Raw genomic sequence first — 144,179 nt, forward strand, 5'->3', positions numbered from 1 at the left:
TAAGAAGGGTGTCATGGGTGCCTTGGTTTTGCGTTAGCTCTCAGCATCGGGTGAATTACACCCAGGGAGATGATGAAAAAGTTTACTTTACAGGAGGAAGCACATTCAATATTTTTCCTTATTGAATTTCAGGCCAAGACAATGAATAGGAAAGCGTCCCTCCCCAAGCAGGAGCCTCTACACAACTAGTTTTATCTTCACAGTCCAAGCCAATTGACCAGGCTCTGAAACTCTGTGCCACAGGGTTTTAATTGCAGTGCAGATGTATCGTAAGTGTGCAGGATTACAGGGTTTGTCTACGCAGCAGCTGGGAGCAAGCCTCCTTGCAACATGGACATTTCGGTTTGGGCTGAGGCTCAGTCTCTGGACTCAAGGGGATTGGGTGGGCTTTAGCACCTGAGCTGCAGCCCGAGGTGCAACAGCCCCACTGGTAATTATAGGGTGCTAGCTTGAGCCCTGTAAATGCAAGTCTGTCTACCAGGGCTGGGGGACAGACGCAGCCACAGAGATCATGGAGGCAAAGAAGAGACTATGAGGCTGAAGTCACAAGCACAATGTTGGGATTATTGGTAAAAGAACCCATAATTATAGTTTATTTGCATGTGAAGATATCAAGAGCAGGATTCAAATCTTTTATCTGCACAGTTTTGAAAACAGGTATTTTGACATCTCTGAAGATGGTTCCATTCTGCAGGGTGTTTAAATGGACCGTTTTATTTTTTAAATTTCCACAATTTTTAATCAAATTTCTGTTTCAAATTTTGAAATGGAAAACTTTCATTTTCAATTTCTTCCCCCACCCCATTCTGAAGCATCCCCACAATGTGGTTTAATTGATCAATATTAGCAATGTAAAAAAAGTCCCAAGAAGCAGAAAATAAAAAATGAACCAAAAAAAAGAGAAAAAAGATTTTGTTGAAAAAAATTGAGAAAATCAAAATGTGTTTGTGAAAATTCCATTTTTAATAAAATTCCATTTTGACAAACGATTTCAGATGAAAAATTCTCTAGTACAACTGTCTTTTTGTTGGGTGTTTGCTCAGAATTTAGCACACTCGGGTCCTTTCCCAGAATTGGGCCCTTGAGCACTCCCACAATACCACTGAACGACAGTCATAACAATAACTATAATAATAATTCCTTCTATTATGGTACTGCCTAGTGGTACCAACAAAGAACAGGGCCCCATTGTGCTTTACAAACACAGTGAGAGTTAACTGTAGTATCACTATTATTAGAAAACAGGAACTCCTGGCTTGTGCAAAGATATTTAATTACCCACTAAAAATTGTTGGAAGCCGAATTTTCTCCCTTGATTCCTCTGTCCACTAGATTAAACCATCCAATTCTTCATTTCTGGGGTTTCTGTTTTCTGCTGTTTTAGCAGTTTATACCCAGAGTTTTACTTTCCTCCCTAACATCAATATCAGAGAAGAACATACAGAGATCCTCATCCCAGCAAGACTAGGAGATCTGTCTTGGCTCCTCACTGGCTCTTAAACCTTGTGAGTGTGGTTGGGAGATGGAAAATAATATGAAATATTCAGTAACAGCATGTAGCATAGAAACTAAGAAAGCCACTGTAGTCATTGACTCACAGATGGTCAAATGAACAAATATGTTTCTATTCCTGTATTTAATTAAATCTTAGCTATGCCACCAACCGGGTTCAAAACAGTATTATGAAACAGCTTGCATGACTACTGCAATATGATTGGCCAAAGAGACTTTGAACTCATGTAATTATCTTCCAAAAAGTACACCCGTTAGGTCTATAAAGCATCTTTGCAAGCCAACTCATTATGCCATAGCACATAATTAAAAATAAATTAATATTAAATAAAGTCAGTTAAAGAAATTGACCAAATAAATCAAAATGTCTTTTTTCAAATTAATTGGGAGCCACATCCAAAGACCACTGAAATGAATGGGAGTCGTTCCAGAATTCCAGTGCGCTTTGGATCAGGTCACTAGAGGGATCTTATCCTCCACTACACTGGTTTATGAGTGTAATGGATCATTAATACAATCAACCAGCTCTAATTTAATTTTTCGATCAGCTGATCTGGTTGAAATTTTTCTTTCTTTTTTTTTTTTTTGGCTGAAAAATGGTCTTTTATTGAAAAAAACTAATATTTTCTGTGCATTTTTTCAGATATGTTGACCCCCCCCAAACCCTTAATTATTTTTTGAACTGTTTTTTAGTTTTCTAATATTTGTTTCTAGCTCCCCTTTCCAGGGGTAAAATGAAAAAGAAAGTGGGGGAAGGGGGGGAGTGAGGAGAGACATGGAAGGGAAAATGAAAAACCAAAAAATATTCAATATTCATGCATCTGAGGAAGTGGGTATTCACCCACGAAAGCTCATGCTCCAAAACGTCTGTTAGTCTATAAGGTGCCACAGGATTCTTTGCTGCTTTTACAGATCCAGACTAACACGGTTACCCTCTGATACAAAAAATATTCAGTTTCTAAACTGAAAAAAAATGTTTTGTGGTTTTGTCATTGAAAATGTTTGAAATTTCACCAGCTCTGGATAAAAATAGGATTGCCTCCATCTGCTCAACGCTGATATGATGCTGCCATTTGCACACAGATTAGGGTGACCTGACAGCAAATGTGAAAAATCAGGACAGGGTAGGGGGGTCATAGGAGCCTATATAAGAAAAAGACCCAAAAATCAGGACTGTCGCTATAAAATCAGGCCATCTGGTCACCCTAGCACAGGTAGGAGCAGGAGGAATTAAGCAAAGGGGTTCCAACTCAAAGTGACCTCTGCTTCCGCTACTACATTCAAATCAAGTGGCTCCTAGTCACTGCATCTGCACTCCTTCTCTGGGGGAAGTTCTGTGACCTGTATTAAGAAGATTAGACTATCTTTGTGGTCCTTTCTGTCCTCAAATTCTATGTAGCTCTGGAATGGAAGAGATTTCTTAAACTGCTCCTAGCCACTTCTTCTACTTGTTTAAGCAGCTCCAAGCTGCTGCTCAGTATTGCTGCCCTTCTCCCAGCTGGCCATGGCACAGGGCATGGCCACACTACACAAATTGAGGGTGAGAACACATGTGGCTTCATTTGGCATGTGCCTCCCCAGGCACGTCTACACTGCAATAAAAGACCAACAGCACGGCCGCAGCTGGCTCAGATCAGCTCAGTCGGGCTCATAGGCTGTGGGGCTATAAAACTGCAGTTTTGACATTTGGACTTGAGCGGGAGTCTGGACTCTCAGACCCCATGAGGGGGAGGGTATCAGAGCCCAGACTCTAGCTCAAGCCTGAGCAGCTACACTGCAGTTTTATAAACCCGCAGCCCAAGCCCTATGAGCCTGAGTCAGCTGACCCCAGGGGTGAAAGTGAGCCAGTACGGACCGGTACTTCGTACCAGTAAGAACCCGCACCGGCCCATACCCAGCCCTGCCCCTTTTGCCTCCCCCGTCGGGGGCCCTGCTGGTACGGACCCTACTGGCAGGGCCACCGAGGGGGGGCGGGGAAGGGGCAACAATGTTAAAGCGCTGCCACAGCAGCACTTCAAGGACGGTCCTTTGCTGCAGCAGTGCTTTAACATTGCTGCGCATAGACTCACGATTTGCTGACAACCTGTATTAAAATGGCAACCTTTCTTATCAATAATAGACATACACATAAATCAATGGCCCATACCACAGGGAGATGGCTGAGATCCGTCCTCGCCTTTATTTCTAAATCTCTCCCAAGCTGCAGGTAAAGGCTGAGTGTAACAGACTGGAAAAAAATGTTTCAAACTTTTCAATGGACAGTGCTGGGGAGAGCTGAACAGTTACAAAAATGCAGCCTCTCCATCTGTCACACCGAGAGACCTCAACCGTGACCTGGAGAGGTACTGCTTCTAACCAGAGCAGACTGAAAAGCAGGAAAAGAAATATTCTTTACATTTTTTTCTGAAAATTCTCTACACTTTTTTTTCATTGAAATTTGAAAAATTCCAACCAGTCTGTAGAAAAATGGGCAGGAAATTTATTTCTCATATTTCCTCAGTCCTCCATCTCTTCATATTGGTATTTCAATTCACTTGTCTCTTTTCATCTTCAAGAGAACTGTTCAGAAGGAAAAATCAGAGTTTTCTGCAAAAAATTATCACCAAACAAAACAAAAAACGTTGAAATTTTCCACAAAAAAAACCCTGACTTCTGATCAAAAACTTCAAACTAAAAAATTTTTTGGCTGAAATCTTGTTGGTTTCCAGTTTTTTGACAAAAACCTCACAATTTTCCATGGAAAGCAGATCCTTTTCATGAAAAATTTCATTTAGTCAAAAACACAGGTCGGAAAAAAACGTTTAGAAGGAACATTTTCAGCCACTGCTAATCTACAGCCTATATTCAACAAATTTTATCCTTGAAAGCACAAAGTTCTGGTCCAACAAAATTATCTCATGTACTTGTGATAATTGCACATAACAGATTTAAGGTAAATTACCAAAGAATGCACAGCCTGGTTTGCCACTGCCTCACACCTTGCACAGGCATTTATATCGGTGTATTGCCTCTGGTTGAGAGGAAGGCACATGACTCTTGCACGCCTGCTGAGTTCACCTCCCTGTGCCTTGTTCTGAGCAAAGCTGGGAGCCCTAAAGAACAGGAAAATCCTGGATGATGATTAGTCATCATCCTGCCTGTCAGAGCGAGGAAGAGGAACACAGTATGTGTGCTGTCTCAACTTTGCCACAGAAGCAGCTAATGGCTTGCTCCTGATCAGATGGGCTACAGCCTATATGCTTTATTTCACTCTGTATTTCCCCTTAAGGGTGCCTATGTTTGGACATCAAAGTCATCTTCTCTACAGTGACTTTTATGAACTAATGAAAGTGGTTTGAGAAATACACATCCAAGCTTTTACTCCCTTGAATTTTAACACAGTTTGTGCTGAATTCTAAAAAGAAATCTGAGACAGACACACATTAAATGGTTGCCAAGGCTCATGATTTCTATAAAAGCCCACCGAATGTGCTGACAGGCTGTCTTTTCACACCCTTTATGTGTACATTTTGATATTCACCCTAATTTGATTATTGATTAATTTTAAACGAGTGGGTTTTTTTCCCCACTACAGCCTATTCACTCACAGACTCTGAAACGTGAAAAATAGCCAGCACTGTTTGCTTCTCCAAGAATTTACGATCTTCCCCAGTAAGTTACAAGCTGCCAAGAAACCAATCAGGAGTCTATATTATAACAACAGAAGTTATTGAACACTAATATATCCTGCTGTAGGCAGAACACTGGAAAGAAACTACCATGAAATGTGCATTATCAGAGATTCATTTGTTGATGGTTGCAATCGACTTACGTAGCAAATTTCCAGTTGATATGTAACATTCCATAGAACACAACAGAGGCTTAGCAACTGTGATGCAGCCAGTGTCTGTATTTTCTTGGCATTGGCCCTGGGACTTAATATCTTAATAACAACTTAGCCTCCTATGAGTCACTGTACCAACAGAGCCAGAACTGCCTTTGTCACATTTGGGAAGAGAACTGAAATGTAGCCATGGCCAGCAAGCCATGGCCAATGCAATGACTCAAAATGGGGTTGGATGAAACATTGATACTATTGCTAAAGGACTGTCATCTGCAAGAGACCTAACTGGGATAATTAAACAAATACAACTGAATCTCCATGGGTGACAGAAAAGATCATCAACTCCAAACTTCCTTTGTGAAACACAAGAGGCCTCCATGGAATCATGTCAGCAGTTTGGATTGACAGAGTACTTAATTTATAATGCTGATACTAACACTACAAGAACAGAACCTAGTGGAATGGTAAGACTCTGGTACAGCTAGGGGACGCGGGAGGCCAGAATTCACCAGGGCCGGCTCCAGGCACCAGTATTCCAAGCAGATGCTTGGGGAGGCAATCTCCAAGGGGCAGCAGTCTGTGTGTTTTTGCCCCCAAGCAGCATGCCAAATTGCCGCTGCAGACAGCAGGGGCAGTCTGTGGGCCGTTAGGGCGGCACGCGCATTTCCACAGCGGCAGCAATGCGACAGCAGCTTCTATGTGCAGCTGTCCACGGCGGCACAGCTTCTGTCTTCCAGCTGAAGACAGAAGCTGCCGCCGAACTGACGCCGCTGCGGAAACGCACGTGCCACCCTAACAGAACATGGACTGCTCCCACCATCCGCGGTGGCAATTTGGCATGCTACTTGGGGTGGCGAAAAAAGTAGAGCCAGCCCTGGAATCCACTGAACACAGGGAAACTGCGGCACAGCTAGACGAGCCTGTGGCCCAGGATCTGCTAGGAGTCACTAGTACAGCTAAGAAATGCTCTAGCCAGGACCGGGAGCAGGAGAAAACTGCTGGATGGGGTGAGACACTGACACAGCTAAGCACAGCTGTAGGCCAAAACTTCACTGGGAACAGGGAAGACTCTGGCTGGTAAAGTGTCTGATTTCAGACCTCTGGGGTGACAGAAGCTTTTACTGGTCTGGGTGACCCTGAGGGATGTGAGCCTAGCACTGGGGAAAGTATGGACGCTAAGAATGGGGAAAGGTGCCCCTGATTCTATATGATCAGAGGACTTTGAACAGACACCTTCAGAGTAGCCCTTGTCTAATCAATGTCAGGGGTCAGGTTTGACACAGAAGCCTGTTGATGGATCAGTATTTTATGTCAACAATTTTATCAGGCCGGACAAACTCACCACACCTGACACACTGCTGTCTTAGTGTTGGTCTGTAAAGAAAGTTGTTAGAGATATCAAATGAAAGCTCATATTATACTGGCCCCTATAGGCATTGCATGAGGCATGCACAGGGAATAATCAAGGAGTTGTATGTATGTTCTAAAAGTACACTTAAGCCATGTAACCAGGCAGGGTTAAAAAAAAATTTGTTCTAGAGAAGGGTTAAAATCCATGTGCATTTTTATAGAACAACCTGGTATATGGATTGTGCCAGCTCTTTTCCAGACCCAAAATCCAGAGTATGGTCAAGGGACCAGAGGCCTAGCAAGTAGTGATTAGCTAAGAGAAGCATAGTAAACAAAAGATAACCTTGCTTTGCTAAAATAAGCCTAGCCAGCAAATTACCCGGTGTTGGAGTTGAGAACTAAATAATTGTGTCTTGTTCAGAGTTGCAAATTGAACAAAGAATCCCTGTTCCTATTGCGTTAGTTTCTTCTGTAGGAAGATGTTCCTCCCACAGATCCAACCTTGAGTTTATGAAAGGTTGGCACATGTCATTATAAGATATGGCTTCCTCCCACCTCCCTTTCCCAGGGACCAATGCCTGCCTTAAAAACACAAAGGAGACAATCTTTATTGCCATAGACCGTTTCTTTGTTTTAACCCATAGGAATGTATCTGCTGAACAATCAGAGGAGCGACTTCATTCCTATGGACCCCCAAATCAGAATTCAACATATATATTGTATACTAATAACATTTTATCAAAGTATTAATTAAATGTTAACTTGCTAACTTGAGACCATGGGTGGAGCCATTATGTAGCCTGTTAACCATTGGTTAATGTGCTATCTTTTCTTGCGGCTAAACGTATCCCAGGGTGTGGAACTGCCTATCCTGTCACTTTTCCCCACCCATGGAAAATCTATATATTCTATTATAATCAATTAATTAACAGTGTCTCTGAGCCTAATAAGCAAGGTAACACTCCATCAGCCCTGGACGTAATAAATTCCTATGCTTGACTTCTACACGGTGTGGATTTATGTTCCTTCACCTAGGCAAAGGAAAGTTGATTTACCTGCCTGCCTAGATCTCACATGTAAATCGAGTGTTGCAAAAGCCAAAACACAACAGGAGCTACACTTGCATGTGAGTCAACAAGAAAAGCCAGGCTGAAGGGGGATGTGAAACCAGGCATTACAGGGGGGAGGGGAGCGTCTTGTCACTGGGGTCAAAACAATGGGTTTGAGGGAGATATAAAGAGGAGACATTTTGCTATACATTTCATTGAGGAACACTCTTAGCGCAGGGGAGTGATTCCTGACCATTATGGATCCTGGGTGTAACTGAAAACCAACAAGCTCTGCAGACAGACATTGAGAGTGAGAAAACGTCTCCAGCCCAAGGATTGTAACCTGCTAAAGTGATGTTTAGTCTCTTAGAAGAGTGTTATGCTTGGGTTTTATTTGTAACCAATTGTGTTTCTGCTATCCTTCTTCAGTATCACTTACATCTCTGTCTTTGTTAATAAGCTTTTCTTGGTTTTATCCTAAGTACATCGCCATGCTAGAATATTAAACAAAGTATGACTCCTTAGTTGAATCAAACAGGCTGAAGCATATGTACATTGTCTCTTTGGAGACAGCGAACTTGGTAATTTCTGTGAGCATTCAGTGACAGAGGCTGGCCGCTACAGAGGGATGCTTCTGGGAAGTTCGGGAACTGGGGTTGTCAAGGTTCCTTCCCCACTCTGAACTTTAGGGTACAGATGTGGAGACCTGCATGGATACTTCTAAGCTTAATTACCAGCTTAGATTTGGTATCGCTGCCACCATCCAGAATTTTCAGTGTCTGGATCACTCCCTTTCCCCCCAAAACCTTCCCCTCCCTGGGTAGCCTTGAGAGACTCCTTCACCAATTCACTGGTGAATCCAGATCCAATCCCTTGGATCTTAAAACAAGGAGAAATTAACCATCCCCCCTCCCTTCTCCCACCAACTCCTGGTGGATCCAGATCCAACCCCCTTGGATCTAAAAACAAGGAAAAAATCAATCAGCTATTAAGAAAAAGGCTTTTAATTAAAGAAAAGGAAGGTAAAAGAAAAACCTCGGGGAGAGATTAGCATACCAGCTACTGTCACAGACAACAGATTCTAAACACAGAGGATGTTCCCCTGGGCACAAATTTAGTTACACAAAAAAAGATACCCAAATACCCAATTTGATTCTACCTCTAATTGCATAAGACAGGTTATAAAGAAATAAACATAAACCTATTTATTCCTTTCAAAAACTTACTACTCTGATAAGAGGCTGGTTCCTTGATCTTTTTCACCCCGGCTGAAACTGAAACTCTAAACAAAGGAAAAACTTCCCTCCTTCCTTTTGAAACATCTTGTTCCCCCATTGGTCCCTCTGGTCAGGTGTTAGCTAGGCTAGGTGAACTTTTTAACCCTTTACAGGTACAAGAGACATTAACCCTTAACTATCTGTTTATGACAGGGGTATACCAACCTGCAAGACATAGTAAAGGCTGGCAGAATCCCGAGTAATTTGTCTGGGGTGGCTAACTGAATGGGTTGGGTGGGAGCTATCACCCAGTTTAGCACCAGCAAATCCTAAAGCAGGTGGGTAATATGGATGACCTGCAGTTCTGGATACCCTGAGAAAGCGTCACACTTAGCTGTTGTTCTCTCTGTAAGTGGAGTCATGATATAGAGAACACGCCATCGATTGCCCCTGAGGGCCAATGTACATTCACTGTGGGAGTGTGTTGGATTTGCAGAGGGAAGAGATGAAGTTGTGTCACCCTCAGAGGACCCTGCCAGCTAAATAAAGATCAAGAAATAACTTGATTACAGTGAGATTGGTGAGAAAACACTAGGTACTAAAGGTCTCTTTCATCTGGCAGAGAAAGGTAGAACAAGAACCAATGGTTGGAATCAAAAGTCAGACAAATTCAAATTAGAAATATGCAATTTTTTAATAGTGAGGGTGATCAACTACTGGAACCAGCTACCAAGGGAACTGCTGGATTCTCTGTCTTTGGAGTCTTCAGATCAAGACTGGAGGCCTTTCTGGAATACTCTGTAGTCAAACACAGGGATAGAATGAAATTCTCTGCCCTGTGCTATACAGGCATTCAGAGTGGATGATCTAATGGTCCCTTCTAGCCTTAAAATTCTCTGGATCTACGAATAAATCAGTGGGCAACACTGGTCATCATCAAAAGAACAGCCTAAGTTTCTCCATTTCCCCTAAACCAGAATCATTTTGCCCGTCCCTGATCCCTGGAGCAGGGGTGTTAACTTCACAGAGATTGAAAACACCAACCAAGCAACCGCTGTTTTTTCTAGCAGCTAGCCCTAAATGTGCAACCTGGGATCTGAACATTAAGGTGGTTTCTTTCCTTTCCCTCTTCTGAATCACCACCAGCACCAAAGGTTCTGCAGCCCAAAATATGGTCTCTTACTTACTGCACAAGCACATGACTGCCAATCCATTTGCACTGGTTTATCTGAATGGAGCCTAGTAAAAAAGAAGAAATAGAATCCAGCTGGTAGCCAGGATGAGATTTGTGAAAGGGCACAAGGGAGTTGGGCACTGAACGCCAATTGAATTTCAATAAGTTTTGGGCCCCTAACTCCCTTAGCTCCTTTGAAAATCCCAGCATTTGTTTTGTTGACTCTGCAGTTCTCACAGGAATAAAGAAGAGTTAAAATGAAAGTAAGGTGATACAACTGTGAACAAAAGCAGAGAACAGATCAAGATGACACCAATCTACACACTATTTTTGCAGAGTAGAACTGCACTCTACAGTGACTTTGTGATCAAAAGTGTCTTCATTAAAAATGCAACTTCTTATTCATCAGACTGGCTCCCTATGTTCATCCATGGTCATATCTGCCAACTATAGCAACAAAAGTAGGGTTTACTGCTTTGTACTCCTGTAGAAACGGCGCAGTCAGGACAGCTCAGAGAGTGAGCTACATTGTCTTCTGGCTCATGTGTCATCACAAGAATTGTTAACTAAGGCCACATGTACACTCACTAGTTAAGACAACCCAGCTGTCACTCAGGGGTGTGAAAAATCCACACCCCCTGAGCAACGTAGTTAAGCTGACCTAACCCTTGGTGTAGACAGAGCTAGGGCAATGGAAGACTTCTTCCGTTGACCTAGCTACCGCCTCTCTGGGGAGGAGATTACCTATGGCAATGGGAGAACTGTGCTGCTGTAGTGTTTCAAGTTAGACTAGCCCAGTGGTTCTCAATTTTTCCCAACCACTGCAGCACTTTCAGGAGTCTGATTTGTCTTGCGTATCCCAAGTTTTGCCTCACTTAAAAACAACTTGCTTAAAAATCAGACAAAAAAATACAAAAGAGTCCCAGCACACTATTACTGACAAATTGCTGACTTTCTCATCTTTACCATATAATTTATAAAATAAATCTATTGGAATATAAATATTGCTCTTACATTTCAGTGGATAGTATATAGAGCAGTATAAATAAGTATACAGTATAAATCAATGTCTGTATGAAATTTTAGTTTGAACTGACTTTGCTAGTGCTTTTTAAGTAGCCTGTTGTAAAATTAGGCAAATCTCTAGATGAGTCGACGTACCCCACAGAAGATCTCTACGTGTACCCCTGGTTGAGAATTACAGAACTAGCCCACAGTTCTACTTCCAGAGTCTGATTACTGGCAAAGATGCAGGATGGACTAGAAGAAACCCAGTCTGATGTTCAGATTTCAGCTTGCATTGGGGGTGGGAGGGAATAGAGCTGGTTGAAAAATATCAAACATTTTCCCCACAAAAAGTTGATTTGAAGCTATTCAATTATTTCAAAATTCTTCTTGTGATTCCATTGCCAAACATATTTCTAAAAAATTGGGGTGTTTTCCCACCACCTTTCCCCACTTATTTATTCCCCTCATTTTCACCCCACTGTAAAGGGGGGAAAAGTGAAAAAGGAAGAAAAATTGAGGGAAAAATGGAAAAAAGGTCCCAATTTTCTCTGTCTTTTCTACTTGGTCCCCTGTTGCAGTGGAAACAATGGGAGTGTGGGAGGGGAGTAAATTAATGACAGAAAGTGTTTTCCCCTACTTTCTCCCCACTGTAAATGTGCACGTGAGGGGATTTGTTTTAAATTTTAAAAATTTCTCTCATTTTTTAAACTGTTTTTTAAATGTTTCAAGTGGGAAATGTAACTTAAAAAGTGATTTTCCCTAATTCCTTTCAGTTTTTCATGTTTTCCCCCATTTTTTCAGTATCAAAGGGATAGCTGTGTTAGTCTGGATCTGTAAAAACAGCAAAGAATCCTGTGGCACCTTATAGACTAACAGATGTTTTGGAGCATGAGCTTTCGTGGGTGAATACCCACTTCGTCGGATGCATGCAGTGGAAATTTCCAGGGGCAGGTATATATATGCAAGCAAACTAGAGATAACAAGGTTAGTTCCATCAGGGAGGATGAGGCCCTGTTCTAGCAGTTGAGGTGTGAAAACCAAGGGAGGAGAAACTGGTTTTGTAGTTGGCAAGCCATTTACAGTCTTTGTTTAATCCTGAGCTGATGGTGGCAAATTTGCAGATGAACTGAAGCTCAGCAGTTTCTCTTTGAAGTCTGGTCCCAAAGTTTTTTTTGCTGCAGGATGGCCACCTTTAAATCTGCTATTGTGTGTCCAGGGAGGTTGAAGTGTTCTCCTAGAAGTTTTTGCATATTACCATTCCTAATATCTGACTTGTGTCCATTTATCTTTTTACGTAGTGACTGTCCAGTTTGGTCAATGTACATAGCAGAGGGATTGCTGGCACATGATGGCATATATTACATTGATGGCCATGCAGGTGCATGAACCAGTGATGCATGGATTGGTTCCTGAGCTAGAGTTACTATGGTGCGATGTGCAGTTGCTGGTGAGAATATGTTTCAGGTTGGCAGGCTGCCTGTGGGCAAGGACTGGCCTACCACCCAAGGCCTGTGAAAGTGTGGGATCATTGTCCAGGATGGGTTGTAGGTCCCTGATGATGCCTTGGAGGGGTTTTAGCTGGGGACTGTATGTGATGGCCTGTTGGACTCCACTGGCCATCACATACAGTTTCTCCTCCCTTGGTTTTCACACCTCAACTGCTAGAACAGGGCCTCATCCTCCCTGATCGAATTAACCTCGTTATCTCTAGCTTACTTGCATATATATACCTGCCCCTGGAAATTTCCACTACATGCATCCGACGAAGTGGGTATTCACCCACGAAAACTCATGCTCCAAAACGCCTGTTAGTCTATAAGGTGCCACAGGACTCTTTGCTGCTTCCCATTTTTCCAGTGGCAACAAAAAGGAAGAGGGAACCTGAGAGAAAGTGAGAACTGTACAAAAATTTCAAAACAAAATATCAAAAATATCAACATTTCAGTATTTTTCCATTTTTTAAAAAAGTGAAACATTCTTCTAAATGATTTATTCACAAAAATATTTTCAGCTAAACCCTATTTTTGATTAAAATGTATCATCCAATTTTTGTTTGGCAGCCCTACTCCCCCAAAAAAGGTTTTTGTGAACTAAGGAAGTTGTATATGGATCAACTGTGTGATGATGAATGTAGATCCACCACAATGCATATTTACAGAGTCACTTTTCAGATTAGAACTGCACTTAAAATTTTTTTTTAAAGTTCTATATGGATCAGAGACATGGCTAAGGTTAAAGCCAATTCATATTCCAGCTGAACTGGTTTGCCCATCCCTAGTGACAATAGCTAGAATATCAAATATACTGCAAAATGGGCCAATTTTCATGATATTTAAAACATATGGCACAACAATATAGTGTACATATTGTTGTGTGTGTTACTGATTCATCTATGGCATTATAATGAAAATAATTATAATGAAAACATGTTGGATTTTCCCTTCTATAGGAGAGGATTTTACCATACATCTGTGCTGTAGTTTTCATTAATCTATGCTGGGTGTTTAGGGTTGCCAATTTTGGCTGGACGTATTCCTGGAGGTTTCATCACGTGAGATAATCTTTAAAGATTAATCTTTACTTCCTGGAGACTCTAGGTCAATCCTGGAGGGTTGGCAACCTTATGGGTGCTTGACAGCCTTCGGGTGGGATTTTCAAAATCACTTAGTGTTGGCCTAACGGCTCCTACTGAATTCAATGGGAGTTTTACCATTGACTACACTGGGAGTGGAGTTAGGCCAATGCTTCGTGCTTTTGAATATTCCACTCTCAGCCCATCTACTTCCCTCTCCTGCACATAGTAACTAAGTAGATGGGTATAGCTAAAGTGAGAAAAAAACTGGAGGGCGTGCAGTGGGAAAAGACTTCAGAGTATAATTCCTACCACTTCGTAGCTGCCTCCTGCTACTTGGCAAAATAAATGCACCAGAGTATAAACAGATTGATAAATTTTCAGGCCAGAAAGGACCATTCTGGCCATCTAGTCTGACCTCCTGTGTAACACAGGCCATATAATTTCAGCCAGTGATTTCTGCATCATGTCCATAGCTGGTGGTTTGAGCCACAGCACATTTTTAGAAAGACAGATTAAATGTGGGGATTGGGCAGGGAGAAGAGTGAAGAACCAGACTTACCTGACATGGACCCTCTCCCATTACTCATAGACACAAAAGACACTGCCAGCAGTAACCCTGCAGGCATGGTCTGTCATCTCTTCTCTCAGCAACTGAGTATTTTCATTGTGGTGTGACAATGGAACAATCCATTCTCCCTGGATTGTGGAAATCTGACTGTCACAAGAAAGGACAACTATAAAACATATCTGGGCTGGGATCCACTCAGTTTGGGAAATCTTTAACCATGGATTACCTTCTATGCGAATCTGACAAGCAGTACCCCCGACATGAAGTTTATAAGTAAATGCTCCTTTCACCCACTTCCACACAAGACAAAAACCTACACACAACCAGTCTTGTGCCACACTAACGCTCAATTTGGGGTCTGCAAATTACTTGAATCCACCAGAGAGACAAGGAGGAGGGGGATTAATAACTTTTATAGACTCAGCTTCTGTGGATAAGCTTTAGAGCTTATCTTGCTAATATCCTGGGACCGACGTTGCTACAACAACATTGTGTACAACAACACTGCGTATAATAATGAGTTTAATCCACCAGGTCAGACTGCAGAATGGTAGTGAAATGAGTGAGCTTCCCAATCATGTTGTCTTATAGTGTAAATTAAGATGGTTGAGAAATAATATTTCTTTCCCTCTACCCCATGAAAAATTCAGGAATTTAAAAAAAAAATAAATTTTCTGTCCTTTTTTTCCTGGTTTTCAATGAAAACAGATTTTCTTTCCCCATGCAAATTTTTTTTGTTTGTTTTGCTGAAAACCGAAGAATATTTGGCTTTTGATGAAAATCCATTTGTACAAAACCCACATGTTTTTCAAGAAAATTTCTGTTTTAATTTTAAAAAAGCCATTTTGCTTTGAATAAACATTTTGATGGAAAACTGTTGACTGGCTTTAGATGCAATGTGTCATGTGACACTAACTCCACTACACTGAATTCCATTAAATTCCATTAGAACTTTACCTTTAAACTACGATTTAAACTCCATTAGAACTTTACCTTTAAACTGAGATTTTCAATTGTACACTATTACGTACACGCAAAGATTCAGAAATCACTTCCGGCCTAATGTGCTGCGAAAACAGCTGAGGAGCACAGGGGCCATCTCAGTTATCAATACTGGATATTCTGCTTTCCAAAGTCAGCGTCAGGGCAGTCTCAGTGTTTGGGACTTGATCTGTTCTATCCATCTGAACCTGGCTTTGGTATTATTGGGACTAATGCAATGCATATTGAAGTCAATGGGAGTCTCTTGACTTCAGTGGGCATTGATGTAGTATGCTTTTTTGTTCAGTCAGGGTTTTGTAGAACATTATTTCTTCCTCTCTGTTCTGTTTGGTTTTCCTTTTCTGCCGAGTTGATGTCTTGGCACAGGTGAGTTTCTATGTAGAGAAGGACTTTACTTGAACTATAGTATTGTTGTTTGCAGGCTGTGCTGCACAAATAGATTTTCTACAGTTGTTTCTCTCACTCCAGTATGTGGCATTACAGGCCAGCGACAAACCCTGATTCCCTTTCTCTCATGAGTAGGTCCATCAAAGGATTTAGCCCAAAATGTGTGGTGATGATTTTAATATTAATATGCTACTTTCAATAAGAAAATATTTGCCTTTCAACTACCTTCAAAACTCAGTCTTGGCATCATATGGAAAGCAGGAGGGGTTATTGAACATTAATCTGCTTCTTGGCTTGATTCCATCAATGTATCATGGTTGCCTGGATGTGTTTCTGTGATTTCATAATTGAATATTTGGGTCTGTGTGCTTTCTTAAGCATTTAGTGTTTTCTTCCCATTTTCACTCAAATTTGGGGAAGTGGGGGGAGGGGTAGCTGGATTAACTATTTTAAAATATATTTTAAACAAACTGATAAATTTGAAGAGAAAATTTCCAATAAATAGTTAAGTCAACAAAATAATTTAAAAGTCTGTGTAGCTAGTAGAAACGAGTGATTTTGTCTGCAGGTGTCCAGTTTAAGATACCTTAAAGCAACCTGATTTTCAGGATGTACAGAGCACCAACCGTCTGACAATCCAGCCCCAAGGCATGGCAGTCTGGGCATCCCAAAATTAAGGGACCCAAAACTATTTCTCATTTTTTAATATCTTGGTCAATGTTTGTCTATGACAAAAGTTGGCCTATGAAATCACTTGTTTTTTCTGATGGAATTCTGATTTCTTTCCCATGCTCTCTTCCCCAAAGGTCTTCAGAGGGACAGTCACAAACTGGGAGTTGAAAGTTTAACTTTAGCGACTGCTTGTGAAATTTGCTAAGTGTCTTCCACTCCGATCTCTACCTCCCCACCCTTTAAGAAAATGGTCAAACAAATGGTTTATCTTTCCCTTTCATTCAGCTGTGGAATCTCAGGTACCTCCATTTTCTTTTCTCCTGATCTTAGAATAATGACATTCCAGTGAGTATAGAACTGGACAGAGGCTATGCTAAATTCCCACAAGGAACATATCTGATCTGAGCCAATGGCCATTTCTGTGCCTACATCCTCCTAATGCTAATTCTTTCTAAATGGAATCCTGAACGTTGACGACTCTGCCTTGTCCCTTGGATGCCAGGATATAACTCCCACTATCTTTTATTACTTTTTCAGATATTCTCTACTATATCAAAATCAAACATATGTTTTTGTCACAAATACGCTCAATTTCTTGCCCATATACAAAATTTAAGCCAGTTCCTACAAAGCATCTCCCATTTATATTTCCTGCAGGTATTGTTTCCAGTGAAATGCAACTGGAAAAATTTAATTTAATACAAGTGGGATATGATTAGGTTTGGAAGAATTCCACTTTTTAAACAATTTTAATGGACAATATATATGTTTGTTTTTAAGCATTTTCCCCAATTTTTATCGATTTAAATGTTCACAGTTGTGAAAATTATGGGAGAGTCAGACAATTATTTAATTAGAGTAGATGTTGACATTCAGAAAGTTAAAGCTCTATAACCATTAAAACACAAAGTATCAACATCACATCAAAATACGCAAAGTACAAATCCTTAAATCAAACTCCAATAAGTTCTCAAGTAGCAGTTTTCTTTCTTTGACTATCTGTATATTTCAGTTGTCATTGATAGATATATTTTTTGTCAGTTTGCGTGGGTATGGTAAAATCAATGTTCACCGATATATACCAATAAAAATTTAATCCTTCCAAACCTAAATATGATGCACGATTAAGTCTTCAAGGAGATGAGTAAACAAATGTGGGGAATCAGAGGTCTAAAAGCAAATTGCAAAAAACAAGTGGTCCTTTAGGAACATGGTGCATAGACATGAAAAAGGCCTAGTAGAGCCTTCCTTGTGTCCCCTTGCAAGTGCAAGATTAAAGTCCTGATCCAAAGTTCATGGAGATCAATTGAAAGACTCCTATGGAGTTCACTAGGCTTTTGATCAGATTCAGTCACCTGACAGAGGAATGTAGCAGCATGAGGCACAGGACTGGGTTATCAAGGCCATTTCCCTGCTATCGCAGACAACCCTGTCATATAATGCCATTCATAAACTTATCAACACAGTGAAACTGACAGTAAAGTGATAGTTCTCTTTCCCTTATATCTAAGATAAAGTTAAGTAAATGAAACAGCAGCAGAAACGCTCCCCTCCCCCCAAAAAAATCACTACATTTAATCAATATGAAAAATGTGGCCCCTGAGGACAACCCTTCTGTTTGAACAATTAAATAGAAGAGCTAGAAAAACTCAAAGTAAAAATACACAAAACACGTAATAACGACCCATATTTGAAACCTTGCAAATCCTTTACTGATCAGATTCTGACACCTTTACTCATGGTGAACACTACCCGTGTTATTTTTTGCATTAAAGCAACGAGCGCTTGCATTTTATGATATAGCTCCTATTCAAGCATTGCATAACCCAGAAACTAAAGCCTGTGATAAGCTGCAGCCTGCTACTTTCTGATCTGCCCCTGCAATGCATAGCCACATCTTCCAAAATGGAGGATGACTTCTGCTCTCTGCGGACACCCCCACATCCTCAGGAAATGATGTCTGCTGCACATACTACCTCATGAGTTGATTTCAGTGAGCCTACTCCCGGAGCAAGGTATTAATAATAGGAATAATGGCATCCAAACCTGGGCCCCTGTAATTACACACCACATTCTACCAGGAAAGACAAAGTTGCTAAACAAAGAACATAGACTGTAACAGGGCACATAGGCCCCAGTTCAACAAAGCACCCAAACATGTGCTTTGCAGAATTGGGACCAACATTCCTTGTATATATCAAACAATATTATTACATCCATCTCTTTGGGCATATTCATCTGCTTTCTCTCCAGAGCCATGCAAAGGAGGTAGTCGAGAAGAGGGGTCTGGGTAGTCCCCGTGTCATCATGTCTAATGGCTGCTTCAGAAAGAAACAATATATTGTTCCCTCTTCTAGTTTGGGCTGCGGGTGGCAGCATGTGAATGGAAGGGATAGGAACTTGTCTTAAGTGCAAGTCAGCAGATGAGGCCTCTTTGGGGCCTGATATCTAAGGAAAACAACATCCCTCTGCACCAGTCTTACCCACATGCGTTTGTAAATGGTGGCCAACATGCTCATCCCTTTAAGCAAAGGGGACTTGGGGCTTGCCGGTCCAGCCCAGGAATATGCAGAAGGAGAGAGTGCTGACTCTTCAGCTTCCCCATCCTCTGCCCCAGGGAAGCCATGCTGTCATGCTCCAAAGTACTCAGGCTTTGCAGAGCCAGGAATAGGTGGGTCAATGAGGTAAAACTGCTGCAGCATCTCCCTCCTCCCCACAGCCACCCAGCACAAGATAAATGTTGAGCAAGTCTGAAAGCTTTATCCCTTCAAGGGTTGGAACCTTGCATACATCCGAAAGGAGGGCAGCAGCTAATGGAGGAGCACCAGTGGAAGCTGGAAGTGTTGAACAGAAGCCGGCGTGGAGTACACAGTACCCTGTACAGAACACCCTGGCTTAGGCAGGTCTTAGGGCATGCAGGGACTTCCAGGGCTGAGCCCCCTGCTCTTTGCACAGAGCAGGGGCCAAACCTGACCCAACAGAAGAATTTTATATCAATTCTACAAAGGCAAACTTGTCAGGAATCAGGGCCTGCAGGAGAGCCAGTCTCCAGGCCACCTAATGCGCACAGCTGGCCCTGGCCTGTAGTGGGCTGCCTAATTGGTTACATCGCCTGATTGGGTGGAAGACTTAGGAGGCCAGCAGCAGTTCATCAGCTACTCAAAGCATTTGCCCATGGCTGTGTTAGCCCCTGCTTGCTCCCAGTCTTGTCCCAGATGTTAACAGAGACAAACAAAACAGAAACATTTTATTCAGTCTGAGTAACAGTAATTTCCCTCCTTATAATTAGGTTTAGTTGTATGGCCTCTCTGATGTCACGCATAGAGCTAGTCATAACATTTCCTTTTTTTCATCCCATGGAAAATGTGACTTCTTAGCAAAAAATCAAGTATAAAAAACCTTCAGTCCTTTTTGGCCAAAAGCTGAAAATTTCAGTTTGGAAATACTTTGGGGAGTTGTGGTTTGAGTGCCTCATGCCCCCCATTAACCTCACTGTGCTGGACTCCTTGCTGGACGACATCTCCCTTAATGCACCACAGTCTCTCCACTTGTTGAGATGCTGTGGTACATCACAGGAGTCTGTAGATGCCTGTAGTAGAGAATGGAGACATGAGGCAGCTGAACTACAATGCCCATGAATTCAGTTTAAATCAAAACTAGATGGTTTTCACTTACTCAGGTTTGGACAAAAAGTAGAAGTTTTCCATGGAAAGTGGGCACTTTTCATTACAAAAATTGTTTAGTTGAAAATCCAATTTTCCATAAAAAATAATAGTGATGGAAATTTTTTGACTAGCTCCAGTCGTAAGTTTTCCAGTCATCCATACTTCTTTTAGGAGCAGAACCACAGTCAGGCCTCCTTATACATCACAAAGCAGCAAAAGAAGGGTACCTACCCACTGATTTTCCTTTGCAGTTGAGGGCCACAGATTCATCATCAGATTACACTATTTGAAAAGGTAAACCCCAGATTACTTGGTTTTAAATTCCATTGAGATGCTAAATCAGTATCCACGGAATAAACAGGAATCTTTCCGCTGATTTCAATGGGCCTTGTATCAGTTCCAAAGTATATAGACTTAAAAAAAAACAAACACAAAACCTTACGTATACCAAATGATTGCACCTTAAAACAAAAATACTGTATTTAAAAATCAGCACTTTCACCCGCTCTTAACTAACAAGGTTTGAGTTCAGGATACTGTTTTATTCCGCAAGAACTGATGATGGCACTAATACTTAAAGCTGTGCAGCGAGCAGAGAGACATGCAGGAAGAAAGATAAAAATAGAATGGGAAAGTATTTTTTAAATGAAGAAAATACGTTAAAGAGATGAATGGGGAAGGAAGGGCGAGTATGAGAATCTCCCCAAATGCATGCTTTTGAAGATAGCATTTCTTTCACTGTAATGCACCTAGGTAAGAGAAGACAAATAACAATGTGTTTTCTTCACTGAGCTATGAAGCCTTGCAAAAGTACAGAGTAATAGCTGTAACTTGGTTCTCCATGGCCTTGAGGTTTTTTTTTTTCTGTTATGTGTCTCTGAATAGTGAGGCAAATCACACGGAGATGTAAGCCAATCTCTTGAGTTAGTGCAGTGATCTATCCAATAGTCTGTGCTCTTATATTCTGGGCAGGAAACTAAGATTCCTTTTATGATCTCTTACTACACCGGCCAATGGGACTTGGGCACACTCTGGAGGAAGCTCTGTCGACCCCAGGGAAATGGGATAAATGACTTGTCACTTAGTAGGAGTGCATCTCACCAGTCAATGAATGAGTAACCCTAATGAGCTGTGCAGACTTTGTTAGCTAGAAGAATAATGGAACGTGATATGCGACCTCAAGTGTGGATTAAACCATGAGAGAACTGTTTAGAGAATTAAGTTCTGTGGGAAGGAGAGAAAGATGCTGTGGTGTCTTTACAGCTCTAGTTGACTGAAAAATGGGGAACATTTTTGTCCAAAATTGTCCCATTTATAATCTGAATTCTGACATCTTTAAATCGAAAAAAATTGAAACTAGCATTAGTGAAATTATTGTTGAGCTCTTTTTGCTAGAGTTATTTACAACACATACTGACACTGTGAACCAGATTCTACTCTTAGGTTCTCCCATCTACTCTAAAAACCACTGTAGTCTAAAAATTAAAAGGAATTAAATTAAGCTGCTTCTGACTCTGCCTTTGTTTATATCACACATTCATATTTCAGGTCATTTCCCTCAGTGACAATCTCAAGGCACCACAAACAGTAGGAAACTGACCTGTTGTTGATGACATGCATCTTCCTGAAGTGGTATTGAAACTGGTAGTGTTGGCACAACTGGTTTTAACACCATCTAAAAAAGCACAGTCACACTTCTATGGCTACTGCAATGTGAATGTAGTTTTGCCTACACTAGCGATTAAACCAGTTTCAACACTACTTCAGGAAGATGCATGGCAACAGGGCTTTATTTTTCAGTATATAATTGCAACTAATTCACATAACCGGAAGCTGACTGCAAGACTCATTTACTTACTGTCCTTTTGTTGCTTTACTTAATCCTTAATACTATTAGCATTAACTAAATTGTATTCACACTAATTATTCCCAGTGAACTTTGAAGTTACATCAATTAGTGGCGATTACAGGTATCAAAAGGAGTTACCAATGTAATTGCACTGTAACTACACTGTAATCACAGAACCCTTATTATAATATGTGATCAAAAGGCTGGTAGAATCCAAATCTAGGTGTTTATGTGCTCTTGTACCATTAAAGTCAACAGAAGTTTAATCTCAAGAACACAGTCTAAGTTCATTGTGGAGTAGGGTGACCACTCCTCCTGAATTGGACAGGACAGTCTTGAAATGCAGAGTTCAAGTCCCAGTCCTGGGCTGAATGACTCCAGGGCAGCATATGTCCTGGATTCCCTGTGGCACTACTCTGCACCTGCCAAAGGCTCAGGGGTGGCGCCAGCCTCTTCCCAGTGGCTGTGGGGATTGAAGTGGGCCTTAGCCCCACATTCACTCCATGAGGCACCACCCCCAATCCTTTTCCCCCTGGAGAGGCCAGAACCAGAAGCTCGTGTCAGGTAGTAGTAAGAACTGCCCAGGGAACCTGGGTTGCTGTGGGAAGCCCTAGATCCTCCACCTGCCCTGAACAGCGCACTAGAGGTGGCGACAGGGTCTGGAAGCTGCTCTCGGATATTCTGGCCCTCCACCCAGGGCAGATACAGGGTCAGGGGCTCCCCACAGCACCCTGAGCTCTCTGGGCAGCTCTTACCTCTGCCTGGCTCCAGCTTCCAGCCTTGCCAGGGGGCGGCGCATCAGGGGAAAGAGGACCAGGGGATGGGGTCACAGAGAGGGCAGGGCTTCTGCATGTGTCCCGCTTTTGCCTTGTGAAAAGGTGCTCACCCTATTGTGGAGGGATGTTCTCCTTCTTCTGAAGTAACAAGCATTGCCAACGGCCAGAGGCATGATATTCAGTTTGATGGCTCAGTGCTCCTACTTATATATATTTGCACTAAATAATGAGGTTTACTTATTGTTTCAATCCAAAAATTGATGTAAGCCAGCCTGTCACCCCACAGTATCCCCCCCGCATATTTTAATCAGAAAAAAAATCAAGGAAAACTAAATATGTTGCATACTTTGCTTTTTCAGCTCATGAAATAATATTTTCATTTTTTCCAGCCAAGTTTTTAGCTACTGTACTCTCAATCTTGCAGCCATAATTAATATTCTACATGCCAGAGAAAGAGGAAAAAAGTTGTCTTCCCTGTGGATTTTCAGAGAGGCATTCAGTTTTGATCTGCAGCTTGTAGTAGGCTAAGGTAAATGATCTGTAATGGAATGGTTATTTTTGGAATTGTAATCATTTCTACTTTTTGTCCCCCAAATACTGGTTATACTTTTTGTTTTGCATGATTCCAGAGTTAAAGTGATGCACTGCATCCCCACATGGTAGAGAGAAACGGTCTTCCCAATGTTACTGGGATAGGGAATTATATGGATTTCAGACAGCGAGGCTTGAACTATGGCCCTAAAGATCTAAAGGCAAATCTGCAGCTGGAGTAAATTGTAATAGCTCCATTAACAACTGAGCTATGATAATTCATACCAACTGACGATCTGGCCTTTGTCCAGTAGATTGATAGGCTAAGGTCTGATCCAAAGCCCATTGAAATCAGCCTGGCTCTTTCCACCAACTTCAGGGAGCTTTGGATCATGTATTTGGACCCTGATTTAGTACAGCACTTGAGCATGTGCTTAACTTCAAACACCTGCTTAAATCCTATTGAAGTCAATGAGACATATTTCACTTTAAGCACACGCATATGTGCTTTACTGAATCGGGGCCTGATTTAGTGAAGCCATTATACATACAATATGTTACCCATTTAATTCAATTGTACTCTTTTGAGAATGTTATTTACAATTTACATTTATCACTATTTACATTGGCAACAATATGTTCGCCATCCATCGTACAAGGTAAATAAGTGAAGGCAGTCACTGCCCCAAAGATTTTATAATGAAAAAGAGAGAAACAGAGAAGGTGTGTCTTAGGAATCAAGAGGAAGAGTGCCTTGGAAGAATGTATCCATTTGCTAACATTTGGTTTAGGTCACTTCTTGTGGGTATCATAGTATCTTCAGGACGGATTTGAAGTCAGATTTATGGTTCATTAAATCTTTCCTTTTAAAAATAATGTATTCTGGGGAAAAATATCCTCAACAGATTACTTGCTCTATCAAGATTTTGGGTAAAGCTGGATCATGAAGAATAAATCTGTCTGAACGAAAACAAAGGGTCTGTTTTTAAAGTCACCAGTTTCTAATATCAGGTGGGAGAATTGGTAGCCATGCCTGTGAAGTTCTGCAAGTAAAGGGTTTGCATTCTGGATTAGCAGAGCTCCTGTAAATATCCACGAAGTGGGAAGATACCTCCCATAATCTCACATGGGAATGAGCCAAACAAAGAGAGGGCAGAGAATTCATCAAACAATTTACAGAGTTATAACTAGGAGACAGGTATAATCAGGAGTTATGGAGATAAGAACAGGAGTAATGAGATGAAACTTAGCCCTGGTCTACACTGGGGGGGCGGAATCGAGCTAAATTATGCAACTTCAGCTACGCGAATAACGTAGCTGAAGTCGACATACTTAGATTGACTTACTGTGCTGTCTTCACTGCGGTGAGTCGACTGTTGCCACTCCCCCATCGACTCTGCCTGCATATCTCATGGCACTGGAGTACAGGAGTCGACGGGAGAGCGCTCAGGGGTCGATCTATCACGTCTAGACTAGACGTGATAAATCGATCTCTGCTGGATCGAACGCTTCCTGCCGATATAGCGGGTAGTGAAGACATACCCTAAGAAAGGGAGCATTTAGGCTATCAGACAAATCTTCTTGATAATGAGATGTATAATTAAACTGTAGAATATTCTCCTTAGGAATGTGATAGACACCCCTTCACTTAGGATTTTGCACTAGCACAGTGGTTTTCAACCTATCATCTGCGGACCCCTGGGGGTCCGCAGACTATGTCTAAGGGGTTCGCGAAAGGTGACAATGAAAGTAAAGTTTCAGATCCCAGGCAAGACATTCTGTTTTTCCGCTCAGTCAAAAGTATGTGAATATCCCCACCTGAAGGTCAAAACCCAGAAGTGTTGGCATTACCATAGAAGCCCGCAGTTTAGCGCCCTTTCTCATGCTGCATCAAATGCCATGCCGAGCAAGTGTAACATGGATAGTTGAATTCTGTTCAGTCAGTTTTCTGTCTAAGACCTCTATGGCAGGGGCCTGAGGAATGAAGTTTGAATTTCCAAAGAGGTCTGCACCTCCAGTCGAAATTTTTTAGGGGTCTGCAAATGAAAAAAGGTTTAAAACCACAGCACTAGAATATGTATTTACAAGGAACAATTCTGCACTAGCAGGGAGATGGTTTGGATGATCTAATGCATCATTTCCATGTTTAATTTCTATGATTCTCTTGTAATGATTATTTCCCTGTGTTACCTTCCAGAATCTTTACACCCAAGGCTAGGAGAACCGAGAGCAGCGATCAAGCCAAACACAGACTCTCTACAGCAGGAGCAGCAGAGAATTGATAGGGAAAACACCTGTCTTCCCTCTGGAGCCTCATTTTGCCATCTTGAACTAGACTGCATTATTATCAGAGCAACCAACGCAACTCAGGATAGTCTCTTTCTGCTTCAGCCTCTATATAAGATTTATTTGTATGCACTAGTTTTCTGCTCTGAGGGTTTATGTTGCTAGAGTAGAAAGGAAGAGCAGGAGCCTGTTGATAACATGTCAGAAACAGACACTCCTATAGAAAACTGTTTACTTTGAAACACTCACGTGTGAGAATTATCTTACTACTGTAGCACTGTCCTCCCTACCCATTGCCTGCCATTGTGCATTACAGAAACACGCCGTGTCTTGTCTTGGACTGTAAACTGTTCAGGGCAAGGACCATGCTTTGCCACGTGTTTGTACAATGCCAGGTCTGAGTGAAACCTTTGGATGCAATTGAAATACAAATAACAATCAAACCAAATCAATAAGCCAAGACTATAGAACATGCCAGTCTTGAAAGGAAAAGTGCAAAAAAAATTCACAAAAAACTACAGCAAAAGGGTTAGTGGTTCTTAAGCAAGCAATAGAGAGCTCTCACGTCACTCTCCAGCTCTCCCTGAGCCCAAGGGAACAAATCCAACTTTGGGCCTGGCCATTACAGAGCAATTAAGCACCTGTAATAGTTTTGATCTGTTCTCAAAGGGCTGTCCCCAGGACCTCTATAAAATATACAGAAGCTGGCATGCAAACGAGCACATCCGGCGTGTTGCCATGCTTTGAAATGCCCATGTCTAGTGTTGCCAAAATTCCATACTTTTCCAACGCGAGGCAGGATTTTGGTTTACAGGGTTTACGGTAGTAATATTAACCACGTGCATTGTTGGCAGGATTGAGGCCTTAGTCTCTAGCTGAGACAAAAGGATGAAGAACTGGAAGTGGAAGACATTGGAAAACATCTTAGTATGGGGTGTATGAGACTATAGGTTGCAAACTTTAGAAATGCTGCAGTGAATAGTATCAGAGGGGTAGCCATGTTAGTCTGTATCTACTGCAGTGAGTTACTGCAGTGAATAATCACTGATGCTGCAACCTGTTCAATACGAAGATGATGCTAATTGTTTGAATCAAATGTTTTTAAAAATCCTGTTAATTATGGTGGAGTGATACCGACATCATAGGTACTGCTTAAGCAGGGATATTAAACTTTCACCTAAACTGTCTAATTTTATATCACTGTCAATATTTCATAGCTTCCTCTCATCATGCCTTAAATACTAATAATACTTTACCACGATGTTTTACAAGCAGTTTTCGGTAGCAGGGTCACAAGGGTATATCTGTATCAAGTAATCTGATTACATACCCTGCCAGTGGCTTTTCACTCCCACGGAAAATATGGGCCACTTTCAACCACATCTGAATCTCACATGGCAGATGCACCATCTCCTTCTTAGAATCATAGGCTATTAGGGTTGGAAGAGACCTCAGGAGGTCATCTAATCCAATCCCCTGCTCAAAGCAGGACCAACACCCATTACATCATCCCAGTCAGGGCTTTGTCAAGCTGGGCCTTAAAAACCTCTAAGAATGGAGATTCCACTCCTCCCTACGTAACCCATTCCAGTGCTTCACCCTCCTAGTAAAACAGTGTTTCCTGTTATGCAACCTAAACCTCCCACACTGCAACTTGAGAGCATTGCTTCTTGTTCTGTCATCTGCCACCACTGAGAACAGCCGAGCTCCATCCTCTTTGGAACCCCCCTTCAGGTAGCTGAAGGCTGCTATTAAATCTCCCCTCACTCTTCTCTTCTGCAGACTAAACAATCCCGGTTCCCTCAGCCTCTCCTCATAAGTTATGTGCTCCAGCCCCCTAATCATTTTTGTTGCCCTCTGCTGGACTCTTTCCAGTTTTTTCCACATCCTTCTTGTAGTGTGGGGCCCAAAACTGGACACAGTTCTCCGGATGAGGCCTCACCAATACCAACTAGAGGGGAATGATCATGTCCCTTGATCTGCTGGCAATGCTCCTACTTATACAGCCCAAAATGCCATTAGCCTTTGTCATGGTATAATTCCCCATTCTGAACCTTAGCGTCCAAAAGATGGGGTACCAGCATGAATTTCTCTAAGCTCAATTACCAGCTTAGTACTTGTAGCGCTGCCACCAACCAGGAATTCCAGTGCCTAGTACACTCTGGTCCCCCCAAAACCTTGCCCGGGGACCCCCAAGACCCAGATCCTCTGGATCTTAACACAAGGAAAGTAAACCCTTTCCCTCACCATTGCCTCTCCCAGGCTTCCCCTCCCTGGGTTACCCTGGAAGATCACTGTGATTCAAATTCCTTGAATCTTAAAACAGAGAGGAAAATTCACCTTCCCCCCTCCTTCTCTCTTCCCCTCCCAGACTCTCCCTAAGAGAGAAAGTAATCCTGACATAGAGAGAAAATTAACCTTTCTCTCCCCCTTCCCTCCTTTCTCCCCACCGATTCCCTGGTGAATCCAGACCCAGTGCCCTGGGGTCTCACCAGAATGAAAAAAAACAATCAGGTTCTTAAACAAGAAAAGCTTTTAATTAAAGAAAGAAAAAACAGTAAAAATTATCTTTGTAAATTTAAAATGGAATAGGTGCAGGGTATTTCAGCTATAGACACTGGGAATACCCTCCCAGCCTAAGGATACAAGTACAAATTAAAATCCTTTCAGCAAAATACAAATTTGAACTCCTTCCAGCCAAATACACATTGAACTCCTCCCAGCCAAATACACATTTGCAAATAAAGAAAACAAACATAAGCCTAACTCGCCTTATCTACCTAGTACTCACTATTCTGAACTTATAAGAGCCTGTATCAGAGAGATTGGAGAGAAACCTGGTTGCATGTCTGGTCCCTCTGAGCCCCCAGAGTGAACAACAACCAAAAACTAAAACAGCACACACAAAGCCTTCCCTCCCTCAAGATTTGAAAGTATCCTGTCCCCTAATTGGTCCTCTGGTCAGGTGACAGCCAGGTTCACTGATCTTGTTAACCGTTTCCAGGCAAAAGAGATATGAAGTACTTCCGTTCTATTAACTCTTACTTATCTGTTTATGACAGCCTTCTTGGCAACAAGGGCACACTGCTGACTCATATCCCGCTTCTTGTCCACTATAATCCCCAGGTCCTTTTCTGCAGAACTGCCACTTAGCCAGTTGGTCCCCAGCCTTTCTTCAAAGGGGACCAAACCTAGTGATCTTTTTACTGCAGAAACAAACATCCAGCAATGTCCTATACGATCATATCCCAGTGGTATCTCTGTCATCCACTCCATGTCACTAGATCCAATCAAGTGGCTCACCAACCTAGACTGAGACATCTAACACTGCTGATTGTAAGCCATACAGAAGAAGAATATTGCATACCTTATATATACACTTATCCTTATTACTGAGGGACCAGATTACATTTCACCAGTACCAGAGGACCCGTTGCCTGAACATTTAGTCTGTTCTAAGGGAAGGTATCCACAGTATTGTCAGCACTGTAGTTAACTCTGGCACTAAGCACTGCTAGGGGGCTCTGTGGCTGTAAAGTGTATACGTATACACTGAGTCTTCCCAGTGATTCTGATCAGAGCTGGGTGTGTTTACACTGTTGGTAGTTACAATACAGCCCTGTTATACCATAAATCTCCTCTAACGAAGACTGCCATGAAAATGAAGACCTTCAAAAGGAAATTAGGTGGATAACTTAGAGGATATGCACTATGCTGGTCCAAGTTTTTTAAAATAACATCCATTTAGGGACAGATCTGCCTGTGTTTTTCAGGCAAACAGTCCCTTGCATGAATAAGGCAAGCAGGATTTGTTATTGGTTATTTATATTACATTAGTGTCTCCGGGCTCCAAGTGAGATCATGGCCCCATTGTGCTAGGGAGGCATTGTGCACTCACATAGCAAGAAAGTTCCTGCTCCAAAGACCTCACAGAGCAGGCAAGTGTCAGACTCAGGAACAGAAATTGATCCCCCGACTCCCAGTCCAGTGCCCTACTCACTAGACAATGCTACCTCACAGATTTGGCACTTGGTATGAAAACAGTCATTTGCCGCCTGCTTCTACCATCCTTATTGATGACAATGAGCAGTACCCGGGCACATCACATGATCCATTGTCTACAGCCAAGCACAGAGGTACAACCGCATCTGCTCTAACCCCACAGACAGAGACCAACACCTACAAAATCTCCACCAAGCATTCTCAAAACTACAATACCCGCATGAAGAAATAAGGAAACAGATCAACAGAGCCAGACGTGTACCCAGAAGCCTCCTACTGCAAGACAAACCCAAGAGAGAAACCAACAGGACTCCACTGGCCATCACATACAGTCCCCAGCTAACACCTCTCCAAAGCATCATCAGGGACCTACAACCCATCCTGGACAATGATCCCACACTTTCACAGGCCTTGGGTGGCAGGCCAGTCCTCGCCCACAGGCAACCTGCCAACCTGAAACATATTCTCACCAGTAACTGCACACCGCACCATAGTAACTCTAGCTCAGGAACCAATCCATGCAACAATCCTCGATGCCAACTCTGCCCACATATCTACACCAGTGAGACCATCACAGGACCTAACCAGATCAGCCACACCATCACCGGTTCATTCACCTGCACGTCCACCAATGTAATATACGCCATCATACGCCAGCAATGCCTCTCAGCTATGTACATCAGCCGGACCTTAAGGTGGCCATCCTGCAGCAAAAAAACTTCAGGACCAGACTTCAAAGAGAAACTGCTGAGCTTCAGTTCATCTGCAAATTTGACACCATCAGCTCAGGATTAAACAAAGACTTTGAATGGCTTGCCAATTACAGAACCAGTTTCTCCTCCCTTGGTTTTCACACCTCAGCTGCTAGGACAGGGCCTCATCCTCCCTGATTGAATTATCTCATTATCTCTAGCTTGCCTGCATATATATACCTGCCCCTGGAGATTTCCACTACATGCATCTGATGAAGTGGGTATTTACCCACGAAAGCTCATGCTCCAAAATGTCTGTTAGTCTATAAGGTGCCACATGACTCTTTGCTGCTTTTACAGATCCAGACTAACACGGCTACCCCTCTGATAATGAGCAGTACCTTGCTCCAGGTAGTCTCATTTCAATCAGGGAAATAAGTTACTACTCAGCATGAGGAAAGGTGTCAAAACATGGCCATCTATCAGCAATTGTTGCAAGAAGACAGAAGAAAGTGGTGTCACGGAGTCCCCAGGCGATACTCTGGAACTGCTCCGCACAAAGTCAGTCAGGACTCTGGGGAACCTCCTCTCTCAGAGCAGACTGTCTTCAGGGCAAGAAGCTCACATGTCTTCACCTCCCTGGGTCTGACCTTGGAGCATTCAGCATCCTCTGCCCCTCTGTGCGCTTCCCACAGTGAATCTGCCCAGGTGGGGTCCTGGGGAAGCCACAGGGTCCTGCACCCCCACTTTGCAGTCAGACGTGACTCTTAGCCAGCTAGTAAAACAGAGGTTTATTAGATGACAAGAACACAGTCTAAAACAGAGCTTGTAGGTACAGAGAAAAGGACCTCTCAGCCGGGTCCATTTTGCGGGGGGGGGGGGGCGGGGGAGAGCAAGCCAGACAACCCCGTCTGCACTCACTCCCGTCCCCAGCCAGCTCCATATTGAAATCTCCTCCAGCCCCTCCTTTCTGGCGTTTGTCTCTTTCCCGGCCCATGAGGTCACCTGATCCCTTTGTTCACCTTTAGCCATCCCGTTTCCGGGGGAAGGGCCCCAGCCATTTGATCCCAAGAGACAGAGTGTCGGCCATTTATGCACACAGGAGACTTAAGAAATGCATAGGAGAAACTGAGACACCCACACAGTATTCAGAGAAAACATTAAGAACAGTCCCACTTCATCACAAGTGGATTATAAATATTGCCCACTCGCCACGCCTCCTCACCCACCTGCTCTGGGAGGGCAGCAAGCAGGAATGCGTGCCCTCTTATTTTTGTAGACTCCAACCATAATCCAGGTTGGCCATATCCCTCCTCTCATGCCTGTGTATTATTCCAAATCACAACCAGGCTTTCCTCTCCCACCAGTCCTTGCAGGACTTTCAGTGATGTATCTACATATTCTGACAACACATTTGGTCCACACCGATCTAATCACATCACTGTCACAATGTAATTGGTTTTAGTGACCAACCTTGCACACCAGAAATAGCTCCACTGAGGTTAACAGAGTTATATCATTGCAAATCCAGCATAAGAAATAGAAGAACCAGGTCCCTTCATTGCTAACCTGCTCACTCTGATCTAATCTTGCTCTTAGAGGTTAGACAAAGGGACTTTTCTGTGGAGTTTTCACTGCTGGTTTTCCTGGGTCACTCTGTGCATTATGATTCTGTTTCTGTTTACACTGAGAAATCACTTAAAAAACTGAGACTAAAAGATTTCTAAACTCATTAGCTACATAATGAATGCAATTTATGGGAGCGTTTCTGGTCTCTGTAAAGCTGGTTTCACAATGGAGTAACTCCATTGACTTCGTAGCTTCAACAGTTATGACCATGCAGTTCACTCACCTGCATAATGTAGGCCATGGAATTTCACCCGCTGATTCCTCCAGTGAGCCCAGTAACTTGCGACAGAACTAGAGCATACATTCTACAAAGGCTTTAATGGAGTTACTTCCAATGGCACCAGAATGGCACAGTAACTAGCACACCAAAATTCATCACTATTAACTTCTCACTGTATGGTCCATTTGTCCTTAATGAAGGCCAAAATTCTTCTCCAGATCTACACAGTGTTAAGAATCACCATCTGCTCCGGCTCTCCCATGGAATTTAGCAAGTGAGGCCAGATTTTCAAAAGAGCTCAACATAGTGGGGTATATTGGGTGCCGAGCCCTTGTGAAAATCTGGCCCCCGCTGCAGATGCTGAGCCTTTACAGCCAGGCCCTGAACTCTTTTGCAAACCTGGCCTTAGAATTCAACCTACAGTAGGAGGCATCCCTCACATTTGACTCCACAGGGTTTTCAACTGGATTAAAAGTCTATTTGCAAAACTGCCTCGGCTCTTGGACTTCTGTGCTGCACCTGAAAACCTTTCCTTTGGAAAACAAACACAGGCTTTCCCTGGGGAAGTCTTTCCACTATAAACATTACCTACCACTAGTCAAGTGAGTTCCAAGCATTCCTTCACCTAGCAAAGCGCTTTCCAATCAAACCAGACATTATTTTTCCATTAATAAGTGTTGATGCTCACTGGAAAACTCTGCAAAGAAATTTGTTCAGAAACAATTCTTCTGACATAATTTTTTCCTGGTTTTTTTTTCCTTTTTCTTTTAAATTATTATAACTGAAAACATGATCTTTGCTGCTCAGGAATTCATCTGTTCCTGCTATTTATTCTTCAACTGAAGTCTCAGGGCTAAATCCTGTTCTCATTTGATTTGGGATTATCTCCAGTGAACCTAACAGGGATACTCCAGATTTATGCTACTGTAACTGAGAGCAGGACTGGGCCCTTTCTCATTGGTTTGATGCATCATAATCATTATGGCAACTACTATCCTTTTTAAATCACAAACCGAGCATCATGGTTTCAAGAGAAGAAAAAACTGGAGGAGCAGATCTCAAGACTCCTGTTTTCATGGCAGCACCATGGATATTAACAACAGGAGCAGGACACAGGGTGAAATGCCAACCTGATACAGTATCTAACCAGCACTGTCTCTCCAGGGTTTTCCATAAGGCATCGTCCGCTCTTTCAGTGAGCCATTGTTAAGGTTGTGATGGGTTTGTCTGGGAGTGTCTGTCACCTCCGTCTCTCATATCTAACCAAGAGAGTGCTCCTGCTCCTGAGGTCTTCTCCACACCTCCTGCCTCCCCAGCTCACCACTCAGCCCCACCAGTCTCTGCTTCTCCCTGTACTTCTCTCTGTCCCCTGCTCCTCCTTTGTCTCCCCTGTACCTATGTCCCCTGAACTTGACTCTATGCTATGACCCCTCACCCTCTGGCACCTCTGATTGAGACTCAACCTCACATTTCCTGCCTCCACCTGGTCCCAAAATAGTCCTCTCAAGCAACCCCCCTCATCACCCAATCTCTGCTCCCCCAATTCTGTCCTCCGTCTCCCCAGCCTCTGCCCCCCCCGGCTTCTCCTGCCATTTCCTCCCCCAGCCTCTGCCCCCCCTCCAGCATCTGCACCCCAAGACTCCCTGCTCCATCCCCTGCCTCCCAGGATCCCTTTTCCATCCACTCTCTGGCCTCTGCCTCCCCAGCTTTTCCAGCCTCTGCCTTCCCCTCCCCACCCCTCCCCACCCCGCCCCCTGCAGATGCCCCTTCTTGCTGGCTGTGCAGGGGAGGGGAGGGGAGGCTGGGTTGCCGCAGCACAGCTCTGGTAGTCGGGACCTACTCTGCAGCAGCCTCCTGCCTGGTGTGGGTGGGGGGAGCCAAGCAGCCAGCACTCCGGTACTGGGCGCTTCCCCCTGCGCTCCCCAGAAACCACAAGCCAGGTAAGGACAAAGGTGCTGTTGTTCCCAGGCCCAAAGGGGAAAGTTGAGTCCCTGGGTCTCCCCATCTCCCAGTGAATACCTGGGACCCCATCACCACCCCATGGTTCACCCCTATAAATACCTGGCATCTGATCCCCAGCTTTCTCTAATTATTCCTATTACTGTCCCATTACCCTGGCATTACTCCACTGCTCTTCCCACCTCCTAGAATTAACCCCATGCTGCACCCAAGGGTCCCCATCCCTCTCTACAGACCCACCCCCATTGTTCCTCCTCATCCCTCTGTAACCCCCCTCATTTTTGCCCCTCAGCTAACCCTGCACCCAAAGATGGACTCTGCTTCTGGCTTTTGCTTTTCCAGATGGACTTTCTGGTTATGGGACTTGACTTGTATGGGGAAACATGAGGGGAAACCGAATTTGTTTCCAGTCATTCTATTTGCATTATTATTTTAGAGGTCTATAACTCCCCTTGACTGAAATCCTTCTAGTTCAAGCTCTGAGTTTTAAAACATATCCCCTCTCCATTATGTTTCTGTCACCTAGGAAGATCCCTCCTGTTTGTAAGGTGTGAGAGAGAGTAGTGCAAAGGAAATCTGCACCCATGCTTTTAACAAACAATTTGCATACTATTTTAAAAAATCAACTAGGATATTGAAACACCCATATAAAGTGCACCCAGCATGCTATCAAAATACTCATTGCTTCTTTCAAAATTCACTACTTTGGTTCCACACTGTGCTATATATTATAGCTCGCAATGATGTATTTAGCTCCTTTTGGTTCTGTAAAAATAATAAATACTACTAATAATAATCCTGATCAGTTCAGATCATTGTGTTGTAAATTGCAGGAGTTGCTCTCATTTTGGTTAAAATAAAATCATTGACTTTCATCACTTTGATCACAGTTGAAACTTTGGGACTTAGCCAATTATTTCTTCCCATCAGCCTAGCACAGCACAAAGGTATGAGCTACTTCCCTAAGCTACTGTTAAAGTGGCAGAATGAATGTCCTAAAGGCCGAAAAAATTAGGTGTTTTGTGTATTATAAGATGACAGAGAAGCTGTTAAACTGAGCAAAGTGGTGTAAACCTTATTAGCAAGATTGTCATTACTGTGTGCACTCAAACACGGAGGTGTAAGAGGGTGTCTGTCTGTTATTCCACCCTCATTAAATTTTAGATCAGAGAGTTGACATGAGTATCTAAGCAGAGCTCATTTGCAAGACTCATTCCAGGTACCAATAAAATGCTTGTGCCATAATCTCTTGCAGAACCTATAGCCTGGTGATGCAGCCTGAAGATTTGTCTTTCAGGTTGAAAATAAACAGTGACATTGTCCTAATGCATTATCAGTGGGGGCTGCACTGGATTCTTTAATGACACAGTGTTGCGTGCTTGTTCAGAACCTAGGCACTTTGCAAAGTTTACAAACAAAATAACCCCCACTGAATTAGCACGTGAGGGCTTTCCACAGCTGCAAATATACATAGAAAGGGGGAGAGAGGAGCGGTGGTTGCAAACTGTCTTTTATTGGAGGTGCATTCCCAAGATTTTAGTTAAGTGTAACATAAAACTGTGAAAGTTTAGCAGGAGAAAAGCCTTCCTCCCACTGGCCTGGCTGTCCAATCAGAAAGGAGCCCTGCACCTCCCTCACTTCTGACAACTATTTAGCAACTGAGCCCAGCTAAAGTTTCCAAAAAAGTTAGAATAACTTCCTCTCTCCAAGACCTCAGTTTTTGCACAACCCCGTCCTTGAAATAAGAGCCCTTCAAGCAACCTGGAAAACGTTTGGTCAGCAAAAAAACTCCTGTTTTTTTCCAAAGGATCTGTCTCAGGAATTTAAAACACATTTAAGACACACTCACACCATATCAGGAGGGGGGAAAAGTCTCTTCCCCTCCCCTTCTTGCAGAAAGAATGGAAGAAAGTTCCAGTTCTCCTGTTTCCCCTGTGGATAGCTTGGGGACCAGTGAAGAGGAGCTGGAAAGGCAGCCAAAGAGATTTGGCAGGAAGAGGAGATACAGTAAGAAATCCAGCGAAGATGGCAGCCCCAACCCAGGCAAGAGGGGGAAAAAGTCCAGTCCCAGCTCCCAATCTTACGAAGAACTCCAAAGCCAGAGGATCTTGGCCAATGTCAGAGAGAGGCAGAGGACTCAGTCCCTCAATGAAGCCTTCGCAGCCCTGAGGAAAATCATCCCCACGTTGCCCTCTGACAAACTCAGTAAAATCCAGACTCTCAAACTCGCAGCCAGGTACATAGACTTCCTCTACCAGGTCCTACAGAGCGACGAGATGGACAATAAGATGACAAGCTGCAGCTATGTGGCCCATGAGCGGCTTAGTTATGCCTTTTCAGTGTGGAGGATGGAAGGAGCGTGGTCCATGTCTGCCTCCCATTAGCCAGTACCTGGGCAAAAGCAAATACAACTGCCAAAGGGGTAGGTACCTGGTTCTTTCTTTTTACTTCTAACTGCATCTTATTGAATTCAGCCACAGGTCTCCTTGTTTTAGTGATAAAACTTCACGTTGTCTGTGCTATAATGTAAATATTAAGCTTGTTTTAAATGGGGAGCCCAAAATGTTATAGCCCTTTGAAAATCCAGCAGCCATACAGAAAGGCAGAAGGGCAGAAAGGATTCAGATGATAATCTAGACGGGAGAAAATATTTCTCTCCATCACAATGTCTCAGTGATTCTCTTGTGTAGGCCACAAACAACTAGATTAAAGATCAAGATTACATTTGTTCCCCCTTCCACTCACCCAAAACTAAAAATAAGAGAAACTTCTAATAAGTAAAACATATGATATGTTCAGATTTAAAATCAATCTGTTTATACACTGCTGCTGTCTTTTAAAACATTTGCTACCAAGAGGGGAGCTGTAACATTGAATGGTGAATGGTGTGAAATTTGCAAGAGTACTTTTCTTAGAGAAGAATTTCAAAAGAGAGAAAAAAGACAGCCAGTAAAACACACTGACAAGACCTGAAACAGCTGCTTGTTGGATTTGGTGTATGTCTGTGCTCTAAAAGAACCAGCACCTACAAAATAGGCTTTAAGTGTTTTTACAATTTTGCCATTTTGGGAAGGGGTGGTCAGCTGATCCTGTGCAGAATAATTTCTGCTCTGATCTTAGTAACGTTTTTGTATGATCAGCAGATGTTCTGTACTTATTTATCTGTGCTGTGTCCACTTTCCTTCCCCCCCCCCCTTACAAATAAAAGGCAGGGAAACAAAGATAGAACAAACCCATTGTCAAGTTCATATTCAGTTTCCCTTCCCTAGCGTAAAGTTAAGGCTGGTATCAAACTCTTATGGACTTGAAAGTAGTGTCTTGTTTATTCGGGGCACGGAACTCATCCTCATCAGTTTCCATTACCAGAAAACAGCTTGCTCTTATCTTTCCTTTTTAATTGTGTTGGGGTTTTTGAGGGGTGGAGGAGTCCAGAGGGCAGAAGGGAGAGAGGAGGTGTGCTTAAGGCAACCCCCCTAAATTATTCTAAATGATGTCATAACTTCACATTAATTAAGAAACACCTCACAGTCATCTATAAATCATGCAGTATTTCAGAGTTTACATATATTCCTATTGTTTGCATGCCTCCTACAGAACATCCTCAGATAAAATACAGAACAAAAGACAGATAAGATAATCATACAATTAAAATATTTATCAGTAAACAAGGAAATGGAAGTAAGGGGACATTCACATTTTGTAGTACAACATGCAGCACTGTGAATGAAATTGGTTAATTATCCAGATGACATCAACTCCTTAAAAGAATAAAAAAAGCTCAGGGTGGTCCATTAGCCAGAATTTTTTTTATACAAATCCATATTTGTTTTATCAATAACTAGGACACAGACAAGAAACTTGATGCAATTGGCAACATTTAATCTGAAATAGGCAATATTTAGGCCATAATAGGCAAAGGAGTAAAATGTAGATTTTAAACATTTTATACAGCATTTTAACAACTTCATGATTCATTTGTGTTTGAAATACTCTGTATTTTAATATCTTCAATAGAGTTTCTATTACCCCTTCATGAAGACCTAGAAAGAAGATAGTTTCATTATTCTAAGAAGTCTATCCATCCCACACTAACAGGCAATTTAAATCTTTAAAGTTAACCAGTTTTGTTATCACAGCCAGAAAAAAGACAGGTCTGCCCTGATACATATGTGGCTTTGCTGTAGCTTCAGCTGCAAACAACTGAACAAAGTAGCTTTTTCAAACAAACTCTAAACTTTGGTTTATAAAATGCATTGCCTTTCCCTCAGTTAATATGGTTTTTAAAAGGCTAAGGCAATAAGAAGGCGGGGGGTGTCCTTTATGGGAATCTTCTGTTGTCTTTGTCAAAAACAGATGTAAAATGTCTCAAACACATATTTCTCCAGGAGTTTAGATTGGCCGAATACTAAACCTCTCCAATGGAACAATGCATTTATTCTGTTGTTTCCTAAATTATGTGCTGTCATTATCAATTTGTTTTAATCTCTTATCTACTGTATATCCTTCCCTCTACCTTCTACAGTACATTAAGGGCAGATAATGGTATTTCAACTTTTTTCTTAAAAAACAACAACGTCTCAAGTGCAGTGTCAACAGAATTAGAGTTCAGATTGGTCTGATGAGAAAGATACTGAATGAGAACACTAGGAGATAGTCCCTGTAGGGAGGAATTAGACAGTGAAGTCCAGGATTTCATTAACAACAATGAAATAGCTAAATCTAGAGTTGAAAATTATTTGTATCCAAATAGAGCTTTGAAGAACACATTTAAACGTATACAGTACATATTCATCTGGTTCATGCTTAACTGGTATACGGTATCTTTTCTGTAACCTGGCCTCCTAGCAAATGTTGGAAGTGGTCTATTTGTTTCTTATTTTCCTTTACATGCTTAACAATTATTTCCTTTCATATACAATAAACCAAAACCTTCCATTTAAAAAAAAACATTTTTTTTTGTAGTGGCACTGTTGAAAACATTATTGCCAAAGAGCAGTGTGGCAAGTGTCTCGGTCAATCATTTATGGGCAGAAACAATTGTTTCTGCCATCCAATGCTACAAGCACCTCAAGAAACTTGTTGAAATTTGCAAGTGTGGCTTATCTTTTTAGCATGGACTCCTGTGTGCATTTGTCCATTTGAGGAAACTTTGATGCACAAAAAGAACATTTGCTACATTGGTTGGCTGGAAGAAAAAAACATAGGAAATGGCTAAACAAATTTGGGGCCTGATCCTGTATTTTGCAGAAATTCTGCAACTCTGAGGATTGTCACTACGAGACAGAATGAGGGGTCAGGCGCTTGTTACTAATTATATTACCCACATTTCTTTGCTTAGCCTGGGTTTTGAAAAGAAAAAGGCAAGAAATGATTTCTCTTTGAAGAAGCTAAAGAGCCTGTTCCACAGAAGAATCAGAGGCTCTTTTTGATTAGAAAATCAGAGCCCTGGGAACTGGGGAAATGCCACCTGGCATTTGAGAATGCCAGTAAATAGGGGACCATTGCTGACTTATCCAGCAATCAGAGATTTTTCTGTTCTGTTCTATGTAATTAAAGAAAACATACTCCTGTAATTTCACATGACACAGCCATAACTTTTTCACTTCAATTAGCATATCAAGCTATAGGATGTTTAAACAAACATACAAATTCAGGCAACACACACACACCCCACTCCAGCTGTTTACTACCTAGCACCTGCATACCTCACCTCACCCCACTCAATTATTTTTTTGGAAGCTAGAATGTCTGAGATGTTCCAAACAGTAGACAGTTTCAGAAAAAAAGATTCTTTCCCATTATTTCTTTTGGTAAGAAGCTTGGAAATGTAGTACCTAATCAGAGGTGTCGGTCAGATAAGAATAAAAGCCAGAACTAAAGCAGTGTAACCTTGCAAGCGCTAGCCAAATACACCTCTACCCCGATATAACGCTGTCCTCGGGAGCCAAAAAATCTTACTGCGTTATAGGTGAAACCGCGTTATATCAAACTTGCTTTGATCTGCCGGAGCGTGCAACTCCGCCCCCCCGGAGCACTGCTTTACTGTGTTATATCCGAATTCATGTTATATAGGGTCTCATTATATCAGGGTAGAGGTATACTAATGATGATATAGTTCTACACCAGCATGTTAGTACGGTCTGTTTGTCAGCATTACTTTTTACATTTGAGTTACCAGTAAGGATTGTGGCAGGATTATATTTTTATAAAAGGCTGTATACGCTACATGAATTGATCCTTATATTATGAAAGCATTTGCCAACCTTGTTCATTTTGGAAGAAGTTTTAGTAAATGGGTATATTTTATAACATCCTGGTGATTGTTCCTTAAGATTTGACTATGACTTTAGGAGTTTCTTCAGTGGAAAAAGTGAGTAGATTGGTTAGCATCTCTATTTTGTTTTGTCCTTAGAGAAACAAAACAATTTTTTCTGGAAACCACTCAAAGTGTAGAGCTGGTTAACTGTTGTTAATTGGTTGTATCATGATACTGTAACTAAATCTTTTTTTTTCCCAAAAGCCCCAATTCTTTTTAAATGCACCACTACAAATATAAACATACTGATTTGACAGGAAAGTTTTTAAAGTTGGTATTTACATTAAATAGGTTTATTTTTTACATGCTGGTATATTTAAAAGCCCTGCAAAATGCATTCTAGATAGTCTGTTTATGTTTGTGTCTTTTCTTGGGAGAGAATAAATCTGCTACACAGTATCAACCAAATACATAGCAGTCAACCAGCCAAAACTAATGTGAGACAAACCACCCAAATAAAGACACACAAAAAAAATACTGAAGAAAGCATGAAATGGTGTAAGAAGCGAATGTACTATGTATTATACATACATTCACAGCCACATTATACATATTCATACCCACATTCATACATGCATTCACACATATATGAAAGACCATTTTCTATCACCCATGATTCATGCTTCAGAATCCCAGATGTACATTTCTTGATCATATGACGTTAGAAAATATCAAGTCAGTGCACGATAGAGACACATTTTGGCCTGAAACAGAAGGACACTTTAGAACAATGACAAACATTTTGTTATTCAATCTACTGAAGTCAATTCTGCTTTGAAAGTCCTGCCATGAAGGAGACACAAGGAAGGATCATTAAGGAAAAATATAAATATATACACTTTAGCTAAGTAGACCTAATTTCGTGGTCATTTGTATTGCATAGCTTCAAATTGAGAGAACGCAGACTTCTATTTGTTAAAAATATAAATTGCAACAAGGAACTGCAGATCGTCCTCATATTCTTTTTCTATATCTTCTTTCCTTTAGCTTTTGTTAGGCTTATTTCATACATATAGCAATAGATGAAATAGTAAAACATGCTTGCTGGTCATAGCACCATCTTCTATGCAACGGGGCAAGGATGGATTCTATAACTGCAGCTGAAATCTCTTTTGGTGACATATTGTGTGACTCTACATTTATAGCTGTAGTCTGCAACGCATTTCTGTGTGGCTTTGAAATCTCCAAATCTAAAGTTTGTATGTCTCAGTTCAAGCAGGACTATTTTGATGAGTCGAGGAACAGGTCAGAAAACACTACAGAACTCCAGAGTACAAATAGATCAGTGTACACGAGCAGGGAATTAAGTTACCTTTTGGTGAAAGCATAGATTCTTTTGTAACTTTTTGAGTAGGTACCAAGTAAGAGCAGAACGCAATTTAATCGTAAAAAAACAGCTGTGCTGTTAGAAAGGAAATCCCAGAATAGCAGGCCAGATTCTCAGCTGGTGTAAATCGACATAATCGATAAACACCAGTTGAGAATCTAGCTGAACATCTCCATGGATTACTCTAAGTGACTGGAGAGCACTATATGCCAATGCTTGTGATCTACTTCTTAAGGAAATTTAGAAGTGAGGAATAATGGGATGTTCTCCAGCTGACAAACGTCATCATAGTCATTAATTATTATTATGCTAGATTCAAATAGTAAAAAAGTCCATCCAAAAAAACTCTAGACCCCCCCCAACAATGAATTGGATTTACAGCTGAAGGTGATGACCTCTCAGCAGTGAAAACTAATACCTACAAATAATAAATTAACTCAAGTAGTCAATAAATCCCCAAGATTCTCACACCCCCACACATGTACCCTCAGCTTTCCCCCCCAAATCCCATCAAACATATTGGATAAAATGATCATAAACAGGTCAGTCAGGATTTTTGAAAGCTCTAACGAACAAATCAGGAAGCTAACCTTAGGCAGCCGAATTTTATTACTCTTTACTGCCTTAGATGCTAACGGGGCTTTTCCATTTTCATGGTGACATATTATCTGCTTCTCACTTTATTCTGATGATGGCCCCAATCCTGCAATCAGGCTTCAATAAGGTTCCACAAGGAACTCCCTGAGCAGTTACAATTGCAGGATTAGGGTCTTCATTTGCAATACATTTGCTCAGCTCTCGGACATCAGTTTATCTGCGGCTCTGCACTGAATCCTGTCCTTTATTTGACTTTTGTGGGAGCTTGACTTGAATACTGCAAGGCAGATCCCTTGCTGAGCCTTTTATGTAGATGGAAAATGTATGGGTCAAATTGTGCTCTTGATTACATACACATATAACCCAGCTGGTGTCAACGGGGTTGCATGGATTCAAGAGAGTAGCCCTTGGCCCACAATCTTCACTTTTAGTGGGGAGGAATTAAAATGGCTCTTCAATGTATGTCTTTCCTCCTTTATATTAAACCAGGGCTTTCTTTTGGAAAATAGTGTAAGCCACTTAAACTTCCATGCAAATCACCAGCTTAGAGTCTGCTGACTCCAACATTTTGTCTTGTAAATAAAGCCTATTCCTGATCTCACTGACACTGGGAAAAGCCAGAACAATCCTTTGAAATGTGGATTTGCATCCATATAAGTGAGGTTAGAGCCTAAAAGAAGTGTTGTTATATCCTGTGCAGCAACGGATTCAAATACATGTACAGTGCCTAGCAAAATGGGGCTCTAATCCCTGATTGGGCCTTCTTGGCAGTACTGCAGTGCAAATCTGAAACAATCATAATAATAATATTGCTCGTAAGTGTGACATAAATATATACCTGGGATTTTCAAAGGAGCTGAAGGGAACTATATGCCCAACTACCACTGACTTTCCTTTAGAAGTCAGAGCCTATATTTTTAAATTTTGGAGATATGCTTCGGAGAGCAAGGACTCTTTTGTTTAATAATTTTCATCTAGTCCAGTCAAGAGGCCAGACTGTATCTATTATAATGCTGTTGCAAATCAACTCCCCAAAGGACAACATATGTTTTTCAACACAACGTCACAGTATGTTTCCTTCTTTTGCACAGCCTAGAGAAAGCAGAGCATTCGTACCTTGCTCGGTAAAGCATTCGATAGAAAATGTCTGTGTTATTTGTAGAAAAGATGATGGATCAAAATAAGTTGCAATGTGCCATGACCCTGTTATATAGTCTAACTGAGTCTGTGGTAAGGAAAAAGCAGCAGGTAGTTTGACTGCCGTTCTGTTGCTCTCAGAAGTTACTAGAGTTCTTTCTTTTGGGGAGCTATTTTGTAAACATGAAAACCTAAGTCTACAATTTAGATGCATTTCTGCTTCTTGAGGGGGACTTTTTGCATGTTCTGTTTTAATTTTGTAAGTTTCAGTGCCAAAGGCACCCTGATATTGAACACATTTAACTCAACAACTTATGTAAAGGCAGCGGCTATGCAGATCTGGTTCTGCGGAGCATGCAGAAGTGATCAGAACAAAAAGAGAATTGTCCATTGGCTGCTTCTGCATATATACAACTAGAAATGAGCGACAGCCCCACCTCCATGCCTTTCTCTTCTCTGCCTTTAAACTGCGGCTTGGAAAATAAAAAGGAGGCAGATGTCTGCTAGTTCAGTTTGTTTTACATTTACTGGACTAGTTCCAGTGAGCCTGTGCAAGCTTTAATTGAATTCTTAACAAGATAATTTTGTCTTGATAACCACCACCCCCAAGAAAAAGTTTAGCATTTCCTTAAAAGATACAAGACCTGCCAAACATGTGCTCTAAAATGTGAAATTAAGTTTCTGATCAATCTGACCACCAAAATTCTGTATGCCATAATTTATGTGATCATTCTTTTGCTTTAAGTTGTTTGGATATACTTTAAAAATCCAATGTTTGTGTTTAAAATACAAAGAAACCTAATTGCATAGCCAGGACAGACAGAGGGATCAAGTCTTTAACAGCTCTCCTGTTACAAGTCAGCTGACCCATCAAGGAAAATTCTGGAGAGTGATTGAATTTAATTAAGAGAAATGGAAAGGAGATGTTTCACACTGTCACAGGGGACTCCCTGGGTTCTCCTCATCCAGATACAAATCCAACCAATGGAAAGTGATTGCATGTTGCTTTTTACACATCAGACATCACCAAGATCCAAGTCTGGCAAGCTAATCCCTGGGGCTGGATCACTGCTCCGATGCAGAGCCGTGCTGACTTCAGCAGGGCTCTGCCCACATGCACTGATTGGCAGGATTGGGACCAAAATGTACTCAAACATTCTCAAACTGTGCTGGACAGTAGGACGATCATTCAGTACACGCGCACACACATGCACACACACACACACATGACTTTTCCTGTGTCTGGCTTCAGAGCCCAACACTCTAATCACAGCTATATCACAGCTCACAAGTGACTCCAACAGCCTGTTGACTAAAAACACAGTAGTACCCCATTCTGGGAGGCAGTCTTCTTTCTCTTTCACTCCCATCCCCTTCATATACATCCCACACACCTCCCAAGAGTGAGCTTAATTCAAGGTATAAATGGCAGCTAGGAAATGTATTACTGTATTATGGACCACAAAACAAATTCCTACACCAAAGATATGCATAAGTAAAAGAGGAGAACTATGGAATAGTTAAAAACAATCACAGATCAGGTTAGAAAATATCATGATCAATTAAAAAAGAAAGCATGGTCTTAGCAGACTCATGAGACAGACTTAAGAAAAACGTATTCAACTATGCAGCTGTATATATAGTACTACAAACACAAGCCTTCCTAGGGGCATGTAGATATCACATAACATCGCTATCCTTTGCATCAACTCTTAACAATTGTGTACTAAGTCAATAATGTCCCTGTTCCCAATCTGCCTGCTGTTTGTGTGCCAACTGAAATGGAACAACTCTGCATTTGAATCTATGTAACAACTCGGATAATAACTGTATTGCAGCATGTACAGTGCAGGAATTGTTTAGATACTTTGGTGATCAGTGCTGTAGAAAACCTTAGGATAGATATACTAGTAAGCATATCTGTGACTTGCCTGTTGAAACACAAATATCTGACTCTCATTTGTGATGCTAATACAGGGGTCAGAAGCCCATGGCACAAATGCCAAAGGCGACACACAAGCTGATTTTCAGTGGCACTCTGCTGCCGGCCTGGCGTCCCAGCCGCCGGCTCTGGGGGCTCTGCTGCTGGCCTGGGGTACTGCCCGCCGGCCCCACTCAGCCTGCTGCCGGTCCGGGGTTCAGTCTGACAGCCCCTGTACATGTAAAATGTATTACATATGAAACCTTAAATTACAGTGACTAAATGAAGACTTGGCACACCACTTCTGAAAGGCTGCCGACCCCTGTGCTAATGATATTACAAATCTTTATCACTTGACAATGAATCAACTCCTGCTGCCTTCTCCTTACCTACAGGTCATGCACTTTGGTTTGTGACATCATAACCTTCTGTACAGCAATCAATTGCAGGGCCGCCCAGAGGATTCAGGGGGTCTGGGGCAAAGCGGGGGAGCTGCAGCGCTTGTACTCAGCCGGCGGCGGTCCGGGTCTTCGGCAGCATTTCAGCAGTGGAAGGCCCTTCAGTTGCTCCACATCTTCGGCAGCACTGAAGGGCCCCCCGCTGCCAAAATGGTGCTGAAGACCTGGACTGCCGCAGGGCCAGGGCTCGCGGGGCCCCTGCAGGACCCGGGGCCTGGGGCAAATTGCCCCACTTGCCTGCCCCTCTGGGCAGCCCTAACCACTTGTGATGTGATATATTGAGTCTGAAGGGTAAAATAAGCTCTTAAAACAAAAATCCTTCTCTGGCAATAAAAAAGGGGGAAAGGACTATAAGAAAATAGAATGGCAGCTAAGCAGACTTCTCTCTAAAGCCAATGTCAGGCGTCAACTAGTCCTTAAGCTCTCTAAAAATTAAGGGCCACATTCTGCCATTCTTCCTCAACCCTTCATCCTCAAGCAGCCTCATTAAAAGCAGCGGGTTACTCAAGGTACAAGACACTACCTAACCTGAGTAAGAGAGGCAGAATCAGGCTCCAAACGATGCACCACATTTATGATGATATAAAGACTAGCACCTGGAACGTTGTTACTGGATCCCAGCTCTTCTCCTAGAGCATTCATTCTGGTTTAAATCCAATGCACTAGTTCAGATTGTGCAATAATTACAACAGGATTGAATCTCAACAGCAAATTATTTCTCCGGGGATTGTGGCATTCTTTAGGATCCGTTCTAGCTGACTGGCTGTAAAATTATCAGTAAAGCACACGGCGGTTTTGATAATGAATCCTGAACTCAGACAGGAACCCGAAAGAAAGGTGGCAACTTCTGAACTGAAACTTATCTACTAATAATTTAGGGTCAGATTTTTAAAAGTGTTTAGGTGCCTAAAGGTGAAAGAGAGGCAGCTGGTGGGAATGTCAGTAGTGCCTAAATGAATTAGACAACTAACTCCTATTGAAATCTATGGCAATTAGGCACCTAACTTGCCTAGGCATTTTTAAAAATCCCAGTAGGTGTCTAAATATCTTTTAATATCTGTCCGTTAAGCATTTCACTGCTGGTTCTCTGTGCTGCTGTATTGTCTGGTATACCCCTTTGAGATCCCAATGAAACTTTGGGCCAGGTTCAGAAAAGCATCCTTACTCAGTGAGGTCGCTCATATACACACCTCAGTGCTTTCCTGAATCGAGGTCATTATTATTATGTAATATTTATACTGCAGCAGCCACAGCTGCAGGCCCCAGTCAGTCTCAGGTCAGACAGTCCCATTCACTCCACTGACATGAGAACCAGTCATACCACAGGGCAGCCTGTTTGTTTCTGGGGGTGCAATGATTTTCTAGAATAATCACTGCCACTTGAAGAGAGACTCTGATTTGATAGGGCATGACAAGATCAGGGCTGGGGGATCAGATTCATGTTTGTATGAGGGTTACCAGAGTGAGGACATGGTCTGTGACTGGCACCCCCTAGGTGCTGACACAATAGAAGTAATAATGATCATCAAGGCATACTTAGTGGCAGCATATGAGGTACACACTTCAGTCTTTTCTACACTCAAATATTGTACCACTGTAATGATACAGTTAAAACAGTACGAACCACCTAGCGGGGACACAGTTGTACAGTATAAAGGTGTCTTATACCTATATAGCTTATTCCTGTATATAAGACATACCTGTACAATGCACGTTATAATGGTATGATGACTGTGACCACACTTGGGATTGTACCAGTATAACTATTGTGGTGGGCAAAAAAGAAAATTACACTCCTAGATGATATTGTTATATCTGTACAAAAAATGTGGGTACACCAGGCTTCAGCATGTTAAAACAGCGTTAACTCACACAGACACACAGTCATTATGGACCTAGTCTGAAAAACTACAGAAGTCATTGCATGTATTTCTGTTCATTTCATTGGACTTGCGAGTTCTTGCAAACCTCTCATCCTCTCCCTGCCAAACACACTGCAGAGCTGATCTTCTTCCAATACAGCATTAACCTAACAATTTGTCAGCGTGCCACACACACTGGAGGCTACTCATGCAAACAACTGATGAAGATCAGACCAATGAAATAATATTTCTACTCAACTAAAATGTTGGTCATATGCTGTACCAGCAGCCATGGTATTTAAAATGCCAGCATATACCACCATGAAGAAAAAAAATCTCAGAAAGATTCCAGTACATGAAACAAAAATATAGTATAAAAATAGATCAAATGCAATACACCATGCATCACATTAAACCCTGTTCCTGGAGATTTGAGGTGTTAGCTTTCAAGATGACTATATTGTTTTTTCTGATTTGGTAAGGAAACATCTAATACTGTCAGTTCATCTTAATCCCTCTACTTTTTAGAGTAACAATACTGCAGTCTGTCTGCACTCAGAGCTCCCAACTTTCTCAGTGGGGTTTTATAAATATTATGCAGTTTTCACATCCTTTGCAATGAAAAGGGCTATTTAAATCTATGATTCTATTATCATTAATACTGACACTAAATAATACAAGGGCTTCTATCATGCATTGAACTTTCACATGTCCAATATGTTTCATTTTTCAAAGGAACTGTAGTACCCGTGTGTGGCTGCACTTTCTGACGGCATTTCAAGAAGAGGAGAAATTAAATTACACTTATGCTTTGACTGAGGGAGGGCTAGGTGGTGCTGCAGTTCAAAACGCTGGTCTTTGAACCATAGCGACCTGGGCTCATGATCCAGTTTAGGTTACAAGTGAAAATGAGTTCTAAGGATATCTTCCTCATGATCAGCCACCCTTATTAGAAAACTCATTGCACAAGGCAGTATTTTGAAAGGGCCCCAGATTTGTCCTGAGAGATGCAACAGCCTGATGTACTGCGAGGGCACCTGAATGCTGTGATCACCCACCATCCTGCACCGAGGCAATAAAATGCAAACATCAAAACAGAGAATGTTGCAAAACAATCATTTTGTCCAATAGGATAAATCCAAATAGATGCTCACTCTGTTAGGTTTAAGTATTTACCTGAACTATACACAGAGGATAAATGACATTGGATTTTCAAAATTGAATTAGATATGTAAGTTCCATTTTCAAAAGCGGCTTAGAATCATAGAATATCAGGGTTGGAAGGGACCTCAGGAGGTCATCTAGTCCAACCCCCTGCTCAAAGCAGGACCAATCCCCAGACAGATTTTTGCCCCAGATCCCTAAATGGCCCCCTCAAGGACTGAATTTACAAGTACTTAGGTACTTAAGCGCCCAAGACCCATTGACTTTCAATGAGACACAGGAAAATGTTCAAGAGTGCCTAAGTCCCTTAGGTGCTATTGAAATATAACCCTAGCCTCTTAAGTTCCTTTTGACAATGGGACCAAGGCATTTTTGAAAATTTTACCTATTTAACACTTCACTGTAAACTATGTAAGAACTGAACTACTGCCTGCATTTTTTAAAAAACAATGCTATAATTTATTTTTCTTTTATTGGCATTTGGTTGATTGTTTTCAAATATCAGTACTGAACCATGTTTATTATAGTTTAAAACTTCATGAATCATTTTCTCCATATTTTAAATTAAGTACAACCGATGGCATATTTACAAAGTAATTAGTAATTCTCTCTCCATGCTGGCTCCCCCCCACCTTTGTGTGTGCTGCTGTATATTGTGTGCCTATTTCCCAATATTTTTAACTCACCCACAGCACAACTCAGCTGTCATACAGTTGTATCTACCCAAATGGATTCCATATCCTTTCAAATTCTTCCATTTTATCCTCCGCTACACAGAAAACTGATTTATGAGATGTAGTTTTAATTAAATCTGATTAAAACCTCCTTTTTTAGTGAGAAGACCTCTTTCCCCCTAGTAAAACTCTTTTCACCACCACTCAACTGATCAGTCTGCTGCTTTAGGTTCTCCTTTTACCTCTTATTTCAGGCACACTGATCAATGGCATACACTGCTGAAAGATTTCAGAACCATTGACTGCAGTTATTTCAGATGCGCCATTCCAATACATTCTGTTTGACAGCCACCAAACATAAGCTTGTAAGATCTTCAGGGGAGAGATTCTATCTTCACATATGTTTGTACAGCACCTCGCACTCCCTCTGGGAGCTGCCCTAGTATAAATAACTGCAATCTCTTACATTCTATCTAACATCCCCAAATCTACCATTTCTTACACTACACCTTATTCACATGCCCTCAAAAGTCTGCTTTTCTCTGTCTGCAGCACTATGTAAGTCATCTATTATTGTTATTAATAACAACTTGCAATTCGTAAGCCCAAGGCCCCTTAGCTCAGATGTGCTTTTTCAATGAAGTATTGTTCCCTAACTGAATTTTCTAGCTGGGCTTATTGAGACCCAAGAAGTCCAATGTCAGTCAGTAGCAAACAGAGATCACAACTAAGGTCCTGTTGCTTGGATTTTTCACTCTCCTGGTTAAACTTCATGGCTTCCTTAGTGAGAATAGGGGAGCGGGGAATGTAAAGATCATTCTCCCCCTCTCAAGCCCACACCACCTTGGTTTGTAGGTTATAGCTCATAGATTCCAAGGCCAGAACAAATCACGGTGACCATCTAGTCTGCCCCCCTGTATAGCACAGGCCAGAGACCTGCCCCACAATCATTCCTAGAGCAGATCTGTTAGAAAACCATCCAATCATGATTTAAACATTGTCAGTAATGGAGGATCCACCATGGCCCTTGGTAAACTGTTCCAATGGTTAATCCCTCTTAAAAAGAAACATTGATATTACCTGTCAAAATCCTGCCAAGCCTAATTATAGTGAAGTGAGAAGTGGTGGTGTGTAATGGGAACAGCAGTCAAAACCGCTAGGTTCTAGTCCCAGGTTTGCCACTCATTTGCTGCTTGTCTTTGTCACTTACCCTGTTTCTGCTGCGCAAACCCTATCTGGGGTTGGTCTGAGAGTCTAATAAAACACTGCAGAGAGAATTTTATTTCACTGTAGCATCCTGACATTCAGCTGCTGATAGAGCATCTGCCACACCGCAGCCTGAGAGAGTTAATTCAAGCAATCTGCTGGTCAGCAGAGGCGTGTGAGGGGGTGCCTCAAAGGGCACTCTCCTTTTCTAGCTAGCTCACCTCTTGCATACACTGCACTAATCACCTGTATCTGCAGCACACCACAGAGGGAACCCATCTAAGGAATGGGAAACAAGTGTGAACCTGTCACGCTTAGGGTCCTAAATTATTTCGACCGTGAAAGGTACCTAAGGGATTTGCACACCCATTTTTCATTGGTATGGGAATTGGGCACCAAAAACTATAGGGAGCCTTTAAACTCTCAGTCTTAATATGAGAACAAAAACTCTATTTAATCTCAACAATGCTTGTGCTGACCTAGAAAAGGGGGCTGTGTAGTGATTGGAATTCACTACTAGGCACTTTTCCGCCCTTGTGCTGAAGCGCCCACCGTGCAAAGCAAATTAGCCTGTCTGGCTCCCAATGGAAGCAGAATCAGATGGGAAAGAGGGGACATCCCGTGAATCCCAAACGGAAAACGCTTACATTGGAAAAAAAAGGGGGGGAGGAGAGGGAATACCTAGTTGACAACAAGAAAAGTGTAAAAATCTCACTGCCAATTCCTGAACAGCTGTTCCTTCTTCACTGACAAGTCGTGTGACCCTTGAGATGCATGTTAAAAGCAAGTAGAAGATGCCATAACTGCCACATTGCTTGTACTAGTCCTCCCTCTTAGAGTGACCTTGAAGAAACAGTGACACCCTAACAGCTATATGAGCATTAATACTTTATACAATGAGCTAAGAAGAAAACGATGGGTGACCTCTTAGACATCATCCCCCCCACCCCACCCCCAATCTCAGACATTTTAGGTCTGGTTTCTAATATGGCTGAGGGGGAAAAGTAATATACATTGCGCTGCATCGCAGTGCCTTTTCTAGCATCCAACTAACATACAGAAATAACAGCAGCCCCATTTGTTCTTACAGTAACCCACAGGCAAAGAGTCTACCGCAGGGGTAGGCAACCTATGGCACGTAAGCGGATTTTCAGTGGCACTCACACTGCCTGAGTCCTGGCCACCGGTCCAGGGAGCTCTGCATTTTAATTTAATTTTAAATGAAGCTTCTTAAACATTTTATAAACCTTATTTACTTTACATACAACAATAGTTTAATTATATATTATAGACTTATAGAAAGAGACCTTCTAAAAAGGTTAAAATGTATTACCGGCACGCAGAACCTTAAATTAGAGTGAATAAATGAAGACTCAGCACACCACTTCTGAAAGGTTGCCAACCCCTGGTCTACAGCACACCTTCTGGGCCCAAATTCCCCCCAATGGAAAAGGATGCAGTTCCACTGACTTCAGTAATGCTTCATCAATTTATACCAGAAGAGATTCTGGCCCTTTATTTCACTGCTTCTACTGAACCATTTTTGATGCTTATAAAAATGTTAAAACTATTAGGGAAGAAATCAAAATTCAAAATGCACAGCTAAGGAGAAAGACCTGTCAAGCAGAAAGAAACCTAGCGGAGTTCTGGGGGATTGGGTTCAGTGGAGGAGCAGAGCAAGAGATAACTCCTAAAATGTTAGTTGTTTGCAGTGTTGTTGTAGCCATGTCGGTGCCAGGATCCTAGAGAGACAAGGCGGGTGAGATCCTATCTTTAATTGAACCAACTTCTGTTGATGGAAGAGACAAGCTCTCAAGCTTTCAAGACTGAAAAGCTCTGGATAGCTCCAAAGCATGTCTCTTTCACCAACAGAAGTTGGTCCTATAAAAGATATGACCTCCTCCACCTTGTGTCTCTCATGAAACATTAGTGTCGGTTCCAGACAATAGTTAGTAGAGCTGGTTAGAAAATGCTATTTATTTTCTGCAAACAATTTTGAACGAAAGGAAACATTTTTTGTTTTGTTTTGTTCACATTTTCTCATTTTTTAGACGAAACAAAAACTGAAAATTGAAACATTTTTCAGGAAAAACCCATCCATTTTCACTTTGTTTCTCTCTCTCTCCTTTCTTGCACTGGAATATCATCCAGTTTAGTGCTTCATTGAAAGGGGAGAGGGAGGGAAGAAAATTTCAATCAATTGTTGAAAAATCAATTTTCCTCAAAATAAACCTGTCAATGTAAATTTGTTGATCAGCTCTGACTAGGATGGTGTTTTATCTTCCAAATACCAATGGGAACAGGACAGGTCCATTTATAGGATAAGTGGTTACTTGATATCCTCTCTGACAGTCTGAAAGGGGTTTTCTTGACTGTCCTCTCCCTGATGCACAAATATAATTAAACAATATTCCTTCATTTTCCAGCAGGTTAATATTCTACAGCCTCACATGCTCACAATTTAAAGGTGGCCAAATATCCCAGCAACAGCACATCCTTAAAGAGAATACAGAAAACAATAGCAGAGAGTCCACACGGTCTGTCTTTGTGGCTCCACATTTCATGCTATCTCAGCTTTTGCTGCCTACTTTATGCCTCACCTAGCACTAGAAGGCAGAGTGCATTGTCCGAATGGATGGCACAGACTTTATTATTGCCCAGGCAAAGGACACATTTGTTGCAAGTATATCAAGAAGTAATTCATTACCCTACCCAGAAATACATTGCTTAGCTCTGTGATCAAGACCTCTTTTACTGCACAGCAAGCTGAACCTAAATTCTGCAACCAGGTGCCTACATCCTGCAGCAAAGGTAATCAGTCCAGTAGCCTCCTGTGTTCTTTATTTTGGGGTGGTGGAGTTAAGATGAGTGGGGGAAGTTTATACTTCTCAGAGATACAATTAGAAGCTGCCTGTTACTCAGGAAGGCAGCACTACAACAATTCAAATCTGAAACGTTTTCTTTGCAAGCCAGAAGGGCTAGAAACAATATTTGTTTGCTTTTTAAATTAAAACATAGATTTAGTAGCACAATTGTACAGCAAGGCGTGAATTCTATTGCAAATGCCACAGCCACAAAATCATAGAAGACATGGGATTCTGCGTATAATGGAAAATAACAGACTCTCCTCCTCTGTGCTTGGATAGCAAATAGAAATCAACCTTCTCAACAATCTCCTCTGATCACAATCAGCGCAGGTGCTTAATTGAGACAAATTCTTACAGCCTGGTCTAATTTACACCAGGCTACAACAGAAATAATTCCACTGAACGCCAAACCAGTGTAAGTCCGGCAGAAGAAAGATGAGTACTGGGCCCTACAGGACTACCAAGAATCTAATACGAAAAGTGTGCCCTCATTTTGAAGCACGTCAGTACACTAACATAGGGTTACAAAAATGGTTTCAAGTCATGTCACGTGACTAAAGTAAAAGTATCTAACGGGTCAGGTATTAAAACATGAACTACAAGTGACAAATTCAGGTTATACATAAGCAACATATCTTGTTTGTGAACAGCTGCTCTTGTGATGTGCTGTAGTAACTAAGCAGATCAGATGACCACAAGAAATAAGCTATGCTCTCAGACTGAACACCTCACAAGAGCCTGCACAGGTCTCAGGCTCCTTTATAGTACAGCTGGACACTGATAACCCGGAGCCTGGTGAAAGAATTTTAGCTCCGTAGTTTGTTCTTGAGATTAGTCACATTTTATTCCATTCTAGATGACAGATCGTCATTCCTTTTAAGTAAAAAAGAAGGAAACCGTTTCTTTCTGTGCCCCTTACACCTAAAGTTGTAATGGTGCATACCACAAAGTGCAGTGCATCTTCTCACGGCATCCATTCTTATCTAGGGTGACCAGATATCCCGTTTTTATAGGGACAGTCTCGGTTTTGGGGACTTTTTCCTTATATAGATGCCTATTATCCCCACCCCCTGCCCCATTTTTTCACAGTTGCTATCTGGTCACCCTATTCTTATCGCAATCCTCAGACTTGTGCGTGTGAACGATAGATGCTGAAATGTGCTCGTGCTCTGGAAATACAACCCCCTTTGGATGGTGCCATATTTTGTCTGTCTTAATACACTCACTGTACATGTAACTCTTCTGTTTAGTGTCATCAATTTTCCAGGGGCTCCTTCTAAAGACTTAAACACCACCGTTTGAGACCCTACCCAGAAACTCGGGAAGCTGTGTATGCTCATCGCAGGTCCTTGACAGGCAATGCTTCCCTACTCACATGCAGTGAGCTCAGGGGTTTAAAACAGAATTTGATTTGGGAGAGGGGCAAGAGAATAAACTTGGCAAAGCCAGCAATTAATAAACTAATAAGACTAGATAAGACTTCTCCACCCCAGGAGTCCCAGCCTCAATCATCCTCTGGCAATTATAAGTGGCTGATGCATTCTAGCCCCTTCACTCCTCCCCACTCATAGTTTGTTAATAATAATTGGAGCTATACCTATCTCCTAGAACTGGAAGGGACCTCAAAAGGTCATCGAGTCCAGCCCCCTGCCTTCACTAGCAGAACCAAGTACTGATTTTTGCCCCAGATCCCTAAGTGGCCCCCTCAAGGATTGAACTCACAACCCTGTTGTCCAGAGTTTGTGGGGTCAAAGGATGCTAGCTGGTCCTGGGACCCCATCACAAGACCCAGCTGAGGTGATTACAGCTTTAATTCCAGGGTACAGAGGCAGGTGACCTCTCTACAGCTGAAGTCCAAGTCACCTCAGCTCAGCACCATTTGTCACTTTGAAGCTACCTCAACTCTGCACCACCCACTGTTTTGTAGCAGTCTCAGCTCAGCAGAGAGAGAGAGAGATCAGTCACATTCAGGATTCTCAAGTAGCCTGGCTCTCTGACCCAACTGTGCCCGAAAGCAGGCATAGTCAGGGTGACCAAAGACACATTTTTGTAGATCTCTTATCCCTTCATTTCTCAACAGGGTCAACTGCATTTTAGTGCCCCCAAACTCAAAACTTCACCTTATTGTAATCCAAAGGCCCCAAACTGTCATGTAACTGAAATGCAAATATTTCAGTCATTTACTCTGGCTCACCAACAGATGGCAGCAGAGAGCTCCCTGCCCACGAAATCCCCTGCCCATGCGGAGTTCTCAAGCAGCGATGGGCTGCTCTTCTCTGTTCACCAACAGGTGTCAATAGCGAGCTCCCAACTCTCTAGGGCTTCAGGCCTGTCAGGGTATCCACAACCTGTCAGCTGGATGAGTCAATCTTTTTTTTGCCAAAACTGTTTTTAAATAAAAAATTGGGTTTTTGACTAAATTAAAATGAAAAACTGAGCATCTGAAAACTGAATTTTGGCTGAAAAACAGAAGATTTCAATTTGGAAATGCTGCAGCCACATCACTCCCATGATGCAGTGGGGCAGCTAACCAAGAGGGGACATTATGGTGCATCACTGGAGATGTGTTCTGGCCAGGCAGCCCCGCTCATAGAGGAGAACGGGGCCATGAGGCACCCAAAAATACAACTTCCATAAGGCACTGCAGCAACATTTCAGAATCAAAATGTCTGATTTTCTGCTGGAATTTTTCCATTGTGAATTTCTTGCCAAAATTAATTTTCATTTTGTCATCATTTTCCACAGAGAAAAAAATGTTTTGTCCAACCAGTGCTGTCAGCCCAGCAAATTCAATCTGGGCTGAGAGTCAAACTGGGTTCTTTTCCTCTCACATCTCATCACCTGTTGTAACAATCTAAAAGCCAAATTCTCCTCTGGGTAAATCTCTGAAGCCCTTATTGCCTTCAAATTGTGCCCTCACTTCTATCTTTACGAGAGTGGCTGTGGAATCTAGACTGAGAATTTCTTAATGTTTCAGGCCAGAAGAGACCACTAGATCATCTAATCTCACCTCCTGTATAGCACAGACTACCCAGCACCTGCCCCTGAACCCAACAACCGTAATGAAGCCAAAATATTACAGCCCTCCCCTCAGGAGACTAGACTGTGATGTGCCACAGATGGAGAACAGGGGGGATCAAGGTGTGCCAGTGCTCGAGGCCCCACAATGGCTAAGTGAGATATACCCAGATAATCCTAGCGAGTGACCCACACCCCCACACTGCAGATGAAGGTGAAAAATCCCCAAGGTCACTGCCAATCTGACCTGGGAAAATTCCTTCTCACTCCCACATATGGTGATCAGTTACACCCTGCGCATGTGAGCAAGAACCAGCCAGCCAAGCACCTAAGAGGGAAAATGCTCAGTGCCACCTCAGAGACCCAGCCATGGCCATCTTGATGGTCTGCAGAGTCTTGATTACTGGTGATGGGAAGAACCCAGCTTGAATCTGAGTCCATATAAAGTACGCAGGGCTGGCAAAATTTTCAGAGCAATCTTTTAAAAGAAATGATTTTTTTTCATTTTATTCAAAAATTGTGGAAACATTTCTTCTTCCAATACAAAATGAACATTTCAAAAATGTACTTCATTTTCAGTTGAAAAAAATCACACAATTTGGAAGAAAATGAAAAATGGTGTTTAGCTGAAAACCCACTTTCAAATGTTTTGACTGTCCAAGCACGGTTCTTGTGAGATCACTGAGAGGTGCTTGGAACCGCACAATAGAGGCAGTGTTCAGAGTAGAACTGCTCTTCAGTAGGCAGCTTTTCAAAACAGGCCCCTGGAATGGAAAAGTGGGGTAAGGCAACAGGCATAAATTGCCAAGCGTGTCACTGGCTCCAATGAACAAACATGGCTAGCTGGCCAAACTATCAGGGAAGGCAATTCACTCACATCAGCTTGGCACTAGACCCAGAGCACTACATGGCTTGAAAAATGAGGGAGCATCTTGGAAGATGGCAGTCAGAAAAACAGCTATGGCACCACTGTCATGCCTTGCCTATGATGCTTCAGGCTGCTAGGCAATGCTGCCTCTGTGTGTGTTTGTTTGATTCCCCTGAGGGCCACTTAGGGATTTCCTGCTGGCTTTGCTCTTGCCATCCAGCTGTTATCAGCTGTAGCATGCAGGCTTGTATCCAATGTTCTACTGCTTTGCACATATCATACATCTTCTGCCTTTTCCATCCTGGTGACCTGGTAGTTACTTCTTGCTGTGGTGCTGCACACTCCCCACTGCTGCTTTCTGGTCAGGACCAGCTTCCACCTAGCACTGTAGTTGGTACAGTTATCCGAAGAAGGCTAATATTACGTGCAAGGCATTGCTCTGAAAAGTCTCCTGGCTTGGATGTCAAACAAGACATTGCTCAAGACATTTAACCCCCATGTCTAAGTTTCCCTATCTGTAAAAGAGGAATGATAACACTTCCTTTGTCCCATCTTTTGTCTGTCCAGTTTGTAAGAGTTTTGGGGCAGGACAAACACAGAGAGATTAAGTGACAAGGTCACACAGAACGTCTGTACAGAGCTGAACCCAGCTCGCCTAGGTCTGACCCAGAAGACCACCCTTCCCCCCACTAGTTATGCTTTTCGGGTGCCAAACTTACATTTGTCTAATGTTTTAAGTTGCTTTTTAAAGCTGGTCAGGATTTGACCCTCTGGCTCCAAATAAACAATTGCTCTCTGCATGTATTTTAGTTTCCAGCTAATATAGCTGCATCTGTTTAGATGCATTTAACAGCTTTTCATTTCATAAATCTAAATTACAGATGTTCATTTCAAATTTGGAGAGAGATAAAAGCGAACAATGAGGTTAAACAGCTCAGTGTGAGTCACTCTAATAAGAGTTATTGCTGGTTTAGAAACGTACTTGGGCCGCGAATGCTGAATGAAGGTTTCAAAGCCATTTACTCTTTATATTCTAGCCCCTAAAACAAAGGTTTGAATCCGAAAAGCAAGAATCTGAAAACACTGCCGAGCAGCTAGTAAAAAAACGACCCAAAAGGGATGACCTAGAGAGGAGAAAAACCAAGCAAACATGAAAGGCAAAAGACAGGCACACAAATTAACAAAGCAGATAGCAAAGAAAATGAGGATTGTAGGCTGTGCTGATCTCTGGGAACCGATCCAAAGAGCTCAGTATAACAAACAGCATGAGCAAAGGCTTTCCAAACAAACAGGAAGATGGATTGCATGGAGCAAAGGGCTTGTCATTTACAGTGTAATGACAAAAGCAAAGATGGGCCTGCCTGGGTCTGCTCCCACTGGAGTCGATAGCAAAAGTCTCTCTGGTAAGGGGTCCAGCTCTGGAGGTGTGGTTTCCATTTAACAAACCCTTGGTCATGTTGCAGAGTTACACACTGAGGGGGGAATTCCTTGATGTGCTGATAGTGTCTGTTTCATTAACCACTGTGTCAGACGCAAACCAGATCAGAGTCTCCATCGAGTGGGGACCCAGCTGCTGCTTGCTATGCTAGTGCATAGACCCAGCCTTGGCAACAGCAATTACACATAGTACTTTGCATCTTACAAACCGGTAAACATTAGCAAAGTGGCCCTTGTGCACATGCACAAGCAGGGCCGGCTCTAGGTTTTTTGCCGCCCCAAGCAAAAAAAAAAAAAAAGAAGAAGCAGCAGCCTCCAAGAGCACCCAGAATGCCACCTCTGAAATTGTGCTGCCTCAGGCACATGCTTGGTTTGCTGGTGCCTAGAGCCGGTCCTGTGCACAAGAGTGTTGCATAAGGAGACCATGTAAGGGGCATCATTGCAGCCCCTGTGCATGGCAGAGCACAGAGAATCCTCTGCCCTTACTATCATGGGAGTGCATGGCAGATCTGAACAGTTCGGAAGGGGGCTACAGCTCTGCCACTTTTACACACTCACTACAAAATGGAGGAGCGACTCACTGCGCCCAGGATCTGCAATTCCACACCTGCTCCCTCCATTAGTAGCCCCAAGTAATTTACTAATTCACTTCAGTTACGTGTTCAGGACATACTGGAAGCACAAGGCTGAAAGCGAATCCTGGATAAATGGCATAACTCAGGAAAAGCATCCATGTCATTGCTAACGCACACAACATACATATACAGTGTCAATGTATGAACTAACTTTGCAATATGCACATGAGCTAGGCTTCACACGCATGTTGGGTGAATATATGTCTCTATGTTAAAGATAGAATACGCACGCTTGTGTGTATCTGTCACTCATCTTTGCTATTAAAGCCACTTCAACTTATGAAGACATTTGAAATATATGAACCTTGATTTCAAGAGAGTTTGTGCAATCTATCTCTCTTCAAAGTGCCAGGGGTGTAGCAATAGAACGACTGGTTTCCCTGGGACTTGAGTCAAGGAGTGGGAGTTGATAAGAAGGTCAGCATCTGCAGATCTCAGGGCACAACCCAGAGCCATCTGAGGTCTCACACTGAAGCAGAATTTCACTAAAATGCCTGTGTAAAGTGTCCCAAAGAGTTAGATGGACTTTAAATTTCTGATGCTTTGGCATTCAGATCAGTGTGTTAAGAAAATGTCTAGTTCCCTTAAAACTGGCCAAATATATTCCACCATTACATTGCATAAAATATGTGATTGCATATATATTTAAACCAGTTAAACTGACCAGATTTCAGGTCACAATATGTATACTCTGTGAGAATATTTGGGTATAGATCAAATATTTATTTTAGGTTATATTTAAAGATGAGACCGGTTTCATTGACAATATGTGATGCAACAAACAGGTAGAGTTGTAGGAAAGAGATCTTTATTCACCATGCATAGCAGCCAGTGTTACATGGTAAGAGCCCTGTGTTTGTCCAATAATGCCTTAGTCCCATTTACATTCTAGAACCCCCTCCCCTCATGGTGACACATCAATCTAGGTCCCCTATGAAACCTGATACTCTTTCTCCAGTTCCACTCATCGTGCTACAAGCCTAGTCAAATGAACGGGACTTTTCACCTGCTTGCAGTTACACAAGTGCTTAACTACCTAGCTGACTCAGGGCTGAAAGTAAGAGGAATAATTCACTGTTATGAGTGAAACACAAATATGCAGCTGAGATCTGAGTGTGAACAGTTCCTTCAATAGTACCCTAACCAAGCAGTTTAAATAATAATTCTGGCTTCTAGCAAAATGCATCTTGGGCCACATTTTCTAAACTGGCTGGCAAAATTATGGCTATTAGAGCTTCCATTTGTGCTGACAAACAGGCACTTGAACATGCAAAAGAGACAGCTGTAAGGTTTTGTGGCTAAATAATGCAGAATTTACAAGTACTTTTGAGGTAACCATTATTGTATGGGCATCTTTGAATGCACAGTTCATTGCCTGCTCATAGCTTTTTCTTTTTTTTTTTAATATCATGTCTTACAACAGTCTCAGTCTTATCTGGTTTCTTAAACTTTTAACACCCCATGCGATAAGCTCTGCCAGTTACCTATGCACTATTGTCAACCCCAAGCACTGAAAATTCATGAGTCAGGCTACAGATTGTCATGAGATTTTTTTTTAAATTGTACATTTGGGGATCTTTTTATTTTGCCTTCTGATGCTGAAATCTTTAGAGTTCATATTTTCAAGCTTTTCTGAACCATCATAAGGGGCAGAAACTTTTTTAAAAAGAAAGCTCAAATTCTCACATTATCACCTGATTCCAGGACCTGAGGCTTGAAGAAAAACACTAAATGTGAGGCTTGTGATAAAATTGAAAGCACTGATAACACTGACTAAATAATGACACAGCAGGTCATTCTTTACTGGAATAGTGTGAGGGGAGAACAAGGGAGAATCATCTGGAGGTCTATTATTAAAAGTGTCTATTGGCATTGACCCTCCTTCCTTCATACCTCGTATTTACAGGAGACAGAATACACATAACAGAAGTGGACACTGTATTCATCCTAATGTATGATGAGCGCTTGGGAAAGATGAGCCTTTCTACAGAATCCATACAAGACATCATGGCTGGGATTTGCAAAGATGCCTCAGGGAATTAGACACCTGATTCCCACTGAAAATCATTGGAAGCCAATTGGATATGGGCACCTCATTCCCATAGACACCTGTAAAAAACCAGTCTATACTACCTACTTTGGGGTAGTGTGGTAAATTTCTCCAGCAGATCCTCATGCTTTTGAAAAAAGGGAGCTCTTTGAAGAAAGCAATTAGCGATACTATAAATGTTTCATTGACACACCCCCAGCAAAATCCTTGTTCATATGGACCAGAGCTGAGTTGAGGCATAATGTGAGCAAGAGACACACAATTAAAATCGGAGGAGGAGGATGTAAGGACCAAAAGTGTATCTGACCTGTCTTCATCTACCTCTCCTAGACGGGGACTGTCAGCTTACAAAGTGGAGCTGACTATAATATTTTCACCAATATGTTTCCAACAAAAAATGATTTTTCAACCAAAGCAAAAATGTTCATGACAAAATCTTCACTGGGGTTGAAATGTTCTATTTTTGCCATGATAAACCAAAAAATGGAAAGTGAAAAAGGTTGGGATTTTTGGTTAAAAATGTCAAGCTTTGGTAAAAAAAAATGGTGTTTGAAAAATTGTCCTGAAAACTGGTTTTGAAAACCAAAAATTTGGCAAATTTTTGTTTGACAAAACAAGCTATATTATGGCTAAAAATAGTCAGATCCTCAATTGGTGTAAATCTGCATTACTCCTTTGACTTCAGTGCAGCAACACTCACTTTCTCCCGCTGAGATCTGGCCCATCCTCCTGTGCGTTCAGTATGATTTTTCAAAGTCTCCTACATCAGCCAAATCAAAGCTAATTGTAACAAGAACCATCAAAGGCATTTCTCCTCCGTGAGGACAAGCTGCCTATCAGCATTTCAACCTTCTGCTCCCAGCTCCTCTGGTTGCAGAGCTTTTTTATTGGCAAGATTATTTTTAATGGGTTACATATTAGGTTATTTATTCCCCCCACGCCAAATCCTAAAGTAGCTGAGCTATTTTTATTCTTTCCAAAAATATAACACCTTGGGCAGAGTTCAGGCATAGAAAATTTCATATTGAGTGATGCAAGTTATGGAAAGTTATATGGAACTGAAAATAAGGAGCGTAATGGAGATTTTTTTAGACAACCTCAAAGATAATTGTCACCAATGTTGCAGTTATAATACGGACACAGACACAAAAGTATATTTGCACGTTTAAATTTCAACTCTTTATATGGCACACAGGGTACATCAACATAAGCAGATACAGATAAACATGATAATATATGGTGTGACTTGGAAGTGTAGTTTAAAAATCAAGATGATAGAGCCTTGCTACAAGGTCATGGGCATAGCCCTATCTTTACTGCCAGGAGAGACCCAGGTTCTGATCCAGGTCTCTCCTGCCCTTGGGAGAATGGTTTGTGTTGCTTCACAGTAAACCTGCTGACCAGTTAAGGGAGAGCTTTGACAGTCTCTGAGCAGAGTCCCACCCAGTCCTGCTCAGCTGGAAGCAGCGGTGCTGAAACAATTTGTATAGTGGAGGGTGCTGAGAGCCATTGAACCAAACTGTAAACCCTGGATATAATGGAAACCACTTCAAGCCAAGGGGTGCGGCAGCACCCCCAGCACTCCTAGTTCTAGTACCTCTGGTTGGAAGTACTGGAGTGTCTGCAGTGCAAAGCCTCAAAGATAGGGTGGGTTCCCCAATGGGAGTTCTTGGGTGGTTTATCACGGTAAGACTGTAGACTGACATTTCTAAGGAAACCAAACTATGCAGCTTTCTCTGTCCTCTCCAGATGGAGTTCAATTTAAAAAAAAAGCTTTGGTCAAGTATGTGCAAACAAATTGTAAATGTCAATGAGCATTCTGGTGGGCAGCTTCCAAGCAGGCCAAGGAGAAGGAAGCTGGACAGCCGTAAAATGCAACAGAGACTAAGTCCATAAATCCCGCCCATCTAGCTCTGCAATACAACTGGAAGTGAGAGGTTTCCAAAAACCAACATGCATGCGCACCAGGAGATACACACGAGTAGAGTGAAAGAGAAGGAGAGGGATGAACAGAGTGTTCCAGAAAAATCACTGCAGACTCGGAGCAAATGTAAGGACACAAACACCTCTGAACTCAAACCAGAGCTTTGTTGAAACCAAGTTTCACCAGCTTTTCTCTCAGAATCCCCCTATCAACCCAGCTAGCTCAGTCCAGCCTCACGAGCTTTGTGGACTTCTGCAAAGTTAGCCTGCATTTTAAGTTTGTTACAAAATCTTGCTCCCAGGGAGTTTTGGGAAGTTTCATATTGTACTGTGAATATTTCACACACCGCTGCATCCTTTGAGTGAGCATCCCTGTGGAGGATGTACCTCACACATTCATAGGGGAAAAAAGTTGCTTCAGAAAACGGATGAAAGAAAAAGTCCACAGAAGGAAAAAATGAGTGAGTGATTGAAACCAAGATTAAACTATTTCCATATAGCACAGTGCACCTGATCCCCACAGTGGAGCGGCCTCACATACATGCCACTAGCTTCCTGAAGACATAGTTCCACCAATGCTCAATGGAACTATTCTGATTTGTAATTATAATTATTGTGGTTTCTGATATACAGTGAGAAGTGATGGCAAACCTAAGAGGTTTGGAGGCCCAGTTCGAAGAGGGGCCACTGAAGTCCAGAGCAAGTATTTGTGAAGGTATCCAACTCCCTTAGGTTCCTAACTCCTGCACTCCTGGAAAAAATAGCAGCCCAGATGCAGATCTGAGGCTTCTTAGAGCACAACAGGGCTCAAAGAGGCTCTCCCAAAATTTCAGACACTCAGTACTTCTGGTCTGACTGAAGATATTCGACACCAACTTTAATCACCGTATTTTACCATTTCAGCTTCTAATATCTGTAACCCAGAAAAGCAGGAAATTCACACACACACACACACAAAAGGATCTGACCCAGTTTTGTCCCTCCTGCTTGAGCTGCAGTGCTTGCACCTAAGAGCAACCATCAGGATAAAACAGTAAGACAAAGTGGTGGGGGCCACAAGGAGAGACAGCTTTGAGTCCAAAAGGAGAAAGATCGCTGCCAATGATACTGCAAAGTGCCAAGGGAGTCCCTCAGCTGACGTCCCTGTTCTGCAACAGTTCCCGCTACCACTGATTTCTGAGGCTGCCCTCCCTGGACTTCAGCTTCAGAGCAGGACTGTTCCTCATAGACGGAAGAAGGGCAGCTGCTCTGGTTTTTGGAAAGACCCCTCAGTGTCCCATCTGAGCCTTCCCCCCTCCTCTTGGCACACCAAACAGGGAGAAAGATGATTTAATAATCAAAATTCCCATTTTTAAAAAATCCATTGGTTATTATTTCAGCTGTGTGGACCTCCTGATGGGACGTTCTAAAGGCCCACTTTGTGCTGTCGATCGAAAAAAAAATACACACCAGAAAAGACACAACCTGCTTTGTTCTGCGGGCTGTACAGGGATTAAATGGCTGTAGTCTGGATTTGTGCATGCAAATACACACACACATGCATGGGGGAAGAGTGTGATCTGAAATCTCCACCAGCTCTTGCAGATCACCTGTCTTGATGCTGAGCATGGCATGGGAGAATGCACGATCATTGTCATTTGTGTGATGGGAGCTGAGTTCCATGAACTTTCTGTGAGTTCCTACGGGCGAAAGGGGGGTTCTACTGCAGTTCAAGTGGATTGAAACGCCAAATATATTTCAAAAACTAGGAGGAGTTAGAGACTAACAAATTTATTTGGGCATAAGCTTTTGTGGGCTAAAACCCACTTAAGCTCCAGCCAATCATTGTGCTTTGGTTAAGGGTCTTTATCATTCCTAGATGAATGTCTGGCATCTTTGTCACCTGCTAGCTAACTTGCCTACCCTTTCTCTGCTGATTTCTCCATCTTTGAGGTAAGAGCCTTTTCTTCAAGAATCAGCCCCTGTGCCTGACCCCATTTTCCTGTTAGTCTGACTGCACTAAAGACTCCCTTGTACTTTGAGGCTGTTGGAAATGAAGGTTCCTAAAAAGGCCAATATAATTTGTTATCATGGAGAGCAGTTATGTGGAACAACTATCCCTGAAAGCACAACTTGTCTACGTGGCCCACTCGGCAAAGTTAACTTTTAAAGTGGATTAGTTAAACCCCATTAAATCCCCATGTGGAGTCTCTTACTCAGAATTAAGGTGGCCTCAGTTCAGTTTACTTTAGTTTAAATCACTTTCAAAATGAATTAAACAAAATTGAGACCACTTTAATTGTGAATTAGAGTGCACACATAGATACAATACAGTTTAATTAATCCAGTTTCAATTCACACCTTTAGTTACTTGGGATTAATTTTCCTGAGGGTTCCCATGTAGAGAAACCCTTACTGGAGCTTTTCAAGTGTGGAGTGATAAATGCAGCTAACCACATGTGCAAATAACTGAATGAGCGGTTCAGGAAATGATTTCTTTCCCCACCAAAGTTTTCAGGTTTAAAACAGGAGAAAGTTGGTTTTCATTTTTCAAACACACAAAAAAATTCAGGTTTTGACACAAATGAAAACTTTTTGCATAAATTGGCATTGAAAAAGTCATTTTCTATTGGAATAATATTAATAGAAAGTTTTCAACTCAACCTACTAAATTTATTCTAAGTCTCACTTAGAATAAACTTAACACATAAGGAATGCCTTACTGAAGCCAGAGCTTTAGAGCCCAAACCTGCCATCCTTACTCTCACTGCTATTGAGAGCGAGACTTGATCTAGAGCAGTGGTCTCTGAACTTCTCTGTCCAGAGAGTGGCCACGGCCAGGGAGTCACAATCAACACTGTGAACTACAGTCAGGTGGTGCAAAGGAAGCAGTAACTGCCTGCACATCCCCTGCTGGGTGTAGAGCAGGGGACCTGGTAGGCCAGGGAGACAGAAGGATGGCAGTGTGCGGTGCTTCTCTCCCCAGGAGGATCACAGCCAGCTGAAGCAGGCTAGAGCAACCTCGAGGCTGCTGTAACCTGCATCAAAAAGGATGGGCTGGGCAAAGAACAAGGGAGCCCTGCCTGGTTTTCAGTTTTCAGCTTCTCTGCTTCTTCCATTCTCCTGTGCTGCCAGGGGTCACTGTATGGGAGGGAGGAGCTGTTCTTTGCTAAGTACCTTGTCCGCCAAGCTCAGATTCTGCTCTCCTGTGGCTCCCAGAGCCTAGCAGCAATGCAGCCCCCAGAAGTACTTTCCTCTCCCTCCCCTGCAATGCAGCAGGTGACCAGTAGGGGAGCTGCAGCAGGAAAGGAACAGCAGCTGCTCTGTGCAGGAGTCCTGGCTCACGCCAGAGCCAGAGGGGTAACAGAGGGAGGCAGTTGAGAAGGCAGCACTACTCGACCGCTTAGCTATGAGGCTGATTAAACACTTTGGTTTAAACATCACAAGGCACAACCTGGGGAGAACGTTTTCAATCCATAATCAAACACACATTTTCTTCTTGTTGGGGTTACCCTGAAGGAACATGATCTAGGGGCCACAGATTAGACACTGAGGATTTGCACACATACCTAAAGAGTCAGCTATATCCATGCAGCTGCGCGTGCAGCAAAGCTTATCCACTATAACCCACAGAGCCCCCAACCTCTAGTGCACTGGGGGCAGTTTTGCATCTGTTCCTGCTGCAAACCTGCCATAGCACCAGCACATCCAGCCACCAGAGGATTAATTGCCTCGTACAGTGATCCAGGATGGTGCTGTGGGCTCAGATCAGGACCCCTAGTCCTGGCTCTACCATTGAGCCAGGGACTAGATTGGCACCAGGACAGCCACTGGAGCAGGGGAGGGGGAAATAAATGTGACTTACAGACACCTTTGCACTTCTCCACTCCTGAACACTCTCCACCTACAGTTCAGTATATGAGACAGGAGGGTTTCTATTTTTCATGGCATTTTTACATACTTGAGTCAAAAGAACTAGCAGCAGCACTTTGTAAAACCACTGTTTTATTCCCATTTCATCTGAGCTGTGGACACCCCGGAAAGCACAGGCTGGTGGAGAGCTTAACACATGGGTGTCATTTTAGCATTAATGGAATCTAAGGTGTATGCCATGTTAAAGTAAGTTAGAGGACTTCTCATCACTACTAGGTGGAAACTCTCTCTTTAAGGTGATAATGGGCAGTGAGTAAATCACTTCCATCCAGGTGTGAAGAGGCAGCATAATAAACTTTTTACTGCTTACACCTAGATCCCATCACTAGACCTGCCTGTTATCGTTACAGTCTGTTCCCAAGCAGCTGAACATCTGGTAGATAGGTACACGTATAAAGACACACGCTATATTACATATATGGCCATACGGTAACTCCTCACTTAAAATCGTCCCGGTTAATGTTGTTACGTTGCTGATCGATTAGTGAACATGCTCATTTAAAGTTGTGCAATGCTCCCTTCTAACGTCATTGGCAGCCACCTGCTTTGTCTACTGCTTGCAGGAAGAGCAGCCCATTGCAGCCAGCTGGTGGGGGTTGGAACCAGGGTGCATCGGCAGCCCCCCAACAGCTCCCACTATGAGCTCCCTGCTCCCCTAAGTTTCCTCTGCAGCAGCTGCCCAGCAGGCTATCAATTGCCGGCAGTTCAGCTGTCCCTCCCCCCACTGCCATGTGCTGCTCGTGCCCTCTCTCTCACTCTCAGCTCCTTGCCCTCTTGCTGCCAGCTCCTCACACACGCTCCTTCTCCTCTGGCTTCTCTCTGCCTGACTGGTGTGAGCTCCTTTTTAAACCCAAGTGCCCTGATTAGCCTGCCTTGATTGGCTGCAGGTGTTCTAATTAAAGTAGCTATCTTAATTGTCCCCAGGTGCCTTGATTAACCTGGAGCAACTGCCATTTGGTTACCAGGGTACTAGGGATTTGTTTAGCCTGGGGCTAACAAACCTGTTTCTCAGTACTTTACTGTAGCCATCTGGCCTTGCCCCATCACATATCCCTCACCTCTGCGCAACACCATAGGGTTGGGCAACTTGGGATGCCAGGCAGTGTGCTCGTGAAAGACCATCAGCGTTGCCGTGGTGGCATCCAGCCCTGTGCCATATGCGGAACTGGAATGGTTGGAGGGATAAGAACCACCTGGTTCTTGCATTCTTTTCCTTATTTCTCTGCATCCACTGAAGGGGTGCATGGTCTGTCACAGGAGTAAATCGCCGGCCTAAGAGGTAATAACGCAGTGTCTCCATGGCCCATTTGACAGCAAGGCATTCTCTCTTGACTACTACATACTTCTGTTCTCTTGGGAGCAGCTTTCTGCTTAGGTAGAGGATCGGGTGTTCTTCTTCTCCAATCATTTGCGACAGAACCGACCCCAGCCCCACCTCAGAAGCATCTGTTTGCAAAATAAATTCCTTGGTAAAGTCCGGGGCTATGAGTATGGGGTCATTACAGAGAGCTGTCCGAAGGTCTATGAATGCCCTCTCTGCTGCGTCGGTCCACTTCACCACATCTGGACCTCGGGCCTTCACCAAGTCCGTTAGAGGACTTGCCCTACTGGTGAAGTGGGGAGTAAAACGTCGGTAGTAGCCTACCACACCTAGGAACGCACGGACCTGCTTCTTTCGAGTTGACCGGGGCCAGTTTTGAATCGCCTCTAGCTCATTAGTTTCGGGCTTCACTATACCCCTTCCTATAATATATCCCAGGTACTTAGCCTCTGCTAGCCCTATGGCACATTTAGCAGGATTAGCGGTGAGGCCAGCCCGCCTTAAGGTGTGTAGTATGGCCTCAACTTTCTCCAAGTGGGTTCCCCAGTCTGGCATATGGATGATGACATCGTCTAGGTATGCGGCTGTATAACTAGTGGGGGTGCAGCAGCTTATCCATGAGGCGCTGGAATGTGGCTGGGGCCCCATGTAGCCCAAAAGGGAGGACTGTGTACTGGAATAGCCCATCCGGAGTGGAGAACGCTGTCTTTTCTTTAGCTTCTTTGGTCAGGGGAATCTGCCAATACCCTTTTGTCAGATCCAGTGTAGTCAAGAATCAGGCACTACCCAGTTGGTCAACCAGTTCGTCGATGCATGGTATGGGATATGCATCGAATTGGGATACTTCATTCAGTCGGCGAAAGTCATTACAGAATCTCATGGTACCGTCAGGTTTAGGCACTAGAACTATTGGACTGCACCACTGACTGTAGGATTCTTCAATAATGCTTAATTCTAACATTTTCTTTACTTCAGCCTTGATTTCCTCTCTTTTGGCTGCTGGGATTCGGTAGGGTCTCAATGTTACCTTGGCTCCTGGGATCGTGCAGATATGGTGATAGGTCTCAGTCGTCGATTAATCATGTCAGCTGCCTCAACCTTTAGATTTGGTGTCAAGTCGGGTGATATCCTCACTTGCTCGTGTAAGTTATCCTTCTGGGGAAGGGTCTCCTGGGTGACTAAGCATGCCTCTCCATCATGCCAAGGTTTTAGAAGATTGATGTGGTAAATTTGCTCAGGTTTCCTGTGGCCTGGCTGCTGCACTTTATAGTTTACCTCTCCCACAGCTTCAATCACTTCATAGGGTCCCTGCCATTGGGCCAACAGCTTGCTTTCTGCTGTGGGCACCAGGACCATTACTCAATCCCCTGGTTGGAACCATCAAAGCTTTGCTTGGTGGTTATAATGGGTTCGTTGGGTCTCCTCTGCTTTCTCCAAGTGTTCCCGTACAATGAGTGTAACTTGAGCTATCCGATCCCTCATCTGTAGTACATGCTCGACTATGTTCCTTCCGGGATTTGGCTCCCCTTCCCAGGCTTCTCTGGCTATATCCAATATGCCTCGGGGGTGGCGCCCATATAGTAGTTCGAATGGAGAGAAACTTGTGGAGGTTTGTGGGACTTCCTGGATGGCAAACATGAGATAAGGCAATAGAGTATCCCAATCTTTCCCATCCCGGCTCACCACTTTCCTGATCATGGCCTTGAGGGTCCTATTGAACCTTTCCACAAGGCCGTCTGTTTGCGGGTGGTATACAGAGGTCCACAGGGCTTGTACATGGAGCAATGAACAGAGACCTTTCATCAACTTGGACACGAAAGGTGTTCCTTGATCAGTCAGTATCTCCTGGGGTAGCCCAACCCAGGAAAAGATCTGTAGTAGCTCCTTAGCTATTGTCTTGGAAGCTGTGTTGCGTAGCGGAACGGCTTCTGGGTATTGGGTTGCATAGTCTAGTACAACCAGAACATGCTGATGGCCCCAAGCTGTCTTCTCTAGGGGCCCAATCCGCTCCATGGCTATGCGTTCAAATGGTACCTCTATTATTGGAAGAGATATCAAAGGGGTCAGCAAGTGTTGGCGAGGGCTATGTAGCTGACACTCTGGACAAGAGGTGCAGTATCACCTGACATCTTCATGTACTCCTGGTCAGAAGAACCTCCGCAGGATCCTGGCCTGGGTTTTCTCTACCCCTAGATGTCCTCCAAACAGGTGACTGTGGTCGAGGCTCAATATGGCTTTTTGATGTTTTTATGGCACCAGAAGTTGATGTATCTCCTGCTCCTGCATTTGCACCACATGGTACAGGAGATCTTTCATCACTATAAAGTAGGGTCCTGGACCCCGGACTTTCCCCTCCACTGGTGTCCCATCTATCTCAGCCACCTCTTTCCTGATGTTATCATATCTAGGGTCCTCTGCCTGGTCCCTCCCAAAAATCTCTCTCCCAGGATTAACCTGCCTTAGCTCCCAGGGGCCAGCTTCTGTTTCTTCCAAAGGCTCATCACCATCATGGCTGGGGCCAGCGTCCGGCTCCCCTTCCATGTTGGTAGTTTCTCTGATGGTTGCTCGTGTCCATCTGCCTACTAGTGTGGTCTTCTGGCCCTGGGTCAGGATTCGGGTTCCCAAGGCCTTCGCAGCCTTCCTTTCTTTTTTTGTCTTCCGGGCCTTTTGGGGGGCTGAGAATAGATCCTGAGAAAACTCTGAAAACATTGGGAGTTGACATTCCCCCAATGATGAGTCACTGCCAGCAGAGTCCCCATCTCCCTCCAGCCTCTCCGGGGGGAGTAAATTATCAAACCCTGGATGGTCTCTCCCAATGACTACAGGATATGGGAGTTTAGGAACTACGCCCACTGTCACCTCAATGGAGTTCCCCTGAACCTCTATCTCCACTGGGATGGTGGGGTAATGGCTCACGGCCCCATGCACGCATGTCACTGCTACACATTTGGCTTGTAGCAGCTGGCTACTTTTTACCAGCTTACCCGATATAAGGGTGATAGCACTCCCCGAGTCCACAAGTGCTGTAGTCTCTATTCCATTTATCTTCACCGGCCTGGTGTAGTTATGCGGGGCTAATGCGACGCCCACAAGGTGGATAAGGGAGCATGGGACTTCCCAATCCCCCAAGTTGCATTGAATAGGCTCCTCAGTGCTAGGACACTGTGCTGCTATGTGTCCCCACTCCCCACATGCATAACATCTATAATTGTTTCTAATCATTCCCCTATCATGTGGGTTAGGAGGTTTAGTCTCAGGGTTTCCCCCATTCAGGACAATCCCTTCCTTCTGGGGTCTCTGCTGGTTTTCGGCCTCCCTCTTCCTCCACCTAGGACTCCCCAGGGGTTTGGCTGCCCCACCTTCCAGGGTTGGGGTTGGGTGTTTGCTACGAAAGGGGCTTTCCTTGGGTAGTCGGGTCAATTCCCTGGCTGTCATGCGTCTTTCTACCAGCATGATCATCTCATCGTAGGTGGACGGATTGTTCTGGCCTACCCATTTGCGGAGATCTGATGGCAGTGCCCTCATGTATCGGTCGATGACCAGAACCTCTAGTATCTCTTCCGGACTCCGGGACTCTGTTTGCAACCACTTTCGTGCAAGATGGATGAGGTCATACAGTTGGGACCGCAGGGTTTTGTCTTCCTGGTACCTCCACTCGTGATACCGCTGGGCCCACACTGCAGTCGTTACCCCAGATCTGGCCAGGATCTTTGCTTTCAGCTGGGGATAGTCTGCTGCAGCCTCTTCAGGCGGATCATGGTAGGCCTTCTGGGCCTCCCCACACAGGAATGGGGCAAGGATGCCAGACCACTGATCTCTAGGCCAGGCCTCCAGTAGGGCTGTCCTCTCAAAGGCCGGAAGGTATGCCTCTACATCATCCTCCCGCATCATTTTCTGCAGCCAATGGCTGGCCCGTATGAGCCACTTCCCATCATGGCCACGGTTCAGCTATGTAAGGGTCTTTACCTGGTTTATCAGTTCCCGCAACATAGCTCGGTCTTGAGAAGCCTGGTCCATCAGCAGGCGATTAGTCTCTTGCTGCAGCCACACTGCCTCCTGTTGGGCTGCTGCCTGGACACGGGTAGCCTCCTGCTGCACCGCTGTGGCTTGTATCAGTGCCCACACTACGTCATCCATTGTGGTGAAAAAAAAATAAACCCTCTCTCTTTTTTTTTTTAAATCACCCTCTTTTTTTTCCGCCGCACTGTGCACACCAAATATCCCACCGCTGACACCCGTTGTGACAAACTTCCTCCTCTACCTTGGTGGGTCCTGCGCTTATTGGTGGATTTGCTCACCTCAGTGATCTTCCCCTCTTGTGGAACACGCAGTCTGGGTCAGCTCCTCCTGTGTCTGATCAGGAGTTGCGAGGTTTGGGGGGAACCCGGGCCCGCCCTCTACTCCGGGTTCCAGCCCAGGGCCCTGTGGATCGCAGCTGTCTATAGTGCCTCCTGTAACAGCTGCATGACAGCTACAACTCCCTGGGCTACTTCCCCATGGCCTCCTCCAAACACCTTCTTTATCCTCACCACAGGACCTTCCTCCTGCTGTCTGATAATGCTTGTCCTCCTCAATTCTCCAGCAGTATACTCTCTCACTCTCAGCTCCTTGCCCTCTTGCTGCCAGCTCCTCACACACGCTCCTTCTCCTCTGGCTCCTCTCTGCCTGACTGGAGTGAGCTCCTTTTTAAACCCAGGTGCCCTGATTAGCCTGCCTTGATTGGCTGCAGGTGTTCTAATTAAAGTAGCTATTTCCACTGCCTTCTAGAAAGATCTTAATTGTCCCCAGGTGCCTTGATTAACCTGGAGCAACTGCCATTTGGTTACCAGGGTACTAGGGATTTGTTTAGCCTGGGGCTAACATACCTGTTCCTCAGAACTTTACTGTAGCCATCTGGCCTTGCCCCATCACAGTACACATTATATCCATACATCACACAGGCATATATGTGATGTATGCACCCAAACATTTTAATGTTGTGACTTTAACTTGGGGGAATGGCAGTGTATATTTAAGTGGTTTACATTTATATTTTACATCTATAAACTGCATGTAAAATAAGCAGGCTGTGTCCAGGGTAGAGGCTGTTCAGCATCTCTCAGAAAGGCAGGCAGACAGGCAGGTAGGACTGGGAACCACACAAGCGGTAACTTGAGTGGAGTCCTGGATCAGCAAGAGCACAAGTTTAGGTGGATATTAACCAAGAACATGGTCTGAGAACATCCAAAAGTACTTGTAAGTCAGCTGAATAATTGCATGGATCAGAATGGAGATTTGGACAGAAGGAGGACAAAAAAGGGGGGGTGGGTAGAAGAGGTATGGGATACTGTAGAGTTGACAGCAATACAGACAAATAGCTCAGCAGGAGCATAGCAGGGTTCAGACTCAAAGGTTCAAACATGTCTAGCTTGCAGATGGCAATCCTAAACAAGACAAACCAGCTGGTGATGAATTTAGTCATCTCAACAGTAATTTGGTTCAAAGTGTCGATTTAACTCATTCAGTACAAAAACATCTAAAGACCAGAGGCAAGAAAATCTATGTCTGGCTTTTACAGCGTGACAGCCTGGAAAAGACCATGGAAACCAATTTTCCAGAGCTTTCACAAACTTATCGCACATATGTTACATCAAGCTGGACTTCTAAGCTCCCTTTTAGCAGTCCCGCCTTATTCAGCAAAGCACATGCTTTGAGGCATATTAATCATGTGTTTAAGTGCTTAACTGGATAAGGATGAGTCAAGCATGTGTTTAAGTTCATGCATGCATAACTTTTGGTAGGATCAGAGCCAAAATTAGGAAAGGCTGAATTATCAAAACAAATTGGGTAACAGTGTAGTATAATGCTAGGACACTGGCCTGAGACTCATGAACTCTAGACACAATTACTGGCTCAGTCATTGACCTGCTCTGTGACTTTTTGCAAGTCCTTTCACTCCTGTATCCCCTGCCGTCTTATCTATTTAGACTATGAGCTCTTGGGGGCAGGGACTGCGTCCTGTTATATATATATGGTCATACAACAGGGCCCTAATCTCAGTCTATGTATTTGTGTGATGCACATAATGAATAATATAATCTTAGTCATATCCTGGGACAATGTTTTATCTTGGGTCATTTGTACTCTGTTGCCTAAGATATGTAACAGATATACACATTGGAATATATATAACAGGATCTTTGGTCTGCGTTATGCAGGTCAGACTCAATCATAATGGTCCTTTCTGGCCTCAGGGCTTGTCTTCACTACTAGGCTAAGTTGACCTAAGTTACTCTACTCCAGCTATGTGAAAAACATAGCTTATGTCGACTTACCCCCAGTGTCTTCACTGCATTGCGTTGATGGGAGATGCTCTCTGTTCGACTTCCCTTACTCGTCTCAGAGAGGTGGAGTACCTGAGGTCGAACGGAAAGCGCTCTGCCATCAATTTAGCAAGTCTTCAGTAGACCCAATAAATCGAACCCTGCTGCATCGATTGCAGCAACATCAATCTCCCTATAGTAAAGACCAGCCCTTAAGATCTATGAATCCAAATTCTAAATACTCTGTAAAAAGTCCTCATTGGTTTTCTAGTCTCAGGTTGTTTGACTATAACTGTCTCTCAAGTATTTTTTAACCAGGCAGTCACTACCACCATTTGCATAGTGTATTAAAACTGCTTTGATCGCACAATATGAATTTTAAAGAGAGCCACATAGGACAAACAGTACATGAAGATTTGGAGGTAATTCAAGGGAATCCAGCAGTTACTCATGAGCCAGATTGTCTTATCCTTACACTGAGTAGTAACTTGCTCCACAGCTCATCCTGTTGATGGGATGACTCAATGTGTAAGGTATTTTCATTGTGCCCAAGGGTAACACAGTACAGCCCTGTGGATCCTACTCCAGCAATACTGAATTGGCCATTACTGATTGAAAAATGGCAGGCCTGATTCTAAACAGGTGTACATTGTACTAGTTCTGTTGGAGCTGTGCAGATTTACAGAACTTGGGCTCTGGACCATTGACTCCACCGGAGCTGTGCCAATTGACACCAGCGAGGGGTTGGGTGGGAGGTTCTGAAGTTCCAACAGATGAGTAACATCTCCACTGACTTACTCAGAGCTCTGTGGTCACCAAAAAGGCTGCACCTGCTGGTGTCTAACACACACACATTGGATTAGGCCTAACAAGTCAAATTTCTGATATAATGGAGCAGAGTGTGGTCAAGAAAGGCCACATTCTTAAAACGTTGCCTCATGTAAAGAGGAGCTGGGCCAAGCTACCACTTCTCTCTTTGCTATTACTCACAAATTTGATGAAGGGGGCAAGGTTCCCGTCTCTGCCAGAAAACAAAGGTATGGAGACAAGTGGCCCTCTGAGCAAAAGGTCAGGGGTCCAATTCTGGTTTACATGAAGTTCCCTTTACTCTGCTCTTGCAGTTTAAAGGGGCCTTAGTGTAATGAGAATTAGACCTCAGGTATTTTAGGGACTTTACACTGGTAAGATTTCGGCACTTCCTGGGGAGAACTGCTTTTCATAATCATTTTCTTCCTGTAAAAATTGCTTTCCCCGTCCCTCCCCTGTTTTCTGCCATGGATCAGAATGGCTCTTCAAAATCATACATCCTCCTATTTTATATATATATAAAAGTGCAGCCCCATCTACTGTGAAGTGATGCCATTGGAAAAAAGACTTGATTCTCATTTGCATTAAGGGCCCTTCACATCACTCTCTGGCAGTGCAAAAGGCTCTAAGAATAGGGATAAATACCCACTTCAGGGCCCCTTAAAGGGGCTTTAGTGTATATGAGAATGAGGCCCATAAAGAGCAGGTAGACATGAATTCAACATCAATGAAACAACAAATACATAGCACCATCCGTGGTGCCACACAGAGAATGTGACATATCCCCAGATGGCCCCACATTTACAAGCTGTAGTAGTCAGCGAGTCATGCTTTCCTAACTGGTTGAAAGAAGAGATTGCCACACAGACCCCGCACACTTTGTAGCTTCTGAACATGTGGGTCATCACATAGATAATTTGGAGAGGGAAGGAAATAGAAAGTACTGTTGGAAAAGCTGAGAGAGCCCCTCTGGCAATCACTCAAAGGTTCATTGACAGGATACAGGGACAATGTAAGTCACCTTCTTTGTAAGTGTCTTTGCATTACAGCAGTAGTGAGTGAGGGATGCTAATTAAAACAAAGCCACCTCTCTATTGAGGAGAACAACTTCACAAAATGTGTATGTTGTACCAGGAGGAAGGAGAACATAAGTGCAAGAGACCGAGCATTTTCATTTGTACTTGCTGGTAGCTCACAGGAGCACATGGTGCAGTGAACTAAGCACTAAAGAACATTTTGGTCCTTCCCTGCCAGGACCTGGTGAAACATGATTGGCTGTAGCAACCATGCTGATACGGTATCATTTTCTACCCACCCACTTTGCCAAGGTGTAAATGATTACCGAACAGATAGGGCAGAAGAAAACCAGGGCCAAATCCACTCTTTACAAGGACTGATTGTGATAACCTTCAGTGTGGAGACGTGAAATGCAGAGTGACTACAAAATCAAATAGACAACTGCAGTACGTGCTGTCTCTTTCTAATTCATGGTGCACACATCAATAACCCCTCCGGTTAGTGGAATAATAGAGTAGAGACTTTTAGAGCTGCAGAGATCCAGGACTGCCAGTCTCATTTTAATTTTTTTTGTAATCTTGGTTGTCTTAAAATCATGACATTTAAAAAACAAGCAAAAAATGTTGGATCCTTTTCATTTTCTTTCGGGTTTTTGTGCCTGTAGGATCCATGGAGGTCACACTTTCATGGCATTCTCTGCAACCAAGAGAGCTAGAAACTTACTTTTTTTAAAATTCAAGGGTGTGATTCACATGACTCCAGCAGCTGAGGCTTTAAGAAAAACACCAATTATTATGAAACTCAAGAGTTGATGAGCAGGGAGTCTTCACAATGTATGTTGCTTCTCACCCTGTTGCCAACTAGAATGTTAGACTACAACAGAGAAAGCAGAACAATCTGTTTCATTCGCAGACTAGTCAGCCCAGAGAATAAGCTGAGAAAGCAACTGATTTTACATGAGTTTCAGAGACTGCTAGCCTTTTTTAAAGCAGGTGTGAGGAGACAGAGATGAAAGATACACTAACACTGAAGGAAAAGTGCAGTGAGAGATCTTAAAAGGGAAGAAGTCTATTAGGCCAAATGGCCTTTTCGTGTCCAGATCAAAATGTGGGCTGTTAGTCAGAATGGATGCCTTAATATTGTCCTTTGTGATACAAGCTGATGGGCAAGATGTGGACGGTGTTAAATTTGGCCTGAAACATACAAGATGAACAGCAGTGTTTCCAATAATTAAGCATTCCCCTGGCTTGACCGCAACCCAAACACTGCAGGACTGTGTTAGTACATAAGAACCTGAAAGTGAAGTGTGCTAGAAATGGACTACAAACAAGAGTGAAAGTTAGCTAGTTTAATTTAATTTGGTAAGCTCAGAGAGCTGATAGGTAAGGTCCCATGGGAATCAAGACTGAGGGGAAAAACAACTGAGGAGAGTTGGCAGTTTTTCAAAGGAACACTATTAAGGGCCCAAAAGCAAGTTATTCCGCTGGGTAGGAAAGATAGAAAATGTGGCAAAAGACCACCTTGGCTTAACCACGAGATCTTGCATGACCTACAAAATATAAAGGAGTCATATAAAAAATGGAAACTAGGTCAGATTACAAAGGATGAATATAGGCAAACAACACAGGAATGCAGGGGCAAGATTAGAAAGGCAAAGGCACAAAATGAGCTCAAACTAGCTATGGGAATAAAGGGAAACAAGAAGATTTTTTATCAATACATTAGAAGCAAGAGGAAGACCAAGGACAGGGTAGGCCCACTGCTCAATGAGGAGGGAGAAACAGTAACAGGAAACTTGGAAATGGCAGAGATGCTTAATGGCTTCTTTGTTTCAGTCTTCACTGAGAAGTCTGGAGGAATGTCTAACATAGTGAATGCTTATGGGAAGGGGGTAGGTTTAGAAGATAAAATAAAAAAAGAGCAAGTAAAAAATCACTTAGAAAAGTTAGATGCCTGCAAGTCACCAGGGCCTGATGAAATGCATCCTAGAATACTCAAGGAGTTAATAGAGGAGGTGTCTGAGCCTCTAGCTATTATCTTTGGAAAGTCATGGGAGATGGGAGAGATTCCAGAAGACTGGAAAGGGGCAAATATAGTGCCCGTCTATAAAAAGGGAAATAAAAATAACCCAGGAAACTACAGATTAGTTAGTTTAACTTCTGTGCCAGGGAAGATAATGGAGCAAGTAATTAAAGAAATCATCTGCAAACACTTGGAAGGTAGTAAGGTGATAGGGAATAGCCAGCATGGATTTGTAAAGAACAAATCGTGTCAAACCAATCTGATAGCTTTCTTTGATAGGATAACGTGTCTTGTGGATAAGGGAGAAGGGGTGAATGTGGTATACCTAGACTTTAGTAAGGCATTTGATACGGTCTCGCATGATATCCTTATCGATAAACTAGGAAAATACAATTTAGATAGGGCTACTATAAGGTGGGTGCATAACTGGCTGGATAACCATACTCAGAGAGTAGTTATTAATGGCTCCCAATCCTGCTGGAAAGGTATAACAAGTGGGGTTCCGCAGGGGTCTGTTTTGGGACCGGCTCTGTTCAATATCTTCATCAACGACTTAGATGTTGGCATAGAAAGTACGCTTATTAGGTTTGCAGACGATACCAAACTGGGAGGGATTGCAACTGCTTTGGAGGACAGGGTCAAAATTCAAAATGATCTGGACAAATTGGAGAAATGGTCTGAGGTAAACCGGATGAAGTTCAATAAAGACAATTGCAAAGTGCTCCACTTAGGAAGGAACAATCAGTTTCACACATATAGAATGGGAAGAGACTGTCTAGGAAGGAGTATGGCAGAAAGAGATCTAGGGGTCATAGTGGACCACAAGCTAAATATGAGTCAACAGTGTGATACTGTTGCAAAAAAAGCAAACGTGATTCTGGGATGCATTAACAGGTGTGTTGTAAACAAGACACGAGAAGTCATTCTTCCGCTCAACTCTGCGCTGGTTAGGCCTCAACTGGAGTATTATGTCCAGTTCTGGGTACCGCATTTCAAGAAAGATGTGGAGAAACTGGAGAGGTCCAGAGAAGAGCAACAAGAATGATTAAAGGTCTTGAGAACATGACCTATGAAGGAAGGCTGAAAGAACTGGGTTTATTTAGTTTGGAAAAGAGAAGACTGAGAGGGGACATGATAGCAGTTTTCAGGTATCTAAAAGGGTGTCATCAGGAGGAGGGAGAAAACTTGTTCACCTTAGCCTCTAATAATAGAACAAGAAGCAATGGGCTTAAACTGCAGCAAGGGAGATTTAGGTTGGACATTAGGAAAAAGTTCCTAACTGTCAGGGTAGTTAAACACTGGAATTAATTGCCTAGAGAGGTTGTGGAATCTCCATCTCTGGAGATATTTAAGAATAGATTAGATAAATGTCTATCAGGGATGGTCTAGACAATATTTGGTCCCGCCATGAGGGCAGGGGACTGGACTCGATGACCTTTCGAGGTCCCTTCCAGTCCTAGAGTCTATGAATCTATGAATCTATGAATTCTCATGGCCCCTGCATGAAGGGCCAAAAGAACAAGGAACAAATTAGATTGTAAAGATTCTCTTCTCTTCTATCATCTGAGTTGTTACTAGTAACACTGATAAGGAAATAAAATAGGGTTTTCCTTCTGATAGCACCCCTTTAACCAGTTAGCCTTAGTATCATGGTCCTCTTTAACTCTCTTAGAGGAAGGAGAAATAATGTAAATTTTTTATCCCAAATTGTTCTTAAAAATAAAGTTCCCAGTTGTGTAAAAATGGAGGAGCTCCATTCAGGAGCGGCACGAGAGTTTCTGGCACCCTAGGCAGAATTCGGGGGGTGGCATTTTGTGCGCTCCCCGCGGGGCGTGTGGGAGCTTCCGGTTCCACTCCCATAATGCCACCAAAGAAGGACCCTCCACGAAAATGCTGCAGGCGACAGTGGCAGTCATTGAGCTGCTCAATTGCCTGCCGCTGTTTTCCGCGGCACGTCGGCAGAAGGTCCTTCTCCAGCGGCGGAATGGGAGCGGAACCAGAAGCTCCTGTGCGCCCCATGGGGAGTGGACAAAATGCCACCCCCGAATCCTGGTGCTCTAATGGAAGCACCGGCCCTGGCTCCATTTAAGTCACTGGAACTATGCTAATTTACCCCAACAGAGAATTTGGCCCTCTATGTTAAGGAAAACCTTGTATAACTACTCATTAGAGACAACTACTGTCTTTCATTTATCCTTCCTCTCCGCTTGACTATATTCATTGTAGCAGTTGAACCGTACCACAGAAAAGCTACTATGAGGAATCAGATGGGCTCATGAATAATATTATCTCTAGCATCTGACTTAAATAAGTTCTTTCACACTGTTACTTGTTATTAAATTAGGCCCAAATCCTGCCTCAAGCTCCATTAGCATGAACTATTGCACCTAATGGGAGGCAGTATGGCTCAGGGCCGCCCTGAGGGGTAGGCAAGTGGGGCAATTTGCCCCAGGCCCCGCAGTGACCCAGCAAGCCCTGGCCCGGCGGGGATCCGGGTCTTCGGTCAGCATTTTGACAGCGGGGGGCCCTTCAGTGCTGCCAAAGATGAGGAGCGACTGAAGGGCCCCCCGCTGCTGAAATGCCCTATGAGCCCTGGCCTGGCGGTGATCTGTGTCTTCGGCGGTGGGGGGCCCTTCAGTTGCTCCGGGTCTTCGGCGGAATTTTGGCAGTGGGGCCGAAGACGCGGAGCGACTGAAGGGCTCCCTGCCACCGAAATGCCGCCGAAGACCCAGACCGCCGCTGAGTACAAGCACCGCAGCTTCCTCACTTTACCCCAGGCCCCCTGAATCCTCTGGGCAGCCCTGGTACGGCTTAGTGGATAGCACACTGCACTAGGAGTCAGAAGTTGTGGGCTCTGTTCATGGCTTTGCCATTGGCCTGCTGGGTGACCTTATCCATAGCTACTAAGGCAGAAAGGGACCACTGTGATCATCTAGTCCGATCTACTGTATAGCACAGGCCAGAGACCTTTCCCAAAATAATTTCTAGAGTAGATGTTTTAGAAAAACATTCAATCTTCATTTAAAAAGTTTCAGTGATGGAGAATCCACAATGACCCTTGATTAGCTGTTCCAGTGGTTAATTACTTTCACCATTAAAAATGTACACCTTATTTCCGGTCTGAATTTGTCTAGCTTCAGCCTCCAGCCATGGTCCTGGGTTAGCCCGTTCTCTGCTTGATGGAAGAGGCCATTATTAAATCTTTGTTTACTATGGTACTTATAGACTAAACAAGTCACCTCTTAACCTTCTCTTTGTTAAGCCAAATAGATTGAGCTCCTTGAGTCTATCACTATAAGGCGTGTTTTCTAATCCTTTAATCACTCTCATGGCCCTCTCCAATTTCTTAACATCTGTCTTAAATTGTGGGCACCAGAACTGGACACAATATTCCAACGTGGTCACACCAATGCCAAATACAGAGGTAAATTAACCTCTCTTCTCTTACTCAATATTCCCTTGTTTATGCATCCCGGGATCTCACTAGTTCCTTTGGCCACTGCATCACATAGGGAGCTCCTGTTCACCTGATTAGTCACCTTCTCCCCCAAATCTTTCTTGGAGTCACTGCTTCCCAGGATAGAGTCCCTCATCCTCTAAGTACAGCATACATTTGCATTTAACCATATTAACAATTATTTATATTGTTTGCTTGTGACCAGCTTACCAAATGATCTAGATCACTGTGAATCAGTGACCCGTCCTCTTCATTATTTACCGCTCCCCCAATTTTTGTATCATCTACAATCTTTATCACAGATGATTTTATGTTTTCTTCCTGGTTATTGATAAAACTCTTAAATAGAGTGGGATCAAGAACAGATCCCTGCGGGAGCTCAGTGGAAACAAACCTGCTTGATGATGATTCTCCATTTACAGTTACATTTTGAGACCGATCAGTTAGCCAGATTTCAGTCCATTTAAGGTGTGCCATGTTCATTTGATATCGTTCTCATTTAGTAATCAAAGTGTTGTGTGATATCAAGGCAAACACTCAGAGTAGTCTACATCTATTTAATCAGTACTGTTACCTTTATCAACCAAGTGTGTAATCTAATAAAAAAAATCAAGATAGATCTTATCAAACTATTTTCCATAAACCCATGTATAATTGCATTAATTATATTACCCTCCTTTAGTTCTTTATTAATCGAGTCCCATCTGAGCCACTCCATCATCTTGCTTGGGATTGATGTCAGACTGACAGGCCTATAATTAGTCAGGTCATCCCATTTAGCCTTTTAAAAATTGGTACAATATTAACTTTTCTTCCAGTCTTTGCTCTAAGACTTATTGAAAGTCAGCATTAATGGTTGAGCAAGCTACTCAGCCAGCTCTTTTTACACTCTCAGATGCCAGTTACCTGGACCTGCTAATTTAGACAAGTCCTTTCACTTTTGTATACCTCAATTTTCTCATCTGGACAATGGGGATAGGATACTGAGATCCTCTGTAAAGTGCTTTAAGATCTGTTGATGGAAAGCCCTGTATAAGAGCTGGATAACATTATTACTACTACTACTGGCTTCAGTGTGATTCTTTATGGGACTTTTGGAAGCTGCTGACACACTAATAAATAAATGTGAGAAATCCTGATCTCAAGGCTGATTTGCAGTTAAAGTGGGTTTTCACAGATTATTCTTGATATAATCACATCTTTCTGAGAGCCTAAATAATATGTGCTGGGCACCTTCCAAAAGCTAAGTGGTAGACGTGGCCCTAGCCTCCATTAGTATACAGGTGAAACCTGACCTGACAACAATTTAAGTCAAAACCATACAGCAGTGGCTGGGAATTTGAGGGAGGAGGAGGAGGATAACAACAATATGATTTGTTTGTTTGCACTACCCTAATTAACCCAAATAAATACAGTCCCATATACATATGCCACTGGGGCCAGAGTGTAACAGCAGGACATAATTTAAAAAGGAAACACTTTACATACCATAACTCCAACAGGCCCAGTTTCCACCTGCTGAAACAACTTCCTGCAACTCCCTTTCCACACTAAAAGGCAAGGTGATTGACAGCCCATCTGGCCAATCAGCACTCTTTCCCACACTCTTAGTTCTACAACAGCATCACTCCATCATACAGATGTAAAAGGAATTGTGCTCTGTCTTTTATTTTCTCAGATATTCAATTTTGGCATGGAATCATAGAACACTAGGGTTGGAAGAGACCTCAGGAGATCGTCTAGTCCAATCCCCTGCTCAAAGCAGGACCAACACCAGCTAAATCATCCCAGCCAGGGCTTTGTCAAGCCGGGCCTTAAAAACCTCTAAGAATGGAGATTCCACCAGCTCCTTAGGTAACCCATTCCAGTGCTACACCACTCTCCTAGTGAAACAGTGTTTCCTAGTATCCAAATAGTGTTTCCTAATATCCCACTTTCTGTGTGGGATGAGATGCAGTTTAGTTCTTATTAGAAATGGCTGAAATACTGGACCTACTTGGGTACCACTGAAATATCTGAATAATCTACTAGACTAATCTGTCTGGGACCTAAAAGAAACAAAGAGTGAGTTGTGTGTTTGGTGCCTCAAATAAGTTAGCCCAAAAAATGACTAGCACAGGTGGCAATCCCTTTTCTTCAACAGCAGGCCCCACTCTTACCATCTCACAGACTTAAGGAGATAAACACTGCCATAATGTGTGGAGAGGAGATGAAGACAAAGGAACAAAATGATTAACTTTATGATGATGTGTCTCACTCTGATGAGTCCTCCCCCCATTCTTAAGTCAAGCAGATGGATTGTGGTGTAGTCTGAAGATTGATCAGCAGCATATATTGAGCTGTGCACATCTGGCATACAGGTGTTTCGGCTGCTCTTTGGTCGGCAGTAATATCAGCTGTAAGAGTTCATAGGAAAATGCATCTGTGGAAAAGTGATGGGAAGGCACAAAACACCACAAATTCCCCGCCTCCTGTCCCTGCTTTTTAATGGGTGTCCCCTTCCATAAACCAGGAGCTAGATTTAACTTTAGTTTCTCCTGCCAACACAGCTTCTGCCGCTCACAGAGGTGGTTTTATTATGCCGATGGGGTAGCTCTCTCCCGTCAGGGCCTAGAGCATCTTCACCAGATGCGCTGCACGTGTAGACATACCCTCGGTGTTAAAAGTAGTTGTGCTAGTCATCACCTCTCGTATTAGTGACATCCACCGAGGCATACGACATGGTGAGTTTTTAGGTTCATCTGTAAACTAAATTAAGGTGATTTGTTCCTTGAATTTTGGCAACACAAAAACTGGCACCCCATTGTACTAAGCACTGGACATACACAGGGCAAGCCAGTCCCTGCCCAGAAGAGTTTACAATCTAAACAGAGAGCAGGAGGGGAAAAAGAGCTGTGAAATGGTTTGCCCAAGGTCAGTATACAAGTCGCCTGATTCCCACTCCAGTACCCAACTCACCTGCCAAACTGCTTCTTTCAATAGCCTCTCCACAATGCCACAGATATAGGCTGAAGAGTGAGAAACACATAAGAACGGCCGTACTGGGTCAGACCAAAGGTCCATCTAGCCCAGTTTCTGTCTACCAACAGTGGCCAATGCCAGGTGCCCCAGAGGGAGTGAACCTAACAGGCAATGATCAAGTGATCTCTTTCCTGCCATCCATCTCCATCCTCTGACAAACAGAGGCTAGGGACACCATTCTTTACCCATCCTGACTAATAGCCATTTATGGACTTAACCACCATGAATTTATCCAGTTCTCTTTTAAACAGTTATAATCCCAGCCTTCACAACCTCCTCAGGTGAGGAGTTTCACAAGTTAACTGTGCTGCGTGAAGAAGAACTTCCTTTTATTTGTTTTAAACCTGCTGTCTATTAATTTCATTTGGTGACCCCTAGTTCTTGTATTATGGGAATAAGTAAATAACTTTTCCTTATCCACTTTCTCAACATCACTCATGATTTTATATACCTCTATCATATCCCCCCTTAGTCTCCTCTTTTCCAAGCTGAAGAGGCCTAGATTCTTTAATCTTTCCTCATATGGGACCCTCTCCAAACCCCTAATCATTTTAATTACCCTTTTCTGAACCTTTTCTAGTGCTAGAATATCTTTTTTGAGGTGAGGAGACCACATCTGTACCCAGTATTCAAGATGTGGGCGTACCATGGATTTATATAAGAGCAATAATATATTCTCAGTCTTATTATCTATCCCCTTTTTAATGATTCCTAACATTCTGTTTGCTTTTTTGACCGCCTCTGCACACTGCGTGGACTTCTTCAGAGAACTATCCACGCTGACTCCAAGATCTTTTTCCTGACTCGTTGTAGCTAAATTAGCCCCCATCAAACACAGACAGGGAACAGTAATTTTTGGTCAAGGTGGTCAAACAATATAAGATCTTCCCGAAAAACATCTGCAGTCCTTTTCTCAGAGAAACAGTCTACCCCAGCAGAATGTTTCCCTGAAAAGTCTTCACCCTTACTAGGTGAATAAGAGATGGCTCAAACTTCCATATACTCTGTGTCACTCAGAAATGGTATAGACACACAAACTATTTGTATTGCTGTCATTGGCACCAGAGTACCTGTTAATTTCACAAATCTAGGTTGTGTTCTTCCCTGCAGAGATGGCCCCAGACCAAAACCACATTCCAAATCTCAGTCTACCTCAATAAATGGCCAAATCTGAATACCCAGACATTTGAAAAGGCCTGGATCTGGAGTTGGATCTGAATTGGAAATTCCCAGCTTTGAGAGTTTCTGATTCTAAGGGTTTGGTTCTGACCCAATGTGCCCCTTCTGGCCCATGGCTAATCCCCTGGTTCTGCATATTAAGATTTCACCATTGTAGTGTAGTTTCTAAAAGATCTGCTTTAGGAAATATTTGGGGCAAGTCCTCTGGCCTGTGTTGTACAGGAGGGCAGAGCAGATTATCACAGTGGTTCCTTCTGGCCTTAAAATCTATGAAAGTGTGCAGAGCTCGTGGCGCATGACAGATAGCCCTCAGCTTTTTATCAGAGCTCCTACCAGTAATCTTTGGGGCAAATCGTGCTTTCACTTCCTCTCTCACCAACAGAAGTTGGTTCAATAAAAGATATTAGCTCACCCACATTGTCTCTTGAGCAATTATGGATCATCTACAAATTTTGCCCACCTCTTTTACCCACTTTTCTAGATCTTTTATGACTACATTGGACAGTACCGGACTCCACTAATTACCTCTCTCCATTGTGAAAATGAACCTTTTATTCCTGCCCTCTGTTTCTTGTCTTTTAACCAGTTACTGAGGTCTCTTATCCCAGGGCAGCTTACTTTGCTCAAGAGTGTTTGGTGTGGAACTTTGTCAAAGGCTTTCTGAAAGTCCAAGTACACTATATCCACTGGATCTCAGTGATTGTGAACTTTGGGACCAACACAACTACAACAACACTGCATACAACAATGGAAAATTACTCAAGATAGTTAAGTCCAAAAATGAGTGTGAAGAGTTACAAAGGGATCTCACTAAACTGAGTGACTGGGCAACAAAATGACAAATGAAATTCAGAGTTGGTAGGCAGAAGATAATGCACATTGGAAAACATGATCCCAACTACACATACAAAATTATGGGGTCTAAATTAGCTGTTACTATTCAAGAAAGAGACTGTGGAGTTGTTATGGTCTTTTGAGACAACTTAGTTGGTGTTAAAACTCTATAACTGAACTAGATGTGTTGCACATAGATTTCATCATAAGCATTTCACATAGCACGGCTCAACCCATTCTTGATCCACACGTGACAACGCTAGCTCTCCTCATTTAATTTTAGATGTCACATTGCCATGAATTATAATTATTTATTATGATTTTAAGTCCACAAAATGTGTGGGTGCAATTCAGGCAGAAAACAAGGTAGATGCCTGCCCCAGATTGCTTTCAGTCTACTGCCCTGATCCTGCACTGAAGCAGAAGTCACGTGCAAAATAAAGAAAATCAGATAAAGAAATGGACAGGGAGGGAGGCATGGATGCAACTTATAAGCTAAATCACTGAGCTCATGTTTGGCACATACTTTGTTAATGTCAGTGTCATTCCTTAACTATGCATGCATATGACTCTGTGTGTGCATGTATGTGTATATATATATATATATATATATATATATATATATATATATATATATATATATATATATATATATATATATTCCATCCTCTTTCTTGCTCATCCACATTTCCCTACCAGTCTTAATGCTCTGATTTACACACTTTCCTGGAGCAACTCAAAATTGCAATCTTCCCCACCTGTACATACCCTTATTCACCCTTCTGCATAAAGTGTCACAAAGCCATGGACATGTTGTTGTTAGTTGGCTTTGTCTGTTTGTTTTCAAAGAAACACGTCCATAAAAAAGAGAATCCACCAAAAGAAAGGAAAGAAAGAAATCCAATTGCATGGATGAGCTGCAGCTGCATATATATTATGATTTGCTGCAAATGACAGTAAACAGCAATGTTTGTCCCTTTCTCAACTCCGTGTTGCTCTTATTCCAATCTTGTGTGCATCAGAGAGTCGCTGTATACTTGCTGTCCATGGCCTCTAGCATCGTAAGCAGTTTCTGTTGCCAGAAGATTTGGGTGTTGCTCTTTGAGTTTTGACTCTTTGCAATGCTGCTCAAGAACAAGGTGGGTGGGTACAGCTGGGGAGCAAATTCAGATGGTCCTCTAGAGTTCAGAAACAGCCCTGCTTTTTCCTGCTCCAACTTCTCATTAGCAGTTTCCGCCTTTTGGCAATTTCTAGTCTTGCTTTCAGTGATGTGCTGCCAATATTTTAACAAGGGGCTCCCACTAAAAAGTCTTCTCTTTGCCTGCAACAAACCCCCTGTCCCATGCAAGCAGGGAAGTGGGGGTGGGGTGAAGAATCCTCTATTCATTTCTTTTTCCATTAAAGCAAAAGGCTTTCTCACACTTATACCCATGAGGCCAAGCAGTGCCTTGGAGTAGACATATTAAAGGCCCACCTCTGGGGATGGTTGAAAAGTAGACTGAGTACATAGCTAGTATAGGACAGTGTTCAGCTTGTTTAATTTGAAGTATAGTGGGGCAAGGGATTGTGGGAAGGGAAATCTGTTGATATTTGGTTCCGTGTGGTCCAAACTAAAGGCTAAATAAATGGCTTTTCCGAAGTTTGTTATGAGCCACAAGGGAAGTCTTCTCTCTCAAGAACATCCAAAGACCTCCATCAGACTCACAGAAATTACCTCATCCACAGTGGAGATCAGCAGAGCTCTCCCCAGCCATGCTGATCAGGCATCAGGTGGGGAGCTGTCCCTCTATTTGGTGTCAGCTTTAACATAAGGAGACTTGTTCTTTTGGCTTCCAGGCATTTTGCAATTTTTAGAGCCCTGATTATTCAGTCACTTAAGCATATGCTTGACTTTTGCACTGTCAGCAGACCATTGACTTGAATGGGATTCCTGACATGCATAGAGTTGACCATATGTGTAAGTATTTGCAGAAGCAGGGCCTAAAATGTGTATGTAAAGCCACAGCCTGGGATTTGTGGGAGAGGGGGTGTGAACCTTCAGATTACAAAACAAAATCTACTCTATGTGCAGAGGTGATGAAGAATCTCATTTGATTGGGCAGTATTTGGAAATTCATGCAGGTGTATGGGAAAACCTATGAATGCCCAGCTCGTGTTCTTTGCTGTCATGGTGTAACACTGACAAACCTTGGTTGTCAGCAAGCAGGATCAAACCAGGGACCTTGGGAGTTTAATGCATGGGCCTCTAACAGCCAACTTGTGCTTAGCTAAGGCTGTAGAGCAGACTCATTTTCTCTCTCTCTCTCTCTCTAAGTGGTCTCAGTGCCACTAGATGGGACACATCACCACACCCAGGAGTTTGTGGGTTACGACACCTCCAACTATGATGATGGCAGCTCCCTGCTCTGAATTATGAGCTTGTACTGCTACAGAGTGTCATGGGAAATTCCTCATCCACCTCCCACAAAAAAATAACAGGGCTGGATCCCAGAGAGCATAGGTGTCAACTTCCCTTCTGCCCAGTGGGTGCTCAACTCCTCCCTGCCCCTGCCCTGCCTCTTCCCACCTCTTCCTGCCCCTGCACTGCCCTTGCCCCACCCCCATTCCACCCCCTTCCCCTAAGTCCCTGCCCCTGTCCCACCTCACCTCTTCTCCACCTCCTCCCCTGAGCATGCGGCTTCTCCACTCCTCCCCCTCCCTCCCTCCCTCCCTCCCTCCCAGAAGTCCTAAATGCTGCCAAACAGCTGTTGGGGAGGGGGAGGAAGCGCTGGGAGGGAGGGGGAGTAGCGGGGATGCAGTGCACTCGGGAGGCAGAAAAGAGGGGGGCAGGGGTGGCGGGAGCTTGGCTGCTGGTGGGTGTGGAGCTCCCGCTAATTTTTCCCCGTGGGTGCTCCAGCCCCGGAACACTCACAGAATCGGCGTCTATTCCAGAGAGTCTTCCATTACCTTCAGTGAAAGCTGGAGGTTTCACCTGTATCATTAAGGTGTAATCCACCAGTGAGTGTTTGCTACCCTCTATGCCCAATCTGCAGTTGTGAGTATGTTATTGTGCTTTAACTCAAGCAGTAGAAGCTTGTGCTTTGTCAGCTCTGATGGTCCCTGGTGTGTCAGCCAAGATAGGGGCCATCACACAGACACATCCTTTGGTAAGGGGTGGTGTGAACTTGCCTGACCCCATGGTACTTCAGGCAGCCTTAAGCAGGGCTTCACCACCTGTCCTTTCAGGATTTGTTAAGGCCAACCTGCCTAACACCCCACCAGCAAAACCATGCCAGGAATGCGGCCACTGCTAAGTTGTGCTTTGCTGCCACAGACAGAGGCATGCCATCCATATGTGTACATCGAATACTTAGGATTCACAGGCCTTGATTCCTATGAACACTAAGATCCCATTTACTCTGCCCCGTGAAGGAACCTTAAAGTAAGTCTCCGTGTCATCTGTGCGCACTTTCCACTGCAAGAGGGGTGTGAAAGGGGCCTGGCTGCAAAGGTAAACCAGCCCAACCAAATCAAAGAGGGAAAGAAGATAAAGGAATGGGGAAAGGCAGAAAAAAAAAAGGGCAGATGAGACAGACCCTGGGTGAGGGGGAGGTGGAAATGCTCATTGCTAGAAGACCCAGCAGAAACAAAATTGGCTCAAGGTTGGGGTTGTGTTTCCCATAGGAAGTACTGCCACAAGGCTGAGGAGGAATCATGATTTTTCCATGGGCAAAGGAGTTGGGGTTTTTAAAAGGGCTATTTGTTATTGTTGTTTTTCCAAGGCAGTTAGGCCTGGGTGAGCCTACATCCTGCCCCAGTGGGCAGCATTTAACTTAAATCAGCTTTTATTGACAGTGAACAGGAGCGGAAGCAGGTATGGGGCAGGGGCAAGGACCATGGGGTTTACATCTAGTGAAGGGGGAGTAGACTGTTCTGTCCCTTGCAGTAAACTGCCTCTGAGTCGTACATTATCCGGTGCCATTAACGGGAGTGCGGCCTGCAGGAAAGCTTGTTGACACACACTGAGGAGATTTTCCATTACTCCTGAATGGGGGCAGATAAATCCTCCAAGATCTGAAATGCCTGAGGTAAATTAAGATTATAGGATTAATTCTTGTCTGCAAAAAATGTTTGGAGAAGACCAAGGGAGCAGGGGAGAGTTTGATGATAGTGCAAAAGGATCGCTGTTCGGGAATCAGAGGCTGGAAGGGATATGTTGTTTAATGGTTTCCCAGCTGTAAGAGGCACATAATTGTGGCTTGCTTTTTTTCATCTGCAAGACTTCAGTAGTGGACGGTCGATAAGAGTTCATACCAGTGGAAGCAGAAAAACATGAGCAAGGGGTATCTGTTTTCAGTCTATCCTCACTCATGGCATTGGATCTGATTTGGTCTCTTTTTTTTCCTCATTTTTATGATTATCTGAATTCCTTTCTCCACTTGCTTCTTCACGCCTGAACCTCGCAGGCAATCTCTGGGCATTTATGCAAGTGTAGAGAAAGCAGCTCTGCTTTCGGAGCTGCTGCTCAGCTGCTTTCTATCCAGCTAGGACCGCATTTTTAAATAAGTAGGTGCCCAAATTGTGCCTGCAACATAATGTGCACGTGGGCAAATGAGTAAGGGAAAATGGACATGAAAATTGGATAATTGTGTACACACACACACACACAGCCTCCCTGTATATACTGTAACCTAGTGGAAAGAGCACTGGGCCACCATTCAGTAGACCTGGGGGTCTATGCCCATCTCTGCTACTGGTTTGCTACGTGACCACGGGCAAGTCACTTCATCTCACAATGCCTCAGTTTCCCCCTCTGTAAAATGGAGATAATGATACTGCCCTCCTTTGTAAAGTGCCTTGAGATCTACTGATGAAAATGCTATATAGAAGCTAGGTATTATGTATAATTACCTCTTCTTGGTCCAGTGAACCTACAAACCAGAAGACCTGGATTCTGTTCCTGGCTCCCCCATGTGATCCCCATGTGTCTCAGTTGCCCCTTCCACCTTTGTCTGTTCAGACCATAAGCTTTTTGGGGTAGGGACTGTCTTTCACTATATGTCTGCACAGTGCCTGGAGTGGTGGGGCCATTGGGTATAACTGTGATGTGAATAACAAGAGTCAGGTTGCCTGTACATAAAATTATCGGTTTGCCTGCAAAATATACATGTGCAAGGACTCAAGTGAGATAGCCATTTTTTGCTCCTCATCATTCTCTCATTCCCCCTTCAGCTGTGTGTAACCTAGAGTGCATAGTCATTCCCTTTCTGAAATGCTCCAGGTGTTAAATGCATATGGCTACCCTAAATTGTTCCTCATTAGTTTTCTCCTACTGTAACACACTGCCATTTCTGTGTGCATCACATACCAGTGTGATATTGCCCTCTAGTGGCAGCCCGCTGTGGGGTTAAAGAGTTGCTACTGCTATGAGATACGGGAATTTTCTGTAGAGACCAGTGGTGTGGGAGCAGAAGGACAAATGGTTCTAGATCTCAGATGCACGTGTGATTTATACAGTAAGTGTGTCCGTTGTCTGCACATGTGGATTTGTTATATACTACCTACCTTGACTGTTTCATGAGAATTAAGAAACTGCTCTTCGAGGCTAACCTGAACACAACCCTGGCATGATTGTTTAAATGCACTCTGAAAGCATGAGGCAGGCAGCCATCAAATGCTGAGACATCAAGCGGAGTGTGGTCTGTGTATATAGTGTTGTGAACATATCCCAGCGCGCACACAATGTCTGTGTATCAGGAGCTATGCAAACATTTTGGATAGAGGTAGGTGGGAAATGCTTTTCCCATCCTGCAAGGAAACTTTGAACGTGCCCAAAACCCAGCAAGTAGCATGAGATTCCAGTCCAGATCTGTTTGCCTCAATGCCACCAGAACATCACTCACACACCCTTTGGAAAGGCTAAAGGAAGGAGCCCTCTGCAGCAGATTTAAGCCTGGATTCAGCAAGGCACCTAAGTGCCTGCCTAACTTTACACACGTCAGTGGGACTGTGCACATAGTGACCGTTAGGTATGTGACCTGAGATCTTAAAGAGCTCCACCGAGGAGATTCTCTTCTCCGAAAATATGAGGTGCTCTGCGGCTGAGGAAGACAGGACGGGCATCCGCAGTTGTGGGGCTCTTAGGGAATGCAGCTGGAAATGAGCCTCAAAGACTCGGTAGAGAGACTCATGCTAGCCTGCAAACAATAGCATGCCATCTTGAGCCCTCCTAGTAGTGGCCAGGATGGGACACTTGCTCCCAGCTGCAGAGTAGACATACACTTCATTAGAACAGGGCTTTCTCCTGTAAACTTCCTCCTTCATCCCTTCCCAGCTGTACGCACTTTTCCTAATCCCATGTTACAGAAATTAGTACACGCCTGCAATGCATCCCCAGCCAGCCTCACCCAGCATGTCCTAAAAGGTATAGGAGTGAGTCCCACTCTGAGTCATTTTAGCAACTGCCCACAGAAACTCTTCCTCAGCTCCCGATTCACCTTCAGGGCAACTAGAAACCTATTCCCCTAGCCTCCAATGGCCCTTCTTAAGTCACAGCAGCAGTGTTTGACTGGCTATGGCAGTGCCAGCTCAGATACAGCACGAGCCAAAACAGTGCCACATGCTGCCTTCCTTGGGTGCACGCTTCAAAGTCTTAATAAAAAATTGCTACTGGGCCTGCTCAGAAGCAGGACTATGGAAGGTTCATAAGTAGGTCAAAACAAAATCAATTTCCTCCTGTCAGGTCAGACTCTGCGCCTCAGTGCGCGCTATTTCCTTACCTGATTACAGCTTTCAGTTCCCAGCCATGGCAGCCCTAAGGATGTTCAAAACATGGTTGGAAGGAACGTTTGAGGATAAAGTGTGCTTTCCACTCCCCTCGTGCTCAAAAACAGCTGGACCGTTTTTGCTCAGACTTTAAAAACAAAAACAAATCACCTCCAGGCATGGAAAATTCCAGCCCCAAGATAGCATGTCTCACCAAGCGACGATAAGCAGATGAAAGCACGGAGTTAGGATGGAAACTGTTGTGCAACCCTGCGGCTGCAATTGTTACATCTCTGTACAATATGTCTAGCTAAAGCAACCATTGCCACAGCAGCTGGGTTTGCTGCCCACCATCGTGGCTACCATGCCAAGGACTGAACCAGGGATTTCCAGAGGTACAAGCATGTGCAGCGACAACTAAAAAGCCAATGTGAGAGCTGTGGGACAAATAACCTCTGGGTTAGCCATAGAAATCTCATCCAGGGTATCTGAATCACTCAATCACTTGAATCGCCTCACCTCCACCTACAACACTTACATGCTGTCCACCAGCAGGGGAGGAACTGGAGACCTCCAAAGATCACAGAATCATAGAAGATTAGGGTTGGAAGAGACCTCAGGAGGTCATCTAGTCCAATCCCCTGCTCAAAGCAGGACCAACACCAACTAAATCATCCCAGCCAGGGCCTTGTAAAGCCGGGCCTTAAAAACCTCTAAGGATGGAGATTCCACCATCTCCCTAGGTAACTCATTCCAGCGCTTCACCACCCTTCTACTGAAATAGTGTTTCCTAATATTCAACCTAGACCTCCCACATTGCAACTTGAGACCATTGCTTCTTGTTCTGTCATCTGCCACCACTGAGAACAGCCGAGCTCCACCCTCTTTGAAACCCCATTCAGGTAGTTGAAGGCTGCTATCAAATCCCCCCTCATTCTTCTCTTCTGCAAACTAAATAACTCCAGTTCCCTCAGACTCTCCTCCTAAGTCATGTTCCCCAGCCCCCTAATCATTTTCGTTGGCCTCCACTGGATTCTCCAATTTGTCCACATCCTTTCTGTATTGAGGAACACAAAACTGGACACAATACTCCAGATGTGGCCTCACCAGTGCCGAATAGAGGGGAATAATCGCTTATCTCGATCTGCTGGCAATGCTCCTACTAATTCAGCCCAATATGCCATTTGCCTTCTTGGCAACAAGGGCACACTGCTGGCTCATATCCAACTTCTCGTCCCCTGTAATCCCCAAGTCCTTTTCTGCAGAACTGCTGCTTAGCCAGTCAGTCCCCAGTCTGTAGCGGGGCATGGGATTCTTCCTTCCTAAGTGCAGGACTCTGCACTTGTCCTAGTTGAGCCTCATCAGATTTCTTTTGGCCCAATCCTCCAGTTTGTCAAGATAGAGTTGCTACAGCTTGAGCTGAAGAGTTCCAGTCCAGAGGTGACGGCTGTATATCATCTGTGGATCGGACACATGTAACGCACACGGGTTATACAGGCACAGGTGACAGAGACCAGTAAACAAAAGCTGAGTTATTTCCACGTAGATCTGAAGGGAGGATTTTGCCCTCACCCCTTAGATCTCCATTCTGACTGAGTCTGGGCAGCCAGGCCACAGAGACATGATTGCCCCAGCCTCCAGACAGCCATGCAGTCCAGGCGTGGGGAGGACTGTAGGGCTGCATGGCCAGTATCTATGCAGGCAGCAGGAGGGAGCAGACAGAGTCTCCGTTGGCTGGCTGTGAGGTGTGCAGTATGCTAGCTTGGGGTCTGGGCCAATGCAGCACAGAACAGCAGCCATGGGTGCCCTGTGATGCTGGGGAGCATCCCCCAGTCACGCATCATCTCAGGCTGGTCCTTAGCAGGTTGAGCATTAGTTCTGTAATGGTCTGTAGTTAGTGCTGTGGGACTTTGCTCTTATATTCCTAATGGTTCCTGGACCTCGTTCACTCTTGGGCCCTAAGCTGCCCCTCTTCTCCAGCAGCAATGCTCTTCTCCACCCTATTGCAGGATGGGGAGAGCCGCTGGTGCTTCTCACGCCCTCACAACGTGCTCTGTGGGAGACAACAGCACGTGGGAGCAGGAATAGATTAAGGGATAGGCTCTATCGGCCTGTGCCTAGGGCCCAAGACTTCCAGCGTCACACATCTAGATGGGAGTCCCAGCTTTTTAAAAACAGTAATGGCCAAATCTTCAAAAGTGTTTAGGTTCCTAATTCCAATGGAAACACTGGGTTAGACCCATGGTCCAGCTAGCCCAGTACCCTGTCTCCAACAGTGGCCAGTGCTACAGGGGGAATGTACAAAACACAGCTATTTTGGAGAGAGCCACCCCTGTCTTGCCCTCCTTGTTTGTGGCAGTCAGAGGTTTAGGGACATGCAGTTCATCCCTGACCACCTTGGCTAATAGCCACTGATGGACCTATCCTCTATGAACTTACATAGTTCTTTTAAACCCAGTTATACTTTTGGCCTTCACAACATCCCATGGCAATAAATTCCACAGGTTAATTGTACATTGTGTGAAAAAAGTATTTCCTCGTTTGTATTAAACCTGCTGCCTGTTCATTTCATTTTAGTATTGTAGAAAAGAGTATATAACTCTTCTCTATTCACCGCTAGGCACCTAAATACCTTTGAGAATCTGGGCCAAAGTCTCTAGCTCTCATAGTTAAAGCCCGAAAATGTTACCTGCTGGTGCTGTGCTGCCTGCCTGAGTCTGCCGAGAGCCTGAGACACAACTGAACTTCCTCATTCATTTCACTAAGATGCTACCTCCAGGACCCACTGCACTGGAGTGTGTCTAGCAGAGAAGAGTGCAGCAGGCATGACTCATTCAAGCAATGACACCACAGCAGTGAAGCAAGTACCGCTGCTCCTGAGTGGAAGTGGCCCTGATGCTTTTCCTGGGGGGCAAAATGGACCTCATGCTACTGCCTTGCCTCTCTGATAGGGGAAGAGCTCTCAGCAAATCTCACACTAGGGACATAGCCTGCGGGTAGGGCCTTGGGAAATCCTGTTTCTGTAGCACCTGGTACGATGGGACCCTCTAGGGATTATGATGATAATCTGAACACCTTGGTGTCTTGGGTTTCTCCTGCTTTTCTCCCTTTGGGATTTTTGTTTCCCTTTTATTTATGGATTTTCATGGTGGACTGGGGATATTTGATTCTGATCTTTTGATTTGATTCTGTGGCTCTCTCTTTTCCCCCTTGCCCTTTATTTTTTTTAATATTAATTTCTTGCACATGTGTTTTGTTTCAGGGGGAGGAAGACGGTTTTAGGGCAAATGGAAAACATTCATATGAATAGTATTGGTTGCTGGGTTTTTTTGGTGGTGCTTTTGTGTGATGCCAAATCCTGTCTAATCAGCAGGCAATGCTGTCACTCGAAAGTTAGATGAGCGGCTGAAAATACAGCTCACGGTTCCGAGCCCCAGAGTTAGTAAAAATTAGCTTTGAAGTTAAGATACCATTAAAATAAATAGCATCAGAACACTTCGAGAGCAGAGGCAGTCTGAGAAGGGAAACGAACAAAGGACGGAAACACAAAACAGCAGCTTAGACTCTGCAGGATGCAGCAACACCTTGAGGAACCATAGACTTTCTGCACCTGTGGATTTCTGTGACAGACAGCAGTAGATGAGGTTTGGTTCGAAATACACTCTGCGATTGTGTAATGGGAACTCTGTTATTGTTTTAAGTCAAATGCAGTCTGGCAATGAAGGATGAAGATAATGAGGTGTTAGTGCCGTTGTGTAGGGCACTGATGAGACCCCACCTGGAATACTGTGTGCAGTTCTACTCTCCCATGTTTAAGAAGGATGAATTCAAACTGGAACAGGTTCAGAGACGGGCTACTAGGATGATCCGAGGAATGGAAAACCTGTCATATGAAAGGAGACTCAAAGAGCTTGGCTTGTTTAGTCTAGCCAAAAAAAAGGCTGAGAGGGGATATGCTTGCTCTTTATAAATATATCAGAGGGATTAATATTAGGGAGGGAGAGGAATTATTTAAGCTTAGTACCGATGTAGACACAAGAACAAATGGGTATAAACTGGACACTAGGAAGTTTAGACTTGAAATTAGATGAACGTTTCTATACATTAGAGGAGTGAATTTCTGGAACAGCCTTCCAAGGGGATTCGTGGGGGCAAAAGACATATCTGGCTTTAAGATTAAGCTTGTTAAGTTTATGGAAGGGATAGTATGATGGGATAGCCTAATTTTGGCAATCGATCTTTGATTATCAGCAGATAAGTATGCCCAGTGGTCGATGATGGGATGTTGGATGGGATGGGATGGGATCTGAGTTACTGCAGAGAATTCTTTCCTGAGTGCTGGCTGGTGAGTCTTGCCCACATGCTCAGGGTTTAGCTGATTGCCATATTTGGGGTCGGGAAGGAATTTTCCTCCGGGGCAGATTGGTAGAGGCCCTGGAGGTTTTTCGCCTTCCTCTGCAGCATGGGGCATGGGTCACTTGCTGGTGGATTCTCTGCAGCTTGAGGTCTTCAAACCACAATTTGAAGACTTCAATAACTCAGACATAGGTTAGGGGTTTGTTATAGAGGTGGATGGGTAGGGTTCTGTGGCCTGCTTTGTGCAGGGGGTCGGACTAGATGATCACATTGGTCCCTTCTGACCCTAGAATCTATGAGTCTATGAGATGTTTGGTCAGAAACCACATCCCTTTGGAATAGCCTTAAAGGTAAATGCTCCGATTTCCATTGCTCCCAGTCACTGGGCTGCCACTGGACAGAATGGGAACTCCTCTCTGGCTTCTCTCACCAATGGTGAAGCATAGGGATTTTCTGCCTTTGGCCTGCATAGTATTTTACTTCCCCAAGATTACGGGTAGGGGGAGAAAACAGGCTATAAACTTCTCAGTGGCTGCAAAAATCAATAACATCTGCTGCAGTTGTGAGTAGCTGGTTTGGAGAAATACACAGCAGAGGTGCCTCAGTTTATTGCCCGTTGCTACTCCTCTCCCAGGGGCTGTCACTTGGGCAGCATGGGACCCGAGAGCCACTCTCACTAGGAAAACAAAAGCTATAGCGCTGACTGAGGAAGAGGGAGACGGCTAGCTCACAATCATGGACCCACGGGTGCTGTCTCTTTGCAGGATCAGGGCCTTAGGGAGGCTGTATGCAAGTCAAAAGCTAGAGTGTTCCTTGCACTACACAATGCCACACAGGTGTAAGTAAGGGGGAATGAGATCCCCTGGGGGCTACCCAGAGCTCAGATCCAGGAACACAGGGGTAAGTGGGAGCTGCATATCTGCTATCTTCTCAAATTGGTAGGAGGGGAACAAGGGCATCCCATGGCTCAGGGTGTTCTGAGGCCTCCTTCCACAGGGGAGATGAGTCTATTACAGCACACAGGTCCATAATCTGCTTGTTTAGCTCAGGCTACACAGGGGGCAGGGGATGGGGTTGTCAGGTCTGGGAAAGGATCTGTGATGCTCAGAGCACTTCCCCCTACCTGAAGAAGAACTGCATGGCTCGAAAACTTGTGTCCCGCACCAGCAGAAGTTGATCCAGTACAAGACATTACCTCACCCACCTTGTCTCTCTAATATTCCAGGACTGACACGGCTACAACAATACTGCATGCAATAATTTACTGCTGATAGAGACCAGTAAATCACCACTCCTTCTGCCTGGAGCAAGGAGATACAATTCTCTCCTGGCAAAGCTATGCATTGCCCTGCGCTCAGGCCTCTGCCACAAATCTAATCCCATGCAACCAAGTTACATCTCAGTGTAACCCTCCTGCCCATCAGAGTTGGCAGCAACAAGGCCCGGGTTCAGTATCTAGGGGTTCCATTACAATGCAAAAGCATCTTGAGTCCCCACTCAGTGACCTGGGACAATTGCATACCCCCCACCCCGGGCACCTCTATGAGGCCATACTTCCCTTCTCTCAAGCACAGGGTCTGAGTGTAGCAAAAGCTTTTTAATAAAGGAGAGAAACACCATAAACAGGATTCATAACACAAATCATGAGCAAAAGACCCACCCCCAAGTAAGTTTGTCAGTGTCCTTTTCCCCTAAGGGTCATAAGTCTAGCATAAGTCTAGCAACCCCACAGTGCACCACCCATCCAAAGCAAGTCTGATGCTTAAACCCAGGTATCAGTGATTGCAGCTCTGCAGCATGTAACAAGACTCCAAATGGAGTGAGTTTAAAAAAAAAAAAAAAACAAAAAAAAAAAACCAACTCTGTTATTGCACACAAGAGAGGCCCAGGCCCAATCCCCTGGTGTTTGGAACCCATGTCCCATGCCTAGTTAGTGCTACTTAGGTGAGGGCGAGTCTCTCTGTCATAAAATGTCAAGTACAGCTCTACTGTCCTTGATTCGCATAACTAGGATAACAACCCTTTATTACTCCTGCCCCAATAATAAAGAGACTGGGGATCCCACAGCAACCAAAGTGACCATTTGGGCAAGCAGCCCATCATGCTAGGCAGGGTGGGTGTGCCCATGCAAACGAGATCAGCCCCTGAAGTCCTTTTCCACAGCTCACCACCAGATATCAGGGGAGAGCTCATTCTGACTCTGCTTACATCAGTAAAGGCCTGATCCTGCTGCACTGATTTTCTGAGAAGAGTGCTGCTTGCCAGAAGCTAGGATTCACGATGTGATGGAGAGACTGCTGAGACTCATCAAGCCCTTGGATCACTACCCCTTCCTGCTTCTCCATGTGGGCACCAGTGATACTGCCAGGAATGACCTTGAGTGGTTCACTGCAGACTATGTGGCTCTGGGAGTTTGAGGCACAAGTGGTGTTCTCGTCCATCCTCCTTGTGGAAGAAAAAGGCCCGGGTAGAGACCGTTGAATCGTGGAAGTCAATGAATGGCTACGCAGGTGGTGTCGGAGAGGCGGCTTTGGATTCTTCGACCATGGGATGGTGTTCCAAGAAGGAGGAGTGCTAGGCAGAGATGGGCTCCACCTAACGAAGAGAGGGAAGAGCATCTTCGCAAGCAGGCTGGCTAACCTAGTGAGGAAGGCTTTAAACTAGGTTCACCGGGGGAAGGAGACCAAAGCCCTGAGGTAAGTGGGGAAATGGGATACCGGCAGGAAGCATGAGCAGGAGAGTGCAAGAGGGGAGGACTCCTGCCTCATACTGAGAAAGCAGGATGATCAACAAGTCATCTTAAGTACTTATACACAAATGCAAGAAGCCTGGGAAACAAGCAGGGAGAACGGGAAGTCCTGGCACAGTCAAGGAATTATGATGTGATTGGAATAAGCTTGGCTTAACAGTGAAATCCTTGCTGATCTTAAACACAAAAAAGAAGCTTACAAGAAGTGGAAGATTGGACAAATGACCAGAGAGGAGTATAAAAATATTGCTCAGGCATGCAGGAGTGAAATCAGGAAGGCCAAATCACAATTGGAATTGCAACTAGCAAGCAATGTTAAGAGTGACAAGAAGGGTTTCTTCAGGTATGTTAGCAAAAAGGGAAAGTGTGGGCCCCTTATTGAATGGGAGAGGCAACCTAGTGACAGGGGATGTGGAAAAAGCTATTGTACTCAATGCTTTTTTTGCCTCTGTCATCAAGAACAAGGTCAGCTCCCAGACTGCTGCAATGGGCAGCACAGTATAGATGGAGAGCAGTTGACCAGCCTTCTGTGGAGAAAGAAGTGGTTCAGGACTATTTAGAAAAGCTGGATGAGCACAAGTCCATGGGGATGAATGCACTGCATCTGAGAACGCTAAAGGAATTGGTGGATGTGAATGCAAAGCCATTGGCCATTATCTTTGAAAACTCATAGTGATCAGGGGAGGTTCCGGATGACTCAAAAAACTCTAACATAGTGCCCATCTTTAAAAAAGGGAAGGAGGAAGATCTGGGGAACTACAGGCCAGTCAGCCTCACCTCAGTTCCTGGAAAAATCATGGAACAGGTCCTCAAGGAATCAATTTTGAAGCACCTAGAAGAGAGGAAAGTGATCAGGAACAGTCAGCATGGATTCACCAAGGGCAAGTTATGCCTGACTAACCTAATTGCCTTCTATGATGAGATAACTGGCTCTGTGGATGAGGGGAAAGCAGTGGACATGTTATTCCTTGGCTTTAGCAAAGCTTTTGATACAGTCTCCCACAGAATTCTTGCCGGCAAGTTAAAGAAGTATGGGCTGGATGATTGGACTATAAGGTGGATAGAAAGCTGGCTAGATCATCAGGCCCAATGGGTAATGATCAATGATTCCATGTCTAGTTGGCAGCTGATATCAAGTGGAGTGCCCCAAGGCTCAGTCTTGGGGCCGGTTTTGTTCAATATCTTCATTAATGATCTGGAGGATAGCATGGATTGCACCCTCAGCAAGTTTGCAGATGACACTAAATTGGGAGGAGTGGTAGATTCACTGGAGGGTAGGGATAGCATACAGAGGGACCTAGACAAAATTAGAGGATTGGGCCAAAAGAAATCTGATGAGGTTCAACAAGGACAAATTCAGAGTCCTGCACTTAGGATGGAAGAATCCCATGCACTGCTACAGACTAGAGACTGAATGGCTAGGCAGCAGTTCTGCAGAAAAGGACCTAGAGGTCACAGTGGACAAGAAGCTGGATATGAATCAACAGTGTGCCCTTGTAGCCAAGAAGGCTAACAGCATTTTGGGCTGTGTAAATAGGAGCATAGCCAGCAGATCAAGGGATGGGATCATTCCCTTCTATTCAGCATTGATGAAGCCTCATCTGGAGTACTGTGTCCAGTTTTGGGCAACACACTACAAGAAGGGATGTGGAAAAATTGGAAAGAGTCCAGTGGAGGGCAACAAAAATGATTGGGGGCTGGAGCACATGACTTATGAGGAGAGGCTGAGGGAACTGGGATTATTTAGCCTGCAGAAGAGAAGAATGAGGAGGGATTTGATAGCTGCTTTCATCTACCTGAAAGGGGGTTCCAAAGAGGATGGATCTAGACTGTTCTCAGTGGTACCGGATGACAGAACAAGGAGTACTGGGCTCAAGCTGCAGTGGGGGAGGTTTAGGTTGGATATTAGGAAAAACGTTTTCACTAGGAGGGTGGTGAAGCACTGGAATGGGTTCCCTAGGGAGGTGGTGGAATCTTCTTCCTTAGATGTTTTTAAGGTCAGGCTTGACAAAGCCCTGGCTGGGATGAATTAGTTGGGGATTGGTCCTGCTTTGAGCTGGGGTTTGGACTAGATGACCTCCTGAGATCCCTTCCAACCCTGATATTCTATGATTCTACCACAAGCAAAATTTTGACCCTGAAAAGGAAGATTTGCCAGTGATTCCGAGCCGTCCATCAGGACTCTGTTATTGCTATTGATTTGGTATGGAAGGCATTCAGATACCACATTGATTAGGGAGGATAGCTCAGTGGTTTGAGCATTAGCCTGCTAAATCCAAGGTTGTGAGTTTAATCCTTGAGGGGGGCATTTGGGGCAAAAATCTGTCTGGGGATTGGTCCTGCTTTGAGCAGGGGGTTGGACTAGATGACCTCCTGAGGTCCCTTCTAACCCTGATATTCTATGTGCAGCAGTATAAAACTCTAAGAAAAATAGTTGGATGGACCATTTTACAATGGGCTTGGTAAGCAGCAGGCTGTGCAGAGTTTCTGAAGGCAATACACACTTATACTGCCATTTCAGAGAGCTACACTGAAACAGTAGGCAGCTGAAGCAGGCTCTTATTACTCTGTACTTGCACACATGAGGTCAGAGTCTGCCGGTTTCCGCAGGGCCAGCAGGAGTTAGGGAAGCTGTATAAGTGATGCAGTCAGGAAGGGAGCAGATAAGTACCTCAAAAGCAACCACCAGCTGAATCCATTAACAGGCTTTGAAGAGTGCCTTCCTCAGTCCCTCCTGGGTAAAAGGATCATAAATGTGTAGAAGCACCTTGCGTGGGTAAGTGAAAGGTGTGGGAGACACCACAGAAAAGTTGGTAAAACTTGATGAAGCCAGTAGGAGTCTATAGAAATTAAACAAAGTCCTATAGAAAACTCTGAAAACACCCAAAGACTCTGAACCTTGGCTGATGTAAACCAATTCAATGAGACTATGCCAATTTACACCAATTGATGATTTGGCCCTATAGTGTTTCACAGATTATACCAGCCTATAGTTCTGCTACACACAAAAACTGTTAAAAAATGTTGAGGGCAAAAAGGGTAGGAAATGGCAGGATTAAGGTGGCTTGCACATCCTTAATTCAGCCCCCTAGTGTATATGCAGTATGAGGCAGTCTTTAATTACATGATCACATACTGTTTTCTCACAAGACCCCTGCCTCTTTCAGTGCCCATGACAGATAGTGCTCAGGGAATGAGCAGCCATTCAATATTGTGTTTTATCCTCATTGCTCAGGGTTCCGCCCTAGGCCTTATTTACTGCATACTATTCAAACCCTGCTCTGAAGACAGAATTACTACTGTCCTTATGTGCGTTTCTATGCTCCGCACTGAAGGACCCGAGTGCTTCACAAGCATGAATGAATTTATATCACAACACCCCTGAGAAATGAGGGTCTAATATTATCCCCATTTTACAAATGGGGAACTGAGACACCGAGGTATGTCTACACTGCAATTAAAAACACGCAGCTGGCCCATGTCAGCTGACTCAGGCTGCGGGGCTGTTTCATTGCAGTGTAGATTTCTGGTCTCAGGCTGAAGTCTGAGCTCTGGGATCACAGGTGCTGACTTTCATTTTTCCCTTTGGTGCTCCACGCCCACTCCTCCCCTTTTCCCAAGGCCTCCCCTCAATCCACCTCTTCCTGGCCCAGCCCCGCTTCACCCCTTCCCCCAGCAGCTCCTGCCCACTGATGAATAGCTGATCGGTGATTGGCTGGTGGGCGCTGAGCACCCACTATTTTTTTTCCATGGGTGCTCCAGCCCCAGAGTACTCACAGAGTCAGTGCCTATGTCTAGGACTCTCCCACTTCATAGGGTCCTAGAGCCTCTAGGCTCCAGGCCAAGCCCAGAAGTCTACAGTGCAATGAAACAGCCCCACAGGCCCAGGTCCCATGAGCCTGAGTCAGCTGGCAGAGGCCAGCCATGACTTTTTAATTACAGTGTAGACAGACCCAGAGAGATTAAGGTCAAAAGTATCCACTAATTTTGGATGCCGATTTGAGATACGTAGGACCTGTTTTTTCAGAACACTTAGCATCATATAGCAATTTGTGTGTCCAATTCACAGCTCCCATTGACTTCACTTGTAGCTGTGAGTGCTCAGCACATCTGCAAATAAGCCCCTGGGGTCTGAAGTTGGATACTCAGAAAATGAGAAACACAGTTAGTGGTCACATGTTAAAAAATTGGTTTAAGCAACTTATCCAGCCACACACAGCAACTCACACCTCAACTGCTAGAACAGGGCCTCATCCTCCCTGATTGAACTAACCTCATTATCTCTAGCTTGCTTCTTGCTTGCATATATATACCTGCCCCTGGAAATTTCCACTACATGCATCTGACGAAGTGGGTATTCACCCACGAAAGCTCATGCTCCAAAACGTCTGTTAGTCTATAAGGTGCCACAGGATTCTTTGCTGCTTTTACAGATCCAGTCTAACATTGCTACCCCTCTGATACTTGATGCATGTGATCACGTAACGAAAGAGCGTATCATACTGCAGACCCACAAAGGGGCTCAGTTAAGATTTCACAAGAAAAATTCTGGCATTTCCTAATTTTTGAGTGCTTAATTTCGCAACCTCCCTAATGTTCTTTTAATGAATTTTTTGTGTATAATTTCCTAGGTAATTTAAAAAGCAAACTGAAAATACAGAAATTCCCTCATGTAGCATCACATTAACACCCACATGGGTCATTAGCAGGGTTGGACTCTTTAGATCCCAGCACAGGCCTCTGCCCCTCGAACCAATTAAGTAACTGACAGCAGTAATAGGTTGTCATCCTCTATATAATTAAACTGACCTCCTTTATAACGCGGTTTGAGGTCTAGGAATGAAAAGCACTATATAAGAGCTAGGTATTATTGGTATATGGACCAGCCACTGTAGGGGCATGAGACCCACACTTTGCCAGTGGATTTCAGACATCGTTATTGACGGTTGAGGAATGGTGAGACTCAGAAATCTTGGTTTCATTCCAGGTCTTGAGGGCAGTGTTCTCTTGTAGCCATCATTCTTCTGTTCCTGTTTCCCCTAAGCTTGACTTCTGTTACCCGTTCCCTCCAGCCTGTCTTTCTCCTAGTCCTGTCTCCCTCCCTACCCCAGCCCAGTCTCCACACACCAGATTTTCAAAATAGCTCAGCACTCAGCAGTTCCCATTTTGATACTGATGACCAGCTTTTCAAAAAAGTTCAGCACCTAACAGTACAACAGAAAAGAACAGCATTATCCCAAAGGTTTATCACTACCTCTTCCTCTAGTGAGGTGGGTACTGTAATGTTCTTGGAAGTCCCTAAGTGGCGCTATTGCTGATGGCCTTACTAAATATATCTTGAATGCATAGCTGCATCATGTAATGTATCACAGACAAATGCTTTTTTGTCAGCTGTGGTGCACTTTGTTTGGAAGCTGAGAATATCCCTTGTATCTCTCTCTCCCCTCTTCTAACTGATTTATTTTCTTACATTTAGATACTGCCTAGAGTTTTTACCCACGCAAACAAACAAAATAGCACACGGTACCAAAACACTGCAGGTACTTCTGAATAAAGAGGCAACAATTGCAGTTAATACATGGATCTATTGCTGCCAGTCAGACCTGATTCCTTGTGGTGCTGATCATTGTTTCTGGAAGCATCACCAACCCATCCGATAAAATGACATTTTAGTCTAGGATATAAGAGAAGATACAGGCACCTGAGAGTAGGGCTATTTTGTTACTTTTATGTCTCAAATAAATAAATAACACCAGAGGCATGGGAAAATGCACTCTCTTCTGAATGACACACTGGTTTTGCCCTATTCCTTTGAAATTAGACCCCCAGGAAGGTTTCAAGGCAAGCATTAATAGATAGCTAATGCTGACCAGGTGCTCCTTGTGGAAAACATTTCCTCCCCAACAACAAACAAGGGGCTGTGGGAGGGATGGGGGGTTGAAATCACATTTGTTTAAACATTTTCCTGTTGAAATGCTAGTGAAAAGGCAAATCAGATTCCATGGGGGGAGCAGGTATCTTTTCAATTTAAAAAGCAAGTTCAAGGTGGAAGTTGCCACAGTTCTATCAGTAGCAACTTTGTAATTTTACTCAGAGGGTTGAATTCCCTCGTTGTATGTACGTTTCCACTCTGACTCAGATTCCCAAGGACCCCTGGAGCTATATAAGTAAAGGATGGGTTCATGAATATAAAGGCACTGGAATGGGATTCGAAAGCCACGTATTCAATTCCTGGTTCCTTCACAGACTTTTTGTGGGACCTTGGGCCAGTCACTTAATCTACCCTATACTTCCATCCCCCCATCTGTAAATGGGGGCAATATTCACTACCTCACTGAGGTGAGAATGACGTCCAGTGGGAGTTGCTCAGGCACCACAGTGAGGAAGGCTAGCTGGAACCAGAGTGCAAGCTAGTAGTTCCGCACAGCTGTCTGCTTGACAGCCATAGTCCACCCTGGTGTAAGGGTACAGCTCCACTTCCTCATTTAAGCTGCTCCTACTTATGCCAGCAGTGAATCCTGGTACGGTAGCCCCGTGCATACTCTCCTGCATCATTGTTGAGGGAAGAGAACGGTGGGCCCAACACCCCATTCCCAGTCTGTGAAGGGCCAGCGAGTGAGGCACAATGCCCACGAAAATCCACTTTCAAGATAGCTTGTGACATGCCCATTTCCCCCACCAGCCCTTGTGCCTCAGTTTCCCCATATGGGAGACAGGTCTAATGCTCACCTATGAGAGGTGTATTGGGAGGCTGTCATAAACAGATAAGAAAAGTTAATAGCACAGAAGTACTTTATATCTGTTTGACTGTAAAGGGTTAACAAGTTCAGTAAGCCTGGCTGTCACCTGACCAGAGGACCAATCAGAGGACAGGATACTTTCAAATCTTGAGGCAGGGAAGTTTTTGTGTGTGCTGTTAGTTTTGGTTGTTGTTCACTCTGGGGGCTCAGAGGGATCAGATATGCAACCAGGTTTCTCTCCAATCTCCATGATACAGTTTCTTATAGATTCAGACTAGTGAGTACTAGGTAGATAAAGCGAGTTAGGCTTATGTTTGTTTTCTTTATTTGCAAATGTGTATTTGGTTGGAAGGAGTTCAAATGTGCATTTGGCTGAAAGGAGTTCAAATTGGTATTTTGCTGAAAAGATTTTAATTTGTACTTGTATACTTAGGCTGGGAGAGTATTCCCAGTGTCTATAGCTGAAAGACCCTGTACCTATTCCATTTTTTTAAATTTACAAAGATAATTTTTACTGTTTTTTCTTTCTTTAATTAAAAGCTTTTCTTGTTTAAGAACCTGATTGTTTTTTTATTCTGGTGAGACCCCAGGGGACTGGGTCTGGATTCACCAGGGAATTGGTGGGGAGAAAGGAGGGAAGAGGGAGAGAGAGGCTGATTTCCCTCTGTGTTAGGATTACTGTCTCTCTCAGGGAGAATCTGGGAGAGGAAGAGAGAAGGAGAGGGAAAGCTGCATTTTCCTCTCTGTTTTGTGATTCAAGGAGTTTGAATCACAGTGATCTTCCAGGGTAACCCAGGGAGGGGAAGGCTGGGAGAGGCAACGGTGAAGGAAAGGGTTTACTTTCCTTGTGTTAAGATCCAGAGGGTCTGGGTCTTGGGGGTCCCCGGGCAAGGTTTGGGGGGGACCAGAGTGTACCAGGCACTGGAATTCCTGGTTGGTGGCAGCGCTACAGGTTCTAAGCTGGTAATTGAGCTTAGAGGAATTCATGCTGGTACCCCATCTTTTGGACGCTAAGGTTCAGAGTGGGGAATTGTACCATGACAGAGGCTTATTTCATTAATGTTCAATTAAAGTGCTATGAGATCTACTGATGCAAAGTGCTGTAATTCTGGACAGCCAGCTGAGATCCCAGGAGTCCCCAGGTTTCAGGTCACTTCCATTCCCAAGGTTTATCCAAACCTCTAAGGTCAGATTCTGTGCTACACCATGCAGGAGGCACAGCGCGGGCACCCAGAGACAGTGGTGGCTCTACACCCACCAAATGCTGGGCTTGCTGGGGACTTAAATCCCTAGTGTAATTTACAGCAGCCCCATGGCCTCTATTTTGCTAAATTCAACTGCCCAAACTAACTGGAATAAAGAGCATTCTAGCCACACTTCCAGCCACTCCTACACCATGCTGTGCAGGAAAGCAGAGTACAGCTGCCTATACCTCCCCAATATCAGACTGAACCACTTTCATCTCTACACCCAGTATATGGCTGATCTTGGGCTCCCTGCCATCTTCCCTTCCCCATGAATAAAATGAGGTTAATGATACAGACCTCCTTTGTAAAGCCCCTTGAGACCTACTGATGCTAAGTGCTGCATAAAAGGTTGGTGTAGTACCATAGAATTTCCCCTCGACACATGACACAGGGATTTAAGGAAGTGCAGTGTTTAACATTTACTCCACCCTAAGCAAGGGACTATCCTGTGGTGTCTTTCTCCTTCCTCTGCTTCGTTATCCCCCCCACACACACACACACACCCAAACAACAGGGCTGTAGCAGCACAAGTGCAAAGGAAAGCCTTGTCTGTCATCCGCCAACACACCCCCCCACACATTCAAGCCACTCCTGTCACTGCACGCCCAACATGTAAGCTTCTTTAAGTGGCCCTGGGCAGTCAGTCAAGTCCTGAAGTCTTCTGCAGAATGTGGGTGTAATTAGATAATTAATAACTTGTTTAAAAGGCTAAATGGAAGCTTTCCTTAGAGAGAGGAAATAATTATATATCATTTTTGATATGTGAGCTGAGTCAGCCCTCAGAGGGGAGATACAGTGTCTTCCATGAAAAGCCAAAAAATTACGCCGGGCGTCCCTTGGGCAGTTGTGGCTTACAGGGCTTGCCTCGTTAGTCTGAGCTGGGCTGGGCAAATGAACAGCGGCATGTTCATTATTCTTCCTGCACAGGAAGGCGTCTGCTGGCACAAAAGGCCCCTGTTGTCCTGCCGCGTGACCCAGTCGTGCTTAAGCAAGATGAGCTCAGTACCCCTTGGTGAGATTTAACCTGTGTGGCACTTGAGCCTGAAGGGTGTTTCAGAGACATTGTGGGTTGGATGGAGCTGTGGAGCTAGGCTGAAGTGCTACAGCTGGATTGAAATGATGAGCTTATCCGTATGTTTTAAAAGGCCCTAGAGCCCTCGCTCTTTGGAGTCTCCCAGGGACATCTAGCTGAAATTTGCTGACAGGCTGGAATGGCGAAGGTTAAACTACACAGCCAGTCCAGCACCTAATGGGAGATACTGATTGGCTTTGAAGAATGGTAGCCCTGCGGCGTCCCTAGGATCCAGGAAAGTGATGCACGGACCCGGACCTGGGATTGCACAGGCTGCATGATGAGGGTGTTGCGTCCATCTCTGGATTTAACCCTTTCGCTGCCATCCATACCATATGCCCTGGAGAGGCTGTAGAACTACAGACTAGATTTAAGATGTATAGCCTACTGTGGCATAAAAATCAGTGGACTTGTTTTTTAAATGCATGGAAGCCTGAGGCGTGCACCCAGACTACTGCTCTCCAAGGGTGGGGAGTAAATGTGTGTATTTGCAACAGGGTCAGCTTCATTATACAGGGAGAACAGGTAGTCACTGAAAGGAGATGCTCGGCATTGGCCTGCCCCTACTCCCATGGAAGTCAATGGCAGTTTTACATTATTTTGCTTTAAAATGTAACATAAAATAGGCAAACTCACCTGGGCAGAGCATCAGATCTTCACATGTTGTTGGATTAACAGGTCCTGCGCAGGGTTTCTGGAACTTTGAATTCTCCAGGCTGGTGAGGGAATGGGGACAGAGCAAATTCCATCTGTAATTTAACATTCCAAATATGCAACCGTCTGCACAAGATAAAGTGAAGGCATTTTGCTTTTGTACAGTATTCCTTGACTAACCCACATAGCAAAAAAAAAAAAAAAAAAAGATGTGCCAGGTACTCAATGTGTAACACTGACACACAGACACCATTGGCTTGATATCATAATGCAATACCTAATGTGACACACACTTTAAACATGTAATTAAAATAGGTATTGAATTACATACAGTGGGTCACTGAGTCTCTTTCTCAGGCAAAACTATCCTGGGTAGTTCTTTGTTTGGAAAAGGTTTCTAACAAATTAAAGGGTTTGGGTTGAGTTAAAAGTGCTGGGAATAAATGCTACCAGGTGCACGTTGGTGTCCCGGATGTTCAGGTAGCAGAAATCTTGCTTCTGGGCCAGAAGGCTGGGAGGGTTCAGGTTCTGCACCACGACGTGTCTTGAGGGCCCTACTCCCCTAGTCTCAGGGCCTTGTTGCCCAGCTCAATTCTCATATGTCAGGGTACGCTCATCACCCTGTGCACGCCCTAGGGATTGGTCGTGGAGCCCAGATCCACTCACTCCGTGGGGTTCCAATTCACAGCCCTGGAGCAGGTGGCTAAGGTCTGCGCCCAAGTTTTCTGTACGGCTGCTTCCCTGAATTGCTACCTCCCAGCCCCTTTCTCCCAATGGGCAAAGTACAGACATGAAAGAATATAAATCAAACTGTCTGAGTCCCTTGTCTCAAGTGGTCTGGTAGAGTCACAATAGGCAAAGGTCCCAGGTAGTGCTGCCTCTATGGAGCTAAAAGCGTAGATGGATTCACTTCCCCGGCCACCTGCTACTGAGCTGGCCTGGTCTCCTTAGGAGCGCCACCTCCAACCAGGGTGGAGTGCCTGGACCCAAAGTACCTCATTAACCCCTTCCTTTCCAGCACAGGGCTTGTACTCCCCATCACAGCAGCCTAGCGCAACGTGTAAAGGTGAGGGTGAAAGAACATAGGACTTGCCAGACTGAACCATTCCTGAGGTCCATCTGTACAGTAGTCTCCAACACTGGCCAATGCCAGATGCTTCTTCACAGTCAAGTGCTAACCTCCCATGATAGCATATATAAGCAGGAAGTGTCTTCCTAACTTTGGGTAGTTAAGCACAGATCATCCAGGGTATTTAGGCTCCTAACCTCCATTGATTTCAGTAGAAGTTAGAACCTAAATAACTGTGGATCTGGGCCGTAGTGTTTCTGAACCCATGGTTTATGACTTGAAGATGCCAACTAACAGAAGTTTCCAGATCACAGGCCCTGGTTCTCATAAGGGGCTTCAATCACCCTGATGTCTGCTTGGAGAGTAATACAGCAATGCACAGACAATCCAGGAAGTTTTTGGAGAGTGTTGGGGACAACTTCCTGGTGCAAGTGCTAGAGGAACCAACTAGGGGCCGTGCTACTCTTAACCTGCTGCTCACAAACAGGGAAGAATTGGTAGGGGAAGTAGAAGTGGGTGGCAGCCTGAGCAGCAGTGACCATGAGATGGTCAAGTTCAGGAGCCTGACAAAAGGAAGAAAGGAAAGCAGCAGAATACGGACCCTGGACTTCAGAAAAGCAGACTTTCACTCCCTCAGGGACCTGATGGGCAGGATCCCCTGGGAGGCTAATATGAGGGGGAAAGGAGTCCAGGAGAGCTGGCTGTATTTTAAAGAAGTCTTATTGAGGGCTCAGGAACAAACCATCCCGATGTGCAAAAAGAATAGCAAATATGGCAGGCAACCAGCTTGGCTTAACAGAGAAATCTTTGGTGAGCTTATACACAAAAAGGAAGCTTACAAGAAGTGGAAACTTGGGCAGATGACTAGGGAGGAGCATAAAAATATTGCTCAAGCATACAGGGGTGCAATCAGGAAGGCCAAAGCACAATTGGAGCTGTGGCTAGCAAGGGACATGAAAGGTAACAAGAAGGATTTCTACAGGTATGTTAGCAACAAGGTGGTCAGGGAAAGTATGGGACCATTACTGAATGGGGGACGTAACCTAGTGACAGATGATGTGGAAAAAACTGAAGTACTCAATGCTTTTTTTTGCCTCAGTCTTCATAGACAAGGTCAGCTCCCACACTGCTGCACTGGGCAGCACAGTATGGGGAGGAGAAGAGTAGCCCTCAGTGGTGAAAGAACAGGTTAAGGACTATTTAGAAAAGCTGGACATGCACAAGTGCATGGGGCCGGATCTAATGCATCTGAGGGAGTTGGCTGATATGATTGCAGAGTCATAGGCCATTATCTTTGAAAACACATGGCGATCAGAGGAGGTCCTGGATGATTGGAAACAGGCTAATGTAGTGCCCGTCTTTTAAAACAGGAAGAGGGAGAATCTGGGGAAGTACAACCTCATCTCAGGCCCTGGAAAAATCAAAGCAGATCCTCAAGGAATCCATTTAGAAGCACTTGGAGGAGAAGAAGGTGATCAGGAACAGTCAACATGGATTCACCAAGGGCAAATCATACCTGACCAAACTGATTGCCTTCTATGATGAGAAAACTGGCTCTGTGGATGAGGGGAAAGAGTGGACGTGGTATATCTTGACTTTAGCAAAGCTTTTGATATGGTCTCCCACAGTATTCTTGCCAACAAGTTAAAAAAGTATGGATTGGATGAATGGACTATAAGGTGGATAGGAAGCTGGCTAGATTGTCAGGCTCAATGGGTAGTGATCAGTGGCTTGATGTCTAGTTGGCAGCTGGTATCAAGCCCCAGGGGTCGTCCCAGGACTTGGTCCTGGGGCCGGTTTTGTTCAACATCTTCATTAATGATCTGGATGATGGGATGGATTGTACCCTCAGCAAGTTCATGGATGACACTAAGCTGGGGGAGAGTTAAATACACTGGAGGGTAGGAATAGGGCCCACAGTGACCTAGGCAATTGGAGGATTGGGCTAAAAGAAATCTGATAAGGTTCAATAAGGACAAGTGCAGAGTCCAGCACTTAGGACAGAAAAATCGCATGCACTGCTACAGGCTGGGGACCGACTGGCTAAGTGGCATTTCTGCAGAAAAGAACCTAGGGGTTACAGTGGACGAAAAGCTGGATATGAGTCAACAGTGTGCCCTTGTTGACAAGAAGCCTAACGGGATATTGGGCTGCATTGGTAGGAGCATTGCCAGCAGATTGAGGGAAGTGCTTATTCCCCCCTATTCGGCACTGGTGAGGCCACATCTGGAGTATTGTGTCCAGTTTGGGGCCCCCCACTACAGAAAGGAGATGGACAAATTGGAGAGAATCCAGTGGAGGGCAACAAAAATGATTAGGGGGCTGGGGAACATGACTTAGGAAGAGACGCTGAGGGAACTGGGGTTATTTAGTTTGCAGAAGAGAAGAGGGGGGGATTTGATAGCAACCTTCAGCTACCTGAAGGGGGGTTCCAAAGACAATGAGATGGGCTGTTCTCAGTGATGGTAGATGACAGAACAAGGAGCAATGGTCTCAAGTTGCAGTGGGGGAGGTCTAGGTTGGATATTAGGAAACGCTATTTCAGTAGAAGGGTGGTGAAGCACTGGAATGGTTTACCTAAGGAGGTATTGGAATCTCCATCCTTAGAGGTTTTTAAGGCCCGGCTTGATAAAGTCCTGGCTGGGATAATTTAGTTGGGGTTGGCACTGCTTTGAACAAAGGGGTTGGACTAGATGAGCTCCTGAGGTCTCTTCTAGCCCTAATCTTCTATGAGTCTATGGCAAGTTTATATCCAGCATAAAATGCACCCTAATTAGCACAACTGAGCATAGCATGATAGTATCATCATTCATGGAAACATCTAACCTTCTTTTTGACTCCTGCTAAACTCTTGGCCTTCAAAATCTCCTGTGACAGGGAGTTCCACTGGTTAGTCCTGCCAACATTTTTCCTTTCAGTAGTTTTAAGATGTATTGTCATTTCATGTCTCTAGGTGGCCCCGGGTGTTGTGTTATGAGAGAAGGTAAACAGGAGCATCTGAATGACATTCTCTACACCATTCATCACTCCATCTATTTCTACTATGTTAGCTCTTATTTGTGTCCTCACTAAGCTAAATAATTCTGAATTAATCCTAAAGTTCCCCTCCCCGGATGTCAGGAAGTCTATCTCATCTGGAAGCCTTTCCATGCCTCTATGGGTGCTTGTGTAGGTATGAATCTTGATTCATGAAAGCAGCTCTATTCAGGATAGCACTGTAACACATGCTTAACTTTAAGCCTATGTAGAAATCAGCGGACTTGTTTTTGAAATGGATGGAGGCCTAAAAGACTGCTGGTGGGGTGGGGAATAAACACTGGATGTGCGTCATTTTAGGTTTAAGTATAATCCTGAACAAGAATAGATTTAGACATATGTTGTCCTGAATCATTGCCTTGATTTGTAAGAGGAAAGGGCTTATCAGAGAACATGCACAGGAAGATGTCCAGTATGACATGTTTTTTCCCCCTCTCTTTTATTCTAGACTGTCCAGTGTCTGAGACTGAAGAGGAATTGGATGTATCCAAGTTTGTAGCTTCTGAAACCTTAACAACCTCAAGTAAACTGGTCCTAAAGACCCCTCTAGACCTCCCTAGCTCTGAACTCTTGCAGAGCACTTAGACTGAGTGGAGAAACAGCACCAAAGGGAATGGGCTGAAATTTTGCAACATTTCTCCCCAAGAGACTGACCCAAACGGAAAGAAAAGAAAAGAAAACCACGTTGATTGTGTAGTGTCATTGGGTTTTTGTTTGTGGGTGTGTTTGGTTTTATTTTATTTTTTTCTGAACATCTTAATTCAGGAATACATTTATGAGAAATCTTTCGGGTTGGATTTTATCTTCCCTTTGCTGTATTCTTTTTTTTTTAAATGTATATTTTTAACTCAAAATGATTTCTTGTACAGTGACATCAAAACTGGACCAAGGCGCTCAGAAAAAAACCATCATGGACTCCCCAAATCCTGCATGATTTGTTTCAAGTAAAGTCTGGATTACAGATTCTGCTCTTCCAATTGCTCCATGATGTGCTACAGCTAAACCCTTTGTCAATGTTTCATTTTCTGTTCCAGTGTATATGTTGCTTATTTGTTTTATTTATTGAGATATTTTTTAACAAGCTATGAGACTGCAATGTGGCTGTGTATACTGCTTCTCTTGCCACTAAAAATAAAGTTGTCCTGCAGCTACTGGAGGTATTTGATTTACTTTGTGATTTCACCATCCAACACTTAAGCAAAAAGGACACGAAGTTATTTATTTGTTCCTTTCACCATGTTTCCATTTAAACAGACACACCAGTAACTAAAATCAGTTTCACAGGTTATAGGGCTTACTACAGCAGTAATAGGGTAAAATTCTACGGCTTGTGTTATGCAGGTCAGATTAGATTATCTAATGGTGCCTTCTGACCCTGGAATCAACTAAACCTCTATGTGTAATTGATTTCAACCTGGCTTATATTTGGTTACTAGCTGACTTAAGCTAAATGGATTTAAGCCAAATTTAAATTTGTTTTAGAGTGTCCTTCCAGGGGTTTGCATTAGTTTAACTGAACTGATTTTAAATCATACCTTTGGTATAACTTTTATTAAAGTCGAAGTCTTAATTCAATAAAATGTAATGCCACTTAACCGTGTATCTATTTCTGACTTGCTCTCTCTAATAATGAGCACTTCTTTTATTATTATGTACTATCTATATGATGGTAGTACCTAGAGGATTCTGTCAGCTAGGGGCTGTAAATAGTTGGCGAAAGTCCCTGCCCCAAAGATCATACAACAGAACACAGAGAGAAATGAATTGCCCTGGGTCACAGAACATATTAGTAGATAAACTAGGTCTGTTAACTGCCAGAGCAGTGGATTATCTACCAAACCTCTGAAGTCTTCATGAACTGTGTGTGTTTGGGAAGGTTAAGGCCGTAGTGGTGTTTTGCCAATGAACGTTGTAATCATCTTTGTAGATAGCAGGATGCTGCCAAAGCTAAGCTGCTCAGAGGGAGGCTTGGTTCACCAAGTCTGTCACAAATTTTCCAATTCAGTATCAGCTCACAGTTGTTAGTACCTTTTGCAAAAGCAATATTGTGACCCTAAATTACTGTACAGAGCCCCAGGTCCGAATCCTGCAAAGACTGGGTAGTCCCATTAACTTTAATGGGATGTCTAGTATGACCCAGTGAAAGAAACAGGCAGTTCCAATAAATCCAAAGTACTCTTAGCCTCTGTTGTTAGATGGGATAACAGAATACATATTACTACTATATGTTAGGGCTGCTAAAAAAAAACCCAAGGTATATTTCACAAAAAAAACCAAAGAATATTCATTGTTTTGTCTGGAATTTCCCATGGTTTTTTTTGTTTAATTTTTCAAAATTCTTTGAAAAGTTTTGTTTAATTGCAATGGGGTGGAAAAAAACTCACTTCCTTTCACTTTTTGACTTTTTTCTCTCTACAGTAAATGATAAAAATGTGAGAGAAAGCGTTTTTTCTCCATCAAAACACGTCATTATACTATTCAACATTTTTCAATTCAATTTTTTTGTTAAAAATTCAAACATTTTGAGCAAAATAATATTTTCTCAATTTTTTTTGCTTTGATCAAAAAGGTATTTTCCATCAAATTTCAACCAGCTCTACTGAACATCTATATTTAAAATAAAAAGGTATGTAGGAAAATTACAATAAAGTCACCTAGTTTGGCTTTGGAATCATCATTCATCCATCCACATATACTCTATCCCAGGACCGAGAACTTTCTAGCCCAATTCGTGTTATCTGCTTATAGGACTCACATCATTATAGTATCTCAGCATCTCACAATCTTTGAATGCAACCCCCTGCAAGGTAGGGAAGTGTTGTTATCTCATTTTACAGATAGGAAACTGAGGCACAGGAAGGCTAAATGACTTGCCCAATATTCCACAGGAAGTCTGCGGCAGAGCAGCGACTTGATTACAGGTCTTCCAACTTCTAGATTAGTGCCTATTTGAGAGCATTGGGATTGAAATATTCAGAGACAACACAGGTGCCTGAGAACAAAGGCAATGTCTGAGTCTCAGTACTTAGTGATCGCAGTATCAGTTCATCTTTGCAAAGAGAGAAAAGATAGCCTCATAAGAGAGATTGTGTTGGAAATAGACAAATACAATGTGTCCAAAAAAGATAGAAAAGGACGTTTTACTATGGAAAAATAATTCTGTGATGGCTTAAAGTTATTTCAACCAGAAATAAAATGATTCCATGTAAACTTGCTTCAGAGAGAAGTGTTTCAAACACACTGGACGGACAACATACATACACCTCTACCTCGATATAACGCTGTCTTTGGGAGACAAAAAATCTTACCGCATTATAGGTGAAACCACATTATATCAAACTTACTTTGATCTACTGGAGTGTGCAGTCCTGCCCCACCAGAGCATTGCTTTACCGTGTTATATCTGAATTCGTGTTATATAGGTTGCGTTATCTCGGGGTAGGGGTGTATGTGTATCAAATGCATTATTTGCTTGGTAGGTTTTAAAACTGTAATCCCAAATGTTTCCAGTCGCATGGAATAAAACAAACCAAACAATTAAGAGTCTTTATTGCCTCAAAAAGTAATTGACATCTCCATCTGGGTTCCTGTACCATTCAATAAGGTATATTTAACATAGGTCACACAACAGTGCGGTGGGTAGATTTTCAGAGTGGGTGTCTGGTCTTAAGAGTTCTCACAATCCATGCAATACTCACCCTTCCTTTCGCAGCTGCTCTTTTAATGATGCTCAAAGATAAGTTGAGTCCAAATCACAATGAAGCAAAATGTTAGCCTGGTTTTCACAAGTGCCTCAACTCTGAGCTACAGGGAACACAGCTCGGAGTAAGAGGGTAATTTATTCTCTGTACACATCCAGGCCATTAAACAGCCAAACACCCAAGCACAGGCTTGACTTCAGTGAGACTTAAGCATACACTGTAGTTATTAACTCCGTGAGTAAATGCTTCACTGAATCATGGCCTCAAACCTACCCTCTCTGCTAAGTTTGCCATCTAATGTTAACTTAGCTAATGCAAGGGGCACAAGTGCCCAATCCATAGCTCATGGAACTCAGTGGAATGAAAGGTTCTGTATTCTGCAGTGGGAAAAGATTTTTAAAATTAAATCATCAACATGTTTTGCTATTTTTTTCTGATGCGCTCCTCGTTTCACAGTGATGTGCTCAAGTACACCGAATGACGGATTAAACTCTCTCTTTTTGTAGGACATACCAATTTTAAAAATCTATTGTAACTAGAGCTGGGCAAATAGTGAAAATAAATACTCACAAACACCCACTGGTATGGACTTTTCATGAATTTTTGGTCAAGCAAAGGTTTATTCACGTGAATATTCACAGAAAGCAAATTTGGGGCCTGTAGCCAATATTTATTTAATCATGAAACTAAATCAATATAATGATTAAACAAAATTATAAAGACCTTTTTCTGCCTGAAACTAATGGTTTGCTCATCCAATGAGAAAACAGAAGAATGCCATGTGATTTAAGTCACCAGTCACAGATCCCCAATATTGAGTCGTGAATGTCAAACATCCCAAGAAATACTGCCAGTTTTTGAGCTGAAATGTGTTCACCTAAAACAATTCTAAATAGCAAATACATTTGAAAATTAACTGTCAAAAGACAGTTATTTTGATTAACAGAGAAAAAGGGCTACATTTGTCTAAGAAATTGTTCATTATGAATTGTAGCTATTCAGTCAGCACCATGTATCAATTAAATACAAGTAAGCAGAAGCAGCAGTCAAGGTGAAATAATGAACCAACAATGCAGCTTTGTCCTAATGCACTATAACTAACTACTCACATATTTTGTGTTCATTTTTATTTATAGTTTGTTTATGGTGCTCACTGCCACAGTCCCTGCTCCAATCTCAAACACCCTTGTGTGGTGGAAAACAAGGCAGAGAGAGAGTCTGAGACCTAGATCCTTGAAAGCATTTAGGCACCTAACTCCCATTGAAATCAGTGCAAGCTAGAATCCTAAATACCTTTGAGAATCTCGGCCTAAGTGACTTGCTCAAGACAAAATCTATAGCATAACATGGAGTAAAATCCACATCCCATAATGCATTAGGGGCTAAGCCACAAGACCATCCTTTTTCACAATAGTAAGTCCTTCATGCCACCACACACACATATCCAGGGACTGTCTAAATATTATAGCCAAACTGGTCACACACAAATGCAAGACTACAGAAAACATACCCAGTAATGAGCTGCGAGTCTACAAAACTGCAAAGAAACCTTTATTCAAAAGCCGCCTTTCAACAAAGATTTAATGAGTTTTTTCTCAAACCTTACTCAGGCAAAGGCCAACCAAAGCCTGATTTTCCAAAGGGAAAAGAGTTTTCAGACTCAAGTTCTCAGCTCCAAACCAAAAAAAAAAAACAACCTAACAGACTTTCTCTCAAAAGCAAAATCTCCTAACCCCCTCCCAGCCTGAGTTTTGACAGCATGAAGGAAGTAGGAAGGGAGTGCTCACAATTGCTCAGAGATAAATGTCTAGCCCTTGCTCTGCTGGGACCACTCAAGTGACATTTCTGGAAAACAAAATCATTCCCCATTAATATTTGACCATGAATAGAAATAGTCCATTTGCTGTTTATAACAAATGGTTTGCATTATTTATACAGCACCAACAATGTACTAAGCACTTCAAAGGCACAGGGGAAGATGAAGCATCTGGTCTGAACAGCTAATAATCTAAGGCCATCATCCTGAAACTGAGGGCAGGTTGAGCTGCACTGATTTCAATAGGACTGCATGCAGGTGAAGTGGCACCCCTGCAGGCAGCCAATTGCATGATCAGGTCCTAAGGGTAAAACTCCCATTAACTTGAAGCCTTGGATGAATTGAAAGCTCATTGAAGTTAAAACCCAACAAAAAGGAGAAAATTAAGGTGTTTTCTGCTGTGCAGCTACATACTAGCCCTTGCTCAGGGCTGGACATAAAGGCTTAATCTAGTCTTAAATCAGCAAGCAGAGCAGGAGAACGTAGGTGTGGTATTGCTCACCGCTGACCAGAAACATTGTACTCAGATTTCAGGTAAGAAGCCTGGCAGTTGACTTGAAATCTCGGTTCATCTTTAAATCACATTGCAGTTTTGATTAAAAAAACAGAGAAACTTTGAATTCCTGTTCTTTCAGATAGTTATTGTAGCCACATGCTTACTTAAGAGGGAATCACAGGCGTATGCTCTGTCACCCCATGGAACTCATCAGCAGGCTCTGAACCCACTGCCTCAGGATTCCATGAGAGACCTCTTCCACCTCAGCTACGGTAGCAACCTGGCACACACTCAACCCCAGTTCTACTAATAGTACAGTAGCAACCAGCGGCATAAATGGGATGTTATCCATTCTATGAGACATCCCATAGAGGGAAATAATGCAGCTCTTCCCCCAAGGTGTTGGTTTAGCCCAGGGGTAGGCAACCTATGGCACGGGTGCCGAAGGTGGCACACGAGCTGATTTTCAGTGGCACTCACACTGCCCGGATCATGGCCACCATTCTGGGGGGCTCTGGATTTTAGTTTAATTTTAAATGAAGCTTCTTAAACATTTTAAAAACCTTATTTACTTTACATGCAACAACAGTTTAGTTATATATTATAGACTTATAGAAAGAAACCTTGTAAAAACATTAAAATGTATTACTGGCACATGAAACCTTAAATTAGAGTGACTAAATGAAGACTCGGCATACCACTTCTGAAAGGTTGCCGACCTCTTCTTTAGCCTTTTCCCTTTTCTCTCCCAGATGCCTATGATCACCAGTGTTTGGAGTGCCTCTCTTCTCTCCTTGCATACAGCAGGTCCTGGTACACCTGGTGCCTCCGCACAAAGCATCTTCCCACTGTGTCAGATACCCAGGGGCTGTGGCCTTGAGAAATCAAGGCGAATACTACAAGCTGACAAGGAGTCTAAAGCCCAGTACACGGGGGACAATAAATTAATCAAAACAAACCCCTGCAAAGGAATAAAATAACTAGACAACAGAGGGAGAGACTTTACTGGGAACAAGAACATAGTATCTGGGGAAGTAAAGGGCTACAGTTAATTAATATTTAGCCAATATCTGAGTTAATTCCCACTTCTTAACATGCTCAAACTCCTCTTACCCCAGCTGCCTTCCTGAGGTGGATGGCACTGTTGAGGTGGCATGTCCTGAGACAGAGTGTTGCAGCAGTGTGACATCAACTGGCTTAACCAAAAGCTACCTTATTTTCTCTTCAGGCCGGAGTCCTCTTCTGACTCCAGCCAGGCTCTTGGGTTTCCTGGCCTGGAATCTTCCTGGGGCGTTGGCTGGCTCTTGGTAGCCAGTGCTAGGTGGGCTCTCTCCTTCTCTGGCTACTGGTCACTGCAATGCTGGAGCTAGAGTCTCAGAGCTGTGTGAAACTCCCTTTGGGGGCAGTGGGCGCATAGCTGGGATGCCACATGCCACACCGTCTCTCTCCCCGCTTCCAAACCAAAACTGAAGCAAAAAACTCTCTCTCCTTTGTGTAGTCAGGCTGTCCCCTAGTAGGAAGGGGGTCTGCACAGCCCTGTCTTATTGGTCCAGTGGACAGTTCATCCAGCTCACACCATGAAGAAGATTCCTCATCAGCCCCAGCAGGGTTTTCTAGTTCCTTTTGTCACCAACCCTGATTCCAAGCATGCTGGGAATGGAGTCAGACACTTTGGCAGCCATCTTAATTGGATTCCTTTTGGTAAGGCTCCCTACATTCTCAGATGGGAGCTCCAGGAGCTGGCATTCAGAAAAACCCCAGAGGGATTACAATGACATACAACTTGCCAGTGGGTTACACAGCAACTGGTGAGCCAACACTGGAATGTTGTGTTTCAGATTCCTGGCCCTGGAAGCAGAGTGTGGTTGAGTGGGTACAGATAACTCAGCCAAGCACATACTTTGATATATGCCTTCTTCAGAACAACATGACAAAGCGAGGCCAAGGCTTGTCTTTGCCATGTTAGCGGCTGGGGTTCTAGTTTTAACATGACCTGCAACTTCTCAGTTGTTGTAGCTGCAGGTGAATGCCTACTCTAAAATAAGAGTGAAGGCCTTACTTAATAAGTGCAACCTCCAAGGAGATTACATAGATTCCTGGAGCTCTGTCTGCTGGCCGCTCAGGGAGGAGGAGCCAAGGCAAACTCAGAGTCTGCCTGGCAACCAACAGGGAGTGAGATGCCTCTCCCAGGGAGTTCAGGAGAGGGGAGAAGCCATTTTGGAGAGGCTGGAGCCAGCCAAGGCAAGGGCAGGACTGGCTGTGTGGGAAGCTGGTGAGTCCCAGGCCTGCAAGCAGGGTTCCCCCTGAGAACTGGCCTCTAGGGACCTGACAGCCGATCCCCCAGATGAGTTTTCCTTCCCCGCAGATGATTCCCAATTGGTAGCGTTTGCTGAGAAATTTCCCCAGCCAGGATGGGTTTCACGTCCAGCTCCCCTGGTGAGACTAGTCCCCACATGGTCAGCGCTGCTTGTCCAGAGAAGCTGCCTGCTGAGTGTGTGACTTGAGGTTGGGCTAGGAGGCTACAGTTTGGATGTTAGGGTAGTTGTATAACCAGCACCTTGAGTCCTGCACCCCTTTGTGGTGCGGGGAAATCCTGGGACCAACGCAACCTGATACCTGCTTGAGGATCCCTGACAGCAGACAGCAGCCCCTCTGCAGTGAGTGACTGAGGAGTCCAGCGTCATCTTCCAACCTGAAGGTCACTCACTGAGTTTGTGAGTGCACCGTCTTTACTTAGTTAGTCAGGAAATTTGTTTTGGGGACCCCCTACTCCACTGGTCCCCAACCTTTTTATCTGGCAGGCGCCAGACAAAGGACCATGGCAGCAGTGGAGCATCCGCCGAAATGCCACCGAATTTCTGCAGCATTTTGGCGGTGACGCCTCTCAGTGACGTCACTTGTCGGCGGCAAGCGGCATCATCAAGAGGTGTCGCCACCGAAATGCCACAGAAATTCGGCAGCATTTTGGCGGATGCTCCACTGCTGGCCAGGATGTGGGCACAGTTAGATGCCCCTGCGGGCGCCATGGCACCCATGGGCACTGTGTTGGGGACCCCTGCCCTACTCCCTGAACTGTGTCCTCAAGCCAGGGAGTGAGCGTTTGAGGATTTTATAACCTGCTGCATATTACACTTGTGCAGGGATTCACCACCTCCTCCCACTTGTGGGTCCTTTGGGCTGTACTGAACCCAGTCAGCTGCACTGCTAAACCACTGCAGAGAATTTTATAGGTCATCAAGGACCTCAGCAAAGTACACGTACCAACAGGACACTAATTTTACAATTGTTACATCAAGTCATGGGTATTTTCAGTGTGGGCACCTGTGACCCTAAATATAGTGTTTCACCCTGTTATGTTGTATTTGTTGCCTGTTTAATATAATTATTGTGTTGAATATATTTTTATGTGTTGTATTATTTCTTGGAAGTCTCCAACTATCTGGAAAGTAAGTGGGGATTACTATGTAGTCAGAATTTTCAGCCCAAGCTGCCCTGGTGACACTGCCAAGAAGGAGCGAGGGGGGTGGAGGCACCGCCAAATAATTTCATAGTAAAAAAATAAAAAAGATTCACCCTGCTGAGTGGGTGGTGGGATCCAAAAGAACCCAGACCTGTCCATCAAAACCTGTAAGCGGATTGCCATTAAAGGAGGTAACCAGGTGGAGAGGGGCACTACATAAGCATTGTGGATAGATGCATTAACAGCAATCAACATAGAAGCTGGGACTAGAGTGCTTAGCCTTCTGGCTTGAAGCTCACCAAATACTTCCCTAGGCTACAGGGCATTGCATTATGGAGAAGCTCTCCCAATGTCTCAAAAAGTCTGCCATTTTCCCTGAGAAGCAGGCCAATATGACAGACCTGCCAACTGCATGAGTGTCAAGTGAGATGTGTGATGCTTAACAGGTCATCCTGGGGAGTGAGGGGATCCAACGCTCCCCCTCCCCCTGCCCTTTTCCTGCAATACATGGGTCTACAGTGGTGAGCCACCACACAGTAGCAAGTAATCTGTGCCAGAGATTTTTCTGCTCACCCAGGCCTACCTACATTCTCTCCTATGCATGTCATCCAAATTAGGGCTCCCAAAACATAGTGTCCAGTTTTGAAAATTTGGGCATAGGTTCCTTGAACTTTGGTGACTGATCTTCAAAATGTCAAACAAAAGCAGCAATTTACATTTTTGGTCATGAATTATAGAGTGACACACCCCAATGAAGTGTTGCCATTGACTTCAGTGACTCCAGATCAGGGTCCACGGGATTGGCCAACGTAAGCAGTGATGCATACCCATGAATCTCAGTGAAGAATCAACCCCTACAATGCTAACTGACCTCCTGCTGCACAATGTTCAGATAAACCTAGTTTAAAACTGTTCTGATTCTTTCAGCGAGTTCCCGAAATGAGAAATTCTACCACAAGGTACAATGAGCCGGAGGATAGGTTAAGTGCAGAGAGCTTTGAAACTACCAGAAGACTCTATTCCAGACCAGTACACTTTATTATTTACATATGCAGTCCTCCCAAGGTGATAAGAGCTGCCATATAATCTCTCATCAGTAATCATTTCTGCCATGTTATAGCATAACAGGAGACAACTGTTTTGTAAGCAGAGTGAAAGAGAAAATTGCATGTTATACCAAGTATTTGTTCAGAATTCGAATGCAATCATTCCAGCTTAGGCGGGTTTCAGCCATATCTTTCCACTGTGACTTCAATGCCCTTTCAGCCTCAGTCTCGGAGTCTCAGAATTTGTTTTGAATATAGTAAAGCGCACTAAGCCTTTTTATGATTTCCTGTAGTATTTCAGAGCCTTGGAGTGAAAGTGCCTTCTAAATCTTTTTCCAGGACTCTCCTGTCACTTTAAATATGTGCAAGTATGTTGCCAGTTTCAAGGTAAACCTTGAAAGAAAGTGATGCAGTTAAGAGTAAGATAGGTACTCTATTCATGTTTAAATACAGAGCTATCCCTTCAGCTTTGGTTTCTGTGACAAAAGATCCAGAGCAGAGATGAGCTCTTTAAAGTTCTTACTCTGGGTAAGACCAGATTTCAACTAATGAGCACCCACATTTGGGGTCAGACTCTCAAAAAAAACAACACCCAAGAGCTCCCACTGTGCACTCGATGTGTTGAGCTCTGTGGAAAACCTGGCTAAATATTTTAGGCATAAATGGGAGTTGGGCTGTTTTGTCTTTGAAAATTGTGCCATTTAAGAATAAAAGCTATGATTTGGGAATTGGTCCTGCTTTGAGCAGGGGTTGGACTAGATACCTCCCGAGGTCCCTTCCAGCCTGATATTCTATGATTGCTAGAGATTACCTAGATTTAGGAGCCCAACTCCAACTGAAAACTCAAAGGTTTTAGGTCCCATTGAAAATGTCAACCACTGAGACTTTCATGGGTTCTCTGGTATCATTAGAGTGGAAAGATGTTCCTGTGGTTGGGGCATTAACTAGGGTTTAAAAGATCTCTGTTCTGCTCCTGACTCAGCCACAGATTCCACGTGTGATGGTGGGAAAGTCACTTAATGTACCTTGTTCCACAGTGTTCTGTCTGAACATGAGTATAATACCTCTCTTCCTCAAAGGCAGTTGTGAGGCTAAAATCTATTCATAGTCATGAGGTGCTCAGATTTGGTGGAGGTGATGGTCACATAATTCCCTAGCTAGACAGTACAATGTGTGGTATCTGAGTTGTCCCAGATTTATGTAGTAAGGGGTGACAAAAATGAACCAGGAACTGGACAGAGGTCTTCACAGGAATTGTAAATTGTCTAAAAGGGTATATAGATGCATTCCCGTGTTGAATACTCATCGCAGGCAGGTTAGCAGGAGCATTCTGGCCATACATCCTTGCTTGGCTCAGTTTTGGGGTTTCCTTTGCTGTTCACCTTTAAAGTGTGAATCCTGTTCCAGTAGAGACCTTATAGACTGACTCATTTGTAGAGTGTATACTTAAATACATTATATACTTTCATTTTTGTCTTTTCCTACTCAAGTGCCAGTTATCGTGAGTGGGAAACGCCTGCTAAGGCCAAAGGCTTTGAATTTGCCAAGACTCAAAACAAAACAAATATTTTTCTGCATGAAGCATTTGCTGGAAAATGATTCATTTCTCTAAGACAGTAACATGGCCAACATTTTTTAAAAATGTTAGACTTTTAAATCTATATTTAGGCCCTGATACTCAAAAGGCTCACTAAATAAGTGAGGTACTAAATCTTTATGTTTCAGAGGCTGCGGATCTTACATTGGCTCTCAAGCAATAGGGGGTTCATTGGTAACTTGCAGTTTGTGATATCTTCGATTTGTTTGCTTAGTTATTTGAAGAATCTGTCCAGTTTAAAATGTGGCCTCCAGACATGGATGAAATCCCTAGTGCCCCATATTCTCTCTAACAGCCCTCTCTGGCTATGCATCCTTTCAGATCCAGGCAGTGACAGGACATAGGGCTAGGTTGTGACTTGAACCACACTTCCGCACAAGGAAGAGGTGGGCAGGGAGAATGTGGAGAGGTTTGGCAAATGGGCAGAGTCTTGGCTCCACATTCCTGTACTCACTGACCAGTGCAGCCGAGCTAGCACGGGCACATACTCTGATGTGCTGTTGGTATAGGTCAGCAGGAATCAGGGAGAGAATTGTGATTCAGTGGTGTGTCTAGTTACAGCATCTCCTTGGCCACTTCCTAGGATGAGGGGGCTTAGACCCCACCCCTTGCTCAGCACTAGCCCAGAGTCATTCTTTTAAAATAGCATGTACTGAAAGTGAGGCTTCCAATCTCTCCATTGGTTTCTGTTCATAATTTTTCCCTTTCCTCTTCCTTCATTTCGTCTCCTAGATCAAAGCTCCTCACAGTTTCTGTATACTAGCTCCAGCTCCAGTCGCAATCACACCTGCAGCACTTCCAACTCAGTCACTGAACAAGCCCAGCTTCTGCTTTTGCTCTGCACACAGACAGGGTCACTGTTGAAATCCTACTGCAGTAATGAAGTCATGCAGCCCCAGTGACAGTGCTCCTATAGAGAATGGATGCATTGTGTGCTGAGAGGCTTCTTCGGGCTTGTTAGCATCTGCTGGAGATGGATGGCATGCTCCAACGGGTTCCCAATACACAGGCGACCAGGAAGTCTGCCTGGTGGGCTGTCTTCTGCGTCATCCAAGACCACTGAGTTGGATGCCACAAAGATGCTTAAAGGATTTGGGAACCAGAGCTGGAATGCTGTGTCTTGGCAACATGGGAGGGGAGAGGAACTGGCTTTCATCTCCCCTCCTGCCACAAAAGACAATAAATAACCAGGAGGCTTCAAATGAATTTCAGACTGAAGAATTTCTGCATCCTCCTGATCTAGGAACATTTCAGGGACTTCTCCTGCAAGACCTGTCTCTCATGTACTCTCTGGGAAGGTCTTTTCCCCTGCTTTTTATAATAATGGGTCAATCTGCTTTTCTAGAACCTTGGCTGCCTGGCCTGAGTCTTGGTCATCTCAGCCATAAAGGAATATTCATTTCATTCCAATCTGTTTGTTTTGTATGGCGATGATAAATTATGTTGGGGGAAGTGATTGGGGAACCATTTTTCATCAACTATCAGCTAGTGCTCCGATCTGACTATCCAGGTTTGGCTCACTCAGACAGGCCTCACCTTCCTTTTCTCCACTGTAAGAACTGTAAGGAAGAGGCCTTTTGTAAGGGCCATTTATAATCTCATTCTGTGAGGAGCTCTCCTTGATATTGACCATAAGCCCAACTCCCTTAGGCCCAGCTCAGCCAGACTCAGAAATTCCGCCTCAGATTCTACTTCCTGTGTGACCTTTGGTCAGTTACCTAGGCTGATATTTCCACAGGAGCCTCAGAGACTTAGCTGTCCAAGTCTCATTGACTTTCAGTCTCATTTCTCTGCCCCAGATCCTCAAAGGTATTTAAGTACCTAATTCCCACTGAAATTTAGGCCTCACTTGCCCATCTGCACAATGGGGGCAGTACTCCCTGTCTGATTGGTGTGTGGTAAGCTGTTCAGATACCACACAGATAAGCACCTCGGCAAAGCAAAAAAATCAAAGATTTCACTTCAGAGCTCTTTGTTGTTACTGCATCTGGGCAATAAATATTGCACAAGTAGGCCCAGAACATGGAACCCCCAAATATTGCCCTTCCTATGAGAAGGGGTACAACTTACACAAGGTTCTCCTGATAGTGTTACACTCTCATCATCCTATGGGGATGGAAGGGTTGTCCCTTTGGAGGAATAGACCATGGGCCATGCCTCAAAATCCTTGCAGAGCCTGAGGGATCCACAGGAGGCACAGAGCTATCTGCATGGGCCCTCACAGCTGCTCTGGTTCCTAGTAGGTTCCTCCTCCAGATTCCTTGCACTGTGGGTCCACTGGATTTTCTGACCTCCAGGACCCCTGGGCAGAAAAGATAACACAGGCTACATTACCCCCAGCCATTCTTGTCATAGACCTACTCAGTCTCTGTCCCTCCTCTCAGGGCTTCTGGCAACATGGCAACACATTCTGCATTGGCTTCCAGGCTAGAGGAAATGGTGCCACAGAGGCATGGAGGGGACCGTTGGCAAACTGAGCAATGATCCTACCCATTAGTAATATGACTAGATGGCATTCACCTCCATCGCATAACTCTTCCACTGCCTACTTTAATATGAAGTACCACTAATTAGGTGGTGGCTGAGTGCTAACTGTTTTTGCCATCAAACAGAAATGTGTCTTTTGTGCATAAAGCAAAACAAGGAGTGTGGAAGAAGAAAAAGAAGTAACATCCAAGCCAGAAGGGAGGGTAAATGAAACTAAACAGACAATATCGTCAGACCCATTTAACTAAAGTCACTGTCAAATTATAAAAATCACAGGCCAAATTCTCTGCTGGGGTAAATTAGCATTGTTCCATTGACTTCAACAGAGCAACACTGATTTACACCACTGGAGTATGTGCAGACATATTTTTTAAAATAGCCCTTACCTGTGGATAATAACAATAACCTCAGATTATCCCAACAAAAATATTGTTTAGACTCTGGGTTTTGTTGCAAATGCTTCAGAGAAGTGGTTCAACTGAGGGTGCAGGTCCGGCGCTACCATTTAGGCAGCCTAGGCTATCGCCTAGGGCTCCAGAATAATTGATGGGTGCCGTTTTGCCGGAGGGGGCGGCAGGCGGCTCCGGTGGAGCTGCCGCAGTGGTGCCTGCGGAGGGTCCACTGGTCCGCAGCTCCGGTGGAGCTGCCGCAGTCGTGCCTGCGGACGGTCGGCTCCTTGCACGGCTCCGGTGGACCGCCCACAGGCATGACTGCGGCAGCTCCACCGGAGCCGCGGAACACCAGACCCTCGGCAGGCACCACTGCGTCAGCTCCACCGGAGCCGCGGGACCAGCGCGCGGGGTGGCGAAATTGCCGTGCGCCTAGGGCGCTTAAACCCCTAGCGCCGGTCCTGTGAGGGTGTAATACATTTTTAAAAGACTTTTTAGAACCACTGGGAGCCTGTGACCAGTGATGGATACAGAGACCAGACAGCCTTCTTAAACCCAAGATAGTTTAATCTTAACAGTAGGAACAAGGCAAAACATAAGAGGAAAATAATTTTAACCCAATAAACAGTCAAAATGCATGTCTATCGTACAGGAGACTTACCCCACCTGTGAAGGGAGCCTATGAAAACCTAGCTCCTTCTGACACCATGGTGGGTGTCTGGGGTATGAGCCTGTTTCCACCAACATCCTACTGACCCCTGGCCAGAGAGAATCCTTTTAACTTGCCAGAAGTCCCTCAGACTCTGAGTTTGGGACTTGTTGCCTAACACCAGTTTGGTGAGCACTGTAGGGGGTTGAGCCATCCTCATTGAGGCTGTTGCTCTCCCATTCTCTTGTAGCACCCCTCCACAGTTGGGTAGATGGGCCGCTATCTAGGATGACCAGATGTCCTGATTTTATAGGGACAGTCCGAATATTTGGGTCTTTTTCTTATATAGGCTCATATTACTCCCCACCCCTTGTCTCTATTTTTCACATTTGCTGTCTGGTCACCCTATCACTATCTGAAGTGTTGTACTCTTTCCTGCCAGCCAGCCTCTCCTTGAAGTAACCCCCTGTATCTGTAACCCTTCTGCTAGGTGGTGTTGGCAGCAAAATGGGCCAGACTGAATTTTCTAAGTATTCCATCTCAAAACTTAAACAACATTCACTTGAGTCTCCCTGCCCTTGAAACTGTATATATGACCATGGGCACCACTGACAGGCAATATTTCCCCACTTACAAACACTGAGACCAGAGGTTACAACAAAGTGAACTTTCCTGGGTGGGGGAGAGCAGACTAAATGTGGGAAACTCAGCAATTAATAAATTAGCAATGAGGTCTGACTCCCATCCCCACAGGGTGTCTTTGCAATAGCCCCAACCTCAATCCTCCTCTGGCTGTGGCGAGCAGCTGAATCATTCTAGCAACTTCCCTCCTCCCCAGTTCCCCACTCACAGTTTGTTGCCCCGGATTGGTGGAGCCCACTGACTCTGCAGGTCAGGGCTCCCTAGGGTGCTCCAGGGGCTCTACCACCTGAGCCAGATGAAGTGATGTTAGCTTTGATTGCAGGGTAGGGCTAGCCTGTCCCTCAGGTAAGCTACTGCTCTCTCTGCAGCTTCAGCCCCAGCCACCTTAGCTCTGTGCCATCCTTTGTCTCACAACCACATGAGCTCAACAGAGTCCACATTTTCAGAGTAATCTCAGCTCAGCTCTTTAGAGAAGAATCCATAATATCCAGAGCCTTAACAGAGCCCTTACCACCAGCGAGGCACTGCTAACATAAAGCAGGAACCTCCTTCATTCCCTCTCCTTTTTCAGGAATGTTCAGGCACCATTAATCCAATTGTACTGGACTTTAGACCCCTCACCTCAGACATATTTGGTATAAATCTCTCACCCCTTCATTTCCCAACAGGGTCAATAGCATTTTATTGCTCCCAAACTCAGAATTTATCGATATGTTAATCAAAATGCCCCAAACTGTCACACAGCTGAAATGCAAATGAGGCCTGGCCCATTCAGTCATTTCCCCTTGTTCCCCAACAGATGAGTCTTTGATACTGTAAAAAATGACAACAGATTTCACAGACGTGGGGCCAGATTTTCAGACATGCTCTGTTCCCAGCATGGAGTTTGGCCATTGACTTCCGTGGGACCAGGATTTCACTCTGGTCCATACATGGCCCAGATTTTCTAAGTGGCACATGCCAGTCAGGTTTGCACAGCATAGGGGCTCTGTGTTGGACATGGGCTTGCTCTATCATCATTTATGAATACTATATGTTCATCTTTTGGGCAGGGGTGGGAGGCTGTATGACTATGTAAGCCCTGTGGCCTGAACTCCGAGAGAGTTGGGAACTCACTGCTGACACCTGTTGGTGAGTAGGGAGAAGAGTGGCCCAGAGCAGCCTGAGAACTCCAGATGGCCCAGGGCTTTGTTGGGGGTGGGGGGAGCTCTCTGCTGCCATCTGTTGGGGAACAAGGGGAAATGACTGAATGGGCCACGCCACTTGTATTTCAGCTATGTGACAGTTTGGGGCATTTTGCACGTGCCTCTCACCACTGCATCTCCAGGTGGGTAGGGGGAGCTGGGCAGAGACTCTGAATTTTAAAAGCAAAACCTCCATCAGCCAAGGCTGTCATGACTGACAGGAGGAAGCAGGCTATTAATTGCATTCCCTTCACTGAGCTCCTCAGGTCCTGCTAGGGATAAAGCAACCCAGGAACAATTTTGGGACTCTGATCCCCAAGCAGTTGCTCAGCCCTCACTGGGAGTTGTTACTGTTCTCAGCTCCGCCTTGGTATTCCTTTGCTGTGTTGTAATCAGCTCTCACCTTACCAAGCCTCATGCTGTGACATGTTTATATGACCAGGCCTTTTCCCCTTCATTAGTACTAAGGTCAGAAGAGATCAGAGGTCAGGCCCAAGCTCGATGATTTCACTTTTAAACAAATCCAACACCTCCCCCGTCCTTCCCCTCAAAGAAGCTGTCACATAAATTTTCATTTTGTACCACTAGTTTTTGCTTTGCGTTAACAAAAGGGATATTTCATTCACTAAAACCATCAGGTCATTCCTTCTTTATTAATCCTAGAGTATTTGTGTAGCTCTTGTCAGTGCCCGGCTCCTGCACTTAATTTACAAAGTGTCAATGAGGAACTTTGTAAAAATAACGGTGGCAAAGGTTTTAAATACAAATACAATATGATCTCCCACCCTCACATACTGCAACAATTTTAAACTAAACCAGCTGGAACTCAGCAACCCAGAGATTCCACGCTGTCCAATTTTATTCTCTCTCTCAGCTGTTTCTATAACATAATTGCAGGGAGTAGCAAAATTGGTGCTATTAGAATTGGTATGTTTCTGTGAGAAAGAAGGTAAAATGCAACAGATTTGTTTCATTTTCACTAGTTTCACTCATCTGAACCCAAGAGTTCAAGTTAAAACTTAGTAGGTAGAAACCCCTGAAAACCAAACCCACTAAGATTTTGTGCAGCTTCTGAATGCCTCTGTGATTCTCCCTGGGAAAGAGTGATTCCAGGAGAAGAGAAACCTACTGCTAAACATTCGCTCTGGGAAGCAGGACATGCGGTTGCTGTAATTCTGCATTTCCACAGCATTAGCCCCTTTTCTGGACTCTCACCTTCTGCCTTTTTAAACATTCCAGGCAAGCAATTCACAGCAGGCACTTTGGTAGCAGCGCCCCCTGCTGTTCACAGGGAAATGTCAAAGGCCATTTGACCTGGGAAAAAAAATTAGCCTTTCCCATATGTTGGATTAGGCCATTTAGGTTGGGATTGCCAAAGCAGTTTAAAGGAGTTAGGTGCTCAAATCCTACTCATAGTCAAATTCCCTTGGTCTCCCTTGAAAAACCTAATTCTTCAAGGTGCTTAGTGCACTGGAGGTCTGAGTTCAAACCCTGCCTTAGGTCACAAATAGAAATGAATTTTGTGGTTCCAACTTAGTCCCTAGTGAACTCTGTAGTAGGAAGAGAGCCTGAGACATACGCCCTTATACCAGAGGCCTGGTATGAGGCAGGACCTGCTCACAGAATCTGGCAATAATAGGGCTGATATTGCAGAAATACATGTTCCTAAGAAGCGCAAGTCACAGAGTACTCATGCAAACACATCCCGATATCAAGTAGCACCGGAACATCCCAATACCAAGGATGATACAAATACATTCTCCAAGAATAACAGGAACACATTGACCCCTCCTAAAAGATAAGGTCAGGATGACAATACATAATAAAAATGTTTTAATCGAACCAATATGTACAAGGTGAGGGGTAATAACTAGCCATGTCATGGGGCAGTAACCAACTATGGCAGAGGGGCAGTACTCACTTGTTTGTATCGGTATGTAAAGATGTATCTCAGGGAGCGTCTCTTTGTCTGGACTAGGGAGGAATGGAAAGTCCCATCGTTCACTGAGCTGGTCCATTGTTATGAGTATACATGTATATTAGTGGTCCAGCAGAGTCTGCATGATACGAGTACTGTGCTTTGTCAACAATTAGCCTGGCTGGGTGCCTTCGTCCCTTAATGAATTCTGTGGTCATTGGGCGGTTCACTCAAGGTCTGCCGTGCCAGCTGTCTGTGCAGTGACATAGCGGCACACAAAGGGAACACACATGCTGCCAAACATCTATCAACATCTAACCACACCACCAAGTTCCGCTTAACAGCACTGGAGCTGGACATGCATCTTCTGCTTGACATTTGTAGTTTTGTAACCACTAGTATACTAATGCAGGTGAAAAATGAGGCCCAGGTATAAAGTTAGGAGCATACCACTTCCCCAGCCTGCTCATTGTAGGCCCAATGTTAGCTGTTTTTATTAGCTCTTCACCTTCAAAAGCAAGTAACCAAATATTACCTTTAAAAAGTACTCCAGAAAGAGCATTTCTAATCCAAATTACTTTTTAACAAAGCCCTTTGGGCTCTTCTGAAAATCCCAGGCTAAATCTACAACATTCAAATAATTCTAATAATAATAACTCTAATGAGGCAGGAAATAGAAAAATACCCGTCATGTCACTGGCCATGCGATCTTGCCTAATTTCAGTAGTCCAGTTAATGTCTAACTCGGGATGGCCTGCTGGGACCTCAGCTTCCACAAAAAAAAATCCAAAGTTTTTTCACTGATGTAAAGATTAAGTGCAGTCAGAATTAAGCTTTCACCAGACTTGGCCTCTTGGCCACAGGCAGAGGGAGAATCCTTCCACCCAACCCTTGGTTTCATCCAGAACTGCTCCCCTGATAGAAGCAGACAGCCCTTATCATCTGGCCTACTGAGCCCCAGTTGGCCTCTGCCTGCTCCCACCCCTTCTAGCCTCTGGAGGGCTAAGTCTTCCTGACCAGAGATTGCCTAGAAAGGCCTCCTAAGGAGGTCCAAACTCACTGCCCTTCTTTTCTTAAAGGGATGCTTCCGAAGACGAAGTGTGTTGAGGTAACAGGGTCTGGCAGGGACAGGGAATGCCTGGCACATCACATTACCAATTAACCAGTCTTAGGAAGTGGCATTGTTTAGGACAAGACTTACCTTTGATGGTGGCCTACAAATTGTACCTTATGTTGTCCATCTTCTTTTACTGGCCTTTACTTTTTTACTCTTAGGTAAGGTATTGCCAGCATGAATCAAAATCCTCTCTGTGTAATAACCAACACATCAAAGTCAACTTGTATCTAAATATAAACTCCATACAGGAAAAAAATGTATTAAAAATTATCTGATGCAATGTCACACTCATATTAGTAATGCTGGGACTTTGCTTTTGTTCTCTATTACACAGTTTGAATCACTGCATACCAGGGACAAACACAAGAGATTTGTGTAGCATGCATTATACAATCATATTCTGTTCCCTTCTCTACTGATCTCCACTACGGAATTGCACAGAAAATTCCCCACCAATGCTCCGCCAGTTCAACTGCACATATCTAACAGGAACAGCAGAGACAAGAAGAAGCAAGCTAGAAAGCGACATGGAAACAGACAGTGGTTAGGGGTTGTGTGAGTCATTCTCTGTACTCAGTTGCATCCATTGTGATGCTGAGACTCCTTCCTTCCTCCAATCAATTTCATTAATAAAAAGTGATAGAAATGCCAGGAGCCACCAGAGCCTTGTCTACACTAAGGCACCTCCTATCAGATCACTAGTGGGACTTCTCCCTTACAGGTACACAAGGCCTATGCAGTGACACAGGCTCAAACTCAGATCTTGGTGTCATGCTAAACTAAGCTCAAAAGGTTAAGAAGCTCACCCTTGTGTAACTATCCAAGGTTTTGGGGGCTGGAAACCTCACAGAAAGGTACTACCTCTCCCAGGATTGTCAGTGTTTCCTGGTTTCTGAGCAGGGAAATATTCTTTTAAAAGTTAACCAACCTTTTAACAACCTTAGGCTAGGTTCAGTTATAAGTTTTGGTCAGTGGTTCAGGCCAGTTGTCCTCTGCCAGAGCCTTGTTCCTCTGCTGGAAGCACATGCAAACACCATCCTCCTGTGTTGTCTCAACACCAAAAAGCAGCTAACACCAATGATTTACAGCCCATCGTTCTAAAAATAAATAGTCTGCAGGGCCCAGTCACTCCAGGGTCAGCTAGCATGGAGGACGTGGGGTCAGCCCCTTCTGATATTTACTATGAAAGATCACATGCTTCCCCCTCTCCTATTCCAGTCCAAATCTGAAACTGAGCCAAATGACGAACAGGGGAATAGTTAGTAATGAGGCTAGGATTTCCTTTGTGCATTCAAAATCCCAATCCAAGCCATACTCAGTGGGGCCTGAAGGAATTAGGTGTGCCCTCCACTCTGATGGCAGTTAGCCACCAACTCCTTTGAATATACCAGCCTTTAAGGGGAATCCACCCTGACTCATCATTTCTCTCTGAAGAGGGTGACTATTTTGCTTCTCAGAAGAGTGGAGGGATGAGTAAAGCCAGGCACCGTTCAAGCTCACGGCGTCCAGCTCAGACAGCTATGCCTTAATTCTGACCTCTGGCACTTCCCACGCACACCACCTGCCCACCCCTTTTTTTCCTTCTCCCAAGCTATTTTGCCAAGGCTTTTTTGTTCTGGCTTTGTACCAGAGCCTGCAGGATATGAAGAGAGTGACTTCCAGCTGAGAGGAGCTTAACACAGCTCTGGCTCTGCCAGAGGAGGCAGCTTCTTAGCAGGTCACATGGGCCTCGGTTTGAATTAGCTGAGCGAAGGAACAGAGGGAACACCCAGCAGTACTACAGCCACTGCCTGTACCTGTACATGAGCTGATGGGAGAGTTTGCCAGCAAGGTGTCTGCTCAGGTGGCCTGGCCACCAGAAGTAGGCACCACATGGCAAACATACCGTAGGAAGTAGAGTGAGACCTTGAGTCTGTAGGCTCAATCATGCAAACTCTCACTCAGGGGTGTAGTCCAATGGCAACTGATGGGAGTATTCACATGGGGGAAGACTGACACCGCAAGGGATGTTGAGTCAGGCCTCAAGAGATTAGTTGATTTGGGAATGAGTTTATTAATGGTGTTATTATTGCACCCTGCATTACCTCCCACAATCAGAAAGTTGTAGCCCATTAGTGGACTGGAATGGTGTATAAACAGTTTTTTCGCAATATACAGCCCATTGCACCAGAGATTTACTTAGCCTCATTGATGACCCGTCTTTGCTGTTTCAAAGTAACTATTTCCAAAGGCTACACATTGAATATGACTGTATTGCATTTTTCCCGTGTGTCTTTGACCTATACAATGAACAGCCCTCACAATTAAAAAGTTATTGCCAACTACTCTATGGCTTCATTTCTCTCTCTTCATTGTTTGCCAAACCCCTTTAGAAGCTTGAAAATAAAGGCCCTGATTCAGGAAAGCACTTCATCACATGCTTAACTCTGTCCCTGTTCAGGTTAACATTTAAGCACATGCTGATCTCTAAGCAGATGCTTACAATTAAGCACATGCTAAAGTGCTGACCTGAATTGAGACCAAAATTTCTTTTCCTCTTCATTAGCTCCTAGATTTTCAAATGCCACCCTCCGTTTTTGCACTAACAATTATTTCCAGGTGAAATTGCTCATGATGATGTTGAGCTACCTGATTGCAGCCATGAATGAGGTACTTCAATAACTAAGGATCTGATCACTGGATAAGAGCTATGTAGGTGGATAAGAGCACTGGACTGGGCCTCAGAAGTCATGGATTCTATTTCTGGCTCTGCCACTGGCCTCGTGGGCAAGTCACTTCCCCTACCCATGCCTCAGTTTCCCCATCTGTAAAATGTGGATAATGATACTGACCTCCTTTGAAAAGCACTTTGAGATCTACTGATAAGAAGAGCTAGGTATTATTTGTTGTTATTATCCATACAAGTCTTTCATTGATCTCAGTGGGCTTTGGATCACATCCCAACTGAACCAAAGTTGTGCCTTGAGAAACAGATGCCTCCTTAAGGATGGGATGAACATGTGGCTCTTATCACTTTGTAAAATGTTTATTTTTCACTCCCCACATGCTTCAGAGGTGAGCAGAGGCATATATAGATGAATGACACGTTCACTTAGCAGGGAGTGTAGAGATCATTCTCCGTGTGTCTGAAAATCTCCTAGCGGTTTGAAAGTGACTAGAGCAGTGGCAGCTACAGGTATAAAAAGGCAAGAAGATCCAGTACCTGTGTGAAGCCCTAGATTTCAGGGATAGTGTGGATGGAGTGTGGCAGCTATGTAGCACCCAGCACTAGGACCGATCGCAGTTTTTCAAAAACTTACCCCCATTCAATGGATATGAACATCTCTAATTTGAGGGTGAAAGTTGAACCATTTTGTAAACCAGCTCTCCTCCTTGCACGAAAGCGAATTTTCCTTTCCTTTTTGACATGCCCTAACATGACCTTTTTACCAAACACAGGGCAGTTGCAACCAGGGAAGTGTCAGGAACAGCTGTATGGGCAGTGAGAGGCCACAGGGGTGGTTCTGTGTGTTTACAGACCAAACTTTCTTTCATGCCCCAGGCTGAAAGCATGCTATTTTGGGTGAGGCTGCAGTATTGGACGGGGCAGTTCTGTCGGTTTCTCTTGGCTTTCATTGAAAACACCCCATTTCCCTGACACTAAAACCTCTCACTGCTCACATAGGTGCCAACTTGCTCAGACCTCAGGGGTGGGAGGCTCGATCCCCACTCCTCCCCAGACCCACCCCCATTCCACTTCTTTTGGCAAACTCCCACCTCCATGTCACCCTTTCTGCCCCCATTCCTCTCCCTCCCTGTCCCAGCGCCTCCTTCACACCACTGAACAGCTGATCTGTGGTGCTCAGGAGGCCCTGGAAACAGAGAGAGGAGCTGGCAGCCAGGCAGGGGGCGCCGGGAAGGAGAGCGAGGAGCTGATCGGCCGGCAGGGGGCGTTGAGGAGAGGGAGGAGCTGGTCGGCCGGCAGGGGGCGTTGGGAAGGCGGGGGGAGCTGGTCGGCCGGCAGGGGGCGCCGGGAAGGAGAGGGAGGAGCTGGTCGGCCGGCAGGGGGCGTTGGGAAGGAGAGGGAGGAGCTGGTCGGCCGGCAGGGGGCGTTGGGAAGGAGAGGGAGGAGCTGGTCGGCCGGCAGGGGGCGTTGGGAAGGAGAGGGAGGAGCTGGTCGGCCGGCAGGGGGCGTTGGGAAGGAGAGGGAGGAGCTGGTCGGCCGGCAGGGGGCGTTGGGAAGGAGAGGGAGGAGCTGGTCGGCCGGCAGGGGGCGTTGGGAAGGAGGGAGGAGCTGGTCGGCCGGCAGGGGGCGCTGGGAAGGAGGGAGGAGCTGGTCGGCCGGCAGGGGGCATTGGGAAGGAGAGGGAGGAGCTGATTGGCTGGCAAGGGGCGCTGGGAAGGAGAGGGAGGAGCTGGTCGGCTGGCAGGAGGGGCCGGGAAGGAGAGGGAGGAGCTGGTCGGCTGGCAGGAGGGGCCGGGAAGGAGAGGGAGGAGCTGATTTGCAGGCAGGGGGCATTGGGAAGGAGAGGGAGGAGCTGATTGGCTGGCGGGGGGGGCGTTGGGAAGGAGGGAGGTGCTCATTGGCCGGCAGGGGGCGTTGGGAAGGCGGGGGGAGCTGGTCTGCTGGCAGGGGGCGCCGGGAAGGAGAGGGAGGAGCTGGTCGGCCGGCAGGGGGCGCCGGGAAGGAGAGGGAGGAGCTGGTCGGCCGGCAGGGGGCGCCGGGAAGGAGAGGGAGGAGCTGGTCGGCCAGCAGGGGGCGCCGGGAAGGAGAGGGAGGAGCTGGTCGGCCAGTAGGAGGCACCGGGAAGGAGAGGGAGGAGCTGGTCGGCCGGCAGGGGGCGTCGGGAAGGAGAGGGAGGAGCTGGTCGGCCGGCAGGGGGCGCCGGGAAGGAGAGGGAGGAGCTGGTCGGCCGGCAGGGGGCACGTGAGGTGAGGGGGAGCACTGATCCACAGGGGTGCTGGTGAGCGCTGAGCACACACTATTTTTTTTCCATGGGTGCTCTAGCCCCGGAGCACTCACGGAGCCGGCGCCTATGACTGGTCACATTTTTTTTGCTACAGCCTGGAAGCCAACTGCTGGCAAGGGCAGCTGAGGAGCCTGCATCAGTAACATTGTCAAGACACCCCTCTCACAAGCCTGCTTCACTTTGTTATAGTAATGCCATGCTGGTGCCACCCAATCTGAGGATACCTGGGCAGGTGAGCATATGCAGCAATGGACAGTAGACTCCAGCTGCCTTACACAGCGATGAGGACTGGATTGCAGCTGCCCTATATGATTGTGGGGAGTAGGGAGGTAAAAACAGGGCTCTCTGACCTGTGCCAGGCTACCCTGTAGCTAGGTCCGGGATCAGACCTATAGGCCATGTGGAGAGTCAGATGTAACTAGCAAATGTTCATAGCCCCCAGGCACTCAGCAAGATACAGCCTAGGGGCTGTGCTCAGCACAAGGCAATGGCGGCAGCTGGACTTAACACCCTCGTTGTGCACTTATCCTAAGAAGAGGCAGGGTGCGTGTTCTGGCTTTTCAGGTAGAGCCAAGACACTCTGCCTTCACCTCCCCTTTGCTCATGTTCCTGCTGCCTGAGAACCAGCTCCATGGGTTGAAGACAGAGGACAGTGAAAGCACAGCACACTCATCACAAATCCACCCTCCACAGCCCAGGCCGCAGAGCAAGAGAGCTAGTCAGAGCTGAGTGCAGCCTCTGGAATGCAGCACGTGGTTGGAATGAATGTAAGCAGAGCCCGGCCAGGACCAAGCAAGAGGAGCATGTTTTTATTTAAAAGCCACATGCTGGGGCGTATCAGCCAGCCTGTCAGAGCCCCCCTCGGACTGTGGATACCCAAGGCCTTGGTGAGCAGATGCTCTCACTGAGTCATACTTATATCACCATCCTGTCTCACCTTCCACATATGCACCGCAGGAAGGCTTGATTTCTGCTCTGCCCCGGCCCAGGCATAAGAAACACCGATAGCTCCTGAAGGTGTTTTGTGACTGCTGACCCCTGGGAAGGGGTCCGCAGCTCAGGCACTGCTTTCCCAGCCAAAGAGAACGCCACACTTTGTGAAGCTGTAGATCTCTGCAGGGAAGGGCTGTCATTTCTTGGAGGAACACCACCAGGTTTATCCTTCCACTGAGGATAATGAGGGCAGGAGTTTAATTTTATACACATATCAATTGTTTACTGGACACTTTGTAATGCTGAGCTGTTTGGAGAGCTTAGTAAATGCTCAGAACAAACAAACTACTAAATTCTCACTGAAATCAGAAGGCATTTTGTTAAAGGGAAAATACCAGCAGTGGGAAAGCAGCCAGCATTTAATCGATTTTAAAGCCAGAAGCGATCATAATGACCATCACATCCGACCTCCTGCAGAACCTAGGCCAAGAAACTGTTGTAATAATTGGGGCCTAACAGACCTATCCCAAATGTGAGCTCAGCTGTTGGAAATTGGGTGAAAGTTTATAAAATGTTCCCGTCACCTATCACAATCATTGTCGATGAGATAAAGTCCAAAAGGGAGACAGAACAATTGACTGAGTCCAAACAATGGACGTAATGCAAGGACAGCGTGGAAATCAAGAGGAGGTAAACGAGGAGAATGGAACCGGCAATGGATGAGCCAAAATTGGTGTATTGGAAACAAGGTGGCCAAAATAATGAAAGGATGAGCTGGTCCGCCCACCACCTTGCCTTGGGGTCCTGAAAAGGGAGCCTTTGTGGGGATGAAATGGGGAACGGATTCCTGGCAGAGTCCCAAGGGACATTCTGCCAAACCTCTGCTTCGCTACAAAGGCTCTGTCCTTTGGGTATGAGCCTCATGGGCAACTGTATCATTGTGAGACACAGACCTCAGCATGCCCCTGGGGACACCTGACCATCATCACTGCACCCACAAGGACCCCAGCCCGATACATGTGGGATCCTTCTCAGTCTTCCCCTCTCTCGGGTGGTCCTTTCCATCCCCCACTATCTTCCTCCTGGTCCTCTCTCTCTCAGGCTGGACAGAGCTGGATGGGCCATCTCATCTCATTGTGCTGATGCCATGCAGTGCATCAGGTGAAAAGCCAGGAGAAAGATCAGTGAAGGAGATGGACCTGATCACAGGGGCAGTGGAAGCTAGCGCCCCTGTAATGGAAATACTGGCAGGGCTCTGCTCCTGCATAAACTTCTCTGGAGGTGCTGGAGGGGCTTCTGCAGCATCCAGGATCAAACCAGTGAGCAAGTAAGAGCAGCTGCGACCCCCTTTGCAGCTGGCTGCCTCCCATAGAGCCAAGTTTCCCTCGCTTCCCCTCCTGTCCCTTCATCCCCACTCACAGCAAGCTTATGCCTCTCCTGCTTGACCACACCAGCCAGCTGGTGTCCCAAACTGGGTCTAGCGCAACAGCTGCTGTGGCCAACCTGCCAGAGTTATTGCCAGGTACCCTGAGCACATCAACAAAAGCCATATTTCCCCCTCCATTACAACCCTAACTCTTTGTCCCTCGTGTCTGTCTGTTACATCAAAGGCAGGAAAGGGACTGTCATTCACAGCTCAGAACTGGAGAGAGCTAACCTGTTCCTCTGCACCCAGAAGGACCCGGGTAGCTAGCTGAGCAGGGGCAGAGTGGGAAGTAAACTGCCCAGGCAAAGGGATGGCACTTATTGGTTCCCCTGGAGCAAGGGGGAAGCATGGCCCAGATTGTGAATCACAGTCATGATTCAGCTTCTGCTCTGTTCCTGATTGCAATATGTCAGTCCATCCCTATGTATTTGTACAGCGCCTAGCACAATAGGGCCCTGATTTCAGGTGAACTCTCTAAGCAGTACATGTAAATAATAATAATAATAGCGCAGTGCGGTGAAGGTGACTCCATACACTGTACCATACACCCATACATACTCAATTATTCTAATCTAGGGTAGTACCCAGCCACAGGCTCCAAGGGGTGTAACACAAGGGAAAATATCAATTCGTATATCAAGCCAATTCCATGTGATTGTAGAAGAATTCATCATCATGCCATGAGTGCCCAGAGTAGAGAAGTGCTGAAGCAGAGTTTGGGCTAGCTAGGAATTAGAAGTATTATCAGATCTTACATTGTCTGCATAACATAAAACAGCAGCAAACCTAGGATCTGCCTTCTATTGACCCCAAGTCACAGTATCTAGAACAGCTAGTAAGAACGCTGATTTATGCTGCCACTGAAGACAGCGTCTGCAGTTTGAATACTATGTCCAAGTTAACCAGCACCAATGGAGAGCAGCCAGAAACAGTGAAAAGAAATATAATGTCATGAACTTGTGTCTCTTTCTCTAGATACTTAACCTCCCCTCCTCACTTCTCTGCTGGTTCCTTCCCAGCTCCCAGACTTCCACCATGGGGTCATGGAACCATAGATTTAGAAGGGACTGCAAGGGTCATCTAGTCTAACTCTGTGCCAAGATGCAGGATTTGTTGTATCTAACCCCTCCAAGCCAGATGGCTAGCCAGCTGCCTCTTGAAAACCTGCAGTGAAGGAGCTTCCACGACTGCGCTATGCAGTCTGTTCCATTGTCCTGCTGTTCTTACAATTAGGAAATGTTTCTGAGATTTAATCTAAATCTGCCATGCTGTAGTTTGAACCCATTGCCTGCTGACCTGTCTTTTGTGGCAAAAGAGAACAACTTTTCTCCATCTTTTTTATGGCAGCCTTTCAAGTATTTGAAGACCGTTATCATATTCCCCCCTACTCTCCTCTTTTCCAAACTAAACATATCCAGGTCCTT

The 144,179-nt window shown here is 44.3% G+C and overlaps 1 protein-coding gene across 1 annotated transcript; it reads left to right on the top strand.

Annotated features, from left to right (window-relative positions):
* The first annotated feature begins 35,650 nt into the window (after positions 1-35,650).
* On the top strand, positions 35,651-116,047 carry TWIST2 (twist family bHLH transcription factor 2). Its single transcript, XM_050969439.1, has 2 exons — positions 35,651-36,368; positions 115,394-116,047. The coding sequence occupies exon 1, from the start codon at positions 35,848-35,850 to the stop codon at positions 36,328-36,330; it is 483 nt and encodes a 160-aa protein (XP_050825396.1). The 5' UTR covers positions 35,651-35,847; the 3' UTR covers positions 36,331-36,368; positions 115,394-116,047.
* The last annotated feature ends 28,132 nt before the right edge of the window (positions 116,048-144,179 follow it).

Source organism: Gopherus flavomarginatus, chromosome 10 (genome assembly GCF_025201925.1).
Source record: "Gopherus flavomarginatus isolate rGopFla2 chromosome 10, rGopFla2.mat.asm, whole genome shotgun sequence".
NCBI classification, from domain to species: Eukaryota; Metazoa; Chordata; order Testudines; family Testudinidae; genus Gopherus; species Gopherus flavomarginatus.

Coding starts and splice junctions, on each gene's coding strand:
- TWIST2 (XM_050969439.1), top strand. CDS start 35,848: ATGGAAGAAAGTTCCAGTTCTCCTGTTTCCCCTGTGGATAGCTTGGGG.